The sequence below is a fragment of the Taurulus bubalis genome, assembly GCF_910589615.1.
Source record: "Taurulus bubalis genome assembly, chromosome: 3".
In the NCBI taxonomy this organism is placed as follows: Eukaryota; Metazoa; Chordata; class Actinopteri; order Perciformes; family Cottidae; genus Taurulus; species Taurulus bubalis.
The window spans coordinates 30,059,065-30,191,941 of record NC_136591.1 but is presented as its reverse complement, the minus strand read 5'-3'; the positions used below and the strand labels follow the sequence as shown (position 1 = coordinate 30,191,941).

Below are 132,877 nucleotides of genomic sequence, written 5' to 3'. Positions count from 1 at the left end.
AATTGCTTGGCTTCCTAAATTGTCATTTTTTAAATGTTGTTAAAGCGTGTTGCTGCAGTTGATTGCTTGTTCTCAGGAAGGACTTAGTGCACATACATACTTAGTGAATTAAGTGCTTCCTTGCCTCACATGGTTCACATTACAGTGATGTTGGATGAGAAGCAGATAGGCGTTAACTCGGGACTCATAATGCATTTTGCACTAGCTTCTCTCCTGCAGGTTGTTCCATATTCAAGGCTTTTTTCAGGAAAGGGAACTCTGGCAGACAGAATCAGAGCCAGAGTTTTCCAGATACCTTTCTAATGCATCAGTAACAACAGAATCAATATGAGAGGCCAACTAAGGTTGAATCCAAACCGTCATTCATCGCAGCTTTGTTTCCCACCGGTACGCCGCTGATCTGAGTCTTCAAATTGCTGCTCTCCTTCACTAAATAGGCTAAACCAGTGATTAAGTGTACCACATAGCCTGTGTGCATAAGTCAACCCAAACTGAAAATAGGCCACATGTACAATAAGCAGATACTTTTGTCTTTTTGCCACTAAGCAGTTCTTGTAACTTAGAGCTCATTTTTCACATGTGACTCTTGCTCATAATTCTGTGCTCCATAAATAGGTTGTGTGTTGCTTGTGTTTGTGTGTTTATGTTGCAGTGCTGCAGCTGCACCATCGGTTCATAACAAATCACAGTTTATACTTAACTACCATACAGAACTTTTGCTCATTATGCTAAACAACAACTTGATCATCAGCATTTGTGATGAATAGATTGGATTTGTTTTTAAATAGTAGTTAGGGGTCAATTGTTGATCTCATCTGTGTCTACTGAGGCTGGAGAAGAGGCGTCGCCACGTTGTGTATTAAATTATTGGTAGATGGATGTTGCTGTTGTTAGTGCTTCCCCCTTGAAAGCCTCTGTGATTTCAGAAGGTCACCTCATATTGAAATGGTGTCAGTCAAATACTGGGTTTGTTTATACTTTTATTGATTTCATATTTTGTGTTTGAGCACTTTTCTTCACGTACAACCTTGCTCTCAATAAAACATTTAAAAAAACAACAAAACAACAAATACTAACACAGGTTGACAGAACAGCATTTAATGAACCAAATAAATGAAATAAATTTCAATGTAAACTAAACATTTTTTATGCTTTTTGTTACTACAACTGTCCTATTTCAGCCATGCTTGTCGCTCTTTGGCAATGTTGGTGTGTGTCTGACGGCTGCAGACTGGAATATCTCAACAATTACCGTATTTTATAGATCGACATAAAAATTCAAATTGCCCAGAGGATGTATCCTACTGACTTTAATCATCACCTGACATTTCCTCTAGTGCCACCAGCGGCCATATTTCTTCATTTATCTTGAAAAAGATCTCAACGTCGACAAGCCTGATTGATAGATAATTTTGAACAGATATTCATAGTTCCCAGACAATATATATATCTTGCGGTGATCCCCAGACTTTTTCTTTTGGGCGCCCATTAGGTTGACATTTGTGATTTTGAGTGAAATTTTTCACTGTTTATTTATGTATTTCTATGACATTTGGTTCTGACAAATTGTCATAACTTTTGTGACCCCCTAACTTTTAGTTTTTTCATCATCAAGCCAAACATTTAATTTGTCCAATTCTGAACAATAACGGCAATCATTGACGTTGCTGCCTTTGCAAGCGTCCCCATACACATTGCATAACTCTTAAGTCAAAACAACTAATTTGGGTGAACACGCTGCACTTTAAGCTGAATATCAGGAATCATAAAAAAAAAAGGTTCATACCTCACCATATCAGGTTTAGGCTTGTATTGACTGCATGCAAATCCTATAATCCTAATGAAAGAAGCATGTGTGCAACTAATGAAAAGTGAAGGTACAGAAAGATTACGGTGTTACAGGAATGTTTTTAATTTAACTGAGGTTGCAGGGGGGTCGGGAGGTTGACTGTTTCTTGGCAGAAAGCGTGTCTTCCTAAAACATATTTATGTTTTTTACGGATTGAACAATATATAAAAAGGTAATCAGGTGAATGTGGATTTTTTTTTTAAACCTTTGAACAGCGCCAGGCTTGCTGTTTCCCCCTGTTTCTAGTCTTTATTCTAAGCTAAACTCACCAGCTGCTGGTTGTAGAATTAATGAACAGACATCTTCTCATCTTCTCTCAGCAGTGATGCAATACAACTATATTTGATCCAAATGTATTTTCCTTTAAAAGTAGAACAATGTGGATGCAACACAGCTGAACACAGGTGGAACATAATACTCACAAATTACTGATAATAAAAGACATTTGGAGATTCAAGTCTGAAGATAGTTTGTTTGTTGTTGTGTGTAAACGTTCCATCTGATTTTTCTTCATTTATGTGTTACAGGAAATGATATATTATGATAGCCTATGAATGAAAGGTCATTAAGTACGGATGTAGAGGTTGAATGACATGTATGTAACCCTAACAGCACTGAAGCAGTTTGCATTTCAGCTTGACACAGTTCAAATGAAGAGCACCACCTCTGAGTTGGAGTTCCCAATCCTCCCTGAACAAAGTGGCCTTTCCCATGCAGGTGAGGAGGCAACAGCCATCTTGCTGTCTTTAGATAGTTATGAGACTGACTGGCTGTCATTCCAGCTTTGTGTCAGCCTGTAGCAGGGAACAGATATGAGCAGGGCAGCTGGTGAGGATGCCCGCTGGGCTCCTCCTGTGTGGAGGTGCCCTGGATAAGACTGACTGGGAGAAGACCTCAGGCTGACCCAGGACACACGGAGGAGTATGTATCCCATCTGTACTGGGAATGAGTCTCCAACTCACTAAATCTTGCTACTCAAGACATTAGCTGCATGTAAATCAAAATGATTAAAAGTATCACATTTAAGTATTCATGTTAAGCCCACGGATACAGGACACAGTTGGTGTTCAAGTTTGTGGGACCCGTTTACATTTTTAATCAAAAGAAAAATGATAGGATTAATGATTTTTTTTTTTTTTTCAAACTCAGACTCATTGGCCTTGGCTCATTTTCAGTGAAGAACAAAAATCAGAACACATTTTCATTGACCACACACTGTACACCCCCCTACACATTTATATTACATACAGGGTGTTCGGGTCCAGGGCTAATAAGAGTATGGGAATTGTAGGTCCTGTGTACCTTCACTCTGTCCTCCTGTATGGGCCCTCTTAGTGTGTGCGTGTGCGTGCGTGTGTGTGTGTGTGTGTGTCTTTTGTTTTTATGCCCCTGCCATTCCCACACAAGGTTGCAACATTGTCTGCTCTCACTTCCCTGCACATTTTAGCCTCTGTCTTGTAGGAACCAGTCTTTATTTGCTCATACTCCATCCAAGCTGCAAATTGGGTAAATATAACTTTGCCCGTGTGGTCCCTTATCACAAAAGCCAAAAGATTCTCCGCTCAGAGGGCCTTGCAAATGGTAATGCTCTGTTCTCAGGGTTCCATGCTCTGACTTCAGGGTTATATGGTCTGACCTTGGGGTGCTATGCTCTGATCTCAGGGTTCTATGCTCTGACCACTACACAAGGGTTCATTTAATACCAAGAAGCTTCTAATATGATTCAACTTGTATTCTTCACAGGCACTTTAGGATCTTTGTTGTGTTTTAAAAAACAAAACATGTTCATTATATTTGGATCTAATAGACACCAAACAGTCTTACTCAGTATGACTCTGTTTATTCATTTCCAGGTGATGATAATTAACCCCTGAGATATGTCTTGGATCACGAAAAGGCAGCTCCTCCTCCAGAGGTATCTGCAACAACAAGAACAACAAGTAAACCTACTGACCTTTGCTGATATGAAATGGTATCACCTATATGAAACGTTTTGTACCAGACCAAAGGAAGAATACAATAATACTTTTGTTAAATTTGTTGTGAATGTTTCTTTGCAAAATGTTCAAAAGTTTAAAAAAGAAAACCAAAATGAGCGGGCTTTTGTTCATCAAATCAGTTCAAAACACATCCACACAGCTCTCAATAATTAACACAATGTGTTTTTTTCTGAATATAAATTTAGATGTTTGCATAAGTTTAGCTTAACGGACAAATACTTTTCAAGATTTGAAATCAGGTTATCAAAGCCTTTAAGGGGGGATGAAAGGAGAAAACCGCATGAGTTATAGTGAATATAGAGTTTAAGTCTTTAGTAAACTGAAGAGTTGAATTTAAAGCAAATATTTGAAAAAAAAGTCAGTAAAACATAATTTTGCATAAAAAATATTTTTATCAACTCAAACTACAATTTTATGGGGGACCTGTCAGAAAACATGTTTTATTGGACAACCAGGAATACAAAAGAAAAATGTAAAACTCACAAGAGATTCAGAGCAGTGTTTAGTCAGCAGGGTTGTGATTTTACTCCAGATCATACATGATGATAGATTTATGTATCATTACGAAACCAAAAAGAAAAACAACAACATTTATAGGTATGGAAGCCGGAACCATAATTTAATGAAAATGTAGTATTAGCATACACATTTTCCACATATTTATTTCCCGACTGAGTAAAGATTAAAATGAAAATGCAATAATCCAATTTGCCTTCTCATTATCACATGCTTGTACGGGCATTAGCAATGACCATATTAAATGAAAATGAAAAAGCTGTTTGATATTTAATTTTCCCTGGTGCCAATATGCCAATATTAACGTGTTAATTCAAATTAGAATCTAATGCATTATAAACTATGTAACCTGCATTATGCAAGCAATATTTAAGTCAGATATTCAAGGGCTTCCATGTAAATGTACTTTAAGAGTATACCGGCCAAGGTGTAAACTATGATCTACTGTATGTGTACTTACCCTTAAACCTGCCTTATGAAGTGTGCAAACATCCCATCCCTCCACTACTAAGCTGGCACGACTGCCTTAGATATATTGTTGGCATGACAACCAGTGAGGACTGAAATGACGAGTCGCATGACACAGCCAAGGTTGAGCAGAGACAAAGCAAGAGAACATAAAAATGTTTTCCACAGGGAGAGACTTCACAACAGACAGCGTTGCATCAAAAAAGGGAAGGCCAATAACAAGATGTTCTGTGCCAATTATCTGAGGGACATCCAGAAGGTGCAACATCCTCCTCTTCCGCACAACAGAGCTGGAGTGGGTATAGATTCCGGTCAAGCACATCATGATCCGACAAGTCTTACTAAGCTGCGCCCAAATGGTGCATTACAGCTCCTTGAGGAAAGGCGACGAGACAAAGAACAAAAGAAGAATGATTAGAAAACGGTAAACATCTGCTATCTGATCCAAGGCTAAGCTTGGGAATCATGGTAACCGTGTCCCTCAAATCTCCCCTTGAATGAGATGTTGGTGTCGCTGCATCATGTGGTTTAATAGCAGGCCTCTGTACGGGTATGGGCATGAAGAGTGAGCACTGAAGGGCTGCAGCCATTCACACTACGGACCCCTGAGGCGTCAGCAGAACCTTTACTGAGACAGACTGAGATCTTCACTAGATGAAAAGTGCAGCATTATCAATATCTCTGTGAACCTTCAGTGTGTTCATCGGGTCAATATCCAGACTGATCATAGAAATGAATGGATTTAGCTGTTGCTCAAATATGAACAAAAAAGATTTTCAATCCATTTACTAAAGAACAAGTTTATTTTTTCTACTTTTGAAAAAAAAATCCTGTCGGGAATCTGACTGGAGGTCAATACCAAGTATGTGTATTAAAACTAGCCTTAGCCAGAATTATGGAAACACTGAGGTCAAGCTTGCAATTTTCCCAGCACAACCTAAATATATAAATACATACAAATAGAATGGCAAGTAGACACATTTGAATTTCTGTTTTTTTTTTCATGCAAGGAGATATGTACTGTTTTGTTGGTCAACGGGTGTTCACATAAAAAAAAAGCAAGTATCACATTTGAAGCTATTTCCACATGAATATGCTTATCAGGTAGCAAACAAATTCCCTTTGCCCCATTTCCCAATATGACCTTCTCCCTCTGCATCACTCACACATACACTAGTGTGAACACAGGTTGGCACAGTGATTATCTGACTCTGACTCTAAACCATGCCAAACACACTCAGACAATTGTGCTTCCAATCTGAACAAGGTAGTTATTTGCACTTTGGCAACTGCAAAATGTTCCAGAGAGGGTAATTTTCAGAGTTCAGTACCCCAAAAAGCACACAGCCCTGCTGATCTTTACCAGGTTGCTCTTGACAGAGCTCTCAGTCACTGCTGTGGGGAGACATTTTGTGTTTCAGTTTGCCAGCTGTTCCAACCCAGCTCCAGAATTAGATTTAGGAAAAGACAGCAAATGTTTAATATGCCAGCACATGGGATGAGACGCTGCTCTCTGTTGCAGATCACTTTGAAGTTTGCCTAGTGCAGCTTTTAGAGAAACTAACAAGAGCAAGCTAAATTTGTGTTCAACTGAAAAACCCAGCCCAGTGTTGTCAGCTCTTTTCCAATAAAAGTATATAGCAGCACTAGCTCCAGTCAATTCCATTATCCAAACCGCTTATCCTATTCAGGGTCATGGAGAGGCTGGGGCCGATTCCAGCTGACGTTGGGCGAAGGCGGGGTTCACCCTGGACAGGTCGTCAGTTTATCACAGGGCATAGCTAGAGACAGACAACCATTCACGCTCACATTCACACCGACGGGCATTTTTAGAATCTCTAACCTACGTTACATGTCTTTGGACTGTGGGAGGAATTCGGAGAACCTGGAAGGAACCCAAGCTGCCACGGGGAGAACGTGCAAACTCTACACAGAAGGACCGCCCGGGACCCCTCTTGCTGTGAGGTGACCCACCACCGTGCCGCCGCCCTGCACTATCTATCTATATATGTGTGTTAATACATCTATTACTTTCAGAGGGTGGTATTTAAGATGGAGTTTATGTTGAGTGAAGCTGGTGTGGGAAGACGTCGGAGTATGTTGACTGACAGATAAGCTGGAGGAGGTGAGGGACGGCTGTCATCTCTCCCTTGTGACATTTACATATTTTACAGAATGTTTAAACACACAATGTTGTCAAAATACAGACTCTTTTTCTTATTTCTTTTAAATTAGAAGAGGAGGACGTTTGACGTTTGACGTTTGACGTTTGAGCCGGAGCTGACAAGGAGTCAAAACCAAACTCAAAGGTGCTCATTTGTCAGGACTTTCAACAGAAAATCAAGAAAAGGGAAATACTAGGGCAATTTGAAGGCAACACAGTTTCTCCTTATCAATTGTCTACACATAAATATGCTGCCATTGTTATCTGAATCAGGTAGGTTGCTCAAAAAGTCTGGAAATATAAATGTGGTTTTATCTGCAATTTTAAATTATTATTATTAACATAAAAAGTAAACTACTACTGATGACTTAATTAACAGACTATTTATTCTACCTAAAATAGCAGAACATAAGGTTGAGACGCTTATGATGATTGAAGATTTGAAGGTTTGAAGATTAATATTTTGTCCACAAGAGTGGACAAAATATTAATCTTCAAATCTTCAAACCTTCAATCATCAACACAAACTGTATTTGTGTTGATGCTGAGGACTTCAGGTGGATTTTGAAGCTATTCTGTTATTTAAAAAAAGTTACATTTGGCGACCAAAAGAGAAAAGAAAGAGGGGCGAGGAGGAAAACAATAAAGGGGAATGTTGTTTTGTAATTTGGCCGGGTTGTTGATGTTATAGTATAGTTTGCTTGCTGAAAAATGAAGCAGTGCTTCCTTCAGTTTAAGAACCTTTTTATACCTACCTCTTTCTCCATTTATATGGATTGTTGCTTTAGTTTTATTATGCTACTTGTAACAAACCATGGGATAGCGCTAAATTCTGCAAATACAAATCATTCCAGTGAAGTCGTATTCAATCTTCTTACATTATGAAATATGGTAATACAGTAATCCTCTCTCAAAATGGCTTTTCATTTTTATCTTATGGTAAAATGAAGATCTAAAAACTGTGACAAATAATGCTGTGAATCCTTATTGTGAAAGATTGCAGTAAACAGAGTAATTATAATTATTGCAATGCAATTGCAGTAAACAGAGTAATTATAATTATTGCAATTTAACTGCAGATATAGCAGTATACAGAGTAGCAGTATACTTACAGATTCCTGTGTTTACGTCTCAATGGAATTATTTGTAATGGCGTGGAAATAGATGTATTATAACCAAATACACCAACTCTCATGTCAATGTCAGCGATGACATCATGTAGGTACAGGTCCTCCCTCATCGCTCACAACAATTTTAAAAGGGAGGCTGCATACTAACTTTTAACAGTGTTATGCTACTGTTGTTTGAAAAGCTCAAAGCTCAAGTGAGCTTTAAAAAATGTCTGTAGACGAACAAACCAATACTAACAGATGGCATCATATACTTTAATTACAGATTTGGGGCTTTAAGCAGCTCCGAGGCGTTTGTCATCTAAAGCACAGTCCAACTTGGGGGATAAAGCACAGGGCTGTCAATACTTTAGTCTGGATTCTGTGGTTTGTTCTGAGTCTTAGCTGTTAAAACCACTACAATCTACATAAGATGAATAGAAACAATTTGTTATAAATTAACTTTAGGAACACAAAACAACCCTCATGTTTCGTTTCCTGTCTCTACCTGCAGTATTTAGATATATAACCCCATTTTCTCCTTCTTTTGTCTTGTTACATCTTTCCATCTGGAACCATTTTCACCTTTTCCTTCTCTCTCTCACTAGTACACATCAGGGGGGCAAAGATGCAGCCATGACATGCCTCATCAACGACATGTTGAGACTCAACCCCCTGGCTTTCTTGACTTGACTTTCATCTGTTCTCGATACAAGCATCATCTGGCGATCCCCTCATGTGTGACCCTTCTTTAATCCCTCTGTAAACCAGCCAATACATTCAGTAGTGCCTATAGTTGTAGCTAAGAGGGCCCAGTGGCACTATACTGGCAGACTGTGCTGTTTAACAACAAAAACAAACAGCCAAGCTCAACACATTTCACAACTGAGCATGTAGACTGTAACCTTTTTGTTTGTTGCCATATTTTCTGGTTCCCAACTTTTTGGCTTGTGACCCCTGATCACAGGTCTGAACTTTACTGTGATCTGGTTCCATTAAAGTGTCTCATCCAATGATGCTTCACATAGAAAAGCTCAAGGAAAAGCTGTTCTTTATGAGAGCTGGGGATGTTATTCAGTTAGAGGTAAGTGATATCCCAGTGCAGTATCCCTTGGAATTATGTCATATTGGACAATTCTTCACATCATGATTTAGGTTAAATGTCCTTGCCAACATTCAGGGCCAATGCCAGAAGTACTGTGCTGAAAGTAAGGGTGTCACTGTCAAACCTTCCTACAAGATGCCAGAGTTCACATCCTGCTACATACCTGAAACCAATATTTGCTTTTAAAAAATACATATTTTCAGTATCTAAACCATACAGTTGCCATGTGCAGATATTGAAGAAAGTGCAAATAAAAACTAAATTAAAAAAAGTTTGCACTTGGACCTTAATGTTGTCATTGAATGTAATCTGCACTTGGCGATAGGGTTTATTACAGTCATTTGTCATTTTCTATGGTTGCCGAACGTCTTATCAAATATGAGCCTGTCAGAGGGCAGAAGCTAAGAAGACAGAGAAGAGAGGAGAGTTGCATTCTGCTGATAGTGAGGAACTCATTTGTGGAGGCAGTGATGAACACTGAATGATAACCCTCATCCCTCACGCTTTATTGTTGTTGACAACCAAAGGCATTCAGTGCATGTTGACTATTAGCAGCTGGTACAGCCCAAAGGTTAAGTAGACCAATATATTCCAGAGACTGAACCACAAATGAAGTACAACTACTGCTGTGACAAGTTGAAGTATTTCAAAAGAAAAATCATAGAAAAGTCAGAAAACAATATACATATTTTAATGTAACTGCAATATATATTTTGTATTCTTATCCTTTTTTTTTAATCATGCATCCATTGTGCTCAAGTGCACTTTTAGCTTTTGCTTCAGATGGGATAAAATCTTTGATCCATCATCAACCAGCATGCAATGGCTGCTATCTGAAAATGTGACACAGCAGGTTGAGATCTGAGAGTATCGCTGAGCTGGAAGCAGCTCGCTGACTGTATAATATATGGGCCTTCATCTGAAGGATTACGTTGGTGTTTTAGGAAGGTAGTAATCCCAAATTGTTCTGATACAAGGAGACATTCATTAATGTGGTCCCCTATTAAACCACCACGGATGCAGATCAACACAGAGCTGAGTAAGAGGGCACTCTTTGGTGTGACGGAGGATTCCAGACTCAAATCCGAACAAATTAATGCTGTAAAACTCCGATTAGCTTTGAGTTACCTCTGCTCAGATAGACAAAGAGCTTGTGCAGCAGTTGCACAAAGCCTTTTCTTTGCATTCCTTGCTTAAGCTATAATTTCAAAGCTTTTCCCAGAGCTTCATTATATCAATTACAAACACCCCCTCACATTAAAATCCTGACTACATTTTCTGCTTTTGGATAATAAAAAAAGCCTAGTTACAAATAGCAGCAATTTCCAACATCTTGTTTTCTCTACAGCCTCACAGCCAAATAGGCGGGAAGTCTAATTTAAAGTGGAAATGTCTTTTTGAGGCATAGAATTTTAAAAGCAATTTGTAATATCTTAATACTATGTGTGGGTTTATTTTTGTGTGTGCGTGTGAATAATTCTTTGCAATATCCGACAGCGTGAAATAGGACTCATTATTGGTCTTTTCTCTATGTGGAGGAATCACAGAATAAAGACGCTGCTATATGTTTTCATTCGCATGTCAATCGCTCTGTGTTAGGCCTTTAGAAAAGTGTCAGAGTCGATGTATGTGGGTGTTGAAAAGCCCACCAGCTACTGCAGTGAACACACTGTTGGCCAAATGAAGCTTGGAGTTTCCCTCCACTCTAACCATCTTATCCTCTGCTACCAAATACCTCGCCAATGACACCAAGTCTTGTCATTAGTGTAGCTGGAAGCTGAGCGGAGGCGGAGCTCAACGAAATCAAACAGATCCCTGCGGTGACAGCTGTAGAGGCTGAGCAGAGCTACGCCAGCCTCCAACACTTCTGCTGAAGCATTTTAAGGGTTTTCTATGCAAGCAGATGGGAGGGAGTACGACAGGATTGGCCAAATTGGTCCCCCTCGCTTTAACCTATATGGGCCTGTAATTGACTCCAGAAATAAAGTCATATTTTCAAATTAGCGGCAAGCAAGATATCTGATTAGAGGTTCAACAGAAGCAGCGAAGAGAAGAAAGGCAAAGTCATTCCTTTTGGTTATTGTCTTTCTTGGGTTAAAAGATAAATCTATATTTTTCTCATGAACAAAACCCATGAAAAGACCAAAAACAACAATTAATTGATCCCACTAACAAGCATTGTGGCCAAAACCATACATATCATATCCATCTGTTGTTGTCCCAAAACTATTATAAATGCTTTGGTGAACCACACAGTTGGGGGACCTGCTCCTTTATGATTGGTTAGTCCATGCAGCACACACCTCATTAGTATATCAAATGTGTATCAATCCACAACTAACATAGTCCCCAACAAATACACTATTTATTCCTGTGTGGGTGAAGTTTTCTAAACCACTGTGGCCAGCTTTTTTAGGATATCACTTTGGCCTTTCTAACCTTTGGGGCATGGCTCTAGGTTTACCAATGTTTGTCGATCAGTCGCTCCACCACTTCTCAGACACTGTTTGTAGCTACACTTACGATTACAACAATAAATGCGTGTGTAATCCATGTAATTGTGAACACGAACAGGTGACATAGAATGAGAGACAAAATCCATGTAGGCAGGAGGTTGGGATGGACGGCAGGTCTAAAAACAGCGGACTTTCACCGAGGAGACCGCTATTCGTGTCCCGCATGAAACCAGAAGTCAACCTTGACTTGTTTTTTTGTGTCACTTCTTTTCTTAAGTAACGTCAATTCTTTAGTTATTAAAAGCAAACCATGATCCAAGCTTCTTTTGCTCTCGTCACAGACTATTTATCTGCATTCAACCAAAGCCTGCTTGAACAGGATTAGTCAATACTACGCAAACGACAAACAGAAACCAGAACGCTTCTAACACTAAAATCTTGTCTTGTTGTATATGAATACATAATCTGTTTATAGAGATTATGACAGACAATCAGCTCGACAAATCACTATTATTGAATTCCTAAAGCCAGAGTCTTCATAAAAGTCTTAATAAATTCCACCACATTGCATCCAAAGTTACTACTAGCAACACACTCAGACAAATCAGTTTTTTTTCAACTGTATAGCTTATAGCTTTCATTAAAAAATAAGTAACTGTAAAATTATTTCAGGAAAGATTTCATATTTGGGCTTTGTGCATAGGAAGTGATGATTTATTTATAATAAAGAAATAATCCCTTTGAGAATTGTTGACAATAGTCCTGAGAATAACTTTCCTCTTCAATGTTATATAACAGAGACGGTATTTGCACCATTAAAAAAAGTGTGCAAGATAGTGATGATTTGTGAAATCTGATAAACTTTTTATGAGAGTAAATAGAATAACTACAAGTTGTGATGGACTCTTTTCTGTCTGCACATACTGATATGGAACAATCACTCCAATCAATCTCACCACAAATGGCAGTTTTGTGGAAATATTGGCCATTTATTGGAGATTCTGTGATGAGGCACAGGTAATCTGTGTCTATTCCTTAGTGTATCTGAAACACTGATAATGAAGCACCGCAGAAATAAATGAATAAAATTAGTCATGCAGAGCCTCGGCGAATATGAGTTTTATATTTTTTTTACGTCTGTTCTATTTTATTTTTTATTATGCATCTGTGTAATGATTCAGACGGATGTGCATCAGCCAGTTGGTGAATGGACTGTGGTTTCAAATGGAGCTGTGTTCATCACCGTTTGTTCATGAAAGGGAATATAGAGGGAGCTTCAGGGACAGAGATCGAAGGGGTGAAATGAGTGTCGAGAGCAGTGTAGACATATCAATAATATAAAGATATTTCATCAGTGTACTGTGTTAGGTTGGCAGTGAGAGTTGCTTCAGGGAGCACTGCAGTCCAAAATGACTTGACATATTCTCCATAGAGATCAAAGTCTTTATTCCTGTGTCAACTGTCATTCAGACTGCAGTCCTGTTTCATGTACAGCTCCTCATTGGATGCACAGCAACCCTTCCCACCCTTCACTTTGGCTGTTTCCCCAAACAACAACAAGTTAATGTCTTTGCCTAGTGAGCAAGGATTTTGTTCTTTCCCCCTCTCACTTCATGTTCATACACAGCCCTGCAGCTATACCACATGAAAAATGACTTTTGCTGTGACAAAAGCTGCCCCCTCACTGGCTTTCCACCAAATCTAATTTACTTTTCTCTAAACCCCTCCGCCGCCTCTTTGACTATGATAATCTGTAAATCTGCTAGACCGAGTCAAGGAGAGATTCTGGAGATCATCTTTTAGTAAATTGCACCAGCAAGAAAACAAAAAGCTCAGTTCGTGACAAACATACAAATATTTTCAAGCAACAACAAACCTGCAGGGAAAAGTAGAGTTTTATCCAGAGAAAAACATGAGCACATCATGCAGGAAACAAGGATATATTTTATCGAATGAAATACAGCATCTGTATAATAATAGAATGGAATTCATGGAGCCTCTCAAATCTGTTTCCTGGATATTAAAACTGACGCCGTTTGGCTGAATCCAAAAGTGCAGTTAGCAGTCCGCACCGCCCAAAACACACTGGCCAAAACACTAAAAGGGAGCGCACTCATCTGTGTTATGATCCTAGTTTGCTGCAGAAGAACGTGAGCTTAGACTTGGACAGACACAGTGGTACTCAGTGGAAAAGAGTCTCAATCCCCATAAACCCCCAGCTAATATCCCCAACTGCATGGGGCGTGAATTTTTATACAACTCACCCAGTAAAATCATGTTGAGCCTTAAATTAAGAATAATTTAGGGCATGGCCTTTTTGAGTGACAGGTGGGTGCGTTGTGAAAACCGTCAATGAAACAGAAAAGCAAGAAAATTAGTAAAAATATAAAACATCATGAAACAAATGCAGACTAGATTAACAGTGTTGTCTGCAACATCAAGGTTACCACAGCAATGACCACCAAGAGGATCATCAATGGCATCTTGGTTAACACGGGCAACAGATCCCCTGAAAGGCACTCGAATATCGAGCTGCAGAAACCTGAGATCTCCTACTGATCATACATGAGAACTATGGGCTTCAGTGCAGCAACACCAATCAGATCAGTTCTCTGCATAATTCTGAATTATTTATTTGAACAGTGTTCAACTTTGAACTATTGCATTTTTTAAAATATAAGAGCGTGAGGTTAGTCGAGTACTGCTGCTTTGAGAAAAAGTGTTAGTGCTTCTGTGATGGAGCATGCTCTCGGTGCACTAAAATACGTCCAACTTGCTACTGTCAAGGACTCTCGCAGCAGAGGTTGATTCATCTCATGTGCCTGGAACGCAGGTAACGCTCTGTGAAGTGTGTAGCGAACAGGAAAATCACCTTATTTCCATTTCTGGAAAAATGACATGAAAAATCTTGCACTGCACGTCCATGAAATGTAAAATGAAATGCTGAAATTTGATGCAGCAGAGGCTGAGAAATATCATGACATTGAATTAACTTTTGAAACTGGATCCTATTTACCATGATACTTTCAGATTAAGAAATATAGATAAAACGTTGATGTGTTTCAACGAGACCATGCTCTGGGAAAAGACCAACAAACAAACATTGAAAAAGTCAGAAACAAAAAGCTTCATTTTTTATGTAAAGCGGTGGAATGACATTTGTCTAAAAAAAAAAAGTGCACTCCTTATTTCTAGTTTACCTTGAGATAGTTATACTTTCCAGAGTTATAAAATCCTGTCTGGAAATCCTGCTGCGTCTTTGTAATGTCCGTTTCCTGTTCAACTCCAGTATGTGACACACAGTTTTGAAGCATGGTAATCACCACTTCTCCCTGTTTGCATCATTTATTCAGCGCATGTTCTACCAAAGCCCCAGTGACTGGAGGCAGAGTGGCAGGGAAATAAGTGGCAATGATTGCCAACATTTACACTGAAAAGGTCAGGACGTTTGTTATTGAATTTCCCCGTTTTACTTTTTTAAAAAGGTGTCTCCACGGTGCGAGTACAACACACTTCTCCTTCAGCACGCCACCACTTGATGTAATCAACATGAAATCACTTTACCAATACGTTTTCTGCAGTTCCACCAAGTTTGTATAAAGTCAATGATTCTTTTCTGCCCGCTGGCAACTGAGGAGTAAAAACCCAGAAAATTAAAGAATGCGACATGATTCATGTTTTTTTTTCTTTACTCCATTAACTTTGGTGCATTTGAGAATGTCAGCAGGAGGTGGAGGGAAGCATTCACCCAGGAGGTGCAATTTTCTGTTTGTTTTGTGAGTGACATTTTTACAATCTTTTAGAGTCATTAAGGGTAACTGCAGTTTGATTTTAAAGCTTTGAAGGTAAAATAGGCAGAATTTTAGTAGCCTCGTCTGCCTGAACCAAAGCTCGTTGGAGGTTTTTCAACAACTAAGTGCAAAACAACAAGATTGAAAATGCATTAAATGAAAACTCAACTTTTATAGCTCTGACCATTGATTCTATTGGACTTCCGAAGATCTTGTAATGTTGCAACATTGCTAAACAACAGAGTCCGACAACCATACAGGTTGAAAACACTTTATCTGGAAGTAAAACCTAAAGTGAGCACACCTGTAATGTTGCTAATAATTACATTTTGTACATAAACTGTTGAGTTTATCCAACTACGATGCAGTTGAACCAAAGTCTGTACCGCTCACATCGGTTTCTTATCCAAATCAATTTAAGTCTGGGTTTGATCAGAACCTGTCTGATTGCTGTGAATTTTTAGCATCATCAGATCTCAGCACCGTACTTTAACCAGTTATGACAAAGTTATTTTTAACTGATGGACATCGAGGGGTGAGCTACAAAAATAAAACTAGAAGCTTCAATTAACTGTAGTTTTCCCTTTAAAGACAGTAGAATAAACAAATAAAACACATTTTGATCTACGGTCTTCATTTTACTAATTGTTTGTGCCAAATAAATGTAAAACAAACACCTTTCTTTTCTTTTCCTTGAAAAAGGTTAAATACCTTTGAATTACATAAACGTATCAGTCAATATGAACAGGGTAAGCAGAACTTTATACGTACTTGGCTGTTAGCTACCATAATAATTTCATAGCAGGAGGTGTTTCTACTTTAAGATTTCTCTTTTCTCTTCCTGTAAAGCATTACAATGTTTTTGGTGACGGGTTAAATTAAACACATAATTATTGGATTTGACCATTAGCTACTCATGCTGTAGTAGCTCGCAAAGTGATTTCATAGCTGGGGTGTGTTTGCATTTCAGTTGGCAAAAACTGTAGCTTGCACTATTCACCCACTTTTGAATGATCCAATTAAATCTTAAGTAGTAATCAAGTAATCAGTAGTAACTATATCCTGCCCACATATTTAGTTTCATTAGCGCTAAAGATGTTCTAACTGACTTTTCACAAGTTATTTCAGTGACTTGAGGATTGTCAGAGATGCAATGGCAGCACACCAGCAGTTTCTCCCTTCTCAGGCTCACCTTTTGCCTTTTGTTCATTAAAAAATGATATTCAAGCAGAGATCAAACATTAACACGGCGATGGCAGCCTCGCTGTGCTCCGGTTGCAAATGATGGCAGCAGAATGTGCCGTCACAAACAACCTCCTGATTGCTACTTCTGATGGAGCGTCATCGCCATTCCCCCCAAATAGAAGTAATTTGTTGCCACATGGCATCAAGACTCAGAAGAGTTTATGAGCAGAAGAATCTGCTATAATAGATTTATGGCGCCATGCCTCCCCGACTCCAGCAGATGAAACATTTATGTGATTACATTTCTAATTTCAGGAGGGTAATCAGGTCAGAGCTGTATCACTTCATTATCAAGAGCAAAGCTCATTATTAAAATCATTGAGATTATTCATAATTCTGAGATTAGTGCAGTGGAAATTATCACCGGCAGTTAGCTTCTGTAACCCCTGCAGAACTTTAAGATGAAAATGCAACTAAATAGTTCAATAGATAATTGTAATATATTTGGGAATTAATCAATGAAAACAAGTACCAATATAGACCCTTTTTTTGTTAGATATATCAAAGTTTCAAGCTTTTTACTCAGTCTTGAATTTAATAAAAGGGACACACTGCACCCACCTATTAAATATCTTTGGATAAAACCATCAACCAAAAAAAAAATCTAAATCATGGATAAAATAATTTGAAAGACTCCTGGCTCAGGGCTATTGCTAGATTGGGGATGATGCTTATTTGACCCGGCTGAAGACTGGGGGCCGGCATAAAAATTGGAGCTTGGGGAGGGGGAATGTCCCTGTGAAGACTAGAGAACTGGTCTCTGGTCTGGCTAGCTTGAACAGTCTGCTGAAGTGCCTGTAGAGCAGCTCAACCGAACAGCTCCCCGGGTTCCACTGGGACAGTACCGAGGATCTTTCTACAAGGGTTACTGCGCCATATTTTGCCGCATCACGCATGTCCGCCAGGGTTCAGCCATCTGATGCAAGACAGGATGAGAGTGTCCGTCTTGGTGTCTGTCCATCATGCATGCAATTCCCTCAGAGGGAGGAACAGTAAGAAGGTACTAGCAGGTGGAGGTTTCGTGTATATCTAGCTGCAGGGCCGCTCTTCACCGTACTCAGTAAAGCGATTGGCTGAGGAAGTTGATGCATCAGCCTTCCCTGCACTAGGATGGAGGGTCAGAAAAAGGACATACCTCAGATCCTTCGAGGCCAAGACAAGAGGGGTAGAAGTCATGGCTGTCTTCAGGCTGAAGAGGAGCAATACAGGTTTTACAGCCGGGAGTTAACATAGCGGCGACTCTGGAGAAACCCTGCAATACTAGTTGATGCGGGTTGCTAAAGTCAGTCTGAGCTGGATCACTCTACAGGCCGCGAAGAAACGGGCAAGGAAGAGTCTAAACAGTGAGAGTGGAGCGAGCACACTCTTCAGGAGCACGGTAGCTGTCAATATTAGCGTGCCATCAAGTTAGCCTAAGCGAGTGCACTCCGTAGACAAATTAGCACAAGCTAATGCTACCATAGTAGTTAGCCTGCGTAAGAGAGAAGATGAAAGAGGACGGATCTCCAGATTCCTCCCACAGTCCAAAGACATGCAGCTTAGGTTAACTGGACTCTAAATTGCCCGTAGGCGTGAATGGTTGTCTGTCTCTATATGTGCCCGGCGATAGACTGGCGACTTGTCCAGGGTGTACCCTGCCCTCGCCCATTGACAACTGGGATCGGCTCCAGCGCCTCGCGACCCTAAACGGGATAAGCGGTTCGCATAATGGATGGATGGGTGATCTCAGAGGTGATGCCGGAACTTATTGATCTTGAACTTATTGATTGTATTGATCTTTTTGCATTGTTTTCAAGATGACATCAAAAGGTATTCAGTTATAATAAAAGTATTGTTCTAGCAAGCACAATCAAACAATAAGTCAGCACACAGGCTGGTTCGAGCTCAAGGCTTTGCAGCTCAGATCACTGAGACAGTGATAAGCACATAAATGCATTATTCACAATGCAGATGATATTGGGATGATAATAGCCTGCAAGTCATCTGTGCTGATTTAATATTGCTTTGGAGATCTGCAGCTTCCAGCCTCTAAAACACCTGAGCCAAGCAAGAGGGAGCCTCATAATCTTTGCTGCACCACCTGTGCTCACGCAAAGTGTGTGTTTAGATTCCCTGATCCATACAGATGCTCCCCTTCGTGCCTCCTGCACTCGATGGCACCCACAGAAAAACACATTTATTGATCTTGGTTCTCCCTTTTTGTGTTTTGTTTTTGTGTGCTTCCACCCTGGCAATGTTTGCACAAGGAGAAAGATGCAGAAAAACATGCAAAGAGAGAACTATTTGGCCGAAAGGGGTTTGGAAAACAAAACCGGTTGTGTTGGATCAGAAAACGACAGTAACAGCTTGGTTTCAGAGGACGCAGAATGGATTTAAGTGAATGGAATTTAAGAGAAAAACTGTGTCTGCACCTGCTGCACAAGAGCGGCAATGTCTCAGCGGCAGCAACCTCATGACAAAAAAGGTCATGGAGGCTTTGATGAGAATCAGTCAGCTTTCATGTGCAGCCAGAGGGGAGGAGAGCCCAGGGAGTACAGCTCATCTATCTGGACTATAAGGAGAACAGTCGCCTCGGGGACCAACAGGCCGGAACTCAAAACACACATGCATACACACACCCTTGTGCGTTTCACTCCACTGACTTACATTTAGTCCGTAACTTATAAACTAAATTCTCCACACTGCATGACTATAACTACTGCTTTCACCCTAATCTTAAAAAAAGCACAAATTATTTCAGAAGATAAGCCGTTTCATTGCATGGGGGCACAGAAACACTGATTTTAAACAAACTTCCACAACACACTGGTTCTGAAATGCACACTTTTTTTTTAGTCAGACAGAAATATAAATATCCCTCAATGTTGAAGACTTTCTGTAGCATCATCCACTTAATAGAGATTGTGCCTCATTAAAAAAAAACATACATAAATAATAAATAAAACTGAATTTACACAGGCTAAACCAAACCAAAGAATGTCAATAAACCAGTCAGCATGTGAGATCTGCCGAGTAAATCATTTCTACAAACACTACAGTGAGTGATAAACAGTGCAGATGGGCGACACTCCTAGCAACAGGCAGCAACGTGGGCAACATGGTAAGAAAAATACATTTAAATGTTTCCTGGCAACAAGGTTTTCCTATGGTATTAAAATGAAGGAGCGACGATGAGCATGTTTTTAAAGTCCGATGGGAAATCATCTTCATTTATAGAGGTCAACTACAAGACGGCCAATCAGAGCTTTGTAAAGGAGAATACGCATCAAGGAGCATTGACAGAGGAGATGCCACGCCTCATACCATCGGGGTACAACACATGCAGTTAAATCTGGTCTGTACATTCGAACCAAACAGGTTCCAACATTGCAGCTCCAGTAACACTGTGCATGTGCCATACGCCATAAGGTCAGGACCGTGTCCCAGGCTTCATTCAATAGTCTTGTGAAGAGTCGGGCATCGTCTTCCTACGTAGCCAGCTACCTGCATCCATGAAAAATGGCTACCGGTGTGAATGAAATTGACGCAGTTGCACGAGTTATCAGTTAAATTAGCATGTTTGAACACTGAATGAACACAATGAATAAAGTCAAATACAATTCTGGCTGTCAGACTGCGTATTCACTGTGACATGTACAGTATAAACATGATATCCTAGGATAAAACATTTCTGAGGGGCATCCACACCAGATCTCAACCCAGGTTTACTCTTTTTGTGGTCAGACTTAGTCGACAGCGCTCTCCATCACCATCTTCAAAACATCAATTGACTCAAAGAACAGTAAAAGTATTCACCTTACAAAGAAACTTTATGTTGGTTTATGTGTATTTGTCACCCATCTGTAGCTGGGTTTCACAGTATGTACTCCTTTGCAGTTAGTTTGTCGAGACTATGTAATCATGTTGTCATCTATCCGCCCATCCATGTGGCCTTTAAAACTAAAAGTCCACACAGATGGGCTTCCATTGGACAAAATCTTATGAAACACAGAGCTGTTTAGATATGTAAACAGTTGGAAACCCCTGACTTTGCATTATGGGCCGAAGAGTGGCAGCAACCGTATTCTCTTAATTGAAGTCAAAACACATGCAGCTTTGAGTTTAATGTGATCTCTGAAGCTGCAAACTAGTACTTGAATTGTTTCCTGATTTATATGCATTCAAACAGCAGACTGAGTGTTGATGACGTTTACTCTTCCTTCAATAGAAATAAGTAACTCGTTGACAAAAACGTATGCAAGGTCTGCATTGTCAGGTGCCATGTTGTAGCCATAACAATGTCCCTGTACATAAATAGCCTAGACTTAAAAAAAAAAAAACTAAACAAAAAAATAGGAAAACAAAAAAATAAACTAAGCGTCTTGATTCTCATTTTAATAAAACACCAGCATTTAAAGCTACAAACAAGTCTACAAGGTAAATTAAATGACGATGAGGCAGTCAATCAAAGGTTTCTGAAGTCCTTGCATGTACAGGTTGATAAAGTAAATGTGCTGAGGGTAAGAAAGCCTTGAAATGTCTGTTTTCTGTAAGGGGGAGGTCAACGTGGCTGGTGGTGGAGATGCACACTGTGACTGTAGAGCAGTCCGGAGAGCTGTGGGCTAGGGGACGGGCCGGTTGGGTCTCTTTGGAGGAGGAGGGGGCATGAGCTCAGAGTCTGGGTCTGGTGGGTGTTTCCGGCTCTGTGCTTGGACTCCTTGAGAACAGCGGTCCACGTACTCCAAGAGGATGTCCTTCGTGACGGGCTCCTGGATGCTTTTACACACAGCTGAGGAGAGAAACGACAGGAAGTTACTACAGAGACGGTGGCAGGATCCTGCAGCATCCTGAGAACACAGAGAATGTATATGTTGTTTATTTTAGCACTGGCAAAGAAATTAACATAATTGACTGTTTACTAAACCCCAATTACAGCTCTGTCAAACGAAGGCTTTTTCTACATGTTGGAGCTTTAGTAAGAGTGTGAAACTGAAAACGTTTCACAAAGAAGGATCCTTCAAAGGCTACATTTTAAGGATGCTTCGTCATCGGATCTTTCTCTGTCTGCTGAAAGACTGTTGCAATGTCGAGGATCCTTTGGACCGAGTCCTTTGTTCATTGGCTTTTTAAGCGTACATTTATATCCTCCGCGCTCCAGGAACACCCACAATCCTCTGTGCATGATGCATTTCCTGTGCTCCAATTTGGAAAGAAGGAGAATACACTATTAAATATTCAGTTCATTCACCTAAGCAGTCCTCCAAAATCTAAACAAATTTGAGGCGAGGAATTGGCATTACTACATTCGTAGTAGATCAACTAGCATACTTTCACCTCTAACTTGGAGAAGGTGAAGACCAGGCTAAGACGGTTTTGATGAGTTCCATTTGGTTACAGAGTGTTAAAAATAAAGTAACGTCCAGGCTAATAATCCTGCTTTCCTTGACACCCGAGTTTTCAACCAACTATAGAGAGTTTGTAGAATTAGCTCGCTATAGCTACGGAAATCTGAAAGATTTGTAATCTCCGATGACAGAAATCTAAAAGAAGTCTGAAATGAAGGGCCAATTGTTCTTAAAATGTATGACTGATGTGATTACTGTAAACTATTGTGTGACGATCTAGAACATTGAGTTTGACAGGCATAGCAACAGTGACTGAGGGAACAGCGGATAACTCATATAATGGTCCTCATCAGCTTGAGGAGAAATTCAATACTATCTGTCTGGATTTGAGATAAAAGGTGCTTTTTGCCATCCGGGCTCCAAACTGCCTGCCTGAGGATCTATAGCTCAATAATTCGACACAATCTTTTCTATCTTCGTCTTCTATCAATTCAATTCATTCTCTCAACGTATTTTCTCTCGCTTGTGTTTTTATTGCTTCAATTTTAACTTTTATGTGCCACCTTGTACAGCACTGCAAAGTCAGCATTTAGATAAGTGCTGTACACAAAGAGATTTATTGCTGTGGTAAACTATTACTTTGCATTTTTCCTCAGTCTTGCTCTCTCTTTTGTTTTTACTCCATCTGTGTTTTCAAGAAGCTGTTATGTTGTGTAGCTGTTGTGTCATTTTCATATGAAGGACCATTTGGGAAAACAGGTTTGTTCAGAATTCAAATCAGAATGAATCACTCCGATTTTATTCAACAGTAAAAATAAATTACTTTTACACTTAAATGTGCTAAATCTTAAATTCTGAGTATTTAACATAAAAGTGACTCATTCACAGAGTTTCCTGGAACAACTATTTGGAATAAATCTGAGCAGAGCATGAAGTTGTTCTCCGTGTGTGTGTGTGTGTGTGTGTGTTGCTAGCGGAGCCAGCCGCGTGCTAAATGCTCAACTATGTTCACCAACAGTATACGATTTTAACAATATCACAACCGTCACGGTAAACATCACTGTTTCATGATATCAATCACACCATTAAAGTTATTATCATTGTTATTAGTAATAAAAATAACATAATTATAATAAACATAATAAAAAAAAGATTAAAAATAGCCTGTAAATATTCTATGTTCTATGAGTGAAGCATGTTAGTTTTTGTACTTAAGCAATTATGCATTTTAAATTAACTACTAAACGAAAAATAACTTTAGTTGTGAGCTTTTCAAATAATGTCCTATGATTATTACCCATAAACACATAGTGCAGTAGTGGAGCTCAGCCAAACTGCTCCTGTCTCTTCCTTTAACTCTCACACTGACACACACTCTCATACACACACTCACACAAGTTATTTCATCACCGTAGATAAGCAAATGTACATAGTATGAATATTGGCTCGCCGCTATCTTTCTCTGACTGCGGTTCTGTGCCGAGCATGGAGTGTACTGTTTGCTTATCGGAGCTTTTTCTTGAAACTCGGTTTTGAGAGCATTGAGTGAACAAAAACATTAAAGCTTCAGGTCGTAGAAACAAAAGCAATTAGTTGAAAGATGCTTAAGTGCTCAGTAGAGCTGAGCGTCACTGCAGAGTCAGGTGATCTTTGGGTTTGTTACTGCAAGTAACTGCACATACATACAAAAATATATTGTATATTGAGTGCAGCTTTAAAACAGTGTAACCTCTTATAGATATGAAATCCTGTCGATAGTAGTCATGTGCTGCAGGCTGACCGGTTGTTATTCCCTCCTCAGAAAAGGACAACGTCTTACCCATTGCTGTCTCGTAGGAGTTTGGGAAGCTCTTGTCCACCCGTTGCTTCATGAACACCCAGGTGTTATTGTTGAAGGTGCACTCGATGATCTTGTTGTCGTACATTTTCAGCTCCTTAGTGGCCTGTGAAGACAAAGACAAAGATGGTTTGTACTTCACAACACAAAGTGAAGGAGACACCGGTGTCATTGTTATTTTCCTCTCGTTGCCACCATTGCCAGTGGAAGTGATAAACCCTCTCATGTATTTTAAGAGACACTTTCAGAGAAATGCTGTTGCACTGATGAACGCCAACAGCTCACAATGATTGGCACGATTAACTGCGTTGTGAATATGCTGCAAATGATTGTCTTCACTTTTGCTGTTAATGCTTACGAGTAGATTAGGCGTTTAGAGGGAGAGTCGAGCTTCAGGCAGTGTCGGACGACAGCGTTTACATGCGCACACAATGACTGTGGTGTTAAAAATGAAGTTAGGAAAAAATTACTTTTCAGCTCATGACGAATTATGTTGATTCAGGCAGTAGCCTGCAGCAAATACATTTGTGTTTTCACCTCTCTTAATAGCGAGAGGGGGAAAAAAAAATCAAGTAATATTTAAATTGGCAATAAACTAATTGCATTCTAGAGGCTACAAATGGAAGTGAGCAAGTTTTGAAACCTTTGTGGACTCAAAAATGATGTCATGTCACCAAACTGAGCAATATTAGGAATACAGCAAAGTCATTCAAATGAACAATTCATCTCTACCATGCACTCGATTCATCCATAAATGTCAGACAATAGTGAAAATTCCCAGTTTTGCCTGCTTAGTTAAACCAACATCTCAAAACTCGAAGATATTCAATTCACAGTGAGATGAAACAGGGAAATGCAGAAGTTCTTTGTTAATCACTTTCATAGTAAGCAAGTTAATATTCTTGATGGAATCATTGAACAGATATTGGATATTAAATAACCTAAATGACGGTCTTAGGATTCTTACATAAATACAGACAGTCGCAGTCTGCATCTCTATGATGCATCCTTCAACAAAGCAGTGCAACGGTTCCTGCTCCTTCTCCTGAGCTACACAGGTTCACTGACTTATTACATCATATTCTGCTTTGAAAACAAAATCAACTCTATGCACTGAGCACACTGCAACATAGTTAGAGTATATGAAAACAGCACACGGCGCTGAAGATCAAGCCTGAGTCAAAGAAGACATTTGAGCATCTGTTTATTTGTCGAGGGACCGTGTCTCACTGACAGGATTCTTGGGAAATGCAAAATTCCAAAGATGCTGGGAAATGAAACGTGCAGCTGCAATAATGAAATGCAACAGTTGGCTTTGACCGGAAAAAATGATGGTGACATGAGTCAGTGCTCCTTTCACCTTGACCGAGCAGAAATGTGGAGACTTGAAAGACAAAGAGGCTGACCTCCATGTGACCTTCAAGGTCAGACATGGACCATCACTGCCAGGAAAGCCCAAGTGTTTGGCAAGATGCTAAAATACAAAGTAAGAGCTTGTGCGATCCTGGAGTGCGGGACATCTGGGCCCACAGTGGGGGGCGAAATCACACAGGAAGCAAATAAAATGTGCGAGTAAGAAAGACAGAGACGCTAGTTACTGGCTTTTATAAAACAACCTTGAATCATAACTCATGAGAATGCCTCATTTGTCATTGTCATCATTTCAAAATTCTGATTTATCGCCACAACATTTTCTCTGATCTCAGTTTGAAGACAGACAGCACACTAATCAGACTAACTGTAAATCAAACAGTTCTGTGTTTGGAGAAGAACAGACGATCTAAAAGGAGCGACAGACTCACAAAGCTTCCCTGAAGCTCGACACCGCATGCTGCCAGAGAACTGGGAAGGGCAGCACATGCAGGCAGGGCGCTCTGCTACAGACTGGGATCTCTTCCTGCTGGTGAAGGGTGACATGTTGGCTGCCATTTTTTCGTCACCACTTGGTGTTTAATCCGTCCAAATCTGTCTCATTATGGCAGCACACGTGTGCGACCAGATATCAGGGACTTTAGCAGTCGGACGCTTTAGCGGCCAGTGTTGAACTACTGCAGAGCAGCAGGGATCCATCCTTCTGCCGCTCTATTCCAATATATGTTTGTTCTGATTTACAAACTACAGACAGAACGAACAAGAAGGAAAAGCAGTACAACCACTTGTGTGGATATTTCAAACCATCTAAACCGTATGAAGGAAATGCTTGTTAAATGTCTGCTACTTGTTAGGAAGCTGTGGGTGTCCTTCACTTGTAAGAATGGTTCGCTTCTGTCATTATACATTAGAAATACAACATGTTTGTTTCTTGAACCACTGCCATCACTTCAACTCAAGAAAACAAAACAAAAAAGACAGAACACGATCTTGAGCGTAATCATTTTAAAGGAATAGTCGGCGCTAAAATGTTTTTTTTTGAGTGTTAGTTGAGAAGATCCATACCACTCTCATGATTGTGTGTGTCGAGCACAGAGCTGGATGGCGGTGATTAGTTTAGCTTTGCATTAAGACGAGAAGGAGGAGGAAACAGCCTGCTTGGCATTCTCCAAAATGTAATGTGACATGATATGTTAATTAGTTTGGTTTAGTTGCAAACATAAATGTAAAAAACACAATTTGTGGTATTCGGGTGAAACACACATTATGACAAACATTGTTACACAATTCACTCACCTCCAATTTCATCCAAGCCTGACTTATTATTATGATTATTATTGCTACCTTGACGGAGAGTCCTTAAACTAACAGAAAGGAATATCTAATCTAAAGATCCATTGTTAGTGTACATGAGGGTTGTATTGATCTTCTCACCCGAGTCTTAGAGAAAAAGCAAATGATTGTATATCCTTAACCGCCAAGCTATTTCCTTGAGGCACAGGCTCACGTCCTTAACTCCATTTATCACTTCCAGGAATCAACATATTAAATATAAATGCTGTTCCAACACATTTACGATCAGTACACAGTCAGGGACAAAGTCAGGGACAACAGGCCCAAGAGTTTTCAACATCGGGAAACACTAAACAAATAGGGCATCAATTCTGTATCATGAAGTAAAGCAAAAACTACAGACAAGACCTTTTACTAGTCAGTGCACAACACGCACAGTTAACCTGCCCTTTTTAATCAAATACTGGAATCTGTGGGGACAGCTGTACTGCTACATTGTGCTACAGTTTATTACAGGAACCTTCTGAACATAGTGACATGCTTGAGCAAAGATTTAAAGTATGTAATTTCCTTGCATAGCTACTTTGTTTTCCCCATAAGGCTCTTCGACTAACCATGCCTTTCTAGACTTAAATCAGAACCGCCCCGCAGGTCTGTGATATGGCAGCACTCGGGTCCATTTTAATAAAGAGAAATTGGATGAAAGAATATATAAGTGGCGCGAGGATATAAGATGCAAAAGTAGGCACACTACCTCAGAGGGAACAACACGGCATTGAACTAATGCTCAGTCTGTAGCCCTTTATTGTGCAAGTTTCCCCTCACAAAGTATGTTAATGAGTGCCCTATATATACTTGCAAACAGAATACATTGGACGTCTTCTGTCCATTAATATCAGCTCCTGCTAAAATATAGACAACATATCAAGTGAGTGACTTGTGAGTGTGAATAGTAAAGCTAGACAATTCCCCTCATATGTTCTATTAGCAACAATGTTGTGGGTTTCTGGAGAATAAATATATTAACGAATAATTGCCTCACACATTTAGATTGTCACATCAGATCTGAGAACAAACCCAAACTAATAAAGTGTAACTGAGGCAAATGAGGAGAAAGACAAGAAATACTAAGAGAGACCTCCCGAACTTTTAATTGATTAGTTAGTTTTGTTGCTCAGCATGATTGAGAGTTTTCTGTGTGAACCGCTTTTAATTATTTGACGGTATTCATGGCTCTCCATCCCACATTTCATGTAATTAACAAAACGCTGTGGGCAACAAAAGCCTAAAGAAATGACAGACAATGAAAACACACCTTAATTTTGGTTCAATAGGAAGGGTTAAAGTTGATTAAACATAACAACATACTAGTTCTCACTCTTCCTTGATGCATAGAGTCTAACAAATTAGGGAAATCATTGATGGGGAAAAATAAAAGACCGTACTCAGCAGGTGAAGTGTACACTGCCAAACTCTCATAGCTTCATCAAAGGGGCTGGTCTTTGACAGAGAGATGCTCTTATCTTAGTCTCTGGTGTCTAGATCTGTCAGGCACCATTCAGATTATTTATGATTAATGAGCTGTTCTCTGAGCACGCCGCATATAGTTCTGTACAGGGAGCAGACTCGATGAAGTCGGGAAACTTAACCAAGATGGGGAATCAATAGCCATTACTGTGACCAGGCTTTAGCAAAATCTTCTAGAAGTCAGACATTTAAACAATGATAGAGAAGGACTGAAGAGTAGGTTTTAGTGGTTCATCTCAATTTGGGTTTCAACTCTATGATATGATAACATTGTACTTAACTAATGGCCGTTAACATAACCGTTTAAACTAAGAGAGGGAGTGACAAAAATAAAACTTTGAATAAACCCTAGTTCTGTTGTAAAGACTATACCCAACGTACTATTACAGATTACAGAAAAAGTTGGTTTGATTTCTTTTGAATGAGCCGAAAAATAGATGTGCCCCAAATAACATCTAATTTACACATTGATATTACTGTCATGCCCATGAGCAAGGCAATGCATACTAAAACTACTTTGTGGTGGTGCACCGCAGGCTGCAAACAAACACACCACAAATCGCTGTGTCCTGTTCTGGCAAGTAATTACCATTTTGCAGCATTTTCACACCGACTGTAAAAAACACATTTCACAACAAAACTGGCAACATGAAAGCCAACAGAAGAGGACCCCGGGGTGCAGCTCCGTCTCCCTGAGAGGAGCTTAGAGAAAATAGAGCCTCCACCATCTTCAGTAGCAGAGCCCAGGGCTGATACAAAAGGTACCAGAGGGAAACACATGACTATGACTATTAAAAGGCCTTCACATATGAGTAATTTAGTAGTGGAACATTTCCATATAGTGTAATAGCATTATATAAATGTATATTAAAATATAAATCATAGATCAATTGTAGTAACTCTATCATTTTGCTCCTTGACCTGTTCTCCGCCCCCAGATTAGTGACTTCCCATGATATCTGAATGGAGATGAGATGCTAGTTATTGTGGAAAGCACTTGACTGAATCTAATCATGTGTGATCCTATATAATACAGTGTATTCATATCGACAATATGCAACACAGAAATCCTTTTATAGCTTTATATATAATGTCAGGAGGTCAGAATTACTAAAGGGTCCCCAAGTAGTTCTGTGTGGAAAGGGCTTAAGAATGAGAATATTTGGGGAGTTTAGATGTTTGTTGAAAACTCTCCACATGAGCACTTTTTATCATTCAATTGTTTACACTGTGATCAAGTGTAAACAATGTGTAAGTAAACATGTACATCCTGATGATGATCTACACATGTTCAGTGAAAGGTATACAGTAGCAAGCTTTGCATCATTTCAAAGTCACATACCAATTTACCAGAGGCATCAAGACAACAGGTAACTATGGGAGGTTTGCATTAAGATCAAATTAAACCAACCGTAGATTGGGAAACAGGAAATATTTGAAATCTTTTGTCTAAAACAGAAATCTAATAATGACGATGTGTCCCTAAATAATAGAACAGCAATGAAACGGATACCATTCCTCATGTCACACAGCAACGACGACACACTATCAATAAAAAAAAACTAAAAACTAAAGGGGAGCTGGAGCTGGAAGAGCACACACAGAGGGCTCTGGCTTCTTGGCACAAAGATGAACTCAACAAAGCAACACATTTATTTTCTCACCTTCATCTTGGCAAAGGGCCTGTCATAGCTGCCGACGTAGAGCAGACCGACAGTCTGTGGAACCAGCCTAGAGAGACAAAAACATCACGGTTAACACCCTCAACACAAGAGTATCTGAGTGGTTGACGACGGTGCAAATCACTACACCGCTTCCACTTTCCAGCTAGTAACAGAATGGCAGAGATGTGAGATTACACCTCTCTGAGCCCTTCTGCATCCCTGCGCAGCTTCACGGTCCTAAACTAACAGAAAAACTACAGTGTGGGTACGTTGATGATAAATCTGTGGAGCATTTATATAGATTGAACACAATGTCAACATACAGTACTGTATCTCTCTGCACAGTTAATTCAGACAATATTGTTTATATGTACTGTGTCGTCTTGTGTGTACATCTCTCAGTACCCTGAACATGTATCACTGCAGTATTTATATCTCATGCCAGAAATCACGCCCAACAGATGTCTTAATCACACACTGCTCCTTACCCCCCCCACCGCGTGTGATTTCCAGACACTTCCGTTACACACTGCGTCTACGAGCACTGATTGTATATCAGTTAACCATTTTTTTCGCAAGAAATGAGGGGGCTATTGAGCTAAACCGGCCGCTAAACAACAGTGCGGCTACGTAGTCTGAAGCACCTTATTCAGAGATTTCAATTGAAGCTGTAATCGGAGACAATCACCCCAGCCCCCTCCTGTGTAATGATAGCTAGCACAAGCAGGAAGGAAGCAGCAGTAAACGTTAAGAGAGCCAAATAGCCATGCAGTGGTGGACATTGTCACATGCCAAGTCCTCACAAAACAAAGTCCATTACCGTCATTTGTTCTGTTAATACCTCTGACGAATGTGTTGTTTGTCGATTACCACTTTCCTAAACTTGCAGGAATGATCGCGGCACAGTTTTCTAAAGCACTGAGATATCGATGAGATTTTGCCATAGGCAATGGAACGGATGAGGGAAGAGACGGGTATATACACGATATTTCACGATGATAAGTTGCTGTTCCCCTCACCATCTAAATGTTTGAGGTCCTGAAAGCCCTGCTGTCTTTAATGACCCTGGAACATAATTTTCTCTAGTAAGGGTCGGATGAATTTTGTTAAAAGGAAAGACCTTAACAACACAGAACACCGATGAAAATAAGATCCCAGCACAAGGCAAGGGGCTTTCATTTAACAGTCAACATGCCGTTAAATGTCACCGTAGTCTGTAAACAACATGCAATCAGACCTGTAGTACCGAACAGCTGGAACAATAGGTCCAATGATTTAGAAAGCATGAAAGCCAAAAAATATTGGAAAATCTAAATTTTGCAAGAATATGAGGTGCACTCTGTTAAGTTCTCTATGTTTAAACATGCGGCGGGTGGTATTCTATATTTTTGTCCGTGTCAACGAATCCAACGAAAAGCCTGAACCTATCCATTAATTGATCCTGTATTGCTAAACCTGATGAAGCCCATTCTTGTTAGTCAAATACCTCCAATCTTGTCAAATCCATGAGTCACATCATTACATAGGGTGGCATGTTCCTTCATTACCATGAACATGGGCTCTGTAGGTTATTTTGATTCAATCCCAAAAAAATTTTCTCAGTAGTGACTAAACATGCATCAATGAACAGCTGAAAATAGTCCCGAACCAATGCACTGATTCCTCCTCTTTTTTAATTTATGTTTGCAAAAACACACGGTGCCCAGGTGCTTTAGGATCTTATTTAATGTTTCATAAAAACAAAACAAAACAAAAGACAGTATACAAAGTACACTATATATTCCTCTTCAGTATGGCTTAGTGGATTAGAAAGAGTCAGGAAATTGGAGAGCATAGGAGGTACATAGATGGATTTCTATGTGCTTCACATCCATTAAAAGCATCAACACATAATGCAGATTTAAAAACAGTTAAGAAAACATTAAAACAGTCAAAAATTTAAATACAAAATAAAAGTTGAATGGAAGCTGCAATGCAGTTTAAGAAATACAATGCAGTAGTGAGATGCAGTAATTGAATCTGGTTCAATTAAAGGCAGCAGCAAACAGAAAAGTCTTCAATGTGGACTTAAAGGAGCTGAGGGTCTCAGCAGACCTGCAGCTTTCAGGAACCTTGTTCCAGATATGTGGAGCAGAAAAGCTGAACGCTGCTTCTCCATGTTTAGTTCCGACTCTTGGAACAGACAGTAGACTCGTCCCAGACGACCTGAGTGGCCGGGATGGTTCATAAGGTAGCAGCAGATCACAAACATACTTAGGCCCTAAACCATTCAGTGCTTTATAAACCAGCAGCAGGATTTTAAAGTAAATTCTTAGTTTGACAGGAAGCCAAGTTCAAAGACCTCAGAACTGGAGTGATGTGATCCACTTTCCTGGTCTTAATGAGGACTCGAGTTGCAGCTTTCCGAATCAGCTGCAGCTTTCCGATTGACTTTTTACAGAGGCCTGTGAACACACCGTTACAGTAGTCAAGTCTACTGAAGATAAATGCATGGACAAGTTTCTCCAAACTAAGTCCTCTAACTCTTGATATATTCTTCAGGTGATAGTAGACTGATTTTGTAATTGTCTTGATATGGCTGTTCAGGTTGAGGTCTGAATCCATAAGTACACCTAGATTTCTGGCTTGGTTTGAGGTTTTTAACATTAGTGATTGAAGCTGAGCGCTGACTTTTAAATCGTTCGTCCTTGGGACCAAAAACAATTACTTCTGTGTTATCTTTATTTAATTGAAGAAAATTCTGGCACATCCAGTTATTGATTTCTTCAATGCATTTAGCCAGCCCTTGTATGGGACTATAGTCCCCTGGTGATATAGTTATGTAGAGTTGTGTGTCATCTGCATAATTATAATAACACACTTTGTTGTTTTTCATAATCTGAGCCAGTGGAAGCATGTAGATGTTGAACAGAAGAGGCCCCGGTATTGAACCTTGGGGAACACCACATGTCATCCTAGTCAGCTCTGATGTGTAATTAGCTACCGACACAAAGTATTGTCGGTCCTTCAAGTAGGATTCAAACCAGTTAAGTGCTGCGCCAGAGAGTCCTACCCAGACTTTCAGTCTGCCTAGTAATACTAAGACTGAGGTTCTGCCACTGTCTGTGTTTAAGTGGATGTCGTTGAAAACCTTAACAAGAGCAGTTTCAGTACTGTGGTGCTGACGAAAGCCGGACTGGAAGACATCGAAACAGTTATTTTCGGCCAAGAAGTTATTCAGCTGTTGAAAAACCACTTTATCCATTATTTTACTTAAGAATGGGATAATTAAAACCTATTTAGAAGTGGGGATATTATCAAACTAATTTAGGCCATAGTATATCTGTGCCTATAAAAACAACATTAAATAAATAAACAAATATTGAGTGATGGACTAATGCGTTGTTGTTTTTTGTCTTTCAATTGATTTATGGACAATAACAAAATATCAAATATTCTCCTTAAAATATATGACTAATGCCTAGTTCACATTTCACAACTTAAGCATAAGAGTATCCATTATGACATGCTGCAAATTATTATCAATAATAATTGATAAATACTGGGAACACATGCCCGAAAAATGTAACAAGTCTGTTCAACAGTGGAATATTAAATTCCACAAAATGTGTATGCTGGAGTTCAGCCAACACACTTCCTGTGATGACGTGCCAATTGGAGGCAACCAGGTCATTGCGTCCATACAGAGAAATTAATTCACGGTTTAAAGTCCAAAGAGGCTCCATGTTTGTTCTACAGAATACCTCATGTTTGTGCCGAGGACTGAGAAGCTGCGAGCACAAGCTCTTTTGACATGTCAGATCCAGTGCAGTGAATGCCTCTCTTACCCAAGTCCTTTTCTGCAGCTTCTAAAAATGGCTGATTGTTTGTATCTTAGAACAGATCCTACAGAAATTATGCATCTAAAGATCTTACATTCTGACACCATGCTGAGACTCTATAGTGGTGTGAACCTTTTCACTCAAAACCACAAATGACAGCGCCATGGTGGCTCCGCAGTGGGAATGTTGCAAATGAGACGAGTTCTCATGGTAACACAGTAGAGAATAAAAAACACTGATCACATGTTGTTAACTTCACTTTGACGCTTTTCAATAATCGGTCAGAAGTGAAAGAAGTACTAACTGGGTTCCTTCACACAAACTCTGGATCGGGATGCTGTCATGACACTTGAGTCCACAGAGTTGACAGACCAGTAACATGAAACCTGCACTCGGGCCTCTAGAGAGCCAATCCAAGCCAATCAAAAAGGTACCATTCTCCTTCTCTGGCTCCATCAAAGACACTAATGAATGATGTAACCCTTACTCATCACCTCTCAAATGATCTTTAAGTCAAGCTGTCTACACAATACTAAAGACTGTTCAGTTCCACACTCGGGAGGGGCACTGGCATGCTTTCTTGGATTGCTTTGTCTTTCCATTTTGTTATTTTCCTGCCGCACAGTAATCACCGTCTGCCTTTGTGCCTGCTTTCAGAGAAAGTAATAACACTTGCTAGGCCATATATGCCTCTGTGGTACACAAAGACGTGCTCAAGGACCGACAGTTGTTACCTCCGATATAGCCGTCTCTCTCTCTTTCAGACAGTAACTAATGAGAGATTTGAAAACCTACACCGAGGATGAGTGAGGTCTGTTGATTGCTCCTCTGCCAGCTAAATTAATCTTTGGGTGAAATATCAGAACGTTCCCAAATGGCAACAATGATCGTCTGTGTTCTCCCACACACAGGGAGGAGTCAAAAGGCTGACTAGCTGGCTGGCTTTGGTGGAGAATGAGTGGCCGTGCCCTGCTGTGATCCTCTCAGTCTGTTGCTGGTGAATGGTGGCAGGCTCACAGCTACAAAGCTGGGACAGTCGGTAAGGTCACCTGGCTCTCAAAGGAAAAGGCAGCGTGACCAGAAAGCTCAGCGCTAAGATTCTGTTAGCTCAGACACTACTCAGACTCATCTGAGAAAAAAAGCACACAGAGCAAAAAGATAGGCATTGTACTGACAGAAAATAAGAATATGAGTCTACAAGCAGTGCTTGAAGCTCTGTGAGATTGCACCTCGGCACAATGTGCTGCTTTGAGATAAAAGTTAATGTCAGCATGCAAACGTGCTCAGAATTACAATGCTCATATGCTGATGTTTGGAAAGTACCGTGTCCGTCATTGTAAATTAACGTGTTAGCAGTGAAACCTGATGTTTAGTGATCATTAAAGTTATTACGATACAGCCTAAGGGGAATATGAATGTCTGTACCATACTTCATGGCAATCCATCCATAGTTGTCCAGGTTTTTTATCCTCTCTGACCCATGAATGTTTGTACAAACTTTTGTGAAAATCCCTCTCACAGTTTAGTGAAAACTTTACTTTGACATGCTGTGGATGCCCGAAGAAAAGTCACCAAAGGTATTAGGATTCATCCTCTGGGCACCAAGAACACTTGTACTCATGGCAATCCACCCAATAGTTTTTTAAGACACTTAACCCAAGACCAAAAATGTCAAGCTGCTTGGTGTCACAAGAGAATACGTCAAGAGATCAATCCAAACCAATGGGACTCTATTTTAGACTTGATATATACATCATCTACATCCGCTAAACACAACTTAATACACTAATGCTAGATTGGCAAAAATATACCCTAACTCTGATCCGTTATGTCCTCGATATAAAGGCCAGCCAACAGATCTGTTACATATGTTTTGGCTATGCCCGAAACTCTCCACCTTTTGGATAAGTATTTTTAAAGCTTATGGTGAGATGTTTGCAACTCAATTTGACCCGGATTCAATTTGCGCACTCTTTGGCTTAACACCAGAGGAACTTCGTACCTGTTTATCAAATTAAGCCAATGTGGTCGTAGCCTTCACAACACTACTTGCTCGACGTTTGATCCTTCTGAGATGGAAGCAACGTGCCCCTCCATCGTTCTCACACTGGGTCAAAGATGTCATGTATTTCTTGACACTTGAAAAAATTAAATATACTCTCAGAGCTTCCTCCCAAACCTTTGGTAAAGTATGGATACCTTTTCTAGAATACGACTCCTTACAAGAACCTCTCGACAAAGACTAATGTGGATCCCCTATCCGTCCCATAGCAACAGAGAGCAGCCCCTACCCCTTTTTCAAATTTTAATTTATTTTAATTTTGTTTTCTTGTTTTCTTTATTAAGCATTTAATTTCTTACATGTAACTTCTCACTTTATTATTTGATGATCGATTAATGCAATTATTTTGATATTATGTCTACAGCTCCATTACCTGAATGTACCTGCATTTACCCAAATGTATAAATTCCATAGCCTGTAACCCTACAGTGGGTGGGTTGGTGGGTAGGGTCGGGAATGAGGTTTTCAATTTCAATCTGTAATTGTCCTCAGACATGTGTGATGCCTCTTCCGTGGTGGGATAAAAACTGTGAAAATCAATAAAACACATTTACAAAAAAAAAAAAAAAGAGATCAATCCAATACTTGCTGAGATATTTCGGTCTTGACCAAAGAGACCAACTGAAAGACGTACATTTCCTTTCCTAGAACCACATTACTAGAATAGGCTAAAATCTGATATTCTGACAACTACCAATGCTACAGCAAGCTTCTATTTAATATGACTGTATGCCAAAGGATGTAATGATCTCCAGAAATCGATTGTCTTTTCTAGTTATAGAGTTGTTTCTCGGGAGAGCTCCAATGTTTACGAGGATAAGGGCTCGGATGAGCACCACTGGATCTGAATAATTTATGTTGCAGAGGATGATAAACATAAAATGAGAAAAAAAAGGGGAAAAGCAGTACTGTTTTTCTTTGCCCATACAGCAAATAAGAAATTTCTAGGGCTGGAGACAAAAGCACATGTAGGCGATGATGTTGAAAGGAATTAACGTTTGCACACTGTAGCACCGTAACTGTAACAGGAATTGAACCCAAAGGCAAAAAGCAAATGGGAGGAAAAAAAGAAGATTAAAGCATTGCCTTTGACACAGAAAGCAACTGTACGTGTGTGTGTGTGAAGTACTCCAGTGTGTCACAAAATGATAGGTGCTATTAGACTCATCAGGCGGAGCGTTTCCCTGGCAACAGTGACTTACCCTTCTCCTCCGACTTTGGTGATCTTGAGGCGAAAGTCCACAGAGTTGAGATTGGGCGGCTTCCACTTGAGAATCTCGTCACACCTCCCGGCCTTGTATTTCTGGAAGTGAAACCCAGTCCCCCAAAAAATTATAATATGGAAGATTGGTCGTGGATGAATACATATTTAAAGCTGCTTACATGGAACAAGTGTGACCCTGTGCTTTACGTCAACCCAGAATGACTTAATTACTTCAAAGTAATTTGAAGTAATTAAGTCAATAAAAAGTCACAGTTGATGAGCTGAAACAAATTAGGCTCCATTATGATACACTGTTGGTGTCTCACTATCTCGAGCAGCAAGACGGGGAACTGAATTGATCTTCGGTTAATATTTAGTCTCTTAGTATCAAAAACGTCATGAAAGAGCGTATTAAATATTTTGTTCAAGTGCTCTACATATTAAATGGAAATGAATACAAGTAGAAAATTGCATGGAGGGAGCATCAGAATAGATGTGTAAATACTTTCCAGGCTGACGCATTCAGATTCAACAGGAGAGCATTATTCACATCGACACTGAGTTTCAACATACCACACATAACATGCTTTGATTATCAATGCGTGGCTGACATTTAAGGAGGACATGAAACGAGTGCAGAGGAACATGAGGAATGTAAAGCCATGACGGGTGGAGGCGGGAACAGATGACCAGACTCCGTCACTGTCAGGTTGCCCGGTAACAGAAGGCTACTCCAGGGAAATGTGTGGAAAACAGACAGCATTCCTAAAGAGAACCTGTGTTGTCACAGCACACGACCAAATAAGGGCTTCCTGGCTTCACCCACGAATGAATATTGATGTAATGTAACGAAGTTTACTCAACTAAATTCATGGTACTTCAAGGTACTACGGTGTTTACACTTTACTTTATACTTATAAGAGGTAAACATTGTACTTTACTCAACTACATTTGTTTGAAATGAACTACTTTAAAGATTATATATTATAATGTTTGCGATAAACTGAAGTATGAAGTGTTCCTTTATGGATCGAGAAAATTCTCCCACTTCTTCAAGTTAGATCGGCTGGAAAATGCTCAGGAAATGTTGACTTTAAGAGATACACGGTTCTTACAGGACAGCAAAGCTGCAAACATATGATGATCTTATAGAATATGACACATTGTTGAAGATTAAACAACCCAACAGTACATAAAAAGGTGTTAAAATGATCACAACCGTAAACAACTACAGCAGTAAAATGGAACATACATGTAAATGCAGCAGTAATATTAAACCAAAAGCCTCATGTGTAAAAGTAAACACTGACAAAGAACATTTGTACATTTTGCTGATAATACTGTCACACTTTTACTGAAGGAAGGATTTACTTATGTAAATGTACTTAAGGAAATACACGAGTACTTGTCAAAACAAAACTACCCTCCTCCTGCACAACAGGTTGAGAAGCCGTTTGCCGATTGGCATTACAATCCTGTAGTTTTACTAATGGTTTTCAATCATTTCAGGGTCAAGCCCAGAAACCGTAGAAATTACACTCATTCTACAGCCCACAAATGACTATTGATAGGATGTTGTACAAGTGTTTATTATACCTGCTCCAAATGATCCTCCTCAAATGGAGCAAAACGGCATTAGAGCCTTCCCCCGGGCTGCTTCACACTGCCTCCATAATATTTCTCCAGGAACAATGTCTTTCCAACGTCCTTGTGGTCTCAACACAATGATGCATACAAATGTGGATAATGGTGCTAACGTTTGGACATCTACTCCCTGAAGGGGTTGCACTCCGCTGAACACACAAGAAGTGACGGAAGTACAATAGTTGTGTGAACATCAATAAAAAAAAAGACAGCCTGAGACAAATATTTTAACGCTGCCTTACTCTCACCCCTCCCCACCCAGCCAATGTGTTGCGTTAAGTGGATGCTACCAACAGATTCTCGGTTTCTGAAAGTCACAGAATTGGTCTCAAAAAGCCTTTGCCAAATTTATGACGTCAGAAATGGGGTTTTAGATGCTGTTAGATGATCAAATAAGAATTTTATTTGAAGCATAATGAGCTCATGCGACTGCATTGCTGAGGATTGATGGGTGAGTAAGTAAGTAGCAGTAGACTTTCAGGTTGGAGACAAGAGTTTGTCTAACAGCTTTCTTTTAACAAGGTTGATTTCTTAAAATTCACTTAAGACCCGTTTCCTCCTTTAAATAAAAGAAAACTATGAAAAACACATTAAAAAAAATTCATTGACATTATTCTTGATGAGAAAAAAGGATGACTGAAGACTTCAGTTGGACGTTAAGATAATGGGCATCATTAGGAAAATAAAATCCTGTACTGATGGCAAAGTCGGGAAATTATACTTTAATAACTCGGTGAAATCAAGGACAGACTGACTTTTTCTATTTAGGTGTAAATTGAAGGGAACACGAGTGCGGGGTGTCCTTCTGCTTTGTCCGCGGTGGAGGCGGCATTCATGTGCCTTTGAAACCAGCACACTCCAAAAAGGCTATTCACCGCAGTTAAGCTAGAGAGCAGGAAAGGTGCATGTCTCTTTTGAAGAACCTGAACAGAGTACATCTTTTCTACTGGAAATGTGGGTGTGGAAAGGAACATTATTCAATGTAGTTAGTTACGCTGTGCTGCACAGGCATACAAATAACCTCTTGAGAAATGACTTATTGCTCCGATGTAGCTCAAATGCCAAATTAAACACGACTGGTGATTAAGCCCTCTACAGCTGTTAATCTAATTACTTCATAAATGAGCTGAATAAAAGAGAAATACATACGGTGCTAACTTGTGAAGGCAAAAGGTTCAACAGAAACACTGTCCTGATGATCTGTTGAGGCTTTCTAAACTGTGTGCGCAACATTTTCAACCACAGTGAAATTTGCTTTATCCAAGCCAGCAGAACCATAGCAACACCCCAGAGAAAACCCAATCAGACTGCAGTTTAAATAACCTACCTTTAAATGCATCCCTAAATGAAAAAAAGGGCTGTCAGTTGCACTCTTGCTTTCATTGCTATCGCCAGCCTGGTCAATAAGTGACTGCACACATACAAAACAAAAGCTTTATTATTGAAGTGCAACACAGACCTTCAAGCCTGTTCTGCATGCAAAACACATCTCCCCATCTAGCAAAATCATTTTCATATAATGAGGTTACATTGCATATAAAGTGCCTGCTGTTTCAAGTTAGAAGTTCAGAGGCAGCAACTGTCAGACCGAGGGAGAGAAAAACTGAGGGAGATGCAGCGTGTGAAACCAAAAGTGTGGCTCCTTCTTTAAAAAAAACAACAACAGAAAAGTAGAGCACAAATGCCACAACAATTTAGGGTAATTACTATATAACAAATGCATTACTTAAACCGTCAATGGAAAAATGCAAGAAATACATATTTTTAGATAATTCAACAGCCAAGGTCTAACAAAACTTAGAGCCGTAAAATGGCTTTTAACTCAACTGATTTAACATTTTAGACCTTTGTAGACGTTGCTACTTATACTTGTATTGACACACTATACCGTATATGTAATACATTATAGTGTGTCTTTATCTAATCTGGTGTGTTGAATGCATTTACTTCCTCAAAGCTGATTTTATTGATATTTCACATTAGAGTTTACTAGCTAGCGGTCCTCTTCACTGCCTTTGTTGCTTATCTTCGCTTGTTATCGCCACATGGTGGAAACCAGTGAACCCAGCAGCATCAGGATCTACAGACCACACTGTCAACACTTTTTAGAGGGATCATTTCTTCTGTAGCAAGCTGTACAAGCGAAAACTGTTGAACATGTGAATTTATATTTTATAATAAGGGTTGACGGATCTTTAAATAATACATATTACTGAGGATGTAATAAAGAGAATGTTTAAGGATTTACTGACAGGCTACTCTTCTGTATTTGTTCTCTATTTACAATTGTTTAACCTGCACCTCCTATAGTAGCTTATACGTGATGCTCCATAATTCTGTTTCCTGGACTCCATCTGCTTATCTCCTGTTGAAGAATTGTGAATGTAATGAAGTTGTATAAATTGTGCCAGCTTTCAAAAACAGCAGCATGACGTGACTTCAGGCATCATCAGCAGGACTGCTGTGCAAGCGCCACTTGGCTGACTTTGCATTTCTACTTCAACTAAATCTTTTTTGGTGACAAAGATAAAAACTCAAAGTAGTCCACGAAACTGCCACCTAAGACTTTATAACTTCCACAAGCAACTGCATTTTCGAAGTGGACCAAATTGGCGAGAAAACCACAAGACAGAAAACACACTAACAATGCTTGTCCAGGCATGAACGGAACATGAAAGCTCCTCCTGAAACCCGGAGCTCATGAGTGAAGAGGCAGGCAGTGGTTCATCAAAACAACATATATTACTTTATACGGTACAGGTGCTTGGCAGGTTGTCATACAGCAGCTTTAGAGATGCTACTGCGATGAGACTTTGATTTACACCAGTTAGACCTGGAACATTTGTGATTGGTAGGATCAATCCATAGCCATTCCCTGAAGTTAATATAGAGAAATAAATAACCAAGGACAGAGAGGGGCACATCAACTATTAGAGTCCAGCGATATAACAGCCAACCGACAAAGTGACAAGCTATTGAACGGCTGCAAATCAATGATTTGTTACCCTTTTAAAGTCTAGAAATAGCCAGTTGTATTTGATTTAGTAGAATCCATATTTCCACGGAAAGAAACAGGACTTTCAACTTTGTCTTAAAGTATGGCGAGGAAACACTGAACCAGAAAACTAAAATGTTGAACCACTGCTCTTTGACAGTAGTGGATATACTCTAAGTAGACGCATACATGGTGAAATGGTTATTTCTTTTTTATTCAAGAGGTATGTAGGCAGTTCAGAAATGGGATTTGTATCTTTCAGACACTAAATGATAACGTAGTAATATTTATTACAACATATTTACTCGGACCAACTTCAATCTCATAGCTGTTGAGATATTTTGGTTTGGACCAAAGTTGTTCGCTTCAGGGTTTCTAAGATAAAATTGCCTTCATATGGATATAAATATTGTACCTCCCTCTCACCACTCTTTTGACTTTAGTGGGAAATGAGTAAAAAAAAAATCATAACTATTGCACACAAACATCTTAAGAGTGTTTTTTAAGCTTTGAATGAATTATTTGGCAAGTATATGATATAAATAAACCCAAGCAATATCTGCACAATTATTTATGAATACTGGAGCGTCTGCTTGAAATCAAAAGTGTAGTATAGTGTAGTGTTGTGAAAGTAGTAAGCATCCGCAATAAACAACAGCATAATACACGTTTAAAGTGCAATTTGATAAAAGAAAAGGCTGCTTGCGGGTACACTTTGATTAGTTCAGTCTCATTTCAATAACAGTTTTTTGCTCTGGGACAATATTATTGTTAAAGTGTGCTGCAGATTACAGGCTGGACAAGTCCAATAAATCTGCTCCACAGAGAAAAGCGCCCTCTGTTACAGTTCAAACACACTGGCCCGGTTCGAGAGCAACATTGACACTGTATGCGTCTGTTTTTTGGTGTAAATGTGAAAGAAAGGGTACAGTGACATTAAAGATTTGTCTTGGAATAAACAAGGTTGAGGAATTCAGGGACGGAGGATTCAAACGCTTTTCTGGGGCCAAAATCAATGTGAAGCACATTCTCTGTACTGACTAAAGACTTTTTTTTTTGTGATGCTGAATTTTATTTAAATTGGTATCCTTCTTTGTACAGAGATCACCATCTGGAGTGCTCTCCCATAAGCTATTCTACGATCTGTGCCAACGATTCCGTTATGAATTATAAATCTTTCCGATGTTGCCTGAACAAAAGGAAATATATTCCAAGGGCACCATGTGTTGGGTGAGATAACATACCCAGTGACTGCAGGCCGCCACAGGGGCAACCTTTGTGCTAATATTAATGGACGTTCACAGCAGCAAGATCCTGCTGAGATTAACCCTGAGAACTACAATCCCACTCACAGAAGAAAAGATTAAGATTGCACTGGTTGGTGTAGAGAACGACAAAATCAATGACTAAATGTGAATCAGTGTTAATGGCCTCATGCAAGCCGCAATGGTTAAATACATGCTCTATGGCCTGCTTTTTTATGTTTTTATTTCTTTATTGTTTTTATTGTGTATTGCATCATGCTTTCCTACCTGTTGTTCTGTTTTAGCCCCCGTTATGGTCACTTGGTTTGATTTATGTTTTGTTTTCTCGACCCCTGTACAGCACGTTACTTACTTAATATTAATGGTTGGGATTGGTGTTGGTGGTGAAATAACGGAAGATCATCCTTCTGTTGCTGTAAACTGATGTGAATAGGCCTTTAATAAACAAGTGGCGTGCTTGTAAACTTAAATCAAATATTCAGTTTGAGGCTGTAATTGATTAGATTATTGAGCTGAAGCACATGGTGTAGAGCCGGGAATATCTTCAAATTGTAAATACCCATGCTTCCTTTTTTATTTTGCTTGCACTCTGTTTCATGTTTATCGTTCAATGTTTTTTGTTAAATGTGTTGCAAATTCAAAAGGACAAATTCCTTGTATGTGTAAACTTACTTGGAAATAAATGATTCTGATTCTGAAATCTTACTCTTTAAATTAACAGAGTTGCTGCTTGTTTTGAGTAGTGAAAAAAATTATTTAGTTTCTGTCCAGTTTCATTGAAGTGTTTTTTACGATGTTTGATGTAAAAGAGAAACTTGAATTCAGAAGGAATACAGGTGTATTTTTTGTTCAGGAGTAATAATATTTCCTTCATTGATGTTTTGTGAGTTTATTTTGCAATGCATTCTGTCTGATACATGTAGGGACAACTAAAATGGCTCCTCAGTCAGAGACATCAGCTTTCTTGGTCTATAGCACCCACCAGGAAATGTTCCTCCGTCATCAGTACTGATTTGACATCCACATAAAAGGGTGTCCAATTTGTTAAAACTAATAAGTCCATGCAATGTTTAAAAAAAACTTCTGAACCAAAAGGGTCTTCAAGTTAATGCCTAACACAGCATTCACAGTCGGCTGAACCACTTATGAACCAGATGCTGTCCTGAGTCGCTCTGTTCTTTAATACTTAATGAATTTGGTTAAAATAAAACAATTAAACATTATCTCTTACTGAAGAGGGAAACACATGGAAATGCCCCTGAGGGGAATGTGTTTGCACATGGAGACCTTGAGCCATCACTCTAGGTGGTGGCATTAAGAGCTCCCCCACAAGCCAACATGTTCCCTTCCACTGCACAGCATCCTTCACAAATAATGACTTATTTACATAGTTTGGCACATCAAGGGAATCTCAAACAACAGTCACAGTGTCAATCAATAATCCAATGACACTATCCAAAGGTCAAAGAAGTAGATGCATTTTAAAAAGTGCATTAATTCAGTAAATCACACAATGACTTTTATTTACATGCAAAGGTGACAAAAAGACACCAGACGTGAATGGATTGTAAACACACCGACAATGCACGGCTCACCCACTTTCTGTGGATGCTGCAGACAAAAAAGATAATAATGATAACATTCCTTTTCAAATCTTTCCTTAAAAAAAGAAGAGAAAGTTCAACTGAAAAAAGTGCAGAATAGCAGCAATGTACCTTCCTCCCTTATCCTCTAGCCAATGTCCTTTATTCTTCCCCGTAAATATTTAATAATCTCTTGCAAAACCTCCTCGCTAGTATTTCAGTGCAGTTCACTATCGCGCTGTACAAGTTGGATTTTGTGTAGGTCATCACTTCACACCATCTCCTTCAATATTAAGTTAGGTTTATTATTACGGAATGCTGCTATCCATGTTAAGTTTTCTACGACAGCATCAGGACGAAATCTTAACACTGAAACATGGACGGCTATTTGTTATATTTATGTTAAAAATGCAAACACTTACAGTTTGAACAGGAAATGTCAAGGGGGTTGCAACGGGTTAATGCCATTTAAATGAGTCTCTGTTGCTGTATTTAAGTGCATGCAAAGGCTGTCGTACTGACAGGCTCCTGTCGCACTGTATTCATTAGCCGGATTTGGTTATTGTTGTTATTTTAGAAAGATTCTGAAACAAAATGTTTAATTGTTTAATGTAGATGCCATCATGAAAAAAGTCAGACAGTGTTGCATAATAACTTTTTTTTGTAAAGTCACATTAAACAGCCAACTATTTGCATTTGCATTTAGTCACATTGGACCTGCCAGCTTTGCCAATCTGTTCCATTCGCTTGAGCGACTGTGCAGACGGGAACCAGCTGCTGACCTTCAAGAGTTTGGAGAGATTTCCTTCTGTCGGATTCATGAAACTGCTGAGAAGCATCTTAATGACCATAATGAGCTTTAATGGGGCACATGGGAAATCTGGCTCTATGGTGGTAATTTCTAAAATGAGCTGTGCATCATACAGCGCTATGAAGGGACTTCCCTCTAATTCAAAAAGGCGAGAATTATATTAAAAGGGGGTGAAAATAAGCACCTGCCAACAGAATGGACCTGTCCACGCAATCAGTTTTCAATGTGCAGAATATTTGCACATTGTCCCGGCTGATTCTATTCCTGCTTGTTGAACAGCAATCATTTCAAAAGCACCTGCCAAAACAAATCCCAAACCCTGGTTAAAAGTGTATTCCTAATCCATGATTGGGAGGGGGACGATGTTGTTGCTGTTTTCTCTGCCGGTTTGATAAATGCCAAATACATCTTTGTGCCTGTAGGGCCGCAGTGCCTTTCCTTTCTCCGACCCTGTTGGTCATAATCTATCAAATTCACTGAAGCTAAAGAAGTAAATAAATCCATGGTTGGTTGCATTAACCCTTGTGCTCAATATCCAAAAACATTTTCTGGTTAGGATCGTGTAAAAATTGGAAATGCAATATAATCGACTAAAAACAATGTCAAAAGCATCTCTTGTGTAAGAATCCAATAATCCAAGCCTATTTTAACATAATTGATTTCTCTTCCAGCAAAGATACAGTACACATACATGCTTTGCATTTTTGCACTTCTCTATTGTTTTAATTTAATTTCCTAAATAATACTCTCTGCGCTGTACATATCCTTCATCCCAGCTATTTTTGTATATATATATATATATATATATATATATTTTTTTTTTTTATATATATATATGTTGTCTTAGTCTGTAATTGCTACTCCGACAACAAATTTCCCCTTTGGGATTAATAAAGTATATATTCATTCATTCATTCCCTCTACAGTTTTAGAAATCAACTGTAGAAACAAAGACAACTAAATCAAAGTGGCATCCCCTCTGGTTTACAGACCAAACCATTTTTCAGAAACAAGAAAGGTCCAATTTTAACAATAACAGATTATATTCTACTAGAAACAAAACTGAGTGGCAAGCACCTGCAAAAGTAAGACATTTATGTTGCCATATTGATGAGGACAGTGACGCACCAATTAACCAGCTCAGCTTGTGTTGTGGGGGAGAGAAGCAGCAGCTGTGTAAACTTGTCTCCTCCAAATTTAATTTCCACATCTCCTGAGAACTGTTGCTACCTGACGGCAACAGTTCTACACTAATTACTTTACAAATCACAGAGAAGAGAAAAAACTGAACATGTTCAATCCAATAAATGTGGAGTAAACATACTTGAATCACTCTAAAATATGAATATAAACAGATATATTTCCCAAGGCCAGTGAAGTTACTTCTTGCTGCATTTTTAATATAACATGATAATAATTCATTAGTATACTTGTCCATCCAAAAGGCATGTAATCTCACCCTGTTTGGTTGATGTCCTGTGTATTTGATATTTAACCCCATACATGTTTTAGCTCACTATATTGATCCAAGGCATGGTGAACTATTTTTTTTTACTGCTGTAATTCTGATTTAAATCCATAATCAATATGAATTCAATAAATTGTATACAGCTATGTTGAAAGAAAAAAGCCTCCATATTGCATTCCTTGAAGGGAAATCTTCATTATTACAAATTCACCTGCTCATTTCCTCCTCTGGAAATTAGCTCCATTAAAAAGGTTTTAAGTAACATTGGGACTCATCCTTGCTACTGGGGGGAAGAAATAGGCAAGGAAGAAAATATTAGGGCTGCAACAACGAATCGATAAAAATCGATTATCAAAAGTGTTGGCAACGAATTTCATTATCGATTCGTTGTGTCGCGCGATTATTACGCCGGGCAATAAGTCGCGGAGAAGAAAAAAAAGAGCGGAGCAGAGCAACTGGCCGGCCAGCGTTTCTGAGATTGGAGTGAGACACGAGAAAAGCTGAGGTCGTGATCATCTCAAAAATAGAAGATCTTTGACAAGTCGAGTCTTGGCCAATCAGCGTCTTCATGTTCCTCAAACTTGTTTTTAATGGAAGCTAGTCAGCTTGCTATCGCGTTAGCTAACGTGTTTGGTTGTGTATTGTCGTTAAAGTTACGTTATGTTCCGTTACAGCTCAGTCTTGCTTGTAAAAAACCGTAACGTGATGAAACATGCCGTCATCCCCCGGTCTGGTTCAGTTCACGCTGTCACTCGTTAACGTTAAACCAGCGGATCTGGCTGCAGGTTTTTTTAATTTTTTTTACTCAAAGTAGAATGAAGCAAATCACGTAGTCGGGCTTAGCCAACAACGTGACGTCGTGGTCATAAGAGACCCAGAATGAAAGAGTTTAAGGAAGAGGAGGCTTTATAAGGAGCAGTACAGCTTCCCTCTGTCCCAGTATTTCATACATATTGATAAAGCAGGGTATGTAAATGCAGCCTCTGGAGGGATCAATTACAGTAAAAAGGGCTCACATTTGGCAGATGTAAAGCATAGATGTGTATGTTTTTAGTGTTAGTCCATTTTGTTGTTTTAATTGACAGCTCAGGGATGTTCAAGGAGCAACCTGTAGAAAATATAAGAAGTAACTCGCCACAGTTACATGGCAGAACATTTCTACATCACTAAAAATGCATTTTGGGCTTAAAAATCCCACTTTCAACTAAGTAAAAATCCAAATACCTGAATAAACGTCTCTGATTGGACTGTGGCCAAGGACAAAATAGGCTTTCAGTGCACCATGGCAGCATATTGGTGTATTGATGTTAAAATCTTGGTTGATTATATACCTTCGACTGATAGATGTTCAACATGTCTGGGGTTAAAAAAACAAACGAGAAGCAGGTGAGCAGACACGCACTGTTAAGTCCATTATCCGGGGACGCGAGTGCTGCCCAGTTCTTTGTCATGCAAATCTGCCATCTATCATCACGCCAAACATTTTTTGCTGCTTTTGTTGCTAATATGAAATGTGCCCTCTCTGATTAAGGCACACCAACAGGTCAAATCAGAGACTATGGTGCAAAAAATAATGTCGCACCAATGCAGCGGTGGTTCTCAAGCCCTGGGTGGAGATACAAAGATGGGGGGAGGGGGGCTTTAGCCAAATCTAAATGATTTGTTTAATCTCATGTTTTATGATCGAGGTAGCCAACGAACAAATGACTTTGGTTTTACTTCACAGCTGTTGGGTTGGTAGGCTCTCCAGATACCTACACACACTGAAAAATTTGATTTCATAATACGTTTACTTTGGTACTACTTTCTGCTCACAACTAGATTCCTACCCATACTACTCCTGCACTAATCTTATAAGATGGAATACTGGTCGATGAGTCTATCACAGGAGACGAGAGGAGAATTGGTATGACAGTCACAGTTAAAGGTGATTTTCTGCGGTTCTAACAACCCAGTAAATGGGTATTCTTACCCAGGCTGCTTCCGTCCTAACACAAACTGCCATGTATCTATTTCACGGTGCAGCTTCTTACAGAAAGCACTGTGTTTATGTTAATTCATGTAGGAGTGCGGCTTCTTTTCCAATGACAGAGGGACATTCAGATATACAGAGTGACAAATGGCAGGTAGCAGTGACTAGCTGTCCGATTTTTATGTAGGAGCTCGGTGGAAGAAAAAGCTTCGCCTGACACTCAACCTGTGGCAACGCTTTGAAAAATGACAGATCGTCATATACAGAGGGAGGCTTACCCCGCATGGCTGGAAGACAAGTCCGTCGACTTCGTGGCTGACCTGGGACGTGAAGCTGCCTTCAAGTAGCTGAAAAAATGAAAAAGGAGGACAGTTTCAGTCAAGCAAAACAACGGTAACTGAAAGCTTCAGCTGGGAACACACACAATTACATTGATTTATAAAGTCAACTAAAGCGATAGTGTGCCAACAGTACATAACTTTAAAAGTAGGCAAAGTTTAAACATAACTGGAAGGTCTTAACGAGAAATCCTGCAGAGTTATAAGTCTGATAGCTCGTTTCCATCCATCGATCCCTGAAACTAAGCACTAATCTTTGTGACTGGGTAATGCATGACAGAGAGATCAATATCTGCAACTTGATCGCCCAGGTTGAGGACCAGAATGGCAACAAATCATTAAGTTCCTGATGACTTGGAAAGAGTGGATTTCATCTCTTCCATTAACACTAACCACCAAGCACCACAGCTGTTGTAGAGAAGAAACCTGCGGCACCACAGTAGACATGGGATGCCCAGGAGACGTGGCAGAGCCGCTACACAGCAAAAGCACATTTTCTACATCATGGAGCAAATCAACAGACACGGCAACTAGAGCCAGGCACTTAAGAGGCACTACAATAAGGCTGAATATCCAATCTGCATATAAAAACTGATTAAGAGATCCCCATATTTAAAAGTGCTTTCCTTTATGACTCTTTTTTTCAAACAACTCCTCTCATCCCCCGAAACTGAACACTACTAATTTACATTCCAGCAACTAAAGTCAAGGCAAAAATACTTTTGAGTTTTTATCATACAAACCAAAATCTCCACCATGAGTGTAGAAAAGAAAAGACAAGAGTAGAAGAGAACAAAGACGGTTTGATGCCACTGCAGTGTTTATTGATGTGCATGCTGGAAATACGGGTACAGAGTTTTTTGTTATTATTATTCAGTGGGTTGTATTGTTGTATACAACCTAATGTTCTATGTATTATATTTCAACATCAAGTGTGTTTTATGTTACATTAATGACTGTTTTTGTTCATTCTATGTCTATTTTCCAATGTTGCAAAGCACGTTGTGCTGCATTTCATGCATAAAAGCTGCTATAAAAAATGTTTATTGTTATTATTACATTAAATGGAAAATCTAAGCACACTAAAACTTTGAACAAAGATATTTAGTTGAACACCTTCTTAATCTTGTCACCTCATAACCAGACACATGAGGTTTATTTGAAGTCAATTTCTAATTCCAAATAGCAAAACTTTGAAGTATAAACTCACCCTCCACTGAGGCCATTGAACAATCTTAGAAAAAGCCCAGAGAGTGTTCGTGGCTTATGGCCTATTATCAGCAAAGACGATTAAATAAAAAAAACAAAAACACCTTCAGTACAACTTTGGCTTAATTATTGCATATTTGTTGTGCACACCCAACCTTAAAATGATCAGGTTTGCTTAAAAGCTGACACACTTTAGGATCTTAGGAAAATGTCATCCCTCTTTATCGCAGCAGGGGTTTCAAAGTCCGACACTGTGGTCATAGTTAAGGGCTTTAAGGACCGTAAACAGGAAGTATAAAGTTGTCATGGAGTAAGTTAGCTTTGATCTACATTTCGGCAAATTATCACCATAAAAAGCATGCAGAATTAGCTAGTAGCACTTCCCGTGTACTACCCCTGCATGTACAAAACATATACTTACTCAGGATATGTAAGTCACACTGAGTTACTCAAGTTGAACACACATACATAGGTTTAGAGTTAAAACTCCAAAAAGGAGTGAACATTGTGTCACACCGTCAACTCACGCTCTACACAGACCTTGAACTGAAATATATAAAAACAAAGCTGAATATTAGAAATAGATAAGCTCACATCAGTGTTGGGGTTAAATTCCAAACACAGTGTCGAAGGAGAGAAGCAAAGTAATACAATGTCAAGATTTATGTGCAGTCATGTGAATATGAAGACTTGCAGGCTTGTGTGTGCTTAGGCAAGGTTAGCTGAGTGCTCCATCTTCAGTGATATTTCAAAGCGCAAGGAACTGAAACACAAGACTTTCAAAATCAATGTCTGAAAAGTGAACACAAGATATGAGATAAAACTGAAAGTGCAGAGTAAATTCCACCATGTCACTTTCACAAAACCTGTGCAAAACGTTATATATGATGTTGTGCTCTTCATGATGGATGAGCATATTTACATATACACACACACATATATATATCTATATATAGATATATATATATATATATCTATATATATATATATATATATATATATTGTTTCCATACGGCACTGGCATGAAAGGAGACCTGATGGCTGCTTGGAAGGTAAAAAAAGTGTCATATGCCTTGGAAAATGTTCGGCTCTAATGTAATACAAAATGCCAAATCTAATACATGGTTGCACACAGAACAGAATCTGTAAGCTGTTTTTAAAGGGTAGTCATTAACAGAGACTGCATATTCACTGTTGATCATCAATTGTCAGTATAAATATTGCAGAAATATGGATTATATTGTAATATTTTGTGTGAAAACCTGTCGAGAAATCTTTGCTACTCTGTATGTGCATGTAGATGGTGAATAGATTTGGGCAGACAGGAAATGGGCTTGGTCAATAAAATAGAAAGCTTATGCATTAGTGCACTGCAGCGGATATCAGGTATCATATCTAAGTCATCAAGACGAGGGAGGTATTGAAAGGTGGAACAACAATGTGATTTGAGTGGCCTTTTATAACATAGTGTAAGTTGTCTCCTGTCTGAATGATAGGAGACCATCAAATGAAGTGATTAAATATTAATTAAAAATGACTGCATCTTTGACCAGGAGTTGACAGATGGTCACCATCTGTCCAGATGCTGCTCGGAGACCAACCAAATTACAACCTCAATCACAAAGACAAGAAAGGGTCTAATATGACATAATTACATTGGTACCTCATTCAAGTCTGGCAAACATTTTCATACGCAGCAGGCTCTCTTGTGACAGGTGCATTTTGTGCAGCATTAGACCAAACTGGTCCGTCCCAGCTGCTCAGTAGATAACCATCGACTGCATTATGACACATATAGTCTGCCTTTAAAATCGCTTTAAAGTGAGCAGGTACTGTATGATTTAAAGCATCAGATAATATGAGCTGCAAAGCAGGATATTTATTCATATTTGGAGATGAATGAAGATACAAAGTATTGGTATGAACACAATTAGTCGAAATCTAGAGGGAGCTAAAGTCCTGACGTCCCGTCCAGGTTCACTTCTGTTCCACAAGCATTTAAAACTCACTGCAAGCACTCGTTGAGCATTTCCTTCCATCGGTCTATGTGGAAAACATAAAAGTGTTCTTCGGGCTTACTTTCCATTGTTAAAGCGTCAAGTGAAAAGGTGTTTTGTGACAAAACTTTTTGTGCTAACGTGCTGAAAGAGTTTCCTTTCTGATAAAACATGTATGAAGCAGATTTTTTCATTGTTCTATAATTGCATGTTCACTAGCTTGCAGTCTTCTTCCCTGCCTTTTGATGGAACAATGCTGCACGTCTTTACGTAGTAGCCCCATTATGTCATGAAAATAGGTGGATGGAATAAGTAAAATGTGATTGTGAATGATTATCTGACAGAACTCGGACGTTCTGGTCTCACTTCAACATCGCTGTAGCAGAAAATAGCCCATAATGGGTTGAGTAAATCTCTCACAAACCACAGCTCTGCCGCTGCAGAGCACTGCTTTTGATGGAGATAAATTTGTGTGTCTGTTATATTTATACCGCAGGGTGATTTCACCTTTCCACAAAATACTTTGATGCAAAACAAAACTACTTTTCTTTTTTAAAAGATGTGTTGCAGGGAAGTAAATGAAGTCATCAGCCCTCAGAGGAGCGAGCGCACATTTATCTACGGCGCAGCCACGGAAAAATGTTCCATCCCTGCTCTATCTGCAAAGAAAGCAGAGCAACATCAGTGCTCTCCAGAATGATGAATGAGTCACAACAGATCACACAAAGCCTGACAATCATGCTGACATGGAGAAGGCAGATAGCCAGACTAAAAAGAACTGGGGCCTTTATGATGGAGCGGCATGTAGGCGGTAAGATCTGGGAGTTCCATTTCAGTTCTCTTGCCATCTTAGCACACCCACCCACCACCTTCATCAAGCACAGTGCACCCTGGATGGAAAGATGAGCAGAAAGAAGACTTCCACTCACACATCCTCCTACAGTAAGGAAGTTCCTTGGAGCAATAACGCAGCGAGGGGGCAGCGACCGTGCTTTCATGGTAAACCCCTCTAGGAAGGAAACACAAAGTTGTGCCCGGTACAGTAGGGTTGTGTGGGCAGAGGCAAACAGCAAAGGCCCATTAAGAGATCAGGCTTTCACTGCAGACTCCAGGGCAGAGACGGGGACAACGGAAGGGCTTGGGGAGACAAATCAACCGCGAATATGCTATGCAATGTCTGTCCCCTCGAGAGACTGGATGTCAGGGTGATGCAAGTCAGACCATTTTCCTCTCCAGTGATTCATGTTCGGGCTCGTTTCACAAAAGGACACAGCGATGAGTGATATCTGGCTTGGTGTTGGCCGGATAGCAGCAATCTGACATGAAATATACCATTCACCTTCCCTCCAATGGAGTCTGTTCACAGCGAAGGCGTATTTCAATTAGCCAATCAGAATCACTTGCAATCAATGCTAGTTTACCCTTAATTTGACCTCAATGAAATAGTAACATCAAGATGTGCAAGTTAAAAGGTCATAAAAGAAACATGTAATAAAATTGCACACAGAAACTCCCAAAATTGAAAAATGGCTACTATGATAATAACTAGATTAAATGTCTTGCTTTGTCTGACAAACAAAATATATTAAATTGCTGAGGATTCAAAACATCTGAGGAACTGGAACCAGAGAATAATAAAAAAAGTGCAGCCATTTATTGATTGTCAGAACCTTTGCAGATTAATTTCATATAATCAATCAACCCACTAATTGTTTCAGCTCTAGTCACATTGAACAAGGAAATGGCCCAGCAGATTTAATGATTTGTTGCATGAGTGGAAAGATTGCCGACAGTGAATGCATCCGACTTGAAAAAGAATATATTCAGAGTCTGTGCTAATTTTGGTCTGTCCCTATGACTGTGTTGTTTTTGTATGTTTATCTGCAGTAAAGTCAAATTAGAGTTTTGACCTCGACTTCAAATGCCAATATCCTGGTGTGAATAACAGATTGTATGGGCTGGTGTACAATTCCCCCACTGGAATATAAAATAAACAGAAGTGGGTGGAATGCAGAGCAGGTTTTCTTCTAATTTCTACTAAAGGTGCCATCCACAGGAGCTAAAACCATGGTGATAGAAAACTAAGACAGTAAAGATTTAGCAGTAAAAAAAAAATCATCAATGTAAAACAACTGCTCACAGACAGGATTTTTCAGGATTGCTATAATCAGCTTAAAAGTTGTTTTGTAAAAGACAAAACATGAATAATAAACACTCATTTTATAGTAATAACCATGTATATATGTTATATATTTCCACACCTTATGGTTTGGTAATTTGCATATACAAGCAGGACAATGCAGCATGCTCTCATTACCAAAACAATCCCAAGAGTCATTTTCTGTGAGATTTCTCCAGTTTCTCCTCATCACACCTGAACTGACATGATATGCACTTTCCATTCCTGAAGGTTTAATGTTTATCTGCCGTCTGCTCAACCTCGCAGCTCTGAGGAGGTTTAGGTGCGGGGGCTGAATCAAAGGCGGAAAGGAAGGATTGATATTCCAGTCAGACCACAGAGCTGCTGCTGGAGGCTCCTTTCAAACCTAATGTGAATGGCGCTCTGAAGCCAGGATGTAGTTCCCTATTAAACGGAAAGCACACCGCAGAGTGGCTGGATGGGCAGGGCTGCTAAACCGCTGGCTGGTGACAGTCTGAAGAGGTTTATTGTCTTCTGATATCTTATCTTCTGATTGGACACACGTCATTTCATGAAAAATATTACGTTTTACGCATTCAATTGTGAAAACAGGGAAAAGATTAACGCACATTCAAATTTTAAGGATCAAACCAATAATGGGATAGTATAAGACTTGAACATGCGAGGATCATGAGAAATATCGGGGCACATCATGAAATTGAATTGTGAGATGAAAAAGAAACCTGCGGTGAACTGGACAAGAGTCCCAATGAGTGACTAGCGCCTAACACCCACTAGCGTGAAATTAGAAAAAGTTAGCAGCAAGTTATTGTAAGATGACAAAGACCTGAGGAACAAAGAAATCGTTGACCTGAAATTCATAATATGAACTGAGGTAGCTTTGGGAATCATAGTTTTTTTTTAGCTTCCTTTTTATCATTATAAATAGCCATCTAAATTAATAGGCTTTGAATATCAAGGCTAATAGGGAGATGGGGTTCTTTCTCAAGTTTTATACCCTAAGCTAAAGTCTCCTTCCCATACAAAATTTTGCCTGAAAGGACTATAGGAAATATAGAAATTAGAGCTGCAAGTAAATATTATGTTCATGAGAGCAATCTACAGAATAAATGTCAGCAAGTTTCCAAAGCTCAAGGCGACATCTTAAAATGTCTTGTTTTGTCCACCTAAAAAGGCCCAAACATGTTCAAACATGTTCCATTCATTATTGTAGAAGACTAATACACAAGCAAATATTCACATTCTCGCACTCTGTAGTGTATGTATGTATATATATACATACATACATACATACATACATACATACATACATACATACATACATACATATACATATGTATGTATGTATGTATGTATGTATGTATGTATGTATGTATGTATGTATGTATGTATGTATGTATGTATGTATGTATGTATGTATGTATATATATATATATATATATATATATATATATATATATATATATATATATATATATATATATATATATATATATATATATATATATATATATATATATATATATATACACATATATACACATATATACACACACACACACTTTTGTTAAGGGGTATTAAATAACGTGATCACGCGTAAGCACGAAGTGTGTGTGAAACACATAGACCAGAGGTAGCCAACACGGTTGCACGAGTCACCATAGAGCTTCGTCTAAAACATTTAGTTGCTGTTCAAAAACACTTGCATTAATGTATATTTTAAAATGACAATATTTAATATACAATTTAAAAAAGGCTTTATGTATATACATGAACTCTGACCTTGTCTGAAGTCAAAGTTCAATATTGTCAAAACGCCATCTCACTGAGACAAGGAAGTGGGCGCAGCGACAATAGGGAGCTAGATGTGGTTCTTACCCCCAAGCTGAAGAAAACATGGCAGAAAAGCGAAAGAAAACATACTATGACTACTGATTGGGAGGAAGAGTTATTTTTTTAAGACGGTTAAAGAAAAATGTTTGTGTCTGTGACGGCAAAGCGGCACAATGTGGAGAGACACTTCGGTATGCGTCACAAAAGCTTCCATGCTAGCTACCCACCTGGCAGCGCACTACGGACAGAAAAGCCCTGTGACTTAAAGGCAGCTTTGGGCCAACGACAGTCTTTTTTTCACGAGGCCGGTGGTAAAATCCCAAAAAGCAACTGAAGCTTTGTTAAGAGCTGCAAATTTGAGCTGCACATTTTTTGATAAAGAACCAGAAAGCCTTTTTGATATGATCAGACCGTCTCTTCACGTATAGTATTATTAAAAGGTGATCTGTGCAACTTTGTTATTCAGGAAGTTTGTGTCCAACAAGAAGTCCTTCGTACTACTTAGTCCCTTTGAAGTAGCTCTCAGTTTCAAAAAGGTTGGTGACCCCTGATATACACAGTGGATAGCTGCAAGCTATACAAACTGTGATGCCCATCAGGACAGTCGAGGGTGCACAAGACGGTGGGACAGAATAGTGAAATGGACAATAATAAGTGTAATGCCAGAAAAACAAGCCATACAAGGATTAGTTTCTCCTGGTGCAGAGTTGGGACTCTGTGCCTGTTAGACACCTCAGCGGCCCGTCACCGGAAGAGAAAAGAGTTACCACAAACACACAGCGGTGCCGACCGAGCACAGCCCACACACTCAGACACATTCATACAGGCAGCAGACAGAGCGGTAGTGTGAAGAGGCAACAACCAGGAGGCAGCCCTTCATTGGGTTCCAGTCTAATTTACAGACGGAGAGGAGACTCTGCCCCGAGCTACAGAGCGCTGCTGGCTGGATGTCAGAAAGCTAACAACGTTTGACTTTTAGGTTTTTCAAGGCGTACAAAGAAGTTGCTTCCCTTGTTAAAGTAGGGAGACCAATCCAGATTTAGATATTTAGTGAGATGAAACAGTATTGTATCAAAACGTTGGGCATTTTTAAATCGATAAATAACTTTTAATAAATTAAATGGATGGATTATGCAATGCTATGGCCACGGCGGCGCATGTTCATACTGCGGACAGTAGCTCTCATGAATAATACTGCATTATTGTGTTAATATGTTGTCATTACTACTGTAGACTCCAATCACAACATTGGAGACGGAAGCATGGGGAAAGGATACATTGGTGGGGAGCGGACCTGAAGGCGAGACCTGCCCACGGCCGACCACACAAACCAGCGGATCCAACGACACGCTTAGAGAGTCGAGAGGAAGGAGAGCAGAGATGGAAGCCAAGCTAACCCAGCTACGACCTGAGGCTATTCAACCACCTAATATGTTGCTGGCTAATGTCCGGTCACAGGAAAACTCAGGATAACCCAGCAACAGGATGTTGTGCGTACACCTTACAGAGACCTGGCTCCATAGTTGTGTTGCCTAATGACAATAATTTATCCTTGAATCAGCAAACTAGTTGTCTATTAAGCAGTCATGAAAAAAAAAAGCCAAGCTAGATTTTACACCTCATGTGCACCGTTCGTCCACACAAGAAACAGAAATGTTTTACTAATGACATGCAGTGGTGACAGAGAATTTTGAGATTTCCTTAATATAAGCTAAATAAAAACATTTCCACCATAAATTACACAAAATGTAAAGCGATAAGAATGTAGGATGCGCCTCTTCATTCATTAATTCACTCTGTCATAATTACTTTATTCTGCAGACTGTTTATACTTATTGTATTGTGTGTGATGACTGAAAAGAAATACTTCTACTAAAGTACACATTCCTTTAAGTTGTACTTAAGTACACATTTTGCATAATGTACTTACATACCACCACTAAGAGTACACAAAATAGCATAATAGTAATACTGTATTGTATATATCCTTACATAAAACACTGAGAAGAACTTTGACTACGACAAAGTACAACACATAAATTATTCAAATTAGATTTCTTGAAAAAGAAGATTCCAGGAAAAGATTATGTAGATTTGTATCATTATGGCAGCAGTGTTGTTCGTCTCAAAACAGGAGAGCAAGGATCTCATTACCGAAATGGGACAAACAGAAAAAGAATACAGCAGACTAAAAACAGTAACTAACTAACAGACTAAACTCAAAAGTCCAAAAGACATTGTGAAGAAAAACACCTGTTGACCTGAAACAGAGGACGTTTGTTCCATTCCCTGAGTACATTGGCTCCGGATGGCACAACGAGAGCAGGCAAGCAGAACAAGTGAATCAGACCTTTACTGTAAAGATGTGCTGTGCATCATCAGATGTTGCGTAATGTCTTGGAGGCTTTGAAGAAAACAAAAAAATATCAAAGCAAACTGAAGTACACAGACATTAGTCATCAAGTCCATGTTGTGTTTTCTTCCAAGCATCCCGATTCCTTATACAACAGTCAACATGTTTGCCTCTGTGAGTGGGTGCAGCAGCAGCAGCCGAAAGAGAGAGAGAGAGAGAGAGAGAGAGAGAGAGAGAGAGAGAGAGGATGCAGGTGATGAAGTGCAGCTTGTTCTTGAACCTTACGATGGAGTGGTGTATCACCAAGGCAGAGGAGTGCTGGATATGCAGTATTTTTTCAAACCGAGTAGGACAGCAGTTGTGCGACACAAAAAGTGTATCTTTCCCCCGCCGAAGCATTCCCACATTTTGCTGTTAATTATAACAAATAATATGCTGTAGGTATACAGGGCAATACGGCAGATTTAGTCATCCTCTCGCAAAATACTTATGACAATATTGTGAAGTGACAGAACCACACATCTTCATTTGTATTTGTGCTGATAAAGAAGGCGTGGGTGGATTCACCACAAACTGAATCAGATATCGAGATCAGATTCAGCACAATGCCAAAGCTTGACTTTGTTAACGCACACAAACATACAGGTGACGCTGGAGACCCGGGGTGATGCTTCTCAATCTCAAACACCTGCAGACTCGACAGTTGACACGGGTGTGAGATTAGTGAGCAACAGGAGAACCTGCATACTGACAGCAATCCGCTAATGAGACATGCTGCTTTTATCTGGCCTGGCCACCATAAACCTGCAGAAAGCAAGACAAGAGAAGAACCACGAGGGGCCATTGACATGGATTCAAGGTCCGTTAATGAGGACTGACACTGCAGAGGAAGGCGAGCCAGGTCTGGAGTCTTGTCATTGAAGTTATGTGGTTGGCTGCAATTACTTGATACACCGTCTGTGATCAGTCTGTTGCTTCTATAGAAGGCCTGAGATTTACACTCAAAATGTCAAAGTCCACCTAATGAGGTGGCACGCTTTATCGAGAAACTTAAACATGGCAAGAGCATAATTAGCTGCAGAGATTAAATTAAATGTAGACGTGGAATTAAATTAAAATGTGTATTTGCTCTTCTTTCTTGTATGTACAGCAGATACAGCATGTAGGCCTGTTACGATAATTACTTAATCAACTTATTGAACAATATATTGACATGACATTGATCATTTGTACAGATGAATGTCACTTATAATTTATTACAAATTGTAATTACAATATTCTTGAGAATAAAAATATAATTGTTCATGAAAGCTATCACATAATCATCATATCAGTGACATAAAATGGTCTTATACATTAATTCTGGGACAATATATGGTAATCGTGACTAAACTTACCGGTGTTAGCTTCAACTCTCTCACTAATTCTACAACCCGGTCATATGTCAGCCTGAGGGCCACACGACAGCCACATGCGACACAGAACACACAACTATTATATTACCGATAAGCCTGAGACCTTGATGTAGAAAACAATAAGCTTCAACCTAAACCATAAGCTTGGCATGGAATGAGGAGGACTATTAGGGAAAACACAATCAGAAAATGGAAATCACCAAAATGTCCAGATAGTCCAAAAAAGATTAGCTAAGAACCTGAAGGTAGGTCACAAGTCAATCATATTAGATACCCTATTCACCTCTTGAGGGGAAACCAGTTTGGTCACTGGGACACTGAGACAAATAACAAAAGAGGCTCATGTCAGACCGGTCAGAGCCCATGACATATATCAGACATACTGACACAAACCTCATTCATATGCCATGAGGCTATACATTCAATCAATTATTAAATATAATCCAACCATAAGAGACGCACTTAAAAAGTGGACCAATAAAAAATGCAATAAATATGAAGTAAAAGAAAGATACAATATATGTAACACAAAATCTAAAAGAAAGGGAGTATTAAATGCCATTCAAGCGTTTCTCAACAAAAGACTTGGCATTCATAACCAATCAATCAAAACATATTTTAGACAATGTGCCTGTCAAGTCCAGAGGCAGCCGTCAAGATAGAGTTTTTTGACTACTCAGGGTCCCACTTTTAAAAGATAATATTCTTTTGATGAGACGGCAGCAGCAAAGTAGCTCTCGGTACAATATAGTGAACAGCCCACCAAACAAAATAGGCGCATGGCGATAATGGACACCAGCGATTTAGCGTGATTTTATTATTTTGTATTCAGTGTATACTCTAAACCTTTATCTCACCTGCCGTGATTAGGTTCAAACTCTATGAAAACACTGCAGTCTTACAAAAGTCTCCTGATAACTACTTTTCAGGTCTCTATCCAAATTCAATCTCAGTTCAAAAGGGAATTTCAAGATGAGATTTACTCTCAGGTAAGAAACTCATTCTGTCACCTCAAGTCATTATCTCCTATCTGGGCTCCTGGGAGGAGGCGGGTTATGGCCTCGGGTCAACCCGAGATACCAGTTTCATTAGGGGAAACTTTATTCAGCTTAGGCCTAATACTTTGAGAAATATGATAAATGACCGAGGACAAAGTAATACCATCTAATTCCCTTTTGTAATTTTAAAGTTATCAAGAGTGACTTTATTAAATCCGAGTTACATTTAATTATGGTATGCTTTCTGCAAATGTTAGGCTTATTCAAACAGGGCACACTTTGTCAAAGGTTTCATTTTCAAGAACTGAAAAGTACATTTAAATGTTATATACACAGTACCAAAAGTATTCCTCCCCTTTATGTTTTATCTATTTTTGTACATTACAACCTAGAATTAAAGTAGAATTTTAGTCGTAGACTTAGACAGTCAAAAAAACTTAAATTGGAAAAAAGAGAAAACACTTGTTTTCAACATTTGTTCATATTTACTCATTTTGTTATGAAGCCCCTTAATAAGATAAGATCTTGTGCTACTAATATCCTTCAGAAGTCACAGGCAATCCAAGTATCACATGACCCGTCACATAATCAAATGGAGCACAATTAAATCCATTCTTACAAAATGGACACAATATGACATGAAAACAAACTTTCCAAGAGACGACCAATCCTCTGAGCAGGCAACGAGGACAAAAATCAGAGCGGCAACAAAGAGACCAAAGATGACCCGTAAGGAGCTGGAGAGCTCCATGGAGGAGATTATGAAGATACTATGGTTGTCTATTTATGGACAATTTCCCCACTGCGGGATGAATAAAGAAATATCTTATCAAAACAAAGAGAAAAAGTAAAAGATAAATATGGATAAATGTGTCATAACGAAATGAAAAGCAAATGTTAAAAAGGGAAATGATTTAGCTTCCAACAACTAAAACTGCTGACTGAAAATGTGGCATGGCTAATCCTTGTCACAATAAAGAACAATTTATGCAGTTATTCAAGACAAACAAATACAATTGTATTTTAAATACTAATCTGCATGCATACATGTTTTCATTTGATCACAAATGTACGGAAGCGCATTGCATTCACTGGATAAAAAAAAAATAGGCCCCTTTTCTCGTAATTACGACATCCTGATCTCGTAATTACGAAATCCTGATCTCGTAATTACGAAAGGTGCCATACTGGCCATTGTATGGCATGTATGTGTACAGGCGTCTTCTTAGACGGTTCCGTTGCCTCAGCTGTATTTCTTGAGGATCTAGGATTTTTAACAGGTGCCGCACAGTTCTTTGAGTCACTACCAAACCAAATTGGATGCATTTAAAATGCATGAATTTGTATCCATGAAGCATCCAGTGTTGGTTCAACTGCTCCTGCAGAAACAGAGCGACATCCAGCACGTCAGACTGGGCTTTCCGCCTGAACAATCCTAACGCCTTGAAATGCCTGCGCAGTGTTGACATACTACATTTTTCAGAAACATCAGTATTTCCCAATGTCTCAAACCGAGAAGGTAATAATAGCAGATTAACTGCGATAGCGCCATCATTGCCACTGAGAGAGGATTTACAGACGTTTCCTTTTTCTTTTCGGGTAATTACGAGATCAGGATGTCGTAATTACGAGAAAAGATCTCGTAATTACGAGAAAAGGGGTCTATTTTTTCTTCATCCAGTGAATGCAATGCGCTTCCGTACAAATGCATACATAAAAAGCAAATATATAAAATAAATTTAATTTTCTAATAAAATTTTCCGCAGGTAGTACAAGCGTTAAGAGTATGTACTGTAAGTGAGGGGCCGGGTTCACACCCGTCACATCAGATCAAATCCACCAACGAACATGAAACATAGGTACAAAACTAAATATGCAAAAAGCTATTAACTATCGAACAGACACCACCAACTGAGTGTCATAAAATGTAGAATTATGTTTTTAGCAAAGTCCATTCCACCTAAACAAAAGGGAAATTCCAAAATGTGTTATCTGCTGGTCCCAATGTAGAATTTCTGTCGTACAAAAAGGGGTCTTTGTTTGATAATTGGACAAGTGAAGAAAGCATGAAGAATAAATGGTCCCAATTGGTGGGAAATGGCGACGAGCATGTGGAAGCGTCGGCGCTGAAAAACAGCAGCCGATTCAAAGACAAAAGCCAGCATACAACTCAAGTCTGTGACTGAAATACTCCTAAAATGACTTTCTGGTTGATATGCCATGAAGTGGAGGGTTGTGCTGCTATGAATTAATAAACCAGATTCCAGTTTCCCTCTTCTAATGTCCCATACAACAGAGATATGACTGTATGGGGAGCAGATGGGAACCGTACAACACAATAGAGCAGTCAGAAACCAGACATAGTTCCGGTGACTTAATTCCTAGAGTATCTTCATCAACATCCCCCTCTGAGGGTGGGGGCCGGTCCTTCAGAGAAGTTCTTAGAGGAGCAGCCGGCCCAGGGTTAGACCAGAGGTAACCCAACTATTCATATTAGGAATTTTACAAAGTACAAAACACCAGGATATCGGTGTTGGCAGAGGAAGACATGCAACCGCAACACAAGAAATGTCTCAAACTTCACCCCCTTCATATACTTTGATCCTCTGCGAGTGTGCAGTGCCAACATTTCCAACTGATCTTGGCCCGAGCAGAACATCAAATTAATTGTGCTCCGACCTCCCACAGGCCTGGTATTAGGGCGAAAGTGCAGGCCTTTGAGAAAGGCTTAACAGCTATTCAGAGGATAAAAGCTCTGCTGTCCTCAGTCTGTGAACCGCACAGTACGACAACCTGAGCCGTGGTCATTTATTTATTTGTGACAATTAGATGAAAAATGTAGAAAAATACGACCTGAAGTAAATAGTCCAGAGAAATTAACTGAATTAACATTAAACATGTTTTACTTTGCACTCATTGTTAAATGCAACAAAATCTGTGCAACGTTCAAATACTTCAGAGCTCACATCTGCAGTGTATTGTGATGCTTTGTTCCACTGCCATCTTTTCACATTAACGTATTAATACGTCATGATGTACTCACACAGACTGAGACAAAAAAAGAGATGTGTTTGGCCAATCAAAGATACCCATTACAGCAAACAGCACCATGGGCTGTTAGAGGTATTATGGGCTGTTAGAGGTATTATAGCCACAAAGCAGTGACTTTTTGACAACCAAAAACAAGACATTTAGAAACTGGGTCCTCCAGCTAGTTCTTAAAGGAAGAATCTGCAAACAGACTAAATCTTGAAGGAGCTCAAAGTCCACGAAGACTGAGCTGCATTTTTTCTAGGAAAGAACCTGAGGCCTCACTCCAGGAGGCCAGTCTCCCTATTGTGGGTGAGATTGTGCCATCCACAAGTCGCTGTCTATCAACTGCTCTCTCTCTCTGACTCCTCAACTGGGACGTTACTGAATCCACAAATATTATTTGTAGATGAAATAGTGGTAAGACACTGTTGTTATCTGTATTTGAATATCTTTGTGTGTTTTAATTCTGTTACATCTGTGAAATAAATAGGGAGAAAAATGGGTTTGTTCACGTTACCTTCCGTGCTGCATTAATGTCAAAGAAAGGTTTATTTCGGACACTGAAGGGCTCCTTGGTTTTGTCAATCTGTCCGGTCTTCATCTTTTCCATCCGGGGTGAAATTATCTCCTTTTCTATGCATAACAGCCGAATATTGAAATCACACTGGCCGACAGGCTGTCCCTGAAACACAAAAACAATCTCAGTCATCACTCAATGTAACCTGGAAATTATATAAATTTAGAGACACGTATAAAAACTGTGTGTAGTTGTTGCTATACAGATAAAGTCATTATTTCAATATAATACAAACAATAAAGAATTGTCTTTCTTTAGACTGAACTGTGTACTGCCTTCAATATTAAATTACCGGTAATGGCATTCATTCAACATACATACTAAATCACTTACAGGTAAATGAGCTGTCAATTAACTGCCATGGCAACACTGTTGATGTAATACAACTATTGTGAGTCAGAACAAGACAGATATCTTTAAAAAGCAGACAAATAGACTCCACCAACTCCAAGTTATATTTAAGGAAGCTTTTTAATGGAATCTTTTTTTATTCCTTTCATTTGGGAACATGGTGACGAGCAACAGGTGTAGCGCTGAAGACGAAAAGACAAGTTGGTTGACAGAAGATACAAATTGCTATTGTGATTAAAAAAGACTTACGTAAAAATGTCCTAAAGTGTCTGGTTCTAGCTTCTCAAATGTGGATATTGCTGCTTCCCTTTGTATTTCTTTAGGTTTTGATAGGACACAATTTTGATGACATAGTGAATATGTCAAAATTGAAAAATTATAAGCATTTATAAGCAAAATGTGGCATTTTATGGTGCAAAGGATAACTCAATTAGTCAATAAAGAAATACATTAGTTGCAAACCTAAAAAGGACTATACAACCCTGGCACACACAATAACAACCTCATAGAATCAATATAGCACTCAGGCTAATCGTACAGCTCGTATTTATAGCGACACTGTAGGTGAGCATTGGGCAGGTGCCTTCAATCGGCCAACAAGACCTTGACATCCGCTGCGCTCTCAGGAATGTTCACACCAAAAGTCACAGTACAGTGAAATTGTTTGTTCCTTGTCACTATGACAACAGCTTCCTCCCATCATTAGCCAGCCACACACAGTTGTTCTCCAAAGATAAGAACAGCGACCTGAGCCGTCAGGCAGGCAGGACCACCGAGGCAAAGCAGGGGGGGGCGGGTCCAAAAACCATCTGGCAGAAAATAATACTCACAATATTTGAGTTTCTGCTTCTACTCATCAATTAAATTTACAATTAGAACAGCCAGTCAGCTGACGGTCACCACCACATATCTCTGTTGTTCCAATTGTGATTAAAACACAATGCCTCACTTTTATCAGAAAAAAAAGAAAAGAAAAAAGAAACCTAAAAGTAGAAGAATATTTTTTATAAATATTGCCAGATGGACACAAACTAAATGTATGACAACAATCTGACATTTAACATTTCTCACAAGTTATTGGAAAAGAAAAGAGGGAGCTCTAACTTGGCAACCAAGCTGCCATTTCTTTTGCTGCCAAGATACTGACAAACTGATGAGGCAAACGTGCTCTACGTCAGTGTTTTTCAACCTTTTTTGAGCCGCGGCACATTTTCTACAATAAGAATGTCACAGTATTCAGTGTTTCCCCTTTACAGCTTTAGGGGGGGAAGAGGGCAGTGGGGTGGGGGGGGAGGGGGGGGGTGGGGGGGGGGGGGGGGGGGGGGAGCGACTGACGGACATACTACATCGTGGCACCTCACAGTAATACAAAGTAATACTTCACAGTACTAGTGACTCCATCTGTGCTTTTATAAATAATAGAACATTGAAATCACTTTCAATTGAACCAGATTGCTCCATCAGACAAAAACAAATGTGTTATCACTTTGTTAGAAAAATGAAAATAAAGTTATATCCGTGCAAAAAATAACTAATATTTAGTTACAACTAAATAGCTTATTGTGGAAAACAACAAGCTATTTTTTTGCAAAACAGAATGAGTGCAGATGTGTGAGTATAATGTTGTATCATTAATAGTGGCTGCAGTGAGCTGCTTTCCTCTACAACTCTTTTTAAAACGAGGTAGATTTGATACAGCCGTTCTCAATTCATGCTCCATGTTGAGCGACGCAACAGCAGAAAAGACAACCTCACACAGATCTCATAAAGATCGGCTTTTGGCGAAATGACAAGAATCAGCGAGTCGTACATGCGCATGTGACCTATTAACGGCGTACGGTAAAATCAGCATTTTCTCTTGCGCCCCACCTGTAATACGCCCCAGTTTGATAAATACTGACTTAAAGGAAACATAGTGTTCATTTATTTTAATGATGACCACAAAGTGAGCAGGCTTTGTCACTTGAGTGTGTTTTTCGGGCTTTTGGAAGAATATTTCCAGAGCCTCAGAAACGTCATTGATGGAGCGCTAGGCTGCAGCCTGTTGGATGTTTGTCTTGACCTACAAATACCTTAACTGTTGGGCTTTAAACATGAGAGCTCATAGCTTAAAATAGTGATAGCTTAAAGCAGCAAATCCCATTGTGAAAAGCACGCAACATATTTTTCGCCGCTTTCTCTGTCCACTGTGTGCTCTCCTGTGTGCATCGCATCAGGGCGGAAAGAGTTGTAGACGCGACCCAGAAATTACAAGCTGTCGTGTACGATCAATAACATACGGCCGTTTAGTTTGTTTAATAGCAGAACAAGGTGCAGACCTCTTCTATCGGAAACTACTAGGCCAGCCACTATATTGCAGGCTCAGACGCTCAACAATGGAAAATTATTTGCGGCAGCTAAATAATATTTTTTTGGACCAATTAAGTGAAATTGGAAATTTTCTCACGACACACCTGACGATCTGTCACGGCACACTGGTGTGCCGCGGCACAGTGGTTGACAATCACTGCTCTACGTCACCAGGCCATGACGTGCAGAAGAGACTATTTTAAAATGCTTTCCCTGCATCTACAGATGCTTTGAGGCATTTTAAATGTGTTCTTGAACACTAACATAACAAGTTAATCATTTGCCTCCTTTGAATAAATACCTTGATTACAATTGTATATGTTACACAATATATGATTACAAAAGGAACAATTATATTTGCTAATGGGTGAAAGACAATGGAAACATTTATGGGAAAATGTTTACTGGGGTTATAGGATGTATTTCTTTGGAGTTCCTCAGGGATCAATCTTAAGGCCATTTTTTTCCAGGTAATGATTAACAATAGTCAGGAGACTCCTCCTCCTCCTCATATTATTTATTTACCCCTACATATTTTTCTTGCTTTATGCATGCTTTTACATGGAATGGTCACTGTAAGATATGGTTACAATACGTGATTATTTTGATTTATCACCCAATTATTTTCTTGAATAGACAGACAAAGCATCACATATGAGAAGCTCAAACCAGCAGATTGTATTATGGACTAACAAATTATGGACTAACTGTTGCCGCTCTAGCGCAAACCTTTCTTCAAAGATGTGTGTTTAACACAAAAATGTTCCGTCTACATTTTGCAATTGTATTCTTTTTGGACAATGTGTGTTGTTTTTACCCTTTAAAAAAATCTCCCAAAAACAAAAAACTAATTGAGAGTGAAACATTTACACCTTTATTGTGCCAACACAAGTGGGTTATGGATCAATATTTGCTGATCTATATTGAGAGGCACTGAGTAAGAAGGTGCGACCGAGCGGATTAGTATTCTATTGGTAAAGGCCACTTCTTTTCTCAAGAGCCTTCTATGGAACTATTGGAACACAAGGGGAGGAAAACGATTCCTTTCAAAGGGGATGAGGAGGTGGATGGACAATAATTAGTTAAGATTAGATACAATTACTTCTGTGAGTCACACAGATATTACACAAAGCAGTAAAGAAAGATCGGAGCAGTCTTATGTAAGCAAGTACAATGTCAAGCCTTATAAACTACAAAACATCTTTAACCAACTACTTTTCATATATAACCACAGAAAACACGACTATGAGAAGATTTTACTAAATTCTGAATTACACAGATTTTATCTTTAAAATACAGACGGAATAAAAAAAAAGTAGAAGCCCAAGTAAAATCAAGAGTTTATAGTCGAACACAGTTAAAAGGTAGAATAGATATTGGACTAGACATCATCAGGTGGCCTTGTATGACTCCTTTGGGATGCCCACGTTGCCCTGTGTTGCATGTTTAAGTAGGCAATCGTTTGCTAATACAGTACATTAGCTATAACGACATGACAATCGAGCAGTTTGCCATGACTGTCTCTGTTTCAGGGTCAATTCGACTTTCTTAATGAAGTCCTCACTCTATAATGGCAGTTCGGCAACTACAAATAAGGTTAAAGGCAAATTAAAAGTTTGAGAATAGGCATCATTTTGGGGGACTCATTTTTCTTTTTCAGTGTTACTGCAGAAAAAAAAAATACATCACTATATTCTCCTGGAGCAACAGCTGGTATCATGTCCCACACATTCTGCACCGTCTGTCAGGAGTGTCATCAGGACAGGACACGATGTAAGTGTGGATGATTCAAGGCATGTGCTGTCCACGCCTGTTCAACAGTAAAAATACAGACGATAGGAAACTCGTTAATCAAACATTTCTGTGAATAAAGACCGACCAATATCAGTGGAATCACCTCATCATTGTTTTGCTGTGGTACCAGAAGGCAATACGTCTTGATGGCTGCCATTTACTTGTTTGTGCTGCTTCACTTTGACTTAATGTCATCACTGTGGGCTTGAGCGACGCCAGAACTTCAACGGAGCACACTGCACCATTTCTGACAAGCAGCAGCAATGGTTCTGTACATAGTAACTGATACTAATCTCTAAAGAAATACCTTGATCTGCTCTGATGCCGATAGTGCAGCTTGCCGGAGGACAGCTCTGCCTATATTGCCTCCAATTATGCATGTGCTGTAAAGCTCACATTTCCAAGTCACTCTATTTATACAATCCTCTACAGCCGAAACGATTCCCTCGTAAACTTCCAACTCGGGAAAATGTGCTGCTTGTCTTTGTCTTATATGATAGAATATAAAGATATTCAGTTTACTAACAAGCAATGTCGAGAAGGAATTTAGTCATTAAAAAATTGTTTAGATATTTTCCACTCCTTTCTAAAGAATCTGCAGATTATGAATACAATCCTTAGTTGCACCCCAAAGAATCTGGGTCAATTTAAGAGACAAACATACGATAGCTGTGCTCACTGACAATAAATGTATAACACTGAGTTTACATACGGTATTTTAAAGATTCTTTAAATACTAAATATGAATGAATCAGCAGATGCATTCATCATAAACGGAAAGAGACACAAATTGTATTCGAAGTCCAACAAGTAATGATTCAGTGCATTACTTACATAACACCTATAATTGGTCAATTGAACTGTGTCATTCAATGTTAAAAGCCGGAGAGCAGAAGAATCTGAAATAAAGCCTTCTTCAGTGTGAGACTGTAGAGGCTGATGGATGACCTCAATAATACGACAAAATCCCAAAACATGTTAAAAAGACAAATCTGACAGTGCTGAGAATAGCGTTAAAAGCTCTGTGACTGTCTGGGATGATTTGGAATAAATTACATTATACAACGCTGACAAAAATCAGCGTTGGGAGCACTCAACAGATGCTTAATGTGCAGCTTCCCTTGGGATTGTGTTATTTACAAAAAGGCTTTTAGGCTGTTTTGGCCTGAAAACACATTATGTATCTATTTGCATCATAGGGCCCAAGCCAATAAACATGCAGCATCTTGAGGGAGGTACTAATTAATATATATATATATATATATATATATATATATATCCATCCATCCATCCATTATCAGCCGCTTATCCGGGGTCGGGTCGCGGTGGCAGCAGGTTCAGCAGGCCGACCCAGGCTTCCCTCTCACCCGCAACACTTTCCAGCTCATTCTGGGGGATCCCGAGGCGTTCCAAGGCCAGCCGGGAGATATAATCCCTCCAGCGTGTCCTCGGTCTTCCCCGGGGTCTCCTACCAGTTGGGCGTGCCTGGAAAACCTCTAATGGGAGGCGTCCAGGAGGCATCCTGACTAGATGCCCGAACCACCTCAGCTGACTCCTTTCGACACGAAGGAGCAGCGACTCGACTCCAAGCTCCCCCCTGATGTCCGAGCTCCTTACCCTATCTCTAAGGGTGAGCCCGGCCACTCTACGGAGGAAGGAATCACGTCAACGTCGCAGCTGTTTCACTGCGACTCACGCTGAACTTGAAGAGCTAAATGATCAGAAGATTCTAATAACGGTGCGACTGTGATCCTCAAAGCCGGTCGTGTCTCACCTTTGAGCTTTAACTGGTTTATTCAGAAGTAGTTTTTATGTTTTTAATCCCACTACAGGAACTTAACGACCCGCAACCTGAACATATATTTATTACATTATATATATTTATTACATTATATATATATATATATATATATATATATATATATATATATATATATATATATATATATATATATATATATATATATATATTATAAATTATTTCTTCGTTATTGCTAGTATGCTGGAAAGGTATACTGTATCCCATTCAAACAATGATTTCCTCTCCATTTCTCTCATGTTTCTTTGTGTTGAGCAGTCTGAACACCTTTTACACGCCTTTTCTAGATCTACATCTCAACTAATGTGAGCAGGTTAAAACCAGACCTTGCTCACAAGAAAGCCTCCATGTTTTTCCACCATCTTCCCTTAGTGCCCATCATTATGAGGTTAGGTCTTAATTATCTGGTCACTGAACGCAGAGAGACTATGACGATAGCCCATGTAGTTCCTGTGGCCTTCTGTTTCTGCTTCTTTATGAGTCCCTTACTTGAATAAATAGATGGGCATAGCCCAGTCTCAGATTGAGTTAAAAAGGAAATGAGTAGAGGAAATGTATTTCACACATATCAATGAGCTGTCAGATAACTGTGTTTAAACATAGTTGCAAGATAATTTGCAGGAAAAAAAAGAAGAAAATGTTCAAACGAAAACCAATAAAACAACACGTTCTTTGGGTGATCTGTGCTAAATTAAATGTGGAACCAGTGTTAGGTGTTGATAACAAAGTACATTATTATTCTATAGATCATGCAGTGGTGTGCCCTGCATTATCTATATAAAAGATAATGTAATGGGTTGAATTTTCAGGTAGTTACAGTTAAATAGAGAGCATTACTGCCCCCTCAGCCACATTTTAGTACAATTACCCTCATAATAACCCACTTCTTAATCAATCTTCACGTTACACCACATGCTCAACATGAAAGGCCGATGAACATAACCACAGGTAAAATGCAGATGAAAGTCCCCACAGAGTAACAAGGATGTGTTGCAATTTATGAGCAAATTAAAAAAAAAGCTTTCACATTTCCTGGAAAGTCATTGTTAGACACTAGTGGTGTTCACTGGCTAGCGAGCAATAATACCTTAGCACCAGTACTAGTGTTGACCTGTCAAACTCGTACCTTTTCTATCTGCAGTGCGTCATAAGAGTGATGCAGCGGTTGGTTAAAAAGGAACGGTGCAGCCTAGGGACTATTCTTAGGGTGAAAAAGCCCTGCAGAGATAAGACTGTACCTGCAGACAAACTTCTCAAGTGGAAGTAAATGGGGCTGAAATCAGTAAAGCACAAAAGAACCGCGCCCAAAAGGTGAGGTTCTTTTGGGGATCTTTTATGCGCATTCTTTTTGGCTTGGCTGTTAAGGTGAAGACAATTATGTTGTCTAATTCTGAAGCTAAGGGGAGATTTATTTTGGCGACATAAAACATAACGAGGTCAATCAAAGTGTCAGGACATTGACGGTGATGTCTAGTGAAAACCAGTTTTATTTCTAGATAATAGCTTCCTTCAGTAACATCAAAATTAGGGACATAAATGTAATTGTTGTTGTGATTTCATCACATCTTGTCAGTTCGCCCACAGTGGGGGAGCTGACAGGGACTGACGAGCCGAACAACTTTCCAGGAAGACAAAAAAAAGGATTATTTTTTATAAATATTTTTTATACTTTGCAGTAGAGAACAGCAGAAATAGATTTACTCCACGTCTCAGGGGAATAAGTCAGGGTCAGTCAGTTGCATGGTCGCAGAGGCACTGTACACATCAGTACTCAACATAATAACACTGACCAAGGCTGGTTAAGGATAGCCAAGGATATCAATTGCTCTGACATGAACAGTCACTCATTTATCCACAGAACTAAGTAAACTCTGACCCTTCCCTCACGGCTAAATCACCTATCACGGCGAGAGGACACATAACTCTTATCGCGCTCTAATCAAAAAAATCCCGGAACTGTACTGTGTGTGACTTTGCAAACAAGTAAGGTGTCACGTAGGGCCACGGGCGTAGCGGGTGGCGTGTGCTCCCTCCTGCTGTATTTCCATCCTCGGTTTCGGGATGGAGCCTCGGTGCCAAAGAGCAGCCCACCACAGATAATGGAGAAGGCTAATAATGCCGGCTCGGATCAATACAACTACGCTTTACTGGTGGCTCGTGGGGGGGAGGTGCCATGTGGAGCTGCTAACCTCTGCACTATCTTACAAAGACGTTCCCCTCACCACTGGAGCCTTTATTGAGCCGCTTGCTGGTTTGATCCTGATCAATGGAGAAAAGGAGGAGACAGACAAACATAATGGCAGGAGCAACCCCCTCCTCATCAAGTTTTTGTAAGTAAGACGGCTGAGGCTCGCTAAGAGCAAACCGTTTGTCTCTGTGCCTGTCAGCTTGACATTAGCAGCGAGCAGATCGGCTGAAGGGATGAATTCATTTGCTGTTTGTAAAAGTGTGAGCAATTAACAGCCTTTTAATATTGTCCTGAGGCGGTTCTCAAGAAAACAACCAAGTCCAAATAATGTTCTTCCCGGGTCCAATTGATCACTTTAAGCAGATGGAAATTATAAAAGAGAAAATAAGAGTTTCTATTAATTTCTCATGCAGAATATACATTTACAAATATACATTTTTTTATTATTTCTTTACATTAATATAAAGCATTCGAAGCGAGAGCTTCACTATTTACTGAATTGTGTTGGCTGTTTCAAAATACAGTACAGTTGATTAATTGTGGCTTCAGCTGTTTTAAGGGGAGCTTCATCTACAGGTGCCTTCCCCGTCAAGTCAGGACTTGTTCTCGCTGTTTTAGTTGAAGAAGTTTTACTGCTGCAGCGCATTGGCTTGTTTTCCATTGAGAGAAATGTACTTTCTTTACCGCATCATAATTTCAATGTGCACGCAGCACCAGCCTCGGGTAACCAGTTGTTAACCAAAGTAGGATACAGTAGCCAGTCATGTGAATAAAGTAAAAAAAACATTTAAAAAAAACTTGTTTTTTTTAATATATTTATCGTAGTTTTACTTTATCCCCCCCAATAAACTATCATGCATAAAAGACCCAAAATGAATACTGTAAGCGGAATATTTAAACAGCATTTGTATTGAAATGATTCTGTACCAAGGTTGTTGATACATACAAGCGGTTCTTCACCATAATCACCATAAGCTGTTTACACTGCAACAGAAAAATATCCTATTACACATAAAAGCCAATTCCACATGCACAGATGCACTGGGAGAATTACTGCTACCCAGCTATAATGCATGTAATGGACTGATGATCAGGTTCACTTGAACCCGATACAGTGACTCTGACAATGTTAAAAGTTTGGATTAATATTGAACAACATTTTAGCTCTCATCAAAAGTCAATGGAGCTCAGCAAAACCAATTTTAGTGGTAAAAGCACAAAGACCTAGCTTATAAATAAATATATTTAGATGCCATTCAGCCAGTGTGTTGCCAAAGGTAAGCTTTAGTAAAGCTCAGTGCATGACAGGCTGTGGTGGTCAAGCTGAATCATGCACTTCCCTCCAACATACACACTGACAAAGCTTGGTCTTGCCTGTGCAAATACTGCAGAGCCTGGATGAACACGCCTCTGCTGCCGGCTAAAGAGCCATGAAGGAACCCAACGGGGAATTAGATTTTTCAGCCTTCAGGATAAGCAAATCCCATCAAAGCTTTCTCCTGGCGAACATCCCACACCTTGCACTGCTTATGTATTCTACCGACTGCTGATAGACCACGACTGCAAAAACAACAATTCCCTCTGCTGAAATAGACCCTTGTTAACAGTAAATTAAAAGGAGAGGGCAGAAGGAGCTGCTGATAGACCACACATGCTCCCAATGTTCTGTTCTTTCAGGAAAAGACGGCCGGGGGCTACTCACATTGAATTTGATGATGTCGTATATCAAATAGCGGGGGACGGGCTGACCATTCACCTTGTCGATGATCATCTCCTGCAGAGATGAAGAGATACATATTGTTGTTATTGAGATAAGCATACACAATTGAGAGGAGATATATAATATAGAAATAATCTTGACATTCTTTACATCACATGTGATTCCTCTGTGAAAATAGTTATGGAGGATGAAAACAGTGGGACACTAGGGGTGAGTGCTCTCAAGAGTATGTATGTTCAGAGAGGGAGATGCCTGCAGCGATGAGGGGGATAGCAAGGAATTGATGAGATGTGTGCGTGCGTGCGCGTATGTGTGGTGGGATCTGGTAAAGAAGGACATGAAGCAGAAATAGCATTGCACATCTATTATGTAAGACTCTAGTTGAAAGTCATGTGCCGCGGTGGTGCAGGACACCCAACCGACACATGGGACGTTTTCAAAGAACTGTTACAAAACCAGGAGGTGTTGTGACAGCAGAGGTGCAGACGTCACTGCCGCTAAAGTAGTGGAAGTGAAAGTAGGGTCTCAACTCAGGTGCTGTACTTGGTATAAATATAAAAGCGAAGCACTACATTTAGAGCACTACGCTTATTCCCCTTCCCCTCATAAAACTTTCAGGCAACTAACAGTGCCCTGCTGCTGTAAATGGCATGTAGAGGGTTAGCAGGTTAAGTCGCAGAAAGGCTCGGCAATTACAGGAACACTTCAACATCCATTTTGACCAGCTAGTGTTCGGGTTGGATGACAGGTAGAGAAGCAACAATCTATTGAACCGGCCATTTTTCAGCTGACTGGCATTCAGTCTCATATTTCTGCTTTTTTTTTGGTGGTCGTATGGAAGTTCTTCAGCTTGAGTGCCTCCAAGATGCACATCAGAAAAAGTAAAATCATCCAATGAGCCTCTACTCTCTAGCGGAAATAATTCTTCACTTTACATTTGTCTATAGGTGCTGGGAATCTTCAAACGGCCCTCAAGAGTGGTAGTGGCAGCCACCGGTGAAGGCACTTTGGCATTGGCTTCCCCTGGTAGTAGTGGATACCACTTGCGAGCCACTGTCGATTCATAGTTTGGTACAATTAACCATCATCGATCAAAAGAAAAATATTGTAGATGTGCATTCCTATTGGCTGACATGATTTCACTTTATCGGACAGGACAAAAGACCAAACATCAACAGTAAATTGCCGAAAGCCAGACTGGAGGAGTGGCGAAGGGGAGTGAATGGCAGGCATACAGATCCCTGCAGGAGGGGCTGGAGAGAAGCAATGATGTCATTACAGGAGGCTGCCATCACTATGCATCTGGTGCACTGAACCGTTTCACAGACAAAGAGCAGCAGATGAATACATTAATGTGACCAAATGAAACCGCCAGGAATTCAATCTATACTGCACACTCATCCCATATTGGAATTCAAGTTGATGTAAAGCTCATTAAAAGCAACAAAGACCAGTGCCTTTGGGCCAAAGATGAAACGTATCGGACGACACAGCTGGCCTTCTACAGCGCTCACCACGTAGCCTCTCTGAACTGAGAGCCGGAAGCATCAACAGATGAATAACCAAAGTCAAAACAAACCTCGTAGCAATCTAAACACACGCCTGCACCGCTTCCTTCAAAGTAACACTAATGCGCTGCAAATAGATGTCCTGCCCGATGAGGAAACTAAATGCACCGCATCAATCAGCCAAGATGAGGTACGTACATATCTATTTTAAATACAATTATATAATTCTCTATGACAAAAACATGGCCAGGAGCAAAACAAACACAATCACAGGCAACGTATCCGTCATCTCCCCGACTGGAAAATCAAACACAAACCACTGCCAGTACATTTATGACAAAATCTCGGCTGAGATTTCCTTTCCCGTGTTTCCAGTTAGGGAGTGTGATAATGACTCATGCATGTGCACCTGCTGCTGCTGGGGAGTATGGTCGCCTCAGCAGCACAAGAATGCCAAAGAAAGTCTGAGCCGAGTATTACAGGTGAGGAGAAGCGACCCCCGTCTACACCCAGGGGAGCACACCGCTGAGCATTACAAAACAACACAGTGTGGAACTGCGTGGCAGCAGTGACAAAAAAACGTGAACCATTTCACTCGCTATTCCTTCAGGGCGTAGGTGCTCATTTTCCAGTCTGCCGTCTTTCACAAGTTCTACTGCAGACTAAAACATGCTATTCTTTCACCTACGGTTTGGAAACTGATGTCAATTATCTGCAAGACTGAGTGGTGGGGCGGGAGTGTGAGAAGGTTGGAGATGGAGGGGACATGCAGTTTCAGTCAAGGGAGGAACAGCTATGGGATGTTCAGGAAGCAAGAAGAGAAGCTACCATGGCACAATATATATATAACAACAAGAAATAGGAAGGAAAATAACTCACCCCATCCAATAGAGTACTTGCTAGGTGGACACGGGGTTCCTTCCGGAAAGGAAACTCTAGGTTCGCTATGTGGAAGATGGTGTTGTCTCTGTCGACCATGTATACTTCATTTTTTCCATTGATCAACATCATGTACCTGCAGGAGAAGATGAACCATAATGATACACGGTAGCAAGTTGTATGCGCGCGGGTCACTGTGTTAGAGAGACTCAATGGCGCTAATCTCATATCTTATGTTCACAGACGACTACCCACTATTGGTTGTGGGCGCTATAGTTACAATGTTACATTGCAGACCACACTGGCTGTGGGTTTGATTATGTTGTTTATTCCAAAAATGTTCCAATGGATACGCTATACATACATTACCATAGTTTCATTATCGTTTTATTTAATTGATAGAACATGCAGATGTTTTCCATTTTAGTCAGTATATTGGATTGGGGTTGACCCTTGTGACACCTTATTACTACATTAAGCATTGCTCTGCGGAAAGTGCATTTCTCCAGACCAACAGAATTGCCTGTAATTTTCTTTGATTAGTTTATTTGGAGGACTTAATATGGTAATCACACTAAAAGCTGAATTGCTGTGAGTGAAGAGAACCAGCACTTAAGCTTCCGCTCAGCAACTACAACACACAAGACTGCATATCTGTTAGAGCTTGTATCATGTCTGAGAAGATAGGTAAGACAACCGAGCAGATACCTGCTAATGGCATCTTATTACCGAAGCAAACATTTTTCCATTTCATCCAGCCGTGCATTGTGGGAACCATCATTGCCAACAGTAAGCCTTTTACAACGGGACTGCTTGGCAACAAGTATACAACTACCAACTTTAACCTCTCATAACAGTATCAGTAAGATTTTAGAAACTAAAAAACTAGTTTCTTAGGTAGACACATATGAACTGAACAACAACGTCACATCTGAATGTGTGAAGAATGAATTGCAAATAAATGATTTTGCTCTGTTACAGTCGTCTCTGGTCGCCCTGCATCAACACAAAAGCCTTCACTTGTTTGCATTGTGAAGCAACAGTAATCTCTTATGTGGAGATATTTGACATCACAAGCGATTAGGGGATCTGTCTGCATGAGCACAAAGCTCACCTAATCCATGGCCAGTCTTTGCAGGTGAGGGAAAGATTTAGAAGCAGAAAAGAAGAAGAAGAAATTAACTAAAAATATTTCCCAGTCTTCTACAATTCCAACTTCTGCATTTTTAGACGGATAATGCCGTTTGTTGTGTGTAGGTGCAGCGGTGTCCCGGCTGCTGAAACTCAGCGGAGGACATGGATTGACAGTCTCAGCAAACCCACGTCTATTATTATACATGTTGGCATAGACTAAATTATATTATTGATTCATTTGTTTATAGACCTCCATATGAGCAAATACATTTTCATGGGCTATCTTTGTCAGGTATTTGATAAGATTATTGTACAATTTGTTGTCGGTGTGTCAAAGGAAAATGTTTTCTCATCTCATTAGACAGAAATGGCAAAGTAAACTAAAATAAGAAAATAATGAACAAACTTTGGAGAAAGTGAGAAAGCTTGTGTTATAGTTATCGTCAGTGAAGCTTCAAGGCCTCAAAAAGGAATAACAATCATTAGCAACTTTAAACTCTATTTGGCTTAACAACTACAATCTGTTGCCGTAGTTCTACAATATATATATATATATATATATATATATATATATATATATATATATATATATATATATATATATATATATATGCAACAATAAATAAATACAAATATTTATTGTTGCTGGTATTATTTGATTAGACTGCTGCATTACACTGCAAGGGTTTTACTGCTATTCTTGTCGATCTTATTCTGTCTATGTTGCTTCAATAAAATGAAGTAAAAACCAAGGGAGAAACTCCAACAACTGCTGGAAATTTAGTTTTTCACTCACGAGTGCACTCAATTTGAAGATTTGAAAACCTGAGAGCAGTGACTGTTAAAATTGCCCAAAAAAATAGCTGTCAAAATAGGCCGGTTACCAGTATGGGGTCGTGATATGAGATTTGGCTGGTATTAATTTGTCTTCGCTCTTCCTCTTCATTAAACTCACAGGTGTGCGAGGTTGATAAAGCATTATTAGGCATTAACATTAAGTCTAACGCTTTGAGACTTGAAATCAGCCTTGCACCTCCACTCTAAAAAAAAAAAAAAAAAAAAAAAATACTACTGTGAACACAGAATATTCTTTAAATAACACACTATATGTGCACACTTTTACTTTCAGGTATAATTATCTGCGGAGGTGTACGTGATACAAGTTATCTGTTTACAGCTCTCATTCCATCTGTTATAATATCTTATGAGCACCACATCTGGACAACATGGTCATACAGATAATTTGAAACCCAATTACAATTTCAAGGAAAGAATTCTTCTCTGCATGCACTGCCCAGTTTAATAAGACTGGGCTAATATGTACAATATGAGCTTTTGTTCCAGTCTGATCGACGTTAATTAAACTAAAGGTCAGTTATTTATATGAGGTCAGTCCGTTGAGTAGTTGCATCTTAAAAAGTGTCCTTTATATAAATAAAGGTCTCACATTTGTTGAATAAACAGATTATAAACAGGCTTGGCAACAAAAAATATAATAGTCCAGAAAGGCATGAAAGCAAGCTAAGTGTTAATTCAAATGTTTTTTGTTTGATCAATAGAGCCGGATGATCAATGAGCTGGCAGACATGACACGCAAATTGAAATGAGGGACAGAAGACTGACAAAATCCTTGATCCTCCCTTCTGCTGGTTCCCAGAAACGAGCTGAAAAGATGGGCCACACCCAAAAGCACAGGCACCATTGTTGCCTTTGTTATTCTCCAGAGTTGTCTTTGACTGTAGCAACACTGAGCATTCACTGCTGAAAGAATCTTCATCCAACTGTCATTTACTGGGATTTATATGTTGTCATATGTCATTTCTGATACTGTGCACACTCTTTATTCCAATATAAATGAATTTGGTATGATGAGTGTCAGTATAATGTCCTGGAGTATCAGCATACTTTGAGTAAGCCCAGAACTGTAGGCCAAAAAACAGGACAGGGGAATTGTACAATGTCATTCCCACATATAGAATCAAACATTAAAAGGTGTGACAGCCTATTCTATTCAAAACTCAAATGCCAGGAAGCAGTCAAGAAAGGTTCAGCTTTATGTAAATGTCTTCTGACAAGTCGGCGCAACCACCTGGAGACAACCCATCATGAGCGTTTTAATTCCCCCTCATGAAGCGGACGCCCAGCTGTTTTCTGCTTAAGATTAATATATGTAAAAGAATTTCCAGTTCCATGTGATTGCAGCAACTGCAACTTGAATAAGGTAACACATCGCTCGGTAAAGGTGTTCTTCATCTTTGAGATAAGTAGATGTTTCTCATTTCTTACACTGTAATTGTGTTAGACAGGAATATCTTCACAGGTGGTATGGACATGAGGAATGATCACAGCGAGTTTTAATAGAAATATGGGTATGCGAGTGCTGTTTTAAGACACATCTGTGCTTTACCAATTAGAGGAAAGACATCCTACAACTTTGAAATACCTTTTTTCAGAAAAGAATTGGTAAGTATTAGCTGCAAAAATGGCTAGTTCAAATATGTTCTGAAAAACTGTCCTTAACCCAAAGATAATTAGTTTACAACAACTTAGAAAAGCAGCAAATCCTCATGTAAAAAAATTAAATAAAAAAAGGCAGCGCATACTTGGCAGTTTAATTGATAAACAACTTAAATAACTACTCGATTACCTTAATTGCACCCAATACATACACTAAATGACCATTTGATTGATCGACTGACTGACGGTTTCAAGTGAGCTTCTCTGGTGAGGCTGCTGTGAGCTCAGGCTCATTGTGAAAAACTTGACTGTATAAAAGTTAAAAAAAATATATTAGCAATCTGACGGCTTCATTTCACACCTCCTATGAACCCAATTACACTTTGTGGGCTGCCTGCTGCTCTTTAACACAAAATACCAAGTGGTAATAAGCAGGATGAACTAATGTCCTAATGAGCAACTGCAGACCTGCTGTGTTTCCAAAGGTTAAATAATACAATAGATGGGACTGGAAACAGAGGCTAATTATCTTGTAACTTTTATGGAATTTATGCCATAAAAATGAGTCAAAAGCTTTGATGGTGCACACACTTGATATTAAAACCAGCTGAAGGAATTCACACCTTCGAGGGAAAACAAAGTCTGATGACAGATTTTAGATTAATGACTTCCCAACTGACAAAGCTATGCATTTCTCATACCTGCTGTGACTCTCTATCATAATCACAAAGGGATTAGATGTAATACATATGCCATCAATGCCAGCTGGTTCAAAGCGGGAAACTTCACAAGCCGGCAACATTATTGTGTGTGTAGAATAATATACTAGCTGACAAAAGTCAGCTCTGAAAGCAGAATTTTACTAGGGCCCTACGTAGAGGTCATTTGTTTTCCAAATTCATAGTATAGAGCTGCAATTTGTTTCATAATCGATTCATCTTCTGAATAGCTTCTCAATTAAAAGCTTTGTATTTTTTAAATGCCCATCAAAATACCTCAAGAAGCCATGAAGACGTTCAAATTGTTTTGTTTGACCGACAGTGGACCTCAAAGTTATTACATTTACAATATTATATGACAAATCCTCACACTGGAGAAACTGGGACTACAGAATGTTTGGTATGTTTGCGAAGGGGAATACATTACTTGATATTGGTTTGCAAAAAATAAATAAAAGAATCACTTATTCTTATTCACAAATCACTTATCAGAGTAGTTGCCCTTTCTGTTGATCCACTTATTGTTTCAGCTCGGGTATCGTGTCACAATAATGACATTCAACTTCATTTATTTTTGAATGTAGATGAAGGTGAACTAAGGGCAGTTATAACAAGTTGCTCAAAATCATAGTTGATAATCAATAAAAATATTGGGAAAAGTGTAACTTTAATATTCGGCAGCAATTTGGGTTCTCACATGAAAAGATGTTTCAAAAGGGTTTCTGTACAGAATTACACCGCAGAGATGACACAAAAGTCTATAAATAACTAATCATAGTGTGTTTTTAGTACAAAACACAATTGACTGCATTTTGAAGACAGACACAAGACGGTGCATTCTCCTGAGAGGGCAGCTCTTTATCGCTAGGTCGCTATTATATTTCAGGCGCCGTGTGTCGTAAGATTACTATCGAACTTGACAGCACAATTTTTCCAAGATTTTTTTGATGAAGATTGTTCTCACACAAGTGAAGTTGGGTGTGGATGAGAGGAGAAGAAAACCATCAGCTTTAGAAATAGCTCGCCTTTGATTAAATGCTCTGCTTTTTGTACTTTTGGGAATAACTGCGTAGGTAGATGCCTCTCCCTTTTAAGTAAGTGTGTGATCATCGCAATAAGGGCTTTTGTTTTGGGGGTAGTGGGCTGAGAGTCTGGACATATAACCTAATTATTTCCATTACACTTGAATGCTCCTCAAGCAGACTCGCCAATGAAAGTTGTATCATAACCCTCAACACACTGTTCAGATAAAAGAGAACGGTGGAGGGCTCGGAGCGATGACTTTGAACCCGCTTCCCCCTCCGGTCATGACAGGAGGGAGCAACAAAACACAAGCCTTGAGTTTTGTAAAATCAGGCACGTCCAAAAGTCCTGCAGAAAAGGAAATAATGGTGAGTGGGCCAGATAAAGCTGCACTTAAGCGTCCGGGGTGGGAGTGGACACAATGAAAGCATTAAAACGACATAAAAGCATGAAAGGCGGGGAACAGGAAATGCCTGCATGGCTCGGTTTATGCAAATTGCCACTGTCAAGAAGATCCTATCGTGAAGAAGTGTGGGGGGATATCTTTTATCCCAGAAAAGGGCTGTGTCTGAGAAGATCAAACAGTGTGTCTGAACAGAGAGGATCTGTCAACCAGTGAGGACACCACAGGTCTGAGCTCAAGTGGTTACCCTGCCGTCTAATTGGCCAGTTAGCCGTAGCTAACGCGTCGAGTATGTTCAGAAGAAAGCAGAGGGAGCCCATTAGTGCGGTGTCAAACCCAGTGGTCCTTTTCGTCATCTCTCCCTGAAATACACCATATTTCCTCTCAGGACCCATCGGAAAACATTCAATCCAATGTGCTCCTTTATTCCCTTCCGGCCTACTCTCTCCTACTCTTTCGGTCCTCTGATGGGTGCTGTGAGCCTCAGATTTCATCCTCATCCAGCCCCCCCCCCCCCCCCCCCCCCCAGCACTTTAGGCCTAATGAGGCACAGGCGGCCAATGTGTCGGCTTTGCCAGTCTAGTCCTGCAGCATGACTGACAGCAGCTGAGCTCCAGGGGAGGCCCGAGATCAGATCCAGCAGCTTTGCACATCATTAGTGGTGCGTCAATGAGCAGGACTGCTCCGTTAGACCCAGAGCGTCCAGGTTGATTTCTCATTTAGATAATAGAGTTAAGAATCGAAATAAAAAAGATCCACCTTCCCATTTTGTGGAGTACATACTGCAGATGACAGATACTATATTATTGTGTTAGATGTGGTGCTGTTCTGGAGTTTTTTGAGTAAGTTAGATACAGAAAGACAACAAATTGCTCAAAGTCTAATTGAACTATACAGGAAATTAGTTCACCTCACATTTGATAGGTCCCATGCCTACTATCAGGGATCTCACCCAACTGCACCTCTGTTGACAGCCCTGTTTGGGACCGTCACATCCACTGTTAGGAGACAGTCCAAATGCTTCCCATAGAAAAGACCCGCAAAGCAGCTGTGCACTTAATCGGAGACAGAAGTAAGAGCTACTTCCCTATCGGGGCTTTCTCAAATAAAATTGGGATGCTTCGAAGCTTCAGTGAGAAATATTTGAGGGTATTCAAAGCGTTGAAGGTACAATGACGAAAATGAAAACTGAAGCGATGACTTTCCTCAAACCTGCAGTCATCATTCATTCATACATATATATTGGACTTTACTTTGCTATATTGTCTAATGAGGGATGAAGACAATGATTTTCCTTTTTATTGAAATGAAAATGGCGACAAAATGGGCAAAAATTCAATTATAGAGATAAAACTAATTTGCTGATATGTCAGCCGTTAAATGAATGAACTAATAAATCGACTGCTCTCCTCGGTTTCAGTACCCGGGGCAGTGCCACACCCACACCCACACACCCACACACTCTTTACACACAACAAACAGTGCTCTATCAGTTTGAGAATAACTAATCATAATTCATGTTCATGCATAATGAATAATGTGAGATTACAATTCCTTATTTCATGGGCTATTTGGGATTTTGGGAGTAATGAATACATCATAACACATTTGGGTCAGCCTTGTTGGAAAGCATCCCAGACAGGGCCTTGCTGGTGTTAGCCGAGGGATCAGAACTGGCCAAAGCCAACATGTATTTTCATGGGAAATCAAAAAGCAAGACAAACACTGGACAGGATGCTAACCTAGCCTTAACCAAACCCTTAACCCAAAGAATATGTGAAACTACAGAGAAATAACATCAGAATGTAACAAAAGGCAGGTCTTAAATAGCCAAAGCACATATATCTGCCAATGAAGAGTGACAAATAAAAAGTAAGGGATGTAGAAAGTAACAAACCGTCTCCAAAGCCGAGTATGTGCTGAACAAAGCTCAACAAAACCACATTATTGCTTTTGCAACTTGTGTCCCAGTGGTTTCTTTGATATAAAGCATTACAGAAAAGATGAACTTGTGAATATAAATGTGCAGTAATGCAGTTTACAAATTACAATTTGCACTTTTGTAAAAGAAATTACTCATTTCTTTCTCATTGCCGTTTGGAACAGCAATAAGCAGCCAAAAGTTTTAGTTACAACATTAACCTGAGAGAGGGGAAGAGTTTTGGAGACAAGCCGTCCACTAAGAAGGGTTATTGACACAATAAACTAAGTAAGCAACAGAATTACAGAAGTAATGATGCTCTGAAAATAACCAGCCAATAAACAGAAAAGAATTTAAACTACATCAGGAAATCTAATCTGGCACATCAAAGTAAACATTGGACTATTGATTCCTCGTTTTAAAAGGAGTGACTGATGGGTTGTTGCTAGGAGAGGAAGTCGAGTAGGAAATTAAGAAAGTCTTTATCAAGTCCAATTTTACTCTAATAAAGTCCAAGTTCAGCAGCAGTGTTTGTTTAATGTCCCAAAGACATAATTGGTCCCTCTCCCTTGTCCTTGTCCTCTCTGGGGCTCAAACCAATCTGGCCCTGACAGAAGGCTCGACAACAAGCTGATTAAAAATCCAACACAGCCTATTTTTCTCCTCTTGGCAAATCCACTGATGTTGCTGTCCTTTCCGAAGCCCATTAGAATCCACCTCCTTGGCACGTAGTGACAGTTTATTCACTGTATGACTGGTCTGTGCATTAGAGCTCAGAAATGGTCCGATTTATTGTTTATCAGCCGACATTCAGTACAAATACGGATCGGGAGTCTCTAGGAGAGCTGAATAATCTTCGGCACAGGCAAGCGGAGTTTGTTCAGTCCTCTTGTCGCCATATTGTGCATTATTACCCCGTGGCAAAAGAAAAGGATGCAGTTATGCACGGAATCATCCACAAGGGACTGAGAGAACGTCTGTCATTACACGTTGTTGAAAGTCAACACATTTTGCTCACTTAACCCTTTCCTGCACAAGCTTTTCTTATCCTCACCCAAGTAACAATCGGTAAGAGGCAGGGGGTTTAAAATGTGTAACACATAAGTGAGGACCTCCGGCAATATGCAAAGAGAAAAATCTTTCCGGACCACCTTGGAGAGACAATTTTCCTATTAAAAATCCATTTCAGTTCTTAAAAAATGCCAACGTCAAGAAAGTAGGATATCTAATAAGAAATTATCTGCAAACTCTACACAACACATGGCAAGACTGACAAATTACACCGCAGCACAGCAACCAGTAAATCTCCTCAAAACTCAATAATATTATCTGATGCACTGAACATCACCCCCACATGCTACAGGAAATGTTACAGAATTCATACTTTTTGCATCATTAGCGATAGTTTAGAATTAATAGAGCAAAATAAATGGTGATTAAAAATGGAATAAATCATCTTGTATAGTGATTGCTCGTATCCACGGACCCCAGAAGAGCCCACATCCTTCTGACTCACTTTCACGCTGGTGTTTGTTGTCCATCAGTCTGAGTTATTGCACAGACTTATTGAAGACCAACAACTGAAGGACCCGTGCACGTTTAATCATAAATAAAAAAAACAAACATTTAATGATTTTTTTCTTTACCAAACTGTCTTTAATCATCACTGCTTTTGTGCCAATAGAATTTCACATAAAAGCCAAACCTGGAAGAAAGTCGAGGCGTATTTTGATAAATTAAAACACCATAGTGGTTCCGGTGAGGCACTGATAAGGTAGCAAGCTTTAAGACATTTTCTCAGCTCTGTAGAATAAAGTAACATCAAACCAGCAGCACCAGAAGAGACAACCCCTCACAGCTTTCAGCAGACAGCAGCAAGGCTGAAGTTGTGCAAATATTCATCTGACAACGCTGCGGCAATCCTTTCTGCAAGTTCCTATAGCCTTTGTCAGACATACTGTAGAGCCTGTGTAACAAAAAAGACACAGGAGACGGGCACCATACTGAAAAAACAGAAATAAAGACGATCAAAGTTCATCGTCTCCCAAATCACACTCTCCCGGTAAACACAATGAAGTTCTGAGGTTGTCTTACAAGGAAGGATATGAATAGCAGCTCAAAGTTTTTGTTGTGTGTGAACAAACTTTAAGAACTTGCATATATTCTATACACGAGTTTAGAATACATATTTATTCATCAGAAGAGTGGATGCAGCTCCAAAAAAAACAACATTATTGCATTGTGATCAAATAAAATCGCTGATCAGACACAACTTTTTATCTTGTTACACTTTACTGTTGTGCTGTGAGTGAAACTTAACCAAATCATATAAACATCTCCAAGTCCCCTTTTTTAACAGAGAACCAATTATCTAGAAAGATCTTACAGAGGTAGAAACAGTGACCGGCAGCAAGGGCTGCATGTATTAGGGCAGCAATAACATTACGTATGAAAGTATCCAAGAGAAAGGGTCCAAGCAGAAGATCCGAAAAAAAACAGAGTGTACCAAGACCCTCTCATCGACACACACACACACACACACACACACACACACACACACACACACACAAAATGACTTGAGCACAAATTGTTCTGGTGAGGTGGAACATTATGAATTATTATGGTGGGTGTTCCTGGTTGTGTAACAGATGGGCTAAAACAGAGTCAGAGCTCATATAGAGACAACTAACCATTCACCTAAACTCCAAACAAGATTTTATAAAAAAGGATAAGGCTGCGTTTTTCTATATTAGTCAACCAATTCAATTTAAATGACCAGAAGCAATAATGTGTTGCTGCCTTCAAACAGAACATGTGAGCTTGAGGTTGAGACGTGGAAATGTATGTTCATGATAAGCTTTGCATTCAAGTGATTAAGTCACGGAAACACCGCTGCAGGATTATCTTGCTGAACCAAACGTTTAAGCGTCATAAACGTGTGTTTGTCACAGAGCTTATTTTTTTGTGAAAAGCCAATAAAAAAAACCCAATGGAAAGAATCTCATTGGCTTTTTGACGAGAGTTCCCGTGTGACGATAACTTCAGGATCTGGCCTACAACAATACATCATTCCTGCAGTTCTCTATTTTGCAAGCTGGCGAACAAGTAACATAATGCAGAGAACGTAAAGGCATAATAATAGCAGATTTGATGAGGTCGTTGGGGTTTTTCCTCAGGAGATACACAATTACAAAACAAGACCCCATGTCAAGGCAGCATTAGTCTACTTCCTGACTTCACTCCCAGTCTGTCTCCCACCAAGCCTTCTTCTTTAAAAAAAACTAACAAACAACAAAACTAGTTGTAACTGCACTTGTTGGGGACTATTTTCAGCCGTGGATTAATACGTAGTGAGCGCTCCAAAAAAGATTTTGAGTATTGACTTAAAATAAACTACGGTGCCCACGTTAATCATAATGAGGGAACATGTTACCAAGTGCAACACTGTGACTCACTGATGGGTTGTTAATAGTTTTTGGAAACAATCTAGGTCTGTGGCACGGAGGAATAAGATATATACATCAGGTCCTGGCTACACTGGCAGTGTGGGATAAGCGGGATTACCAACATGTAAAAACAGAACACTTTCATTAATTGGTAACAGGACACTTCAGGGTTTAAAAAAATAAAAAATAAAAAAAAACACAGCTAGTCTCATCTTTGAGGAACACCTTTTGATCAATAGATTCATATAGTTATTCTGCATTAGAAAAAACATGTTATTTTTAAGTGCATGTGTTGGGACCTTTCTTCAATTAAGGAGCTTGTTGTTTTTTCCCATGTATTTTTGTCGTAATTGTGATTAAGTCTTAAATGGAACAACAAGAAAGGTGTTATTTAACACCCACAAACCCACACGCACTTCCTGAATTTGCTGATCTGGTTTTGATTATTAAAAAAAATAAGACTTTCTTCCATATGTTATAGGGTAAAAATCTGTATAGTAAAAACTTCAACTTTATATTTTACTGCTTGAATGTTCAAATGTGACGAGATCAAAGTATATCATCTTAACATAGTTCATATCCTGCAGTTGAGGAATGACTCATACCTCGCAGGATGCATACTGTGTCTCTCTCTGTTGCTCATGGCTAAAGAAATATGCCGTCACTACTCAGCGAGACTCTTCAAGTAGCTGGAGGGAAATTGGGGCCGAAAGGACAAGAGCTCCATACAGGAGAGGAAGGACGCAGCATCGCTCTATACACATTTAAGAGAAAAACTTTCTAAAAACACTCAAGCCTTTGCAGATGATGGCAGTCGTATACACACGCACATCTACCGCATCTTGGTCAGGGGCCAAATAGGTACTCTGCTGGTCTCACTCTTACAGGAAATTAAAGCAGCGATATGTAAAATTCTGAAATTGACTGCAGTCATTAAATATTCACCGGCACACTGCACATTTGCACCAGCGAGAGAGATACAGGGCTTCACAGCAGACTAGTGGAATAGTAAAATTCCCATTTACGAGCTCAACAATAGCGTCTGGCGACAGAGACGTAAACAGGAGAAAACAACAAATTAAACCCAGAGATGTGACAGGAAAGACACACTGCGTTATTGCACCTCTCATTCCAAATTTGGACGCAGACATCCTCTTCAGTCTGTGGCTCCATCAGTGAAGCTGTTTTATAAATCAGTTCACATCTAACCCGGCTTACTGAGCACTCTGATTGACTAGCTATATTGTACTGTAATTAAAATCAAATGAGAAACAAAAGTCCTGTTAGCATTCCTCTCAGTCTTCACTAACAAGACAGAGAGGTAAATTAACACCTCTGGAATACAGAACTGCTGGACAACTCCCATGCCAGTGCGTACGTACCGATTTTTAAAAACAGCCTAATGAATGGGAAGAGAAGCCAATCAGGTACAGGCAGAGACGCAAAGAGCGGTATACCGGTATCGACATGTGAAGACGAGGAGACATTTAGCGTAAAGAAAAGCATGGACAATAGACCTACCGCGTGCCATCAGCTTTCCAGCTGACTTTGTATGGATTCTGTTCCAGGAAATGGAGGTTTTGTCGGTTCATGGACACAGGCTGAGCACCAGGAAAACCGGATCTACAACAACAATGAACACACACATTTTACAATTGGGTTTCTAACGGAATTCCATTGCTGTCTTAGCTTTATGATTATTACAGAGCTCCAGATGTCTCCTAAGTCAGTTAGGCAAGTCAGTTAGTGAGGCAGCAGCGACACACTCTCCATATTTAGAAAATGTATGATAAGTTGAAAAAAGATACACGGTCTGTCCACATCAGCATACTCCTGCGAACAAGTTTGTGAGATGATACATTCAGCATAAATACAATAGAAGGTCCAGGTTAGTGTGATTGATCCTAAACATTCACGTGTTTAACATATTTAAGGTGAACTGTGAAATACACAGTTCATCAGACCCTTTTACAGGACCTCGATTGAATAGTTAATTTGGTTATTTTCCTCTTGAATTCATTAAATATTATTATAACATTTAATGAGTTGAGGAGAAATATATACATTCAATATTTTAACAAAATATCATTCCTACCTTAATTTGATAATCAACACAATTGTAAGAAGAAATATCTTGCATAAACTTTATCATTTCATGTTTCAATATAACCCAGGTGGGTAGTTGTTGCCAAGGCAACAACAAATGGGCATCCTTTTATGAAGCAGCTAGGGTGGGGACATTTATTTAATGGAAACTAGGCGTCATGTGAAGTGACAGGTATGAGACGCTGAATCTCTTTCAGCTAATAATCAAAAAGCAGGCGGTACAGAATCAGATACTGCAATATATTTCCATTTCATCTTTTCAAGTCGCTTCTACTGTGAGATAAGCAGTTCAATCGGGCTCCTTAGGCTGATAGTCACCCCTGGGTGATCAACACAGACCAGTACATCCATGTATACCAGGGGTGCCCACACTTTTTTGGCTCACAAGCTACTTTTGAAATGACCAAGTCAAAAAGATCTATCTACATTAATAATGGTAAATACCTATCTATTTTTATATATATATATATATATATATATCATTATTAGTGTATAAAGACACAGAGTATACTTTATATTTACAATATTGGCATCCCTTGCATAACTGCATAAACCCTTTATGACACAATACAGTTCTGTACATTTTTGGTCATTACATTTTACTCTGATGACTTCACTGAATGGAACCAGCAGGGCTGCATAGTCCGGACAGTAGCTGCTGGTAGACCAAAATGGTCTGCCTCTGACATCATGCACACATGTGCATGATGTCAGAGCAAGTCGGGATCAAGTCGGTCAACGCTATTCTCACGACAGCAAGGCGGGCCCCGATTTCAGAGCCAGGCGCCGCAGTAGCTCTCCACCGACTGCGTGGCGCAGTGCATGATGGGAAACGCCTGGCTGTCGCCACATCAGAGAGCTGATTGGCTCTCAGATTTGACAGCAAACACGTGTTGTAGAAAATACCTATTTTATGTGTAGTTGTAATACTTAATGCTCGATTGTTGACTAATAGTCTCATGTTTAATCTAAAAACATATCTTGTGTAGGGTTGGGTACCGAGAACCAACACGTCCGGTACCTACCGGACCGAAAAGCAACGCAGATTTCGGTGCTTCCTTCCGGTGCCTGAGCCGATTTAAATACTTTTTTTTTTACACTACTCTGTAAAGTTGCACGGTATATAGATACTAAAAAGGTAGCGCGGTGCCCGCACGTTAAAAACGATTATTAAAATAGCGCGGATCAGAGCACGCTGCTCTGCTCTCTGTTGTCCGCCTGCATGCAGAGCGGGGCTCGAGGGGGCGGGGCTTTCAGCGCTCACACACACACAGGGCGCGCACACAGAGATCGCTGGAGACACGAGCACGAGCTTTTGAACGTCCGTCCTCGGCTTGATGGAATAAATCTCTCCCAGTTGATATTAATGATGACGTGTAGTCCAGTAAAGCAGCAGTTTTAGGATCCAACAGTTTCTGAGTTCTGTTGCACACGGTCCCATCAGGCCACCTGATTGGACTGGTGTCTGTTCTTTTTTAAATATATATTTTTATAGTTTGAAGTTAAAAGGTTTGAAGCTGTAGTTTGAAGTGTGTTTTGTATGTACTTATTTATTTACATGTATAATATACTTTAAACAGTTAACAATATTGTTCAATTTGAAGAAAAAAAATTGCCTTGGCAATAAAAAAGTATCGGTTCAGGCACCGTTTAGGCACCGGTATCGTTTTAAAAGTATCGGTTTAGCACCGGTATTGGAAAAAACCCAAACGATACCCATCCCTAATCTTGTGTGTTTGATTTGAATACAAAATCTTATTTCTGCAACACATTTCAAAACCAGTAGTAATGTATTTCACAGGCAGACATAAAAAGAACAAAGTATGCAGCTAGACCCACATTTCTACATGAATATATATTTATAAACACATATGAATAAATCCAAACGTGAGCTGTAAACTAGAAGAAGCCTAAAGTTCGGAACTAACAGGAAGTCATTTTTGCTGTGACTTCCTGTGTGTACTCTGAAGTCAGCTGAAAACTGTCTGACTTGATCGCAGTTTTTTGACTACGCCCCCTGCTGCTCCCGCCTGCTCTCGTCTGGATTCCAGGCGAGGCGCAGCTCTTTCGAACGAGCCTATTCATTTGCACACTGGGAGCTGCGTTTTGTCGCTAAAGTTTTTTGAAAGATTTTTCTTTTTAATGGCATGCGATCTAACCGCAATACCTTCGCGGTCGACTGGTCGATCGCTAATGATATGTATATGTATACGGTACGTGTAAACAGGAGGGTAAAGAGAGGCTCTTACCGATCCCACTCGGCCATCCCCTGACACATTTTTTGGGTCTCTCCTAGTTTGGGTTGTGTTGTGACCTGTGAGACGCCTTTCACTGTGATGCCTTGCAGGAATAATGCACCCTGGGAAGTAAAAAAAGAAAAGAGAAGAAAAACACAAGCTTGAACTTGGATTGACAATAAAGAGACACTCATACCCTCCTACACATACAAGAAAAAAACAACATAAAATCCCTGTGATGCTTCATAAACAGCTGCTTCTTTGCTCTATGAATCCCTGTGTGCAGATACAACAGGTAGGAATATTACAAATCCAGTTTTTCTTTTGAACTCTACGCTTTTAAACCCTGTCTCACTTTACTCATTTTATAAATCTGCCTCATAAACCCTGTTCCTCTGCTTCATCTCCCTGGAAACTAGACTGCCGCCTCTCTCCTCACCCCCTCACTACCTTCACCCCTACACTCCTGTTTATGCAGATATCATCTTCTATCTGCTTGGAGCGAAACACTGACGACATCTGTAGCCCTCTTTTCTCTAATAGGAACAATTCTTGCTCATTTACCTCACTTCCTAATCTCACCCATTTCTCTTTTGACATGACCTTTGCCCCCTAAATCTGACAAGATCAGACTTGCTAACTGGTATAATATGATAATATACGCCAATTAGAACAGAAACAGATGTGTTATGATAATGTGTCACCACGGGTGCCCGTGGTGCATGTTTTTAGTATGATGGCTGCAGTGAGAGGAGAATCCCCATCATGGTCATATAAATCCTATTCTCCACCTTTCTATCCAGAAGGAGGTTTAAGTATTATGTCATAACGTGTGAAAATGCTGTTTGAAATCGCATTAAACAATTAAAAAAAGGAAAACTCAGCAGTAATTCAATTTGGTAAAGATGATTATTTCACTACTATTCATGAGCACAACATGGCTTATTTTCAGCACAGCTGAAATCATTATTGCGATTTGAATGTGTGTGTGCGTATATATATATATATATGATATTTTCAGATATTGATATATATATGTTTACAAATGTATCCAAAATCCCATATCAAAAAACAAACTGACATTGAAACCAATGAACTGTGTTTGACTGTGATGCTTTACTTGAAACCAAACTCTTCATGTGGAACAGGGGAGCTAAACATGAGGCGCAAAGCATTGGAACGATTAGTCAATTAAACAATTAGACAAACAAGAGTAAACTAATTGCAAGTGTTTTGATAATAAGTTATTTAATTTTTTCGAGCAGAACTGACAAACATTCTCTAGTTGCAGCTTCTTTTTTGTGTCCTATGAGATAGTAAATTGAACATCTTTGGGTTTTGGACTGATGTTCCGATAAAACGAGAAATTTGAAGCTACCAAGTTTGGACAACGGACATTTGTAGAAAGATATGAAAAGCTCATATCTTTAAAAACATATAATATTATACCAATTAGTTTATAATAATGCTGCTTCTTAAACATCTTAACATATTTCAGTGGAGTCCATCAGAGACAGAGAGCACCGAGCAGCAGAGAGCATACGACGGGCACCGATCAAATTAAACTTTGGATAAATAATTCAGTATTTCTAAATTACTTGAGCACAAAATGTTCCGGTGAGACTGAACTTATTCTTGTGGGTGGTCCTGGTTGTGTAACAGATGTGTGTCCACCGCGGTGTCTCTCGTGGCAACACAGTCGCGTCCACTGCAGCGATTTTACACACACAAAAATTGATATATGCAAAGTATTTTGAAGATTATATTGAAAACGGTCTGTTATTCTTTAATGCGTTTTGATGTCATCTTGGATTTCTACCATCCATGATGATAATGTCATCAGCTGCAGCTGACCACAAGTGTCGGTTACATGCAGTCAGGCCCTGTCCTCTTTTATTTCAAAATATCACAACTTTATTCTCGACTTCTCCGATATATATTGAATGTGCAGAGACTTTTGAACACGAGCCGACATCTTAAAGTAACGCAATATGAAAGTGTTGCTGCTGCTGCTGCTCTCTCCTCTGGCTTCTTCCCTATAGAACCGTCTAATGTGCAACTCCACTCTTAGATCTGACTCGATTCAGGTTCAATAACTGATAAATAAAGAGCTTCATGACTGAGAAGCAAAGTCTCCCTACAGGCCCATGTCGAGCAAAGAGGGACCAGCGGTACTTAACAGTCCATTTCCTGGAGCTCCCTGGAAGTCTTACCAGTTTTAGCTTCTCTTTCTTTCGTTTGCCATGCATTGACCCGGAGGAGCTGGGGCCCGACTCCTGGCCAACGGAGTTACCGTCGTCGTCCACTTCCCCGGAGTCTTCGTCGTCGAAGCACCACTCAGGGAGGGAGGGGGCCGGGGGCGCGTCCTCCTCGTCACCATAGCGGCGGAAAAGCTCTTTGAGGTACTCTCCCTTATAGATCCCCGGGGCCCGGGCCTGGGTGAAGGCAGCTACAGCTGCCTCGACGCTGATAAGAGGGAGCAAATGCAGACGGGATATCTTTTAAAAAGGTGTATTTATTTATTTTTATTGTAAGTGTAGTTTTGATATAGTTTTTTATGTTCCGTCTTTACTGAATTTCTCATTTGACCGGATCGTCAGAAAATCCTTACATTGGCGAAACCGAAAAAAGGATAATTGAGCAATTTTTGCTGAAATAAATGACAAACAGTTAATTGATTGATCAATGAAGTTGCCATTTATCTAGAGCGATTCATTGTTTCAGCTATGAATTACATTTTTTAGGGTTTTAGAAGGTGGGTAAGATGAAAGAGAAACGTTAAGACTTTCCTTAAGGCTTTAGGAAATACTGATGGCCATTTTTCACAATTTTCTTTCAATCTTATTTTCAGTTAATACAGGTTACACACTTAATGTTACCCTCAAAAGGAATAGTACATAACATAATGGCTAAGTATACAAACAAATCTGACTCAGACAAAGATGATGAAAATAATATTTAGCTGCTAAATGTTTAGTGTTATTTTTTTCCATGACTAGCCATATCCTAAAAAACATTGTACCCGTATTGATCATTTAATTGTAAAATGATGTTGCAACACGTGACCCTGGATGAGGGCTGTAAATGCTCTCAGAATATTCATTACACAGGATGTAGCGGGCGGGGGGAGGGTTTTATTCAGCCCACATGTCGACAGCTTCCAGGGATTCAGCCTCCTCAGACTGCTGCTCCACCTCTGACTAAAGACACATCCTCAAACCTCCTCTGCTCAGCTGCAGTAAATTATTTAACATCCCGGTCACCGCTAACCAGCCAGCTTCTTGGTGAAGCCCGTGTTGATTTGAACCGACAGTGCAACTTCTCGTGGCGTCACACATACAGAAACTACCAGGGGAAGACGGGATTATCAGATAAAAAAAAAAGACTGACAGGGGTGAGAGGTTATAAAACCACAGTGATGATGTAAGCTAGTGGAGGAGGGAGAGGTTGTGTTGTCGCTCAAGACAACTGGGAAATGCTCTCTTACCTCCAGTCCATCTTCTCCACCAGGTAAGCACACATCAGAAAGCCTGTCCGGTTGAAGCCATGCGTGCAGTGAACTCCTTCAAAAGAAGAAAAAATGTAAATAAGAAACCCTCTTTATATTTCATTTTGGGAATTATAAAAACACTGTCTTGGTAGAATGTGCAGGAAACACTACATCTTTTCCACGATCTGCACAATCCCATCCAATGTGTTCCCCCTCTCACATCAGCCATGTTTTGAGTTATAAACTCAAAAGGACTCACAAGCAAATCCTTCTCTCCTTAGAGAGCCGGAGATTGATTAACCATTCAGGGAGGTAAAGGGTGGATGAAATATGCGCTGGAAATGGGGGAAAGAAAATACGCTCTTTATTTTTAACCAAATTGTTTGTAAAGCTGCAAGCACAAACTGAAATTTGTGTGAAGAAATTCTGCCTCCAGGTGCAAAAAAAATATATTTTAGTTCCCCACTTCAATGTTCAGCTAAAAGAAATATATATAATAAATCTGTAACAAAGTGACCTTCTTCCAAACAAGCAGATGCACCGCAGGGTTCAAATTACACAAAATAAAACCATCCGACTGTCATATTTCCCCAGCAAAGGAAGTTCGCCTGGCAAAGCTAATGAAGATGAAATGAACTAACGTCGGAGGATGGGGATCACATTCACCAGCCCAACTGTCTAATTTGGACGTGTCTACCAGAGAGTCCACAGCGCCTAAATCACCAGCTGGCTAAAGACAGGAGGACATTGCAGAGATGACATTCACACATTCTTCTTCTCTGATGTTTGAGTAATTTGATTTGGAATCCAGTCAGCAGTCAGTAGACAATAACAGATCTGGACAGGGTTCAAGGATGGCAAAGTGAGGTACAGGAGAGCACCCTGCTGTCAATACTGTGAAAGTGCCACTTCTAAACCCATGTGGCCATGATGAGAATCTCCCAGGATGCCTTTAGGCACCATGTCGCAGTAGAACATTGCTCTCTTTCTCAAAAGGCAAAAACCAGCGAAGTAAGTCTCCAACTTGTGTTCCACTTCAACACCCCTCAGCCATTTAGATCTCGACACACCATTGTTATGCATTGTGCATATATGTAATGCACACTTGAATAAAAAAGATAAGCCCAGTCAATTTATAGTATAGCCCAACTCATGTTGGTCCTTTAGTTTGTTGATTGTGACCACGGTTCATTCCAAGCTAGACATTTGACTGAAAAACAAAACAAAAAGTTACCTGAAACCTATTTTTCAGTTTCTGTGTAGTAATTATATGTTAATAATACTTTCATTTTATATAGCGCTTCTCTAAATACTCAAAGACACTTTAAATGTTACTTATTATCTGAGTTCCACACTGATACAGACATATGCATTAAGCAATGTGAATGCGTTCCAAGGGTCAGTGGCTCTCTGCTGTGTTGGAAACCATTCACACATGCATGAAGACTGTTAATATTAAGTAATCAGCATTATATAACGTATGTCACAACTACTATTAACACACTTATACATATCAATAAGGTGAGTGGTGTTATATGCATCCCTTTACTGCAGTGTTTCCATGAAGTAAATAATTAAATATAGTTGAAACAACAGTCCAAAAACCTGCCCACATACACAATTTTGCCTTTTGAACCGAATGCATGTAGTCAAGGTTTAGGCTCGGTGCCTACTGATGTCCTTTCACCTCAAAATCACCTACACAGTGTTCACTGGGAGAGGAGTATTGTTTCTCAGGTGAAACTCCCACACACACAAAAAACAACCAACAACATAGTGACTTGCACGACACCGTCTTTGTTTTTGTTTTTTAATAAAAGGATGTTGGTTAGAGAGCCGTGCACTTTTGGAAATGTGCAAATGCCATGTGACGTTTGAGCAAACCATGGGACGGCCATTTGACCTCCAGCTGCTCCATGGTCTACTCTGTGACCATCAGCAGAAGACTGGATGTACTGGGAAGCTGTCTGATGTTTAAGAGTGTGACTATGTGAATATAAATCATGCATCTCTTGTCCATTTGCAACACAGAGTAAGGCTGCTCTCTGCTGGACGCATATATTGATGCAACCAACGGCACAGTTAGTCCTGCCCTCTATGGATAAACATTACAATAAACGTTTATTGTCGTCTTTTCACAAACTAAATCTAAATCCTGTTTTATCCATCATTATATTATTATCACAGGAAAAATGCCAATAAAGATAGGCCTTTCTTGACAATCTTGAAGTCTGTTTTAGTTAACCTCAGCTAATTTAACAAATAACCTTTACTTAAAAAGGCTTTTGGGAGAGAGTTGTTATGTTTATGAAAATGTTCTGACTGTCTTCACCATAGAAATAACATGTCTGAATCTTGAAAATGGGTATAGTTTACATTTAAGATAAGTAAGTATTTGCAAGTAACTAAATAAAAAATAAGAAAATGGTATTAAAGAAATGAAGTTGACAGAAATCACAGCCACCACAGTAAAACTATTATTCAGATACAATATGGTCACTGTGAACTCGGGCGTTTGAATGAACCCTTTAGGCTACAATTAGAAATATTTTGGTCACACAATAGAAAACCCGAAACGGTATTCAGAAATGTTCAAAGAATGCAGACGTGATACAAATTAAGCTTCTTGAATTTCAGTCACATTGAGGAAATCTTAATAAGTTGAAAACACAAAGACACGGAAAGAAACCTTCCTTGTTTCGAATGTTTAACTTGGAACACTAATGCAATCCTTAAAATATATCTGTAAATTAAAAATGCTGATTTTCACTTTTAGTCTGTGAGGACATCAAATGCATACTCTAGTACTGAACTAAATATTACTTAATATTTATTTTTAAAAAAATCTACTTTTAAGTTAAAGAGTTATTTTTCAGTTATTTTAATGTTTCAAAGAAATAAAAAATAAGTTTTACTTTCATTTCTGACATCATGCGCACATCCCTTATATAAGAAAGAAATTCAACAACCTGCTCCAGTGTCAATTTTCTAAGTGGGTGGAACTGAGCATTTCATTATTTTTAAATCTAAAAAAAAAGTTACATAAACAAAAGGTAAAACAGAAAAACAATGCAATCAAACCATCAAAGAGGTGCAAACATAGATCTAATAGTGCAGTGACAAGTATTGTTTCCTCTCATGTACTTCAGATTCAACAACACACACATAGTACAAGATACTGCTACTATTGAATATCTCTAGAAATTCACAGTCAGATAAACATCTCCGACTAATGGAGAAAATAGAAGAAGCACAAAATCAGTTATCGATTTCCTCCCGACTGTTAAGCTGTAGGGATGGGTATTGTTTTTTTTGTTTTTTTTTCGATACCGGTGCTAAAACGATACCGGTGCCTAAATGGTGCCTGAACCGATACTTTTTTATTGGCAAGGCAATTTTTTCTTCTTCAAATTGAACAATATATGAACTGTTTAAAGTATACTATAGATATAAATAAATAAATACAAAACACTTGACTTCAAATGACAGCTTCAAACTATAAACAATATATTTTTAAAAAACAGACAAAAAGCATCAGGTGGCCTGATAGGGACCGCGTGCAACAGAACTCAGAAACGGTTTGATTCTACAAACTCTGCTGCTTTACTGGACTACACGTCATCATTAATATCAACTGGGAGAGCTTTTCTGAACCAGACGGTGCTGCTCTTGAATTCGGCAAACACCAACTGAACCGAGGAACAAACACGTCTCCTAATAATGTCACTTTGTGTCGAGGCTTGGAGCGTTTCTCAGCCGGTGTTCTTGCCGGTCAGCTACGGTTTCTCCGCTCTGACGTTGACTTCCATCAGCGAAACAGACGTTTCTAGCAGGAAGTTGCGAGTTTAAAGTTCGTGAGTCTTTTCCCTCTCTAGAAACTCTGCAGCTTTCTCGTCCAGCTTCCAACGTTTAAAACAGACGTTTCCTCAACGAGGTTTGGTGGAGAAAATACAGCCAAACTTGACCTTTTGGCTTTTTCTCTGTTAAAAGGTTGATGTTAGCTAGATACTGTAGCTATACAACCTGCTGCCAGGGTGGACTCATCAGAGTAGTGTAAAAAAAGTATTTCTATCGGCTCAGGTACCGAAAGGAAGCACAGAAATCTGCGTTGCGTTTCGGTACGGTAGATACCGGTCGTATAGGCAGCGGTTTTCAGTACCCAACCCTGCCAAGCTGTGCCTTCCTTACCTATCAATTCTTCAGGATTCTTCTCGATGAAGTTTTCACAGAGCCGGATGAACATCGACGTCGTCTCTTTGGAAGGGGATTCTCCGTGGCTAAAACAGAAAGAATGCCATCGGTTTTAAGACATTAGCACTAAATGAACTACAAATCACAATTAGTTTAACTCATTGCGCTTTGAGTCTGGAAAAACTATAATAGCTACTATTATTATTATGATGATAGTGAATTTACTCGTACCCTTTACATTGAAGCTTCACATATTTTATGCTTTCTTTTTCAATGTCGGTGCGGTCATAAAAACGCGTAGTGTTCGTCAAATCCACCAGCAAACCCATTTTCACCTGAAGAAAGACAAACAAAAAGACATGGTGGGATTAGTTTTTTTTCCCACTTGAAAGTGTTACACTGAACTTCAGTCTTCACAGAGTTACTTACTTTCAGACTTCTTAAATAGTTGGACAGCATGCTCGGATGAAACCTGTTCTCCTCTGCAACTTGGTCATCATATCTGGAACCCAACATCGTTTTCATTGGCAGGAATTTACCTATGAGGGAAAACACAAGTAATGAACCAGTGGGCCTCAACATTGCACCAGATAGCCAACACACTGATTAGCAGGCTCAGCCAATGCTTGCTTTTTTCTTTGTCCTTAAATCAATTTACTGAATCCTCCAATACTCAGTCAAATAAACTATGAAAGCATGTTAACAATTACCAAGATTACCACAGTTATATCAATTCAAATCTAAAAAATATAAATATATATATAGCAGTTTAAAAGCTGTGGTCGTCTTAAATCAACCCTGAAATAGCACACACGTAATATTTGTTATCATTAATGGATAACCACTACACAGCATCATCATCATACACAACTATGCTACAGCCACGGTTTGTTTTGACACGTGATGCTTCAACAGCAAAGTTAGCCGACTCAGTAGCACTTTTATGATGCACTGTTTCTAGTGGGAAACAAATGGTCGAAGCAACCCACAAATTCATATGTTGTTTAGAATTAAATCAGAGTTATTAACTAACTAAAAAGCACGCATGTTCGCGGGGAGCTGGCCACTGGCAGCCCGTTAGCCCCCGGTGCCAAGTTAGCTAAACAAAGCGCGCCGGAAAAGAGGGTCAAACCAAACTCCATTTAAAAATGTAGCTAACTAAGTTGGTCTCGCTACAACAATACGATGCACCTATAATTCAAACAATATCTCAGCTTCTATGGTGAATGAATGTTCTCCGGTGAGGTCGGCATCCCAGTTCATACCAACTATCGCTTAATTTAAATGTAAAAAGTATTTATTTGGACTGCATTGCTCGCCAACGTCACTATGTTGTGATGCTAGCTTTGCCATTTATGCACGACTGAAACTAGACAGACATAACTGTTGAAGTGCTGTTTGTTGTATTATGACGTTTGGGGATTTAAAAAGCTGATCATAACGTATCAGGAAAGGCATGGCGAGGTTCAACCAGCATGTTTTAAATTGCGTAGCTTGTAGCAATAGCACCAACGTTACGTACATTAAACTGCTTATCTAACGTTGTGTTGTCTCCTCTCACCTGCCACAGGTTGTCCTCTTCTGGGACAATTCCGCCATCGAGGAGGGGGTCCGGTGTGTGACATGTTCAGAAGAGGCTTTGCTGCACTGAGTCCTTGGTAGCAACTAAAGCCTCGATGCTCCCGCTCTCAAAAGGCGGTGATCCCCGGTTGTCGTTCACCCAAGCACCGCGGACTAAGGGCCCTTCAGGTACTGATTCAGGAGAACCATCCAACAACTTTACGCCTGCAGTCAACTGTATGACGGGCCGGCAGGTAATTACACGAAACATAGGTTATTGCGACTCGCGGATGATTAGCATCCTCAAAATGATGTCATCTTTTTAGTCTGTTTTCCTGAAATCCAGATAGTTAGCAATTAGCTAGCATAACGTCCCTCCAGTCACCAAACGAGCCTTCTACTACTGGTTAATGTCTGTAGTTCAGACGACACCGCGCGCCACACTGCCACCTGCTGGCCCATACGAGACATTACACAAATCATAACAGTACAGAAATCATAAAGCATGTTTTTTAATTGTCCATCGACCCTCCGTAGTCTTTTTCACACACAAATAAATACATAAGAAGAAGATTGATGTAGGGCTGCAACAACGAATCGATAAAATCGATAAAAATCGATTATCAAAAGTGTTGGCAACGAATTTCATTATCGATTCGTTGTGTCGCGCGATTATTACGCCGGGCAATAAGTCGCGGAGAAAAAAAAAAGAGCGGCGCAGAGCAACTGGCCGGCCAGCGTTTCTGAGATTGGAGTGAGACACGAGAAAAGCTGAGGTCGTGATCATCTCAAAAATAGAAGATCTTTGACGAGTCTTGGCCAATCAGCGTCTTCATGTTCCTCAAACTTGTTTTTAATGGAAGCTAGTCAGCTTGCTATCGCGTTAGCTAACGTGTTTGGGTTGTGTATTGTCGTTAAAGTTACGTTATGTTCCGTTACAGTTCAGTCTTGCTTGTAAAAAAAAGTAACGTGATGGAACATGCCGTCACTGTTAATGCGTGCTAATTGTTGGATGCCTGGTGTAGCCTCCAGAAGAACTCAGTTCAACAACTTCTCTCGTTCTCTATATTTATTTACTAAATGATCACAAGCAAAGTAGTCAGCGCTGCAATTGCAAAAGCAGTGAGTGGTACAGCCAACACGCAGGTTGGGTCAAGAACAACTGCCCCCCAAACGGAAGTGAGGCCTTTCATACACAGGTCATCGTCACAGGTTCGTCTCGCCTCGTCCTAACATCTGATTGGCTCTATCCTGTCAAGAGGAGGAGAATCCCGTGTTCTCATTTTTTCTCACAAGACTGGACCGTGCAACGACCCGTCTGCTTCACTAATGTCAACATACTGATAAACAGTTGTGAGTGTTGAAGTGCGCAGGCGTGTGACTGACTTCCCTTGAGAACTGGACCTTTCATAGACACAACCAACTCCAGCTGCATAGCTGTGTTATACTGACCTCGCTGACCTGAACTTTTATAGGCATGAAGAGTAATGGAGAATATCTGCAGAATATAAGGATTTATATTATCAGTCACCCCCCGGTCTGGTTCAGTTCACGCTGTCACTCGTTAACGTTAAACCGGCACACCGGCGGATCTGGCAGCAGGTTTTTTGTTTTTTTTACTCAAAGTAGAATGAAGCAAATCACGTCGTTGGGCTTAGCCAACAACGTGACGTCGTGGTCTTAAGAGACCCAGAATGAAAGAGTTTAAAGAAGAGGACGCTCTATATGGAGGAGTACAGCTTCCCTCTGTCCCAGTATTTCATACATATTGATAAAGCATGTTTTTAGTGTTAGTCCATTTTGTTGTTTTGATTAACAGCTCAGGGATGTTCAAGGTGCAACCTGTTTGTGCACTTTCTGAAGATGTTTTGCACTGTCACTTCTGTTTTTGAATAAAGGGTTGGAATGAACGCTTTTTTTAAAAATTTTTTATCCGATTCATCGATTAATCGAAAAAATAATCAACCGATTAATCGATTATTAAAATAATCGTTAGTTGCAGCCCTAGATTGATGTATGTTTTTGTGAACCACTCACACGTGTTGGCAAGTTCTTGTCATTTGGCCTGCGTCTATCAATTAACATATTGACACAAATATGCCTCTTCTTTATTAACATGTAGACTACTGTTATTGTGCCAATTAGTATTCTGTTAAAGCCTAGTAGACTGTATCACTAATCATATTTTATTGTTAGCCCATTCATAAATGTATATTCTAATCACAAGACGTATCATCCTTTATCTTTCAAATTGATTACAAGCAGCACATTAAACATATTTGTACGAAAATAAAAGCTTGTAAAATACAAAATGTATATACTTTGTTTAATGTCTTGCCCATCTCAATATTTTATTTAGAAAACCCTGGTTATGTTTGTTATTGTTGCATGTTCAATAAAAATAATGCCAGTTTTCAAACTCGTTTACTTTATGAATATGTATTACATCTTGCAATGTCAGTAGATAATTTATACAGTTTGACACATGTGTAATATATGAACACATAATGTAATATATGAACATTATTGTTGATATGTGATAGTAATACATTAGTCTGTAAAAAGTGCAGTTCTGAAGCCTTTTGTGCTCCATTTTATACAACAAAGACTATACGATCTCATGCATATTTAAAAATAGCTGTGAAACAATAAATGCTATACAATTAAGCAGCTTATGTAAAGTGCATGTCATTGTTCAAATTTGATGCCAAATTGTACAGGAAAATTGCAACAAGTAACATCTTTACAGTGTCAAGCAAGCAGTTTGCTACTATTTTAACAAGAGCATGTATCAGTGATAACAAACAGGAAACATGTTAAAATGAATTGTTGTTATAGGTAATAATATGACTTTTACAAAATATACACATTCTCAGCATTTACAAAAATCCTCTGCCTGCTATTACTGGACAAACCTGTGCTTTGTAATATAATAGTATACAGTCTGTACATGTAGGCTATATATTTGTTACATCATTTCCACCGCATAATATGTGCCCCAATTGCTTTATAAAATGAATGTTATTTACATTAAGAGTTCTGAATGGTCCACATTATGGTGTGCTGTCACTACTGAAGAAAAAAATAAATCCCTTTCATTGACTTTGCATTATTTCAGATCAAACAATGTTGCTAGAGGGATATATAGTTATCTCTTTATAATTATCTCTGCAAAAGACATCCGGTTGACTCAATAAAGCAGCTACACACATTATTTAGCTATACATATTACATGTTAGGAAAAATAAAGGGTAGACAGTAGCATAATGTACTTTTATTTACATAAAAACATAGCATTCTTGACCTGGGTTATGAAGTCTGACATAAGAGTTGCTTTCACTCCAGATTGCCAGGCAGGAAAATGTCATCAACCACGGACGTCTTTGGCAAAATTAAAAATTAATTAAACCACGTCTGCTTTATTTGGAGCTCATTAGCTCGACTTTTGCTTTTGGATTTTTGATATTGTCTTGTTTTCATTTCCCTCCCCTGCCCTGGTGTTGTTCCAACATGTCCAAAGTGACGTAAACGATCACCGGTGTTATCTTCTCTGTCTGTTTCACTGGAACACGCTTACATTGTTTACTGGACCTCGAGGCCGAGCTTTCCGCAGAAGTCTGGCTTCGATACGGGCTGTTCTCTGAAGGAAGCAGGGCCGTGGAGTCATCAGGAGAAGATGGATGCCATGTCTCTGCAGGTTCGACCGAGTCTTCTGGCACCGAGAACGTGGCTGGGTCGATGTACTCCTCCGTCTGGACACTGGCTGAGTTGCCATCACAGCCTGGAGCGAGTGGAGAGGTGGGCGCTTGCTGGGTTTCTCCCGTGTAAACCCTGTCACAGAGGCTCTCTGAAGGATTGCTGAATGGCTGGAAGGGACACGTTCCCTGTGGACACATCCACATGAGCACACACAGGAGGTGGATTATTCAGGAGATAATACCTAAAACCATCTGAGCAGGTGTTCGCTCTAATCAAAGACTTCACTATGAAAACCAGAGAAAAGTGACTGCAACGTGAAATTAGCTGGTGTCATTTTGTTGGTGGTAATTACATTGTATACTGCCATCAGTACTGATTGGACATTATGGCTGCCGTCCCCTTTGAGAACACTGAGGTCATGTCCTCATTATGTTTTATTTGTGTTATTATTTCTTAAAAGAAAACCTCTTGCATATGCCATCCAACACAAATATGCAATAAAATGTCTGTGAAAATATTGCGGATTAAAATTAAAATGTATAATTTATAACACATTTTTCTCTGACTTTTTCTGAGAGTTTATAGCCTTCGTATTTACAAGTGTTGTTCTTAAAGAACAACACTTGTAAATACGAAGGCTGATTCCTGTATTTTAAGACTAAATATATTTATAATGTGACATATACCTAAATGCAATTTGATGTCGAGCTGCAGCTAATAATTATTTAAATAATTTTGTCAATTTTGTCAATTCATATTTTTCCTTCTAAAATGTCCATCAAATACCTGTTTTAATTAATCAATATAAAATCTTAATTTACAGACAATATCATCTGAGCAGACTTTACTTGTTTGCTGTCTGGTCAAAATCTCCACTGTAATTCATATTTGCGTTTTCCCGAACCACAAATGATCTAGAATCGAGTCGTCTCACTCCCTCACCCACTTTGAAATGGGTGTAATTCCCTCCTCGCGGAGTTTACCTCTTGATGACTCGATGCCGGCCACAACGCCAGAGAACTGAGACCGGGGTTCGGCACTGGCTTCTCCTTGAATTTCTTCCATCTAAAAAGCAGATTAAACGCAGCATTAGGACTCAATATTTTGTGGTCATATTTCAATGCTTATTCCCTGTACTACACAAAATGTAGTACTGTTGACATGGAAATATTCTTGGTTCAGCTTATTCTTTTGAAATCAATCCAGATCACATCATCAGTGACAATAAAAAATGGAAACTCACTGAACAGCACAGCATAATCCAAGGGATAACACAAGAAGTATAACGATGCTTCCGCAGACACTGACTACTGTGATGAGCTCCGGATCTACGGAGGAGAGAATAAATCATGTTGCATGTTAGTTTATTGCACACGAAAAATGACAAATGACTCTCTTCTCTAGAACTCTATGTATAGCATGCAGTGTATTACTGCATCAGACGTGATGATTCATGATAATTTTGAGCAACTAACACACATATTTGATTCATGTGATGTCATACTGGTTAACAACCTTTAAAACAACACTTCTATTTCACACAGGCTTCATCTCTTCATACCCTTATTGCATCCAAGCAAGACTGTGTAACATGTCCAGGATAGCAGCTACTGTATAGCCACAGGTGACAGTACAGGACGATGGTAAATGGGGAAACATTCCCCCGGCTAGAATCGGCAATTGCTTCATCACAAGTGATGCCATCGTGCCCAAATTTCTCCATTTCTGAGGGCTTATTTTTCTGGACAGGACAGTTCTATTAGGCGGTGGAGCCTTCTCGTTCATGGACATGTTAAGGATTGGGACATTTTCACTGTTATGTTCGGTTGGTGCCAGTGTTGGCCTGTGCTGCTCTACACCTATTACCCAACAGAGGGTCTGTTGGGTAACAACTGTCTGAAATATAATTGTTGTACATTGTTTGCTCCAGATTCCTGTTAGATGGCTACAGTTGAGCTCATGAAAAAAAGGGGTTCAAGTCCACACACTGTCACTCCACCAAAGTGCAATTCATCAGCACATCCAGCAGCTGTGCTCATAGAACTAGGGGTCAAATGTGTGTAATATGTGTGTCTTAGACCTGACAGAGCACTCACCAAACCTTTTGGTTTTAAAGAGCGTCTCACGGCTTTGGGTAGTTCCAGTGAGAGCTGTGGCGTTGACATGGACGCTGTACTGGGTGTCAGGAATCAGATCTTTCAGAGAGATGAACTGCTCTGTGCCATTTACAGTAACATCTAGAGGAAAACAATGACAGCAATGTCATAGGAGGAACAACAAGAGGACATCGACAACTCACTTCAAACTAGTCTGAGGCGGCCTTACTGAGCTGTGGTCCTTTCTGTATCCTGTAGAAGACGGTGTAGGCGACCACCGCACCACTGCATGCGCCCTGGGAGGTCACATTCCAGCTCACAAGGGCACTTTTGTCCTTAGACTGAACATGGATCATGACATTTCCCGGATCTGTGGGTACCACGTTTGTTTGAAAATCAGTCATGAAAAAAAAAAAATCTTTTTCAGAACCATAAACAAAATCTGAATGACCCACCTCCGACTCTGGAGCAGATCTGAAGGGCTTCTGTGCTTTGACCTGTCTTGTCATCAAAGAGTGGAGTCACTGTAATGTTGTATGGCTGCTTATCCAGGAGGCCTGTAAGGAAAGGGAAAATGGATGATTGTTAAAACACATCAAAATGCCAGCCGGTCAGGTGGTCCACCACATTGGACGACATGTATTGTCATGGCATTTTGGAATGACATTCATGTTCCTGAGAGGATCTGAAGACCAGCTCAAATGTGGGAACTGGCTTTGGGAATCGAGAATTTCCCCGACTGCCACCACAAGGTTGACATTTGTGGTTGTAAATTCTTTTGCCTTTTATAGACAACATTAGTATACAACTTTTGCCATTAAAGGTGGAATGTGTGTAATGAGAGTAGAGCCTTCAGCAGCTGCTGTTACAGGTGAGACTGATGACTGTACATTTAGATTGTATGGCCCAAGTAGTGGAGATGATATGCTGACCTCTATTTATTTGCAGCAGGTCGCTCAGCAATACACATTTAATATCATACGATCCTGAATTGTAATAACTTTGGTGATACCCAGACGTTAAATGTAGCGTCATCATCAGGTCAAAGTGTTCATTTTGTATGACATTCCCATCAGTCGCAAATGTATTTTGTGTTAACTGCTAACTAACTGCTTACACCCCCCACCGCCAAACCCGACGACGCAAAGGCACCGAGGATTTCTGAAGCTTTGATTTTCGAGAATGAAGCAGGGAAGTAACAGAGACGACAGCTGTATCATTTCCCATCCTGTGAGAGGTGAGTCACAGTTATTGGAAACTCTACATTTATAATGTAAGATGCATTACAGCTTTCAAAAGAATGTTTCCACCAGTGCATCCATTATTTTCCACACCGATGAAAGATAAGACACACATTGATCTGATGGTAAAACAGGTGAAGTCTTAGCCCGTTAATTAGCATGGGTTTGATGATGACTCACTCCAGGGATTACTGAAGGAAAGCTAGCTGGATATTACAACCATAAAGTGTCTGTTCTCTAACCTACCAGACAGCGTTGTATGAGTGTAGTTGCTCTCCTTCCAATGGTATAGATTCCCACCGTGTGTCCAGTGGATCATGTAACCAGTCACAGGCTCAATTGAAGCTTTCCAGCTGACCAGAATGTCGCCTTCAAGTGTTGAGGTCTGGATGTCGGTAACTTGAGGGAGGCCTGCCAAATGAGATCAAGTGAAATTAAGCTCATTGTCTCGAACAAAATCACAAACATGCATCAGGGCAAAGCATTGTTCCATTAAAATGAAGCAATTTGATCCATCATTAAAAAAACAAAAATCAATAGCATTAAAACTCACTCTCTCCAACGGCTGGGACATAAACAGAGTCCACCACAAGCAGGGCTCCATTATGGAGGACTGTGAGTTGTATTCTGTGTGCATCTTGGTTCACATAAACAGCACAAGTTGAGCTGCCACATAAAGTATCCGTATCGTTTACTCCCATCACGTGTTCCTTGTAGGGAGTCTGTTTGACTGTGTAGGTAAATGTGCCTCGGCATGTAGAAGGAATCTCCTGCGTGGACAGTTTGAAGCACTTTAGATCAATACGTACTGTAAGGAGCATATCTCTGAGGAAATGTAGGTTATAAAGCTGAATTATGAGTTTGGAAGGAAAGTGGATCTGTAACGGCTTCCTTACTGTCCACATGGCATGAACTTTTCTAGCTCTGTTCTCCTCTGGTTCAGCCACCTTTCTCCACAGGCGCAGCTTGAAATCTCTCTCTGTAAAGGGTTAAAATATGTTCAAAACAATCACACATACAGAAATATGATGATACAGCAATATGATAACTAAACTAAAGGAAACAGCGCCACTGTTTACACTTGTAACTGAAATCAAAAAATTAATAAAGCTCATGGTAACTATAGAGAGGTGTTTTCGGTTTCCAGGGTTCAACCAATAACGATAGCGTTACACTATGCAAAGAAAAACAACGTACTTGTAAACTATCAATCCTAAAATGCGAGTCACGCTCAGACGTAACATTTGGAGGAGGTGTTTCTTTCAATATTCCCAATCAAGTTCCAACCTGCAACCCAAATGTGTCAGATCGGTTTTCAAATAAATATGTTTGGCTTTCTTATTTGAAACAAAACCATGTTGATGTGTAAACCAGTGAACACAATGTACAAGAGGCAACATCAGCTGCACGAATGGAATTTTCCACCAAGTTCATCATAGAAAAATATGAATGAACATGTAAGCCAAATATTTCCGCAAGACAACACAGAGGTTAATATGAACATAAGCAGTCAAACTGATATGTTTTGTTTTGCAGGTGGTGGGCATACTTCAAAAAATGGATCTCATTTGAGATATTCTGCTTGTATCTTGTTTAATTTATTTGTACGTATCGATAAAACAATAAGAATCACAGTAAAATATATATTTTTTAAAAGAACTAATAATTGAGATAAGAAAGACCAACAAAGCTTGATTGCGTGGCAGGAAACTATATCTGACTTAGTGGCAGCAAGATTTCTCCAAACTCCAAACGACTAAAGTGATGAATGGGCAAATAGTCTACAGGCCGTTCACAGTTACTACAAATACAATCCAAGAGCTCAAAAGCAATGAGAGAAATTTGAACGGTATTTGTGCAAAGGTGACATTTGGACATTGCTCTCACTGTTTAGTTTGGTCAGAACTGTCTCCTTCTCGCTCCAGTCGCTCCAGGGCGCCTCGACTAAAGCACAGCGGACTGAAAATGTGTAGTTACTGCAGGAATCAAACTCTTCAATGGTCTCGTTCACATGACCTTTCTTTAGAGTGTTGTTATGAACCCACTGGAAAAAAACAGAAAGGTTTCTATTAGAAACATTCATTCAAATTCTCGAGAAGTCCCAGAAGGTTCAATCTGAGTCTGTTATTATTATAGTACCGGGACAGATCTTTAACGAACACAGACGTTTCTCTCTTACCTCTGAAACAGGACCTTCATCAACAACCTGCAACAGAAACGGCACCAATTAGTCATGAAGAGGAGTCCCAAAACAACAACATCAGATTCAAAACCAGCTGTGCTACTTTTTACCCCATTTTATTTCCAGTGGGAGAAATACAGCTGAAGAAATGTTGGTGTTAGAAATCACTCCCTAACATCGGTACTTTGCAAAACGTTAAGGCTCTGCCTTCTTTTTGGGTGATAGAAAATTGAAGATCCTATAGATGTCAATGCAATTTGACAAAGTTTGTATTTCCTTCTTTCTTGTTAAACACACATTTGTTTTAAATACATTTCTAATTATTATGTTGCAACCTTTATTACTATACTTTATTAGATTGATTTCTGTTTTATTGTGTGATAATCTGTTTCTTCCAGTCATGGCGGAGAATTTACAGATTAGTCGATACTCTAAATCCAGTTCAATTCAGTTAGTGTGCTGATTCATTTCTGTAATATCTTTGGTTCAACTGTTGTTAGTCGTGTTCTGATTTGTGATCAATGTCATTGACTGTTATGAGGAATGCTTCAAATGCTGCACTTAGATGATCTTTATTTTATACTTGATTTAAATATCACTGCACTGTTGTTGTTGTTGTTGTCGTTGATTGTTGATTGTTGTCTGTCTCGTCTAACGTCTCATGTCTAATGGATGCACCTTCCGCCTAGAAAAATTCCTCGTTTGAGTAAACATTCCTGGCAAATAAACGGTTTCTGATTCTGATTCTGAGGCGATCAAAGAGGGACATACCTTGCTGTATTTGACTTCACAGTGGCACTGTGTTAAAAAAGCTGCTCGGCTCCTCGCACTGACACTCACCAACACGTGATCAGACAAGGTTTTTACAGTTAACTTCGGACGGATAATTTTCACTGAGGGAAAATGGATCCGAGAGCTCATTAAAATGCAGAAAGGTGCGATGGTAAAACACAAAGATGGCATTCTTGAATATATTGTATATGTTACTTACATATGTGGTCTGGGCAAAATTCACGAGGGTCCGACTCAGCTTCCCAAGCAGCAGCTTTAGCTCGCACAGTAATAGTGATATTATCAAATAGACTTATTCTTTCAGACGTGGTTGTGCAGTTTGTTACATGTGATTCGCAGATCTCCTGCTGGGACTCGTGTGACAAAGAGGCACTGAAAGACACACGTTTTATATTAAGTACACAAATCAACGAGCCAAATAATTGGTCCTGCATTAGTTCTCACACAAAATGAGGAAAACGCGATACCCACAATACAGTGTAGTTTATATCTGGTGAAGGCTTAATCCGATGCTCCCAGTTGCATGTGAACAGGTCTGGGGAAGAGTCCTTGAACTGATTTTTATGATGCAAGATACATGATATATTGCTGGGTTTTGCTGTGAAAAAACAAATCACCAACGTTATTGCGTTGCATTTAATGTTATTGCAAGCATTTACAGCCATTTCAAGTGTGTATAAGAAGCAGAAGTACAATTCTTACAGTATGTTCTGATGATGGTGCCTCCGAGGGCCTGCAGAGTATCTGCATTGAGGCACTGCAGGGTCGCGTTTTGAAGGGTGAAGTTCCTAAGGGACAGGACCGCATGTGAGGAGTTGCTCGACTGGCTTTCATCTATACGTCTTTTGTTCAGTGTCCAATAGATTTTGCCAGGGATACATGAAGTCTGGCACACTATCTCGGTATCGGATCCCACTTCAATGTATTCATTTTTAGGGACCACTTTGCAGGTTTTCTTAGGCTGGCCTGCAGGAAACAGTAACGTTAGTGTTAATATTTTAAAATGCTAATAATATATTCTAGTTTGACACTTTAGGAAATAAACTTGGTTGTTGTCTCGCTGAGAGTAAGATGAGAAGATTGATATCACTCATGTCTGTTTGGCAGGTTATCTTAGCATAGAGACTGGAATCAGGTGGAAATAGCTCATTTGATTCGTTTGAGAGGTGCTGGTGAAGTTGGTGAACTGATTTTGCACTTAAACGACATTGCGGGCCATCCATGCGATATTAGAAACTGATCAATCAAACACTAAAGTGGAGGCAAGTCTCAAAATCGACATGCATACCACTCTTTTTCAATCCAACAAGGAGTTAGAGTCGTCGGTTGGTTGGTCACTAACCCTGATGGCGCAACACTTCCCGTTGCTGCTTCACAAATTGTTGCAGGCGGAAAGCTTTCCATTTGAAAGAGCAATTGGAAGACTTCAAATTGCATTTTAAAAACATTGGCATCGCAAGATACTTAATTACAGAAAAAAGCCATGAAGCCAAGAAGGGGGTCCGAAAGCCAAGTAGGTGATAAGCAGTTGGTAATGTTGTTGTTTTGCTTTTCATACTCAGGAGAGTAATTTGACTCTCAGATATTTCACAAGACTCTTTTGACTTTGTTTCAAAATGTGTTTTAACTTAAATGATTTGTGAATGTAAAAAGAAGCACTCATTATGCAGAATGAACCATTTCAGAATGATGTATATTTTGTTATGATGCATTTATGTGTAGTAACAATTCCCCTGTTTAATAAATATTTGTACTGCTGGTAAAAGAGCAGATGCTAATTTGAGCATTTGTAAAATCTTCCTGGTTGATGAAGTACATCATAATTAATTTTTTTATTAAATTTTGAAATATTAATCTGAATCTGCAAGGTAACTACATCTGTCAAATACATGTAGTGAGAATAAAAACTAAACCATTACCCTCATAAATGGAGTAAAAGTATAAAGAGGCATTACATGGAAATGCTCAGGTAAAGTACACGTACCTAAACATTGTACTAAGTAGAGTACTTAATCCTACTTTGTCAACCAACTTTGTTGGACTATGTTACTTTATGTTCATATCTAATATAGTTTTCAGACATTTGAAACAATTGGTATAAATAGTCTGTTAGGGCCATGCCTTTGTTAATATCACAGTAAGAGTACTATAATGTGATATAAATATTTCTCAATACCATGTTGGATTTGGGATTATTATAAATAATATATTCTTGAATAAGAATTATCACATGCGCGGTAAAATAGTATTTACAGTTTTGAATTCAGCTGATGACATACATGAACAGTTTGTAGTCTCAGACTGCAGGGCCCATGTGTAACTGTAAATAATAAGCATAATAGTAATTATGATGTGAAATGTTGAATGGATGAAAGGAATTACATTATATAACTTCAGCAAAAATATAGTCTAACACTTTATTGTTTATAAACACATGTTAACCTCAGTGAACACGAAACCAAAACAATACATTTCCCATAAATCACAGAACCGTCTCTGGCCAGTCAAACACAAGATATAAGAGGCTCACTTACCTTTACAAATGGAGGGGGTTGCAGCCAGGATGAATAGAGTTAGAAATAAAGACATTTCTTTCATCCAATTACCAGAAAGAAAGACAACTTTTAAAATACTCTTTGAGCTGTGTGATATTCAGAGGTGAAAGATGAAATCATTAAAACCGCCATTACACCAGCGACTGTAACACAGCAACGGCTTTCTCCAATAACTGTATTTTAGCCATCAAGTAACAGGAACTGAAGCAAGCCTTGAAATAAACGGGAGGTGTTACCCAACTGGAAACACAGCAAGAGAAGAGGAAGTGAACTAACTGGTGGACAGCCTCTCAATGTTGCTCTGCTCTGGAGACACGTGAGAGTAACGTGTTAGGACAATAAATCTCTCAGAAATACACTATGACTCAGTTATGAATGATACGCTGTTGATAATAACTCCTAATGGCCTCGTGCATATTTGGTAGTGCCATATCCTGCACTAATGGATTCACAGAGGAGATTGGAGATAAAGAGTAGGATGTAAAAAAAGATGAATGGAAATACTTATTAAGACCGAAAGCAATTCAAGACTGTTGATGTAAGGAAACAGCTAATTTGTGGTTGCTAAACTACCATTGCCTGAGATATATAGATATATGATATTTGATCAAATAACTTATATGCAGCAGAAATCCACCAGCCAGCAACTCAACAAGGAAAGAAGTTTGGTCTCACTTGGTATCTCTATTGTGCTGTCACAATAAAGAGTGGATTCATTAACTCAAAACCATGACAGATGCAATGCATAGAACAAAGCCAATACAAAGAGGAAGATAGTGTCAGCAAACATATGCCACACGCCAAGAGCCCCTCACCCATGGAGTCACCAAAAAGAGAGGAACAATTCAAGATTCAAGAATCAAGATATTTGTATTGTCATATGCACAAATAACAGACAGTTACAGTTAAAATATAATTAGAATTAAGAATACAAAAAAAGCATTGCTATAAATGCTAATAGTATAATAAAAAATATATAAAATAAGGCACACAAATATAACAGCAGTATTGTCAAGGGCCCAGGGGCCACTTATTAGTAATTAGGATCCCATCAGCTGGTGCCTTGCTACACCCAGTTCAAGTTTACAGTCTCATTTGACCAGGAGGCTTTACACTATAGAGAATTAGAGAAGAGTGAATCTGCATTAACTGAGTGAATTAATGGTTTTAATTGAAAAACACCACTATTACTTGAACGTGGCATGAGTGAAACAAAATAGGCTATATGAGCACAGCCGCTGACTTTATAATTCAACAAACAATATGAAATATATCAGGTGGCTCGGCTTGAGACGGTTGAGGGTCAAATAGCCCGTTGCACCACTTTGCTGCCCTGCTTATGTTCATTCAGCGCCATCTTGTGTTCAAAGTACGTAATACAGACTGTGACGTACTGTATGGACGGGTGAACTAAACTGGATAATAAAATACATTCTGGAGAGAAAGATGATCATTTAAATCTTCTCGATTTTAGCATAAAGTGTTGAAACAAGTGTAACGCTATATTTTCTATAACGTGTAATAGAGTTCCGAAATACCCCGGAAGTAGACTCAGGTGTTTCGGTTTATCAGGCGACCGTGTTAGCGGGTGACTTTCAGTCAAAAGCGGTTGCCGTTGGCCGTTTCTCAGTACGCGTTCTTGTCTGTGCTTGTGTTCTCATGAACTTGTGAAACGTCATATGTTGGTCAAGCAAACGGGTTGTATTACGATACAATACTCACAATACATAATGACACATCGCACATCAGCGTGTGGAGCATTTCCGGGGTACTTCCGTAACCCTTTAACACATAACACACCGAGAGGTCCGTATTGCCGCCCGCCGCTCTTATGGCCGCTGCGGTGATCGTAGCCGCTGTCGTCGGCGGCGGCGTCCTTCTCCTCGTGCGCCGTTTGTTCCCGCGACAGAAAGCTGCACAGCTCCTCCGGTATCCAGCCGACACGATGCGAGGGAAGACGGTCATCGTGACCGGGGCCAACTGCGGGATAGGGAAGGCCCTGGCCGGGGAGCTGCTGAAGCTCCGTGCCCGGGTCATCATGGCCTGTCGGGACCAGCGCAGCGCCGAGGAGGCGGCGAAGGACATCCAGAGACACGCGGGACCGGAGCAGGGGGAGCTGGTCGTCAAACACCTGGACCTCGCTTCTCTCAGATCAGTCCGAACATTCTGTGAGGAAATCCAAAAGGTACATTGAGACGTTAGATTGGAGAAGTCATTTTTTTTTTCCAGCTGACTGGACAGTTTGTGACCGACTGTCTGGTTCTTTCCTGCCATTGTCAGGTCCAATACAAAGCTTTACGTGTACTTTAACTGCACGGGGGCTGTCCATGTTGCTGAACTTCAGTGACCCTCAAGCCACTGTTAACGAGATATCAGTGTGATCACCTATTAAATAATAAGGATGAGAATCTGACAGATCTACCAGCTAAATCCTGCCACAGGTCTGTTGATCACCTTGCCTGGACTTTTTTTTTTTTGAGATGTAGTCAAGATGCACTTTCAGTCAGTTAAGCTGAGGCAAACATCCTTTTGATGCTTCATTTAGTACAAGTCAGATGACAAAAATGAATGGATGTGGCTGCAACAAACTATCCATCAATTTTGTCAATAAAACACACAAAAGTGTTCTCAAGCCCATTGTAACGTCTTCAAATGTCTTGTTTTGTCCAACCTCTCAATCCACTATATTGTGAAACAAAAGAACCATCAAATATTTGATTAAACATGTCTTGAACAATTTAATCAATGATCACAATAGTTGCATTCAGCTCTTTAAATTAGAGTTATGCTGCTATTATAGCATATTATCCGATACCATACCTACAAGCATCTAATGTCACTTACACAGAAACACACTGTCAAAAGTTCGAAGTGCCCTTTATTGAAGAACCTTTGGTCGATTCTTTACAAACTCTATAAATACCTGGAACCTAGGAAATAACATGACGTCTTTACAGAATCTTTAGAGAACTGGGACTCTTTCATTTGTCTCACGGTTGAAGCCATCTCTGTGTTGAAGTTCTAAAGGAAGTCATGGTTTAATAAAGGCAAGTGCACATGCAAAGGTTTGTCTGGTAAGCCTGTGTTTGTTCAGTGCTTGGAAGACACATGTAGAATATATAGTCCGTTAATTACGGCGATCACTACTTTTTTATATTAATTTATAAAAATTTAAATGTCCTTTACTTGATATGGAAAGGTATTTTATTCTATGATTTCCTCAAATCTAGATGCTTAAAATGTCTCTGACCCTTTTAGGAGGAATCCAGGATTGACGTGCTCATCAACAATGCAGGACTCTACCAGTGTCCCTACACAAAGACGGAGGACGGTTTTGAAACGCAGCTCGGCGTGAATCACCTGGGTCACTTCCTCCTCACTCACCTGCTGCTGGACCTCCTGAAGGCCTCGGCTCCCAGCCGTATCGTCGTGGTTTCCTCAAAGCTCTACAAGTACGGCCACATCAACTTCGACGACCTGAATAGCGAAAGTAAATACGACAAGGCCTTCTGCTACAGTCAGAGTAAGTTGGCCAACTTGCTGTTCACGCTCGAACTGGCTCGCAAGCTGGAGGGCACGGGGGTCACGGTCAACGCTCTCACCCCGGGCATCGTGAGGACCAGACTGGGCCGGCACGTTCAAATCCCTCTCCTGGCAAAGCCGCTGTTCTACCTCGCCTCGCTGGTCTTTTTCAAGAGTCCATTGGTGGGCGCCCAGACTCCTCTCTATCTGGCCTGCTCCCCTGAGGTGGAGGGAGTGTCGGGGAAGTGTTTCGCTAACTGTGAGGAGGAGGAGCTGATGGCCAAGGCCACAGACGACCAGGCAGCCAAGAAACTGTGGGACTTAAGCAGCAGGATGGTCGGACTCGCTAACTGAGCAGAGTGCTGTGATGTGGATGGTTTGTTTTCTCGCCCCGCTGACACTGCGCTGCAGGAGATGGCTTGTGAAAAGACTTATTGCCACTTCGGGGATAGAATCATTAATTCAATGACGTATTGTGCCAATGAAGTATGTACATTTTTGAGCAAACGTGTGCATTGCAGTGGGTTGAGCAGAGAATGTATAAAGCTTTGACTAAAATAAAACACAATAAAAACACCTGGTTATCTGTTTACATGGACAATACATCTGTGTTCTCCTGCAGACATTTAGCTGGGAAAACTTCCTGCAACCTGTTTAAGGAAAAGGGGTTTCTTGTTTTAATTACTTTACAGAAAGATGTAAGCCAGCTGGTTAAGACTACAAGAGCATCCACATAAAGTTATGACTTATTGACTTCCTGGAAAGACACTCGGTAAACATACTAAGATGCTAAGAGGACACACACGCTTTACAGTATTTAACTGTTAAAACTACTTTCAAGCAGTTGAAGTAAGATCAGAAACATTTCAGTGCAAACAGATGTAGGAATAAGAACTAAAACAAAATGTTAAGAATACAAATGCTTGATTATTGTTTATGGCAGCAGTGAACAAGATTCACGCACATCCAGATCAAACTCATCTCATGGCATCCATCAAAGCCAAGCTGCGTTGTCACCTTCTCCATTGTGAGGTCACGTTATTGGTTGTGCTTTGAAAATCCTCAAAAAAGCAAAATCCATTCCTAGGTCAGTTATTGTCCTTGAATGCTAAATGTGTGCATGTTGAGCAGGCATTATGCAGGGGGAAAAGAAAGAAGAGGTGGGCGGTAGCTGTTCATCTAGTTTCTCTGTGTTGATGTGTTTGAAGTGTAAATACTTTCTGCTGTGTGAAGGAAACTTAACAAAAAGGTTGACGATGTAAATCAGTGAGCTGCTGCTGCACCATGACTCCCTCCTGTGGAAGGATTCCATCTCATGTAAATCCTCTTTCACCTCGGCAGGAAAGGGATATAAATACAAAGTGATATTCAGATGCATAAGTATCAATACAAGACCATTTCTGACATCACTGTCGCACACAGTATGTGATAATTAAACAACTGTTTGCTAAGAATTCTGGATTTAGAGGTTGGACTAAATTTAGGCTTGCAATTAACAATTATTTTCATGGATTAATCTGTCAATTATAGTTGTAATTTGGTCTATAGATGTCAGAGAATACAGAAAAAAACACAATCACAATTACCGAAAGCCTAATGGGAAGTCTTAAAATGTCTTGTTTTGTCTGACCAATATTTCAAAACCCAAATATACGCAGTTTAATATTACAAGAGAAGCTGGTAACTTAAGAATTGTTGGAATTTCTACTTGAAATATAGTACATGTTCTGCTCATTGACTAATCATCCATCAGAGCCCTACACCTCATTGCAATATATTGACCTAAAAATAAATGAAATACTTCACCCACAAAATACAGATCAATTACACACCTCGTGTAAATTCTTCAAGATAGCAGTTTTTCTCACATGCATCTTAGCCAAAACCTTACTATTTGAAACACTTGAGACTCGTCGCGACTCACATGGACAAGTAGAGTACCAGTGCAAGCGTGAGACTGTTTAGGGTTTTAAATAGTAAGGTGAAGGCGAAGGTGCATGTTTGGGAAGTAGTGAGTATACGACTGGATATATGAGACCTTTAGGAGGATTATCCTGTGAGTTCTGTGACTCTGTTAACAGATGTGATGATATAGATTCACTGCTGTTAAAAGCGGCCCCTGTTTACTTCAATTCATTAAGACTCTTCTGATTTTTCATTCTCTGTTCACCGCGGACGCATGCGAGAGTGATTAATTTATGTACAAATATTTATTTTGTGGGTTAAGCATTCCTTTAATCAGCAAACCAATCAGAGCACAGTTTCATCAACACTGTATGAAACTTCACAAGCGTAGAATTTATTGAAGGGATATTTTTTAGATTTATATTATAAGGTGTTCTTGTTATTTTGTCCACACTTTATTGTCAGCATGTGACTTGTACCACGAGAATGTTTGCTATGACAATAACTCGCAGCATAACACACATTTCCTTGTCGTGATGTCTTGATGACTCCTTGGAACTCACAAATAAACCTCTTTCGGTTTTTAGTTTGCTGATCTTGGCAACAATTTGGCTCTACAAACCTCATTTTAAATTCACAACAGTGATACAGCAGGGCTCCGTAGTGACTCAGTACCACATGGCTGCAGCAATATGAGTTTGAGTAATAAAGGGTCTCCCTCTTAGTTCAATCACTCGACTTGGATCTGCAGATATGTAATTATCTTAAAACAACAACCGATCTTATGTGACTTCATTAAATCATGTTTCAAACCCCCCCCCCCTCCCACACACACAGCATTTCAACATTAAAAGGAAGGCATGGGAGCGCTTATGTATAACTTGTGCTTTATTAGGAGAACAAAACAACCAAAATATATAAACATGCATTGTTGTCAAAGAAACAGGGTTACAGTGGCTTGATGGGGTGTGGGCATCCAAATCTGAGGTAGAATTGGGGTAGGAAAACCTCTCCGTGGGATATAGAAGAGCAACAAATAAGACAGATCTCAAAATGTTCCATCAATAACAATATAACACACCCACCGATACCGTCAAATTCAATCAACAGAAGAAAAACTAAATGTATGTTTCTTATTGAAGTGATTCGCCGATTCTGTTGTCCTCATATGTTCAACATTAACATGTAAAGCCTCACAAGGCCAGCACTGTGTCAGTCCATTAAAAATAAGGACTGAATCCATGTGTAGTTCATTTTAATTAAAATACCTCTTTGAGTATTTCGAATATAGGATTGGCAGTTTTTAATCTATATACAATTTCCAGGTTTATCAAGAGGATTTGCATTTTGTTTGATTGATTTGGATGTATATCGCACTAACAGCTACATACAAAATATATCACTCAATTTTTAGTTATAAGTATATATTTATACATTTGTAATTTAAATACATACACATTCTTACAAATTTTACGTGCTGCTTGAGCTCCTCACCATCCAACTCTTATAACGTGACTGACGGTACTTGCTATGGACAATTGTAGTGTAAACACTTTCCATCCATTGCCATACGATCAAAGCATTTAAATACTCAGCAATAGATACATGTTCATGAGACTGAATTATTCGGCCACTGGCTGCTATTCAAACCATTTTCTCTCAAAATGGTCTTGCTCACAGAGGGAGTCGCTGGACATACGAAGGCCCTGCGTCTTCAGTTTAGAAGTGTTCCATATAGCTGGGCCTTGGTCAGACTGTCCTTTCTGGAAAGTCCCAAGGAGGCGAATGTTTGGTTGTACGGAGGAGGAGGCGGCGGGGCTGGCGGTGGCGACTGGCTCGGCTGTGCAGGCAGGCTGTGCATTTCCACTTGGTAGTGCTGCAGTTCTGCGGCCATGTCCAGGGACCTCTGGTTCAGAGACTCGGTGGAGCTGTTGGGGCTGGGGTCGACATACTCTGTGCTCTGGCCGCCGGCTGCCAGGTTACCCTCCCTGTCTTTGGAGCTCCCTGAGTGGTAGAGGCTGTGCTCCGACCCCTGGCTGTCCTCGGCTCGGTACAGGTGGGCTTGGCTATGAGCCTGCCGCAGCCCTGGGCTGCATTCGGGGCTGGGGCTGGCGGCGACCCACGCCGGGTCCGTGCCCCCTCCTCCATGATGGTAACAGTCGGCCCCCTCCTGGAAGCTGCTGTACAGCGGGCCAAGCCGGATCTTGGAAGGCCGGACGGAGAAGTGCTGCTCTGAGCAGCTGTACGGGGAAGCCCGGCCCGGGCTGCGGTAGGTGTGGGCGCTTAAGTCCTCCACACTGAGTTGTCTCCATCGGCCAATCAGCTCCTCGTCCTCGGGGGCAAATGTGCTTCCTCGACGACTGTCTCCATAGGCAACGCTCGGGGATGAAGAGGGAGGGAGCGGCTCATACGGCTCGCTGAAACAGGAGGACATGGTGCGGCTGTAGACGGGCGAGCTGCCGTTCTGGTGGTGGCTCAGCTCCGTCTGCTGGAAGGGATGTGCGTTGGCAAAGCCTCTTGGACTGTCCCTCTCCCAGGATGAGTCACTCTTTCTCTCGTAGTCGCCTGCATCTCTCCACTCCATGTAGAGGGAATGGTGGTGCGGCGAGGAAGCCGCACTGCTGGGCGGACCGTTGCCTTTGTCCTCGGACCCCCCTCCACTGAAGCTGGAGTAAGAGCTGGAGCCCGCACCCAGCGTGGCAGGGAACTTGGCAAAGTGCTCCCGGGAGAAGCCAGCCCTCAAGCCCACCGAGCCCTCCTCTGGGTTGCTGTCGGTAGAGATTTGGGGCCCGTAGACAAGCGTCCTCTGACCGTGGAGATCCATGCTGGGCCTCCGCTCACGGTGCCGGTCCTCAGGGCAGTACAGCGCCGTGTCGCTGCTGTAAAGGTCAGATTTGTAGGCTGCGCGGAGCCCCAGCCGCTGACCTGGTCCCAAGCTCTCCAAGATGAAAGCATGGTCCTGGGTTTGGGGGCTGGGGGAGCGGGAGACCTGGCTGCTGCTGCAGGCCTCGTCTGGCTTCTCGAGCACTTTGCCAATGAGAGAGGCCGGGACGGAGTCGGAGTAAGTGTGGCAGAGAGGAGACTCCTCCAAGTGCATGGTCAGTCGCTCCTGAAAATCAGCCGGCAGCTGAAAGGCAGGAAATACATGTGACATAAGTGTTGCTGTACCAACAGATAGAGATGTGCTGTCACACTACTTTCTCTCCTGATGATTGTTTGAGGAGGGTTTTGCATACTACAACATTTACAGGCTTTGGAATTATATTCAGTGTGAATGTTTTCTTGGACACTTCGAAGACTTGGAAAGACTCCTTGGACATTTGCCATAATCAGAAGGTCTACCAGGCGTGTTACACTGAGCGATAGGTTTAATAAAGTCTTGCTCACAATCTGTGTCAGGTTGGGCAATGAATGCATGGTGAATTGTAGTCACTGCATTGTAACTAGAAAATAGTGTATGAAAACATTGACATGGCATCAGCTCACGTCATGAAAATGGAACTCTGCAAGCCGGAGTCCCACAGACATCCGTTGCATTACTCACTTGCTGGATCTTATTCATTTTCTTATTTTACTGGGTAAATATCACATTCACATATGCAAGTGGTGCAACAGACCTCTTTCTATTTATTTATAAATCTATTTTTTCAAAGTCTCCAATTTATATCTAAGATGAACAGAAAACTAAAGATCTGTATACTGATATTCCTATTTACTTGTGCCTTGGTCATATTTTTTCTTCTTTCTTTTTTTACTGTATGTACATGTGCCTGGTTTCTTTATTATTCCCTTGGTTCTGTGATTATTGCATTGATTAGTAAAAACGGGAGCAAAAAAATATGTATTTTCCCATTCGGCCCCCATCATTTTGGTTTGTGAGTGCTTGTTTCTTCCAAAATGTATTAAAAATGGTTCTCACAAAGTGTCACGCAGGGCAGTGTGTTGTCCTTCATTGTATGTTGTATTCTAGTTTGAAGATATTGGTCGTAGCAACAATCAAATTGTGATCAGAATCAGAATCAGAAACCGTTTATTTGCCAGGAATGTTTACACAAACGAGGAATGATAAATTGGTTCCTAAATTTCTGACAATGTCAGTATTTTTCAGAAGGTTGTCTTTGGTCACTCCTTTTTGGATTGATCCAAATGCCACATTGTAAAGGGGCCTTAACATGATTACTCTTTATTGCAACAAGATATCTAGCTCATACTACAGTTTACTTTCTTAACTACATATATTGCAGTTTCTGTCCCTGTGCACTACAGTTTGTGTGTCAGTATGTCCCACAGTACAGTTGTATGAGTAATTTACACTTCTGCATTTACCTGACAGGAATAATTGTTTGTGTCATTTTTGTCTTGTCATTTTCAAGTCACAAGAGCCATAACAAAGAGAAAAATATACGTGAAAATGAAGGTGAACCGAGTCGCCTTCCTTGAAATGATAGAAGAATATTCTGAGCATTTATCAATGAAAAACAGCCTCCATCTACTATCTGTGCCTCTCCATAGCAACAAGCATTAAGCAAACTGCAGCACATCATCAACAGGAATCTAGTCAGTTGTTCCTAATTGGCAATGAGAGGTGAGCTCATTTTAACTTTGTAGATGAAGGAAAGACAAACATGAAGAGACATTTTGATCAAAACAGTTTTTCTACCACGTGAACCAAACTAACACCATTAAATACTGTCCACACATGTTTCACTTGGGCTTGTTTTGAACAGGATCACAATTATGTGGCGTTTCAGAAATCCGAGCCTAATTGTTTCACACTCTCTGTGGTTGTTTTGCAGCTAAACAAACGACTGGAGCACTTCAGTAGGCGCTGAAGAGCCACTGCACTCCTCAAAATGCTGCAGCACAATTCATCAATATGCTTTCGATTAGCTCCCACAAAAAGGAGACATGGACATACAGAGCGTGCATGCATAGCCTTTGACCTCCACTCTTTCTGGCAGTAGCCCTGCATAAGTTGTCCCCATCTATAATCAAATCCTATACTCTGTACAGTGAGGGTGTGTATTTGTTTGTGTGTAAGGGGATATTGTATCGGCTATACTCAACCAAATGCAGTTTGCATTGATAATTCCATTCAGCCATAAGGGCAATAGTGCGTGGATGCACTCTTTAACCACGTGGACATTTGCCAGCTTTAAAAGCCACCCCTGTCACATAGGCACAAGGCCAGGGCTGATGCAGCGGAAAGTGGGACCGAGCTGGCACGGTGTTAGAACACTCGTCGATATCCACATGCGTCTTTTCACAAGCAGCAGCAGCAGCAGCAGCGGCGGCAGGGTAGCATGATGAGGCTGCAGTGCAGTTTTAGCTCCTTGCACAGTTCACTGTCCCTCACATTTGTGCACAAATTGCCTTGAAGTAGTTTCTGTCGCGCTTCAGGCGTCATCATTCTCAAACAATGGCATGATTACTAAACCCAGTGCAGTATAATTACACTCTGACTCAGCTGCGTGTTGAGTGATGGGAGGAGAACGACTTGAGAGGCCTCCTGCCTCACTGATCGGTGCAAACACAAGATTTGTGCTACTGTTGCTCTTCATATCAAAACCTGCATGTAATATCGGTTCATTTCCAAAAGAGTATAATGAGAATGAAAGGAGAGGTGGAGCAGTGAAGACTTACTGTTGTAAGTCATTAATTTCAAAAGCATCAAAATATACTTAAATTACAAAAAGTAGTCATTACTGCAGAATGGATCATTTCAAAGTAATATAAAATATAAAATTGTATTTGAATTATTGATGCATTCAAATCAAAGCATTCCTTTCATGTTCCAGCTAAAGGAGGAACTAGTTTGATTAAATGTCTAAACTTCTGGGTTGCTTCACCCTATAATAATTAATAATTAAAATGTTAATATTATTTCATATTAATATTTTGAATCTGCAAAGTAACTGCCAAATAAATGAGTAAAAAGCTTCCCTCATAAATGTAGTGGACAAAGTTGCATAAAATAGAAGCAAAGTACCTACAAATTCTATATAAGTACAGTACTTGATAGATGCACTTAGTTAATTCCCATCACTGGTTTATGGTGGTTTAAGTAAAAAGCCACAAATTCTAAATGCCATTTCTATCGTTTGACATATAATAAATGGACAAATGTAAAAAGAGTAAAGGATATATTTAATAAAATGTTTAAGTAACATTTAAACCTTTAAAAAAAACTGAATTTGCCTCTGTAATATATAATATTGAAATGGAAATGGAATAATAATTATTAATATAATACTTCCAACCATTAACATGTTATATTGTTGTAATCATTTCTAGTTTAAGTCAACAGAAATGAGCTAAACCATTTTCCCTTTACTTGTTATTTTCTAGCATGAAGTAACCACACTTGAATGGTAAACATAATATAATAGTACTATAAACATATGTTTCATTCATCAATGACCAAAAACAATCATGGCTTTCACGGCATAACTATTCTAAAGTGAAGGATTCTATGTCTAGATTATCAGGAACATGTTCATCTGTGTTAAATTATCTGCCACATTTTTCAAACCTCTTCCACTTCTCTCAGTTGAAGGTTATTTAGCCAAAGAGCAGTTTTACTTCTCTAATCTCTGGCCTTCCTGCAGTGACTGGCAGCAGTCATCGCTCCACCATGTCTTGTCTCTTATCTCCTCTGCCTCACAAAAGGGCAAGATGACCTTCCCTTACAGTCAAAACAGCACTTTTTTTGCCCGTCTTTATGTCAGCTGAAAATTCATCGTAGTGCTGTTCAAGAAACTACACTTCACATCTCCTCTTCATTTGCACATCAAAGCTTTTTCTCGGGGAAAAAAATATCCCTTTTCTTGGCTACTGTTGTATTAAGAAATGTAGTGCAAATTTAATTGTGCAAATTTCAGGGCAAAAAGTTGACCTTTGGTTGCTTATGACTTTCTTTGACTGTTACACTGAACCCTCTATTCGACGTGACTGAAATCTTGACATTGATGTAACTTTTTCGAAGACTGAACAAAAAAATAATAAAAATAAGATTTGAGCTTGATTACAAGCCTGAATGATACAAACCAGTATGAGTAGATCTCACCTCAGAGAGCTGCGCCCTGTAAAGAGACTTGTTGCACTGGAGAAGCTGAGCAGCCAGGTTACAGTCCTTCCTGTACATGTCCTACAGAGACACAATTAGAAGAGAAGAAATCACATTCAAAGATGAATATGCACTCGTGTTGGTGAGTATTTCATCATCTCCACTGATTATTCTAGCCCCGAAAACTGAGTCTGACTGTTTATAGCTGCAAATATCACGTTCTCTTTCCTCTTAACCAGAATTAAGAAGATTCATAGGAGCAAAAGTGTCTCTGAGTGCTTGTTATAACGAGGCAATATGTCTACTTGTAATGGAACATGTATCATTTTTTGTTCAAGGCAGATAGACAAGATGGCGCTATCAATCTGCTTAAATGTATTCTCTAAAGATGGAAACACAACAAGGCTCTTACGTTGTCTTCTTGTAGCTTCTCGATGGTGAGCTTTGCCTCCATCAGGTGGTTGTTGAGGACGATGATCTCTCTGCTCAGCGCTCGCTTCTCATCGTCGTGGTGCTGAGTCTGACGACCGCAGAGACGTTTAGTACAAATTACCAGCATGGAAAGGAGACTTATAGATTTTTTTTAAACACATAGACGTTAACGTTGAAGTTTTCAGTTGAAACAAACACTCATCAAAGCGTGCGTCCCATTTTTTACAATCTTTTAATTAATCAAATTCCATTACAGTAATTCACAGAACTGAGCAAATTCGCCATGACTTGTCTAAGTTCAAGTTTCTCATCAATATTTCAACACTGAATACATGCTTTGATGATTTTATATTGTTAGCAGCTTTACTTCGACGAGTGTACACAATAAGATACACTAAGCAACTTCACCCATTGAGTATAATAATAATATAAGTGGCAGCAAGAGATACTGTAGCTGATTTAAAAAAAAAAAACATGATTTTCTCTCCTTGTTGAGTCCAGGTTTGTGTGAAATTTTAATTCAGTGCTTTCTAATTTCCCACCAGTGTTTGCGGTTAGTACGATATGAGAGCTGCAATAAAACAAAAGTCTTTGCCTGCAAAGGTTTTGTGTCTCCTCAGACTTTTTCTCTGTGGAAGCGTGTGACTGTGCGAGAACAAGCACACTTTAAAGTGTATCACTGTGTTTATCTGTCTTGTAATTACATCCTCCAGTTGTGCAGGGCCATGAGGTCAGATGGGCTTGTGGCACCTGTGGAGTAAACAAGCTTTACGATTACAGAGAGACTTACTCAGCACCTCTCTCGCCCTTGAGGAGGGAATATGTGAGGGGAATCAATAACAGCTGATGAGGACGCTTCACCAGAATAAAAAAAAGAAGCGGTCGCCGTTTGTTTTGAAAAATGAAAATTTGTCTTGTCATAGAAAGCCGGGATGACCCTCAGCACCTTACTGACGTGGTATCTAACTGCTGTAGCGTTGTAATCACGCCGAGGGCAGCGATGATTATTATCTTGTGCTGTAACAAACCCCCTTCGCTGAGCGCTTTCAGCTGTCTATTCAGCAGCAAAGAAACCTGATTGTCATACAGTGTTCTCAGGCAGGCGAGTTAATTGTATCTTTCCACCGGCAAAAGCAGCGACTGACAAATGAAGTCAGGTGCGACGCACTGAGGAACAATGGGTATGCTATCACTCCAGCACTGGAAGGAGGACAGCCAATTGTAATAGCCCATAATTAACTTCAGTTGTCCCAACGGCAGGGCATCTCCATATTAAAATTAGCCCTCCAAATGTTCTCCACCGTGTCTCAACCCCATGACTTGCTGAGGCGCTTCTCTTTCTTCCGTGTCTACAGTCTACAGCGTTAGCATTGAAATCCACACACACACACACACACACACACACACACACACACACACACACACACACACACACACACACACACACACACACACTTACATTTCTTTGGATCTTTTCCTCCAGGTCTTGGTTGATCCTCTGCAGTGCTGAGTAGCTGCTTTGTATTCTAAACGACACAATAAACGACATAACTCACTTGCAGATAATAGTTTGTACCTAGCAGCCGGAGACGTTTTCCGAAGCAAATCGGCATTCTCAGCAGAACAAGTCAGAGCTAAATTGCATGCCGTGGTTTCAGTTTATAGCATGCACTTGGAAGTCATTTTCTCATCTCACTGACCTCACCCTAGTGATATGATGATTTAGTGAATGTTTTGTTCTGTTATATGTGACCCAGAAGGCAGTGACATACTGTTTAAGCCGAGATAATGATGTGAATTACTCACTCCTCATACCCAGTGGATCCCAACCTGGGAAGGGAGGCTTTTATGGTGTACCACCAGGTGCAATTCTTGGTCCATAGTTATTTAGATTCTTTAGAAGTACTATTGTTTATTTATTTTTCCGTGCAGACAACATGGCCTCCAGTTAAAGCAGTGTGAAGATTACAATCTGCTTTTGACATTTTTCAGAAACCACTCTTGAACGTGTACGAAATGCTAATGAGACAACAATTATTTCATTCACAAAAACCCAGATTTTCCAAGAAAGAATACTTACTCTTACTTGTACTAATAAACTAACAGTAATTGGTACTTAACTGGGGTCAAAGCTGCTTTGTTAATACATTATTCTACAGGGAATAGTTCTGGAAATAATTTCCAAATGTTGAAAATGAAGAGAAAATGTTTCTCTTTCGATGACAAAAAAATAATCATCCTGTAAGTGCTTGATTATTGAGATCTCACACGATGAGAAAAACTCACCTGGTTCTTAGCAGCAAGAGAAGAAATACATATTTTCCGTTCTATTTATTCAAGGGCCTCCTTCTAAACATCAACAATACAATATCTCCTCCATTGTAAAGCTGCTGTTCACTGGACCAGAACACAACAGTGACTAACGTTAGATACCGATCGGGAAATACTGAAAGTTCGGTGCATCGTCTCATGGTATGTGTATATATATATATATATATATATATATATATATATATATATATATATATATATATATATATATATATATATATATATAAGCTTTTAACTGTGGGCATTTTTGGATAGGATTGTTTTGGCTTTGAATACCATTTTGAAGCACTTGTACAAGCGTATGTTGCATGCATCGTGGATCTGAACACTTCTTCCACCACTGTGTTGTCCAGTATGTCCGCTCCTACCTGCGCAGTTTATCAGTGAACTTGTCCAGCTCCTCCTGCGCTCGCCGCAGCTCCGTCTCCAGGTACTGGCGCGTGGAGTCGAACTCGCTCTGCAGCAGCTCCAGCTTGTGTGTCGTGTAGGAAAGTCTCTTCCGTAAATCCTCCTTCTGCTCCAGCAGTGAGCTGCACACACACACACACACACGCACACACACACACACACACACACACACACACACACACACACACACACACACACACACACACACACAGCAGATGATTGTGTTCAGGGCATATGTTGCAGGAAACAAGCTTGTAACTTGGGTATATGCTTATCTAAATGGACTTATAAGGGTCTACAAATCTTTTAAATGCGCCCCTGAGCGGCCATGCAGCGGTGATGAGAACATCATGAGAGGGTGATAAAAGCAGAAAAGTTGTGTGAGAAAGTGCTTTGTGGGAGGAAAACATGGGACTAAAGCACATATCTCTAATTAAGAATCCAGGCAGGGGTAAACCAGGACACACGCTTTTTTTAAATGTCTTTTGGGCACTATATATTTTTCTCAGCATAAAAGATCATCACAGAAACTCCATCACAGAAACTCCATCATCACTGAGAAAAAAAGGGTGCAATCTGTGATGAAATATGAGCCAATGAACTCTAATATATCACACAAATAGACTGTGAAGGCTCAGATTAACGGAACAGCGATAACCCCCACATGTAATTCAGTCAGACAGCACAATGATGACTATTTTCAGAGCATGTGCATTACCTGGACTTCATCTCATAAAAGGGCAAGTGTGAGTGGGAAAAGAGGAAATGTCTGTTGCCGTGATGGATATGAGTGTGCACAGCCGGGCTTAATGGACCCTGTATTGACGGACAGATGGAGGGAGGAGGGTAATGACTCTATCTGCAGCCTGATAACAGATAGCAGAGAGTGGATGGAGATGTGCTCTTTTCACTTCCTCTCTTTGTCTCTCTTTTAACGAGATCATCGATACATGAGGTGGGGGCCGAGGAAGACTGGAAAAATATCAGGAACAGGTTCCTTTCGGTGTTTGCAGGTCACTAAGTGGAGGTACCATCACGCTCTTATTAATATGCTCGATAGGAACTACAGTTAGACTAAATATCACCAGCCATTTCTTAGTCATTTTGTCTTGTTTAATTCCTGTCACATTGGTTTTCTTATAAACCACTTTAGCTGGATCGTTAATTTTGGACAGTCACATAAATAATACAATTAAGGTATTTTGTATATGAATTGATTTACACACACGAAGACTAACGCTTCGTGTTACAGTGTACTTAGTGTACCTATTACATCTGCCTTACATTTCTTGTGAGGTTGAGCACTATTAACCGCCTCCTTCATTTCTTGATGTAAGATATTAAAATATAAACTGCAGTTGACTGTTGTTTTTTTAGGCACTACCTTCCTCCCTAAGATGCTTTTAAGGTACAAATATGTGTTTCTTTCTTTCTTACTTTCTCTCATTTAAGGTGAATATATTGAAATATTTGTACAAATAAAGCTCCACTTACCATTCAAAATCAAATACAGTACTATACTAGGATAAATGATAAATAAAAGATACATTTGAATTGATAATTTCCCACGGACTCTGGAACATCTTTCAGGTGGTGGATTTACGCTGAAAGCTGCTGCTTCTACAACTAAGTTGCTGAGTAAAACAATACCTGCCTACAAAGGGATTCAATGAGTGTCTCAACTGCCTGGAAGGCATTTCAGTGCTGCTTTTGCTTCCTGCTTGTCTTGGATTGGCAGGCACTAGCAGGGGAATACAGGTGTTTGTTGTTTGATAGAGGATGAGTTTACGTGAAGTAGCTCCAGGGATGAAAAATCCCCCATTAGTGACCTTCTCTGTGAACAGGAGCTGAGTCAGACATAATGAGTGCTTTCATCCCGGTGAGATGAGATGACGAGGCGGCATGACTCCTGGGCAGGATGAGGCCGCTTTCACATCACTGTGCGACCAGAGACACCTCGTGGGTGGATGAGCGGACAAACAGATAAAAACGAGGACTGATGGGAAGATGGCGTCTGAGAGTTACTCTCTTACCTCTTTTTCGGATGTTTGCCGCCATTTCGGGGCACTTTTAAGGCAGTTTTGCCAATGTATATCTTTTTCATGGTTTGTCTGTGTTCCTTCCCTCTCATGTGTTTATAGGGGTTGACCACAGGGAGCCGTCATATGTGTTAGTTTCCCAAAGGAGACCCGCTAAGTGTGGCCTGCAGAGTTACTGAGTACTCTACCTGCGTTGATCCTGCCAAACAAAGTAAACACACAGATTTGCCAATATTAGTAATTACAGATCAACAAGAATCCTGTTTGAAGGACAAAGTTGATATATATTTTGCAGTGATAGTCATTTCATGGCAAAATTACCCACAGTTTTGGATGCTGAAATACCCTTAAACTGTACTAAATGCAGAGTAACCGCAACATTTCAAGATCAAACAAGGTTAAAATCCACCCAGGGCGTTTTTGGCTTTTGGGCTAATTTTAGTGGCTGTTATGTGTCACACTGTGTTGTGGAAGTAAGACATCAGTGGTAAATGCCAAGCTTTGCTCTCAGTCCTTCAGACTTAAAGAGCAAAAAGCTTCTATTTGTTTTGCAACGGATATGTTCCACAGCTGGCACCTTTGTGAAATTCATGTTGGTTAAAAGGAAATATTACAACTTATTTGCACTTTTTGGGATTTAAATGGCTTTGAGCATTTCTTATGTCCCATAAGTTGCTGCAGCAATTTTTGGGTTGATACTATTTGTTACATATTTTTGATACAAGTTAATGGTTCAGAAAAAGAAAAAAAATCTGTCAACATTATTGATTACATTTTAACAATGTTCTGCCAACATACAGAAACAACCCCATATCACATATTTAATTAACATGTTTCTTCTCTAAACCAGAGAAAA

General features: G+C 39.8%; 4 protein-coding genes across 4 annotated transcripts; 1 reads left to right on the top strand and 3 right to left on the bottom strand.

Moving 5' to 3' along the window:
* Positions 1-21,068: 21,068 nt before the first annotated feature.
* Positions 21,069-100,528, bottom strand: rngtt (RNA guanylyltransferase and 5'-phosphatase). The gene is made up of 14 exons (XM_079214616.1): positions 100,425-100,528; positions 100,191-100,279; positions 96,000-96,075; positions 94,726-94,978; positions 92,525-92,634; positions 89,691-89,792; positions 77,067-77,202; positions 74,662-74,733; positions 64,399-64,563; positions 48,823-48,891; positions 36,805-36,905; positions 29,720-29,786; positions 23,847-23,970; positions 21,069-21,471 (listed from the first exon to the last, which is right to left on the bottom strand). The coding sequence occupies exons 1-14, from the start codon at positions 100,520-100,522 to the stop codon at positions 21,305-21,307; spliced, it is 1,629 nt and encodes a 542-aa protein (XP_079070742.1). The 5' UTR covers positions 100,523-100,528; the 3' UTR covers positions 21,069-21,304.
* A 3,774-nt stretch (positions 100,529-104,302) lies between these two features.
* LOC306734411 (interleukin-6 receptor subunit beta-like) lies at positions 104,303-114,361 on the bottom strand (the record flags this gene model as incomplete). The annotated part of the gene is made up of 16 exons (XM_079215768.1): positions 104,303-105,637; positions 106,436-106,517; positions 106,696-106,780; positions 107,549-107,689; positions 107,778-107,918; positions 108,004-108,105; positions 109,036-109,200; positions 109,343-109,559; positions 109,686-109,768; positions 110,677-110,833; positions 110,969-110,995; positions 111,743-111,864; positions 111,963-112,135; positions 112,235-112,361; positions 112,466-112,729; positions 114,298-114,361. The coding sequence occupies 16 exons, from the start codon at positions 114,359-114,361 to the stop codon at positions 105,230-105,232; spliced, it is 2,358 nt and encodes a 785-aa protein (XP_079071894.1). The 3' UTR covers positions 104,303-105,229.
* A 1,788-nt stretch (positions 114,362-116,149) lies between these two features.
* Positions 116,150-118,398, top strand: rdh14b (retinol dehydrogenase 14b; the record flags this gene model as incomplete). Its single annotated transcript, XM_079216070.1, has 2 exons — positions 116,150-116,503; positions 117,577-118,398. 2 exons carry the CDS (start codon positions 116,150-116,152, stop codon positions 118,192-118,194), a joined length of 972 nt encoding a protein of 323 aa, XP_079072196.1. The 3' UTR covers positions 118,195-118,398.
* A 3,061-nt stretch (positions 118,399-121,459) lies between these two features.
* LOC306734824 (brain-enriched guanylate kinase-associated protein) lies at positions 121,460-132,113 on the bottom strand (the record flags this gene model as incomplete). Its single annotated transcript, XM_079216224.1, has 6 exons — positions 121,460-122,872; positions 126,812-126,892; positions 127,224-127,331; positions 128,703-128,769; positions 129,943-130,104; positions 132,016-132,113. The coding sequence occupies 6 exons, from the start codon at positions 132,111-132,113 to the stop codon at positions 121,460-121,462; spliced, it is 1,929 nt and encodes a 642-aa protein (XP_079072350.1).
* Positions 132,114-132,877: the final 764 nt, after the last annotated feature.

What these genes read in the sequence shown, in the direction of transcription:
- rngtt (XM_079214616.1), bottom strand. Translation starts at nt 100,522, where the DNA reads ATGGGTTTGCTGGTGGATTTGACGAACACTACGCGTTTTTATGACCGC. An exon ending in ACGACATCATCAAATTCAAT is followed by an intron (nt 64,564 to 74,661) that starts GTGAGTAGCCCC and finishes TTTGTGTTTCAG; the next exon opens with GGACAGCCTGTCGGCCAGTG. An exon ending in CTCCTACGAGACAGCAATGG is followed by an intron (nt 21,472 to 23,846) that starts GTAAGACGTTGT and finishes TTCTCTCCTCAG; the next exon opens with CTGTGTGTAAAAGCATCCAG.